This window comes from Somniosus microcephalus, chromosome 20, assembly GCF_052327205.1.
Source record: "Somniosus microcephalus isolate GS21.2 chromosome 20, FLI_Smic_1.0, whole genome shotgun sequence".
NCBI classification, from domain to species: Eukaryota; Metazoa; Chordata; class Chondrichthyes; order Squaliformes; family Somniosidae; genus Somniosus; species Somniosus microcephalus.
The window spans coordinates 59,615,125-59,759,303 of NC_141006.1; the positions used below are offsets into that span (position 1 = coordinate 59,615,125).

Genomic DNA, 144,179 nt, shown 5'->3' on the forward strand with positions numbered 1-144,179 from the left:
AATCGCTGCTTCATATAATCGCTGCTTCATATAATCGCTGCTTCATATAATCGCTGCTTCATATAATCGCGCCTTCATATAATCGCGCCTTCATATAATCGCTGCTTCATATAATCGCTCCTTCATATAATCGCTCCTTCATATACCACTGTGCTCAAGTGAGGTAAGTTAGAGTAATACGGAAGTGGTGATTAACTCCTTCCTAGCCCTCGGGTAGTGAAGCCCATTGCTGTGTCCCTACTGCTCCCCTAATCAATTGACTCAGCACAAACTGAGAATTAAAGTGCCAGCTTGACTCAGAAGGTTGTGTGTTCAAGTCCCATTCAGGAACTTGAATTCATAATGTAAGATGATACTTAAGCACCCTGTCGGAGGTGCTGTCTTTCAAATGAGACGTTTAACCGAGGTTCCGTCTACCTGTTCAGGTGGACATAAAGGATCCCATGACACTATTCAAAGAAGAACAGGGGAGTTCTCCCTGGTGTCCTGGCCAATATTTATCCCTCAACCAAAATCACCAAAAATATAGATTATTTGGTCGACTATCTCATTGCTGTTTTTGGGAGCTTGCTGTGTGCAAATTGGTTGCCGCGCTTCCTACATTGCAACAGTGACTGCACTTCAAAAGTAATTACTTGGCTGCGGATGTGTATATAAATGCAAGTTCATTCATTCATTCAGTTCACGATGGACATGGCTGGATGGCTCAGCAAACCCAACTGGTAAAACCTCTACCCACCCAGTCAGCAAGGGAGTTTCAGGGCAGAGTAGTGTTTATGACTTTAACTCATCTGATTCATCAATAGCTTGACTCACAGCTTTAACCCTGAGAAGCAGGAGGCTGCTTGCTATTATAACAGTCTCCCCTGTGCTCGATGACCTACATTGGCTCCCGGTCCACCAACACTTCAAATTTTAAATTCTCATCCTTGTGTCCAAATCCCTCCATAGCCTCCCCGCCCCCCTGTCTCTAACCTCCTCCAGCCCTACAACCCTCCTCCAAATCTGGTCTCTTGTGCATGCCCCACTTCCTTCACCCCACCAGAATTACCCCGGAGTCTCCAGGAATTGAGGATTAATCTCCAGGACACTGCTGCGAGCAACACCTGGGAGAAAAACCATAGACGTGTAAAAAAAATTATATATTTTAATTTTCTTTGAACAGTTTTGTATTTTAGTTGTAAAAATATCGGCCATGGGGAAAAAAGACTGTTTGGATAATTCTTGACTGTCAGTCAATCAGGAAATGAAGAGTCTATTTGTTTTACGATTGGCCGTGGGAAGGTGGGGCTCCGTGAGGATGGACATGCTGGGTGACCAATGGCGGGAGTGTGGGGGGCAGGTGGTTGGAGGCAGGAGGTCATGTGATGAAATGTCCAACCAGAGAAGGCGACCCTACCTGGTGCCTGCGCCCACCCCAGAAATCAGTCAGTCCCTCCAGGAGAGGAGGGAGGAAAATTGGGTAAAGACAGGAGTGGACATCCATCAACCTAACCAGTCCAGCTGAGCCCATCAGAACTCCAGCTGCCTGACATCAGTTGTTCAAAGCACAACGAATAGGCCGTGTTCTCAAACTCGTAGAAAGCAATGGGAAGGGTGCGGTTAATAAGTCACTCTATTAGCGAGCAACTCAAGCTGAAATTATATATAAGAGAGTTCATCACCAAACCAAATTATACAGGTAACCGGGCATTGGATGCTGATAGGTGTGAAAATGAACCCGCTACTACAGGAAGGTAAATTTACACATTCTCAACCACAAGCTTTCCATCAGAAATACACAGCTTATAAAATGACAGTACTGTGTGTGTGAAACAACAACTTGTATTTATATAGCGCCTTTAACATCGTAAAACGTCACAAGACGCTGCACAGGAACCTTATCAAACAAGATTTGACACTGAGCCACATAAGGACATGTGACCAAAAGCTTGGTCAAAGAAGTAAGTTTTAAGGAGGGTCTTAAAGAAGGAGGGAGAGGCTGAGAGGTTTAGGGCCTAGGCAGCTGAAGGCATGGCCGCCAATGGTGGAGCGATGAAAATCGGGGATGCGTAACAGGCCAGAATTGGAGGAGCGCAGGGTTCTCAGAGGGTTGTAGGGCTGGAGGAGGTTACAGAGATAGGGAGGGGCGAGGCCCTGGAGGGATTTGAAAACAAGGATGAGAAACTTGACGAAGCTTTCGGTACAGGTTGCGAGCTGCTGAACTACACGGGGACTCATGACCTCTGTTCACTGGTTCAGATTGTGTTCAGATTAAATTCCTGTCTGAGCTATTTTAAAGCACATTCTACCGCCCTTCTTAAATCCTTGACAGTACCATTTCTCACCGGCAGTTTACGCCTCAGTGTGATGACTGGGTTTGTGACCATGCTGATCCAGGTGAACACCTTGGGGAAGATGCGCTTTGTTCCGTTGACTTCAGTGGAAAAGAAAATCGGGCCGAGTGTAAATCGGTGTTGCCGATTCACCGTTGCCTGTTTTCACGCCACCGCCCAATTTCAAACCCCTCCACCGTATCCCTGGGTCATGGCTGTGCAGGGATTTGAAGATGAGATATGTTCCGTTTGATGCACCGGGCAGCAGGGAGTCAGTACTGGCTCAACGAGTGTGGGGTTGAGGGGCAGGAGAAGCATTTTGTAACTCATTCCAACACAAGAAAACACCATCTCTATATCCCAGAGCAGTCAGACAATTAAACAACAATTAAATTAATAAGGGTGGTCTGGCTAGGGCGACACCCTTTCTATTAAGCTGCACTTAGTGGAGGTGTGTGCACAGGCCTTTTGTGTAAGGTGCTGAATGCTTTGCCATTACTTTGGTAGATAGGAGACTCAAGTTCTGTTACCACCAGACTCGACAATGCCAATGCTCTCCTGGCCGGCCTCCCACATTCCACCCTCCATAAACTTGAGCTCATCCTAAACTCTGCTGCCCGTGTCCTAACTCGCACCAATATTAGATGAAATAAACATAGTGAGAAAATAGTATTAAGGGGTTTAGCAGCTTTAGAAGTGGATAAATCCCCAGGCCCGGATGAAATGTATCCCAGGCTGTTAAGTGAAGCAAAAGAGGAAATAGCAGAGGCCCTGACCATCATTTTTCAATCCTCCCTGGCCTCAGGTGTGGTGCCAGAGGACTGGAGGACTGCTAATGTGGTACCCTTGTTTAAAAAGGGAGAAAAGGATATACCGAGTAATTACAGGCCAGTCAGCCTAACCTCAGTGGTGGGAAAATTATTGGAAAGAATTCTGAAGGACAGGATAAATCTTCATTTAGAAAGACGCAGATTAATCAAGGATAGTCAGCACAGATTTGTTAAGGGAAGGTCGTGTCTGACAAACTTGATTGAATTTTTTGAGGAGGTAACAATGAGGGTAGTGTGTTTGATGTAGTGTATATGGACTTTAGCAAGGCTTTTAATAAGGTCCCACATGGCAGACTGGTCACAAAGTTAAAAGCCCATGGGATCCAGGCAAAGTGTCAAGTTGGATTCAAAACTGGCTCGGAGACAGGAAGCAGAGGGTAATGGTTGATGGGTGTTTTTGTGACTGGAAGGCTGTTTCCAGTGGGGTTCTGCAGGGCTCAGTACTAGGTCCCTTGCTTTTTGTGGTATATATCAATGATCTAGACTTGAATATAGGGGGTTTGATTAAGAAGTTTGCAGATTATACTAAAATCGGCTGTGTGGTTGATACTGAAGAAGGAAGCTGTAGACTGCAGGAAGATATCAATAAATTGGTCAGGTGGACAGAACAGTGGCAAATGGAATTCAATCCGGAGAAGTGTGAGGTAATGCATTTGGGGAGGGCTAACAAGGAAAGGGAATACACATTAAATGGTAAGACACCGAGTAGTGTAGAGGAACAAAGGGACCTTGGAGTGCATGTCCACAGATCCCTGAAGGTAGCAGGCCAGGTAGATAAGGTGGTTAAGAAGGCATACAGAATGCTTGCCTTTATTATCCGTGGCATAGAATACCAGAGCAGGGAGGGTTATGCTTCAACTGTATAAAACACTAGTTAGGCCTCAGCTAGAGTGCTGTGTGCAGTTCTGGTCACCACAATACAGGAAAGATGTGATTGCACTATGGAGGGTACAGAGGAGATTTACAAGGATGTTGCTGGGAGTAGAGAATCTTAGCTATGAGGAAAGATTGGATAGGCTGGGTCTGTTTTCCTTGGAACAGAGGAGGCCGAGGGGAGATCTTATTGAGGTGTATAAAATTATGAGGGGCCTAGATAAAGTGGATAGAAAGGACCTATTTCCCTTACCAGAGGGGTCAAAAACCAGGGGGTACAGATTTAAAGTAATCTGTGAAAGGTTTAGAGGGGATTTGAGGGGAAATTTCTTCACCCAGAGGGTTCTGGGGATCTGGAACTCACTGCCTGAAAGGGTGGTAGAGGCAGGAACCCTAACCACATTTAAAAAGTACTTGGATGTGCACTTGGGATGCTGTAACCTGCAGGGCTACGGACCAAGAGCTGGGAAGTGGGATTAGGCTGGCTAGCTCTTTGTTGGCCGGCGCGGACACGATGGGCCGAAATGGCCTCCTTCCGTGCTGTAACTTTCTATGATTCTATGAAGTACCCCGTTCACCCATCAGCCCCTACGCTCACTGACCTACATTGGCTCCCGGTCCAGCAACACCTCGGTTTTAAAATCCTCACCCTTGTTTTCAAATCCTACCATGGCCACACCCCTCTCTATCTCTGTAACCTCCTTCAGCCCTCTGGCATCTCTGCGTTCCTCCAATTCTGGCCTCTTGTGCATCCCCAATTTTCATCACCCCATCATTTGCGGCCGTGCCTTCAGCTGCCTGGGCCCTAAGCCCTGGAATTCCCTCCCTAAACCTCTCCGCCTCTCCACCTCTCTCTCCTCATTTAAGACGCTCCTTAAAACCTACCTCTGTCCTAATATCTCCTTATATGGCTCGGTGTCAAATTTTGTTTCATAATCGCTCCTGTGAAGCGCCTTGGGACGTTTTTACTAGGCTAAAGGCGCTATATAAATGCAAGTTGTTGATGTGTATTGTCTCCTGGATCCTTCCACCAGCTTGAATGTTGTTCCACTCGGACTCTGCTGATTGGTGCTAGCAGAGCCAGAATAAGAATTCTTGAGGCCCCACCCCCCCCCCCCACCTCCCGTGTGTTCATCTGCCTCTGGTTAATGGGCACAGGCCCTCATGTGTTCATCTGCCTCTGGTTAATGGGCACAGGCCCTCGTGTTGATCTGCCTCTGGTTAATGGGCACAGGCCCTCATGTGTTCATCTGCCTCTGGTTAATGGGCACAGGCCCTCGTGTGTTCATCTGCCTCTGGTTAATGGGCACAGGCCCTTGTGTGTTCATCTGCCTCTGGTTAATGGGCACAGGCCCTTGTGTGTTAACCTATTCTGGTTACTGGGGGCAGGTTACTTGCTGCAGGAGTGAATGCTCACTGTTACATCATTAAATGACACACTTGTTAATTCGTTGAAGATTCTGGGCTGGTATCGCTGAATCATTTAAACAAACTCCTTCCCAGAACAAAATTCCCTGTGGGTGAATTCCACCAGTGTGACTACCTCCACCCTCTCACGGCCAGAATGGTCAGCACAGCTCCAGCTGGTTTGGAGAAATGCCAGAGCTTGTTGTATGCAGTCCCACTACACAGCTGTTCTACCTTAAGTCATTGCACCGTACGGCTTCTTACGATATTACAATGACATCAACAGCCCTCCCATACCTCACTCAAGAGGCCACGCTTCACATGTGAGCCTACACGGCGAGTGCCAGCAGGCGATTGAACCGAGGGGGTGGCGGAACAGGGAATTCACAGATAAGCCAGATTTTGTCCTCGCCCAAAGTTCTCACACACATGGAGTTACCAGCAGGAAAAGAAAGAGCGATTTGCATTTCTATAGCGCCTTTCACGACCTCAGGACGTCCCAAAGCGCTTTACTGTCAATGAAGTACTTTTTGAAGTGGAGTCACTATGGTAATGTACGAAACACGGCAGCAATTTGTGCACAGCAAGCTCCCACATACAGTAATGAGCTAATAACCAAATAAACTGTTTATTAGCCAGGAAGAACTCCCCTGCTCTTTGAAATAGTGCCATGGGATCTTTTGCTTCCACCTGAGAGGGCAGACAGAGCCTCTGTTTAATGTCTCACCTAAAAGACAGCACCTCTGACAATGCAGCACTCCCTCAGTACTGGGCTGGGAGTGTCAGCCTAGATTTTGGGCTCAAGTCACTGGAGTGGGGCTTAAACCCACGAGCTCCTGAGTCAGAGGGGAGAGTGCTACCCTCTGAGCCAAGGCTGCCTCCTTATACTGAGGCCCGGTACAGTGATCAGAAGTGCGAACCCTTGCTAACTTTTTTTCCATTGCCTGGATTAGGATGCTGAGACCGATTGCAGCATTTACAAATTGCTCCTTTGGGTGAGATCAGCTGATTTAGCACAGATTGTAGATGTTAGCTGTGGCTTAGTGGATTGCGCTCTTGCCTCTGAGTCAGTAGGTCATGGGTTTGAGCACCGCTCCAGGGACTTGAGCACATGATCTAGGCTGACACTTCAGTGCAGCACTGAGGGAGCGCTGCACTGTTGGAGGTACCGTCTTTTGGATGGGACATTAAACCGAGGCCCCGTCTGCCCTCTTGGGTGATCCCATGGCACTATTTTGAAGAAGAGCAGGGGAATTATCCCTGGTGTCCTGGGCCAATATTTATCCCTCAACCAACATCACTAAAACAGATTATCTGGTTATTTGTTTCATTGCTGTTTGTGGGAGCTTGCTGTGCACAACTTGGCTGCCGCATTTCCTACATTACAACAGTGGCTACATTTCAACAAATAAAGTACTTCATTGGGTCTGTGAAGCGCTTTGGGACGTGGTGAAAGGCGCTATATAAATGCAAGTTCTTTTTCTATTAGGGGTGGAACTTGGGATCTTCCTGGTCCTTGGAACTAAACACGCTGATTCAATAATTAGCGCTGATGTTACTGCAAATGTCCCAGCGCTACGCTCACGGTGTAAGGTGCAGAAGCAGTACGCGCGGTTGGTCATGGAGGTCGGTTAGCAAGCAAATGTAGGCAATTTTTCTTTTTTGTTACTTTGTTTATATAGTGACGGCGCACCATCTGTGTGGCTGACTGCTGAAGTATTTTATGTTTGGGGCCATGACCTAGTCTAGTTGCCAGGAACTCAAGGGAGGGGGCCTGGGGGGGTGGTTGGACCTTTGGATCTACTTACTGGGGTGATTCTGAAAGTAAGAGCAATTCCTCCAGCTCAGAAGCGTAATAAGTGTGGAAATATGAGAAGTATTATTCCAGGCCCACGACCATGACCACACGTATTGAGCTGGGAAGTTGGGAGAGGAGCTGAAATGAATTACACAGGTTTTTAACTCTTACATCACCGACCTCCAGTAGAACTGGGACTCAGCGCAATCAGAGTTTAAAGAAGAAAGGACTTGCATTTCTATAGCGCCTTTCATGACCTCAGGACGTCCTAAAGCACTTTACAGCCAATGAAGTACTTTTTGAAGTGTAGTCACTGTTGTAATGTAGGAAATGCAGCAGCCAATTTACACGCAGCAAGGTTCCACAAGAGCAGTGTGATAATGACCAGATAATCTGTTTTAGTGTTGGTTGGTGGGTGAATAGTGGCCAGAGCACTGGGAAGAACTCCCCTGCTCTTCTTCGAAATGGGATCTTTTACGTCCACCTGAGAGGGCCTCGGTTTAATGTCTCATTTGAAAGACGGCATCTCCGACAGCGCTGCGCTCCCTCAGTACTGCACTGCGAGTGTCAACCTGGACATTGCTAAACAGAAGTGTGGTAACAGAATCTGAGTTAATAAATGTCTTCATATTGAATACGGACCTCCAATCCTTTGTGCCAGATGGTAAATATCCGAGGAGACGAAGAAGGAAATCCGGGAACTACAGTTATGAAAGATTTATTGAGTATTGGAGAGGGTCTGAACCCCTTGATTAGATTCCAGCCTGTAACTCACTCCCGGGTATCTGTTATTCTATATACAAACCACCCGAACCCCTCGATTGGATCCGAGCCTGTAACTTACTCCCGGGTATCTGTTACTCTATATATAAACCACCTGAGCCCCTTGATTAGATTCCAGCCTGTAACTTACTCTCGGGTATCTGTTATTCTATATATAAACCACTCGAACCCCTCGATTGGATCCGAGCCTGTAACTTACTCCCGGGTATCTGTTATTCTATATATAAACCACCTGAGCCCCTCGATTAGAATCCAGCCTGTAACTTACTCTCGGGTATCTGTTATTCTATATACAAACCACCCGAACCCCTCGATTGGATCCGAGCCTGTAACTTACTCCCGGGTATCTGTTATTCTATATATAAACCACCTGAGCCCCTCGATTGGATCCGAGCCTGTAACTTACTCCCGGGTATCTGTTATTCTATATATAAACCACCTGAACCCCTTGATTAGATTCCAGCCTGTAACTCACTCTCGGGTATTTGTTGTTCTATATACAAACCACCCGAACCCCTTGATTAGATTCCAGCCTGTAACTCACTCTTGGGTATTTGTTACTCTATATACAAACCACCCGAACCCCTTGATTAGATTCCAGCCTGTAACTCACTCTTGGGTATCTGTTATTCTATATATAAACCACTCGAACCCCTCGATTAAATTTCAGCCTGTAACTCACTCTTGGGTATCTGTTCTATATATAAACCACCTGAACCCCTCGATTAGATTCCAGCCTGTCACTCACTCTTGGGTATCTGTTATTCTGAGTTATGAAGAAAGACTGAAGAAACTTAGGCTCTTTTCCTTGAAAGGAAATAACGGAGGTTGACATGAATCTTGTCATTCATGTGGAAATGACTTATGAAGTAATACTGGGCAGCCTGCTGGTGGCGCTGTCCAGGGAGAGTATAAATACTCGGGCATGGGCCCAGCTTGTGCAGGACATTCTTTAACAGGAACTAGTGAAGGACACAACTAGATCTCCATGTTGTGAAACAGTTGATTAAAGCCTCGTTTAATACTCAGACCAAGTGCCTCGTGGTTTTCTTACGTCAGAGGTAACCTCAGAGCAGCATACAAGATAGTAGATGGTATAGAATGGTCAATCTAGAATATAGCTTTAAATTAAACCATGACAGTAAGACACAGTCAGAAAAGGGACACAAAATAGTGAGAGGCAAATGCAAGACTGATTCCAGGAAGTTCTTTTTCCCGCAAAGAGAGATCAACACTTGGAATGGACTCCCAATGGAGATAAAAAATACTGGAATCAGTTTAAAAAATAGTATGATGCTGCAACAGGGGGACTGTGGAGTGTTTGTGGATGGACAAAATGGTCTTCCTCATAGGTGTCTGTCTTGTGACATTGAGACACTTCACAGCCCAGAATGTGCGTGTACAACATGTCCTCAGACTGTTGCTAGTATCCCGCCCTGCCTCCCCCAACCAGCTGCTAGATGGCATCAGGGACCTCCCAGGTGGTCTCATCCGCCCCCCTCTGATTTTCCCTCACCCCAACTGGGAGATGCCACAGCCTCTGCTGTGGAGCCTTAGCAGAGTAAAAAAAAGTTATGGTCACTTATTAAACAACAACTTATTACCTAAATTCTCTACTGTACCCAACAGTGAAAAATGGTAACTATATCTAGTTGCCTCACAGAATGTGATGCTCCCTCGTTAATGCTAATTATAACATTCTATTAATGCCATATTTTTAATATATGTATATGAGATTTTTCCTACAAATTTTTCCCCTATTACCTCAGCCACATGATAATTTCTAGAGGAATTGAAAAGCAGAGAGGTTTATGTTAAACTTGTATCGAACCTTGGTAAACTATCCCTCCTGGTCCTTCTCGACCTGTCTGCAGCCTTTGACACAGTTGACCACTCCATCCTCCTCCAACGCCTCTCCACTGGGTGGGACTACACTCGCCTGGTTCCATTCTGGTCTATCTAATTGTAGCCAGAGAATCACCTGAAATGGCTTCTCTTTCCGCTCCCACATTGTTAGCTCTGGTGCCCCCCAAGGACCTATTCTTGGCCCCCTCCTATTTCTCATCTACAAGCGGGCGCTCGGCGACATCATCTGAAAACACAGCGTCAGTTTTCACATAGACGCTGACAACACCCAGCTCTACCTTGAGATTGATAGCTTTCTGTTAACCAAAGGTATTAAGGGATATGGGCCAAAGGCGGGTATATGGAGTTAGGTCGCAGATCAGCCATGATCTCATTGAATGACGGAGCAGGCTCAAGGGGCTGAATGGCCTACTCCTGCTCCTGTGTTCCTCACCACCACTTCTCTCGACCCCGCCACAGTCTCTAAATTGTCAGACTGCTTGTCCGACATCCAGTATTGGATGAGCAGAAATTTCCTCAAACTAAATATTGGGAAGACTGAAGCCATTGTCTTCGGTCCCCGCCACAAACTACATTCCCTAGCCACCGACTCCATCCCTCTCGCTAGCATCTGTCTGAGGCTGAACCAGACTGTTGGCAACCTTGGTGTCATATTTGACCCCGAAATGAGCTTCCGACCACATATCTGCGCCATAACTAAGACCGCCTATTTCCACCTCCATAAAGTCATCCATCTCCGCCCCTGCCTCCGCTCAGCTGCTGCTGAAACCCTCATCCATGCCGTTTTTACCTCTAGACTTGACTATTCCAAAGCACTCCTGAGGTCATCCAAAAGGCTGCCCGTGTCCTAACTCGCACCAAGTCCCGTTCACCCATCACCGCTGTGCTCGCTGACCTACAATGGCTCCACTTGTGGGGGAATTCCAAAACTAGAGGCCTTAAATATAAACTTCCCTTACCCAGAGAAGAGTTCAAATATGGAACTCGCTACCACAGGGAGAAGTTGAGGCGAATAGCATTGCTGCATTTAAGGGGAAGCTGGATAAGTACAGGAGAGAGAAAGGAATAGAAGTTTATGCTGACAGAGTTAGATGAAGAGGGGTGGGAGGATATTCGTGTGGGGCCGAATGGCCTGTTTCTGTGCTGTACATTCTATGGGATTCTTCATGTGCGATATATAGATAGTGAGCGTCGGCAGGCTATTCCACTATTGGTAGCATCACAGCCAAGCTCAATCCTGTCCTCAGTTGATAGCTCCAGACACACACACTTTCCAGCGGGGGTCAGCGGGATTACCGACAGGGACCCTAGCCGACAGTTCTTCTTCCCAGGCCACAGGCGTCGAGGTGAATTGTAGCTCCCGCCCTCGGCTGAGATCAGCAAACTCAGCATCGGCCAGAGGTTGAAGCTGGAAACATATAAACTGAAGCTCTTAATGACATCAATACTATGAAGATGTGAAAATGCTTCTATAAGATCGAGACTTCCCAGGCAGCTTAACACGGACTTAAACAGTCCCAATGGACAAGGGTGAAACCCAAAGCAGATGGAGGCAAAGTCACCCCCTTTCAAGGGCAATAGTTCTCCTTCCATCATCATACAGCACAGAAGGAGGCCATTCGGCCCATTGTGGCTGTGCCGGCTCTTTGAAAGAGTTATCCAATTAGTCACACTCTCTGCTCTTTCCCCATAGCCCTGCATTTTTTTCCTTTTCCAGTATTTATCCAAATCCCTTTCGAAAGTTACTATTGTATTTAGCTTCCACCACAGTTTTAGGCAGTGCATTCCAGATCGTAACACCTCGCTGCGTAAAAAAAATTCTCCTCATCTCCCCTCTGGTTCTTTTGCCAATTATCTTAAATCTGTGTCCTCTGGTTTATGACCCCCTTACAGTGGAAACAGTTTCTCCTTATTTACTCTATCAAAACGGAGAGCTCTCAGGCCGTCCTGGTGGGGGATGGAGGTATAGAGGCATTGGACGTCCATGGTGAAAAGGAGATGGTTCAAACTCCAGCCCAGGGCCTGAGCATGTAACCTAGGCTGACACTACAGCCAGAGGTACCTCCCATTAGATGAGATGTTAAACCAAGTCTGTTTGGTTAACATCGGTGGTTCAGGTAGATTCTACGGCACTGTTTGAAGAAGAGCCTTTGCAACATTCCTCTCAATCAGCACCACCAATAAAAACAGATTGCTATCTGTGGGATCTTGCTGTGCACATAACGACTTGTGTTTCTCTCCATAACACAGGTGGCTCAGTGGGTAGCACTCTTGCCTTTGAGTCAGAAGGTTGTGGGTTCAAGCTCCCACTCCACAGACTTGAGTCCGTAATCCAGGCTGATACTCCAGTGCACTGTCGGAGGTGCCACCTTTTGGATGAGACGTTAAACCGAGGCCCCGTCTGCTCTCTCAGGTGGACGTAAAAGATCCTCATGGCACTATTTGAAGGAGAGCAGGGCAGTTCTCCCCCGTGTCCTGGCCAACATTTATCCCTCAACCAACATCACTGAAAACAGATTATCTGCTCATTATCACATTGCTGTTTGTGGGACCTTCCTGTGCCCAAATTGGCTGCCGCGTTTCCCACATTACAGCAGTGACTACACTTCAGAAAGTACTTCATTGACTGTAAAGCGCTTTGGGATGTCTGGTGGTCATGCAAGGCGCTATATAAATGCAAGTCTTTCTTTTTTCTGTTTAATAAGAAACATTAATATAATTACTGCTTTGATAAGAGATCAATCGACACTGCAACAACATTTATGAATGAGACATAGCAATAAAATGATGAAACTGTATTTAAAAGTAGCAGATTCAGGCAAAACTCTCAATTCTCCCGACAAGACAAAGAGAAATTATCACGAGAGATACAAATGTCAACAAGCTTAATCTGTTGCATTGTCTGATGTCCTGCTTCCCTGTAATAAATTCCCTTTCAGCTCTCCGGGTGGCCTGGTGTGTAAAGACACCGCCCTGTGCAGAGCTGTATAAGCCTGAAGGTCTTCAGTTTGCAGCCCTGGTCTGTGCTGAATTAGCAGGTTTCGGTTGAGCTAGTTACAGTTAACTGAGTTACAGTTGATCAAAGTGCACCTGGGAGTGAGGACGGGGAATCAGCCAAGGCTCCTGCTCCAGTGACTCCTCCTGCACAGGATCAGACTTGACTGTGATTCCCCCTGCGGTTGAATAGCCCTAACCAGCACTCATTGCCTAATCTCACGCATGGAGATATAAGAGACCCGAGGACCTGCAGACCCCCCTCCCAAAGAACCGTACCCCAATAAAAATCAGCGCCTTCAGGAGGGGAGGAGGGACAAAAAAACATTGGAAAGAGGGGAAGAGTTGTTTGTAAAAAAAATGGACTGCGTTTTACAAATGTTAAAGCTGAAAATGTATTAAAAAGTTGGTACTGGGAAGCAGAGACACGCACACACAACGAAACAAAAGGAAAAGCACACACACACAGGAAAAAAAAGTCCCAGATTTCCCCTCCTTCCCTGGCGTGTTCCTGCGCAGCACAATGTTGCTTTAAATTGTATCCAACTCGACCCCACGTGATTGAAGCAGAGTTTGATACAAAGTGACCCTGGAGCTGAAATTGACTCACTGAACTCGCTGCTCGGCGCTTTCGCTTACTCAGTGTCTGTCTCCACTGGTCTGGGCAGGAAAACTAGTGCACTCTGATAAAAAAATAATTTCTTCTGTCACGATGCCGGAACAGATCAGCATCTCCGAGTTTGTGAGTGAGACTTTGGAGGACATCAACTCGCCGATCACCTCCAACTTTACCTCGAAAATGATTAACTGCAGGAACACGGTGACTGCCCTGGAGGAGGTGGGTGTGCTTTGTGAGAGAGAACGAAGAAAAAAGTAGCAAAACATGTCTTTATACAACAGGTTATTATTTAGCTTCAGTGTATTCCCGATTCTACTAATGCTCGCGATTCTTTGTGTTGTGAAACGTGTGATTTTTTTCCCTGAGTTTAGTTCGGAAACATTTTAATTATTTTGGGCATTCCCCCTCCCAATAATCTGCATCGGGCCGGTGAATGAGGAACAAGGTCGGCTTTTATCCGTTTCTGTAAAATTAGCAGAAATGTTTTCTTGAGCAGGTGCCCGTCCCGGGGAAACTTTCAGTGTTTAGTTGCAGGCAGTCGGGAATAATGGCAAGAGAGAGGGGCGGAGCCGTGACAGAAAGAGTCTGTTACAGTTTTACAGTGTCTGAATGACAACCAAAAACTCCCATTCCTACTGGGAGAGGAGAGAAGCTGTGTAACACTGGCGGCACACTATGTTACAGCTTGCCATGAACAGAGGGACAACCAGTAAACTAAGAAAAGAATATATATAAACAATGCGAATGTATATTTATACACTCGGGGATATACCTGTTTATACACTGTATGAATAGAACTGCGTTTATGTGCTAAACCATAAATGTATTTTGATGCTTTGGCAACATAAGATGTAACTTATCATGCCAATAAAGCGATTTGAATTGTGAATTGTCTGCACTCCTTCTGCCTTCCCCTTTCAAGAGGCTGCACCAGATTAATGGGAGGGTGACCTCACCTTGTTTATAAACAGGAGCCAGAGGTGAAGTCATCCCTGTTGATGTTATCTGTTGTTTTCCTTGCTGTGTATTGTCCTCGGTTCTCCAACATCCCCGCCGCAAGTCTTCTGGCTCACGCCGGCCTTTGGTTCCATGGGCACTGGCTTCCCTCTGGCATCTCACCCAATTTATTCACGCGTGACCCTGTACGGTGAGTGTCAGAAGGCGAACCGACCCTGGGGGGGCATCACATCGCAGCGTGCTCCCGCCCTCGGCTGTCCACACATGCACGGGTCACTTGCGAGCAGTCGGGAGCAGGAAACCTGTCTGATTTCCCCCTCCCTCTTGGGAACAGAAAGCCATTCAGCCCCTCGAGCCTGTTCCACCATTCAACGGGATCATGTTTGATCTGTAGCTTAACTCCATGTACCGCCTTGGTTCCGTAACCCTTAATACCCTTGCCTAACAAAATATCACTCCTTCTCTCAGGTTTGACATTTTCAGTTGACTCAATTCAATTCAATTCAATTCAAATCGCTTTATTGGCATGACAAGGTACATCTTATGTTGCCAAAGCATCGAAAAACATTCATGGTTGTACACAAAAATACAGATCTATCCATACAGTGTATAAACAGATATATCCCTGAGTGTATAAATATACATTCATATAATTTGTATATACTCTTTTCTTATATTTAGTGGTTGCCCCTATGTTTATGGCAAGCTGTAACATAGTGTGCCGCTCTCCCCCCCCCGCCCCCACCCCCCAGTCGCAACAGCTTTTGGGGGAGAGAGTTCCAGATTTCCACCACCCTTTGTGTGAAGAAGTGCTTCCTGACACCACCCCTGAACGACCCTAGCTCTAATTTTAAGATTGTTAAAATTGTTCTGGACTCTCACCAGAGGAAATCGTTTCTCTCTGCTCTATCAAATCCCAGAGGTCACGGGGTTCAAATCCCACCATGGCAAGTTGTGAAACTGAATTCAAGAAATCTGGTAAATCGGAGGAGACTGCTCCCGAGCTTCTCTGCTCGCTCGGTGGGTAATGGCCACTGCCTGTCATGGGAGTGAACCATAGAAACCAGCGCGATCCCAACTTTCATTCCCCGTCAGTTTGAGCTGCGTTCGCTGAACTCAGCCAGGACAGTAGTCGGAACGTCCAGGCATCCTATTGGCTAAGTAGTGGTGAAATCAGCCGTGGATTCCGCTCTTCATTAGCTAACTGATAACTCCTGCTGGGTGTGCATGCACGCTGGGACAGAGCAAGATCGAGCTGAGCTCTCATGGCCACCCATAGTCGAATAGTCAGCTAACACTCGCTGCCTAGGCTTGCACGTGAAAACGATGGGCGCTAGATGAAGCAGCGGTTAACCCCCCCGTATCTGCGGATATGTATTCCAGCATGAGAAACACGGTGCATTCAAGAGTGGAGGGAATTAAAAAGCTACAAACGTAAATGCAGCCGAAGATTCCCAGCATATGTTATGAGTGTAATGTGTTCAGCATCTTGTGTCTGGGCACACTTCCTATCTACTTCTTCCATTATAAATTCCTATGTCCACATTTATAATGGGAACTGCCCCATGTAAACTTGTCAGGGTGTAATTACACCCCCTTCCCTGTGGAGGTGCTGTCACTGGTGGGAGAGTGTAATTGCAGCGTGACATTTTTTTTTGCATTATAAATGAGCTTGTTGGAATTTAGAATGGAAATATAAAAATAGGGACCAAATGTATGACTTTAAAATGGCGACTGAATTAAATCTGGTCCAATTACCGCTGCCCTCTAACCCCACTTCACCTGAAGACCACGACTCCCTGTGTGCAAGGTCGACTGGTACATAATTGAATGGGGAGAGTGACTGCATAGCTGTAATGCAATCTTCGGATGAGTATGATCTTTCTGATCTGCTTGAGGTTCACTCCTAGGTCCTGTCATCTGATGCCCTCCACTGGTGTTTTGCTCCTGTTAATGTACGGAAGCACCTACGGTTGCACTTTACACTATAAGTGTAGTGTTGGTGTAAAGCGGCTTTGCTTTGCACTTAAAAGGAAAGAAAGAACTCGCATTAATATAGCGCCTTTCACTATCTCCTGACGTCCCAAATGCTTTACTGCCAATGAAGTGCTTTTTTTGGAGTGAAGTCACTGTTGTGATGTGATGTGATGTGATGTTGAAAACACAGCAGCCAATCTGCACACAGCAAGCTCCTACAAACAGCAATGTGACGGTGAGCAGATAATCTGTTTTAGTGATGTTGGTTGAGGGATAAATATTGGCCAGGACACCGGGAAGAGACCCTGTTCTTCTTCCAAATAGTGCCATGGGATCTTTAACATTCACCTGAGGGCAGACGGGGCCTCGGTTTAACGTCTCGTCCGAAAGATGACGCCTCTGACAGTGCAGCGCTCCCTCAGTCCTGCGCTGGGTGTGTCGGAGCCGAGATTTTGTGCTCAAGCCTGCGGATACTGAAATTGTTGTGTAAATTGAGAGTTGGAGCCTGCCTGACCTGACTGCAGGGTGAGGCTTCCTGTGTGAAGTGGAAACATTTTGTCGCAGCACCACTGTTTGTAGTCTGAATGCAGCCTAAAGAAAGGAAATGATTTGTAACTATGTCAAGGAGAGCTACACAGGAGGAACAGGATGACTGTCTCCTCTGGCGTTCCCTTCCCTTGTGGGGAATGCCTTGTATTCAGCCTGGAGCAGCAAAGCTAAGGAAACCTCGGTGACCGGAAATCGCAGAGCGATGCGTTTGCCATCACTGAACGTGTTGCCCTGAGTTCGCTGATCTGTGCTTTCCTGAAGGTGCTGACTCGTGCTTGGGTATAGCTCTACAGGCCATTGGCAGCCCCTGCAGTACCTCGTCAAAGCGTTTGCTCTTGATGTGCCGGCCGAGAGCGTTGACAGACTATTCACCCACAGGTGGCATCACTGCGAAGCTTCATCATCTCCTGTCCGCACTTGAAGATGCAAATCTGAACTTGCAGCACAGGTCAACAGGACAGCAATCTGGAGTGGGAACTTTATTCTTTAGCCCCCATTTCCCCAGTCATGGGGTTGCCAAGGCTAATTGCAGTGGTCGTGATCTGCCCACTGCCGAGGCAGAGGCCTGGCTCTCTGTATTTGGTAAATCAACTAATTTTAAAATGTCCATCTATTCGATTTCCTGCCATTGTTGTTTCCTGATACAAGAGGTGCTCAAAATGAGGTAGGGCACCAATAAGTGTGGGAGGGCAGTAGGAACTGGGGGCAGGCACCAGCAAATTATGGGGGAGGAGAGAGAAAGAAAGACAACCTCCAGACCATCCTTGTGCACCTCCAACGAGCCAACCGTACGATGCCATTAGTCACAGCCAGGGACAGATTAACTGTCCACTGCCTCTCTCTTTACATGGCATAGTGAGGTCAGGAAAGGAGGGGGGAGCAGAGAAAACGTTGAGGTTGAGGAATAGGGAATCTCATTTGGAATAGAAAACAAATCCGCTCCCACATTGGTTGGTGTGATTTAGTGTGGAACTGAACCTTCCACACTTGGAAAGGCTCCGAGTCCAACCCTGGTGTGTGTTGAGTTGGACGATCTCAGTTGGTACCAGGGTTGCCCTGGAGTCTCCAGGAATTAAAGGTTAATCTCCAGGACACTGCTGCCAGCGAAACCCGGGAGAAAAATCAGAGGGACATTGAACAAAATTGTGTTTGTTTTCCATTTTCTTTGAATACTTACATTTATTTAGTTATAAAAATATTGGCCGGTTGTGGGGAGGGGGAGGCTGTTTCACTAACAGTCAAGATGAATCCAATTGGGTAACAGTCTGTTCCCAATGGCCACGGGAAGGTGGTGCACCTGGAGAATGGGCCAATGCCGGGTGTGTGTTGGGGGGCGGAGTGGTTCGAGGTGGGAGGTCATGTGATGGAACCTCCAGGAATACATCCAACCAGAGTTGGTAACCCGAGTTGATACACCAGTTGGGGCGCAACAACTGGACTCCATACCACCTGAAGTAGGGAAGGGGCAAAAATCGACCGGTGTTCCTGCTCCTGTTTGCTATGCAGTGACTCCTGCTGGATAGAGTGTGTTTGTGCTGGGGTGATGGAGAGATTGGGCTCTGCTGTCGTTCAGATATCCTGCAGGCACTCCACTCACCCGGCCCCCACATGAAATAGTGCCCGCTTAGGTGAGGCACTAAAAGACGGACTTACATTTATATAGCGCCTTTTGTGACTTCAGGACATCCCAAAGCACTTTGCAGCTAATGAAATATTGGAGGATACCTCCAACTTGAGTTGAGGACTTTGGGGAGGGGGGGAAGAAACTGTAGTTGTATTGGACCTTTCCATTGGAGTTTCTCTTCGATGGGAACATTTCCATCTGGTTAGGCCCTAAACCTCTCCATCCTCCTTTTTAAGATGCTCCTTAAAACCTACCTCTTTGACCAAGCATTTGGTCACCTGTCTTAATGTCTCCTCCTTTGGCTCAGTGTCGGGTTTTTGTCTGAACGCTGCGGTGATGTGCCTTGGGGCGGTTTTTACTACGCTCAAGGCGCTATATAAATGCAAGTTGTTGCTTGGTTTTAATTGGATCTTCTGGAAATTGGCTAGCACCATTCGAAAAGTTCCCCTCCTGCCTAGACAGTCAAGCAGCGACCTCAGTGGTGCCAACTGAGGAAGGATGCTTAGCACTGAGGAGACGTGAGTCATGAGCTTGCCTGGGAGGGAAAGGCTGAAAGAAGGTTTCTTTTATGTAGTTGAAATCCAAACATGACATTCAGTCACATAAGTTTCCTCCACCTTTGGCCCAATTTTTCCAGATAAACAGTGGAATAAACCTCAGACACACCTGTCTAGTACATTTGAACAGAGCATGGCTGTTTGATTTCCAAATATTTAAAATTCTCGGTTATTCCAGTTTGTGTGTGAAAGCCCTGAAGTAACACGATTAGCATATTTAAAAGCAGACTTTGCCAACACCCAAAATATTCATGGAGAAATATGATTGGAGTGACACTAATCTCGACAATACAGGGGAGCTGAACTAACATCACAACAGACTTGGGGGAGTTTCAGCATTGTTATTTGTGGATATGTCTCCAAGAACTTGCATTTCTATAGCACCTTTCACAGTCTTTACAGCCAATCAAGTACTTTTGAAGTGCAGTCAGTGTTGTAACGTAGGAAATGCGGCAGCCAATTTGCACACAGCAAGCTCCCACAAACAGCAATGTGATTTTAAAAAAACACTTGCATTTATATAGCACCTTTCACAATCTCAGGAAGTCCCAAAGCGCTTTACAGCCAATGTTTTGAAGTGTAGTCACTGTTAAAATGTAAGAAATTACCAAATAATCTGTTTTACTGATGTTGGCTGAGAGCTAAATATCGGCCAGGACACCAGGGAGAACTCCCCTGCTCCTCTTCTTCGAAATAGTGCCGTGGGATCTTTTACGTCCACCTGAGAGGATAGACCGGGGCTTGGTTTAACATCTCGCCTGAAAGACGGTACCTCCGACAGTGCAGCGGAGGCTCCCTCAGTACAGGAAACTTTCTGGTATCCGGCACGGACGGGACCGACGTGGTGCCGGTTCATCAAAAATTCCGGATAACCGAACGCTATAGTAAAAGATACGGAGCTGAGAGCTCCGTATAAAGCAACAAACCCTGTTGCTTAGCAACAGCTTCAGAACAATGGCCACAAGTTGCAAGCGTCTCTGTAGCTTAGCAACAGCTGCAGCCACACCCTTGCCTTCCTCCATTTGTTGCTGCGCAAGTAATAAAAGTTACCTGAACCGACTCCTGAATTTTGCCGGTTAACCGACATTTCCGGTTATTTAGGGGCCGGTTAATCGAAAGTTTCCTGTACTTCACTGGGAGCATCAGCCTAGATTACGTGCTCAACCCACAAACTTCTGACTCTAGGGCGAGAGTGTAACCAACTGAGCCACGGCAGACGCCAATTGAGTTAATGATGTCATTAATTCTAACCTGCCTGAACAATTATACAGTAAGAACAAATAAAAGCAATGGGCCAAATCTTGCTGGAACAATAATGGTGTGTTAACAATACACGCCGTTATTAACGCTCAAATCGGCCAGCGGGTTCAGGAGTTTAAGAGAGACACTGAGTTGCAAATCTTCAGAACACGCTGGTCGATTTCCGCCGTTTGCTGTTGGTCCGGTTGTTCACCGAGGTCCCAGATGCCCCGTTGCCCCCTCCGCGCTGTTATCATCTCCCACTTCCAGCAAGTTATGGCACAAAGTATATTCAAGCTGAAAGGTGCAGGTAAAAGTCTAACTAACATCGCATGCCCTGCTCCAGCAAGATTTGGCCCAATAAATTAAATGCTCTGGATGGCTCAGTGGGTGAATGCACCACTGGTTATAGGTCCGTGCTGATCCAGTTACTTTAACTGGGGCAATGATGAGGACATTATACATTGCCTCAGCACTCCCCTACTTTGGGGGGGATGGGGAGGGAGTGAGCGAGGTAGGAACAAGGTTTGCAATCCTGTGATTTCCACTGAACAGTGTGGATGTCATCTGATTGCGGGATTGTGCTCGACTGCGATGCATTTCATGGTAGAACAGCCTGTCATTTCCCCCCCCTCCTCCCTCTAGGCTCACAGATGGAGGAAGGGTACTTGGGTGAGGCCTTGGCATCAGAGTCAATGTACTCCAGCCGGGGCCACCACCTTCAGGAGAGTATAGGGGACTATTGGAGTAGTAAAGGATTTCATAGAAACGTGTAGCACAGGAGGAGGCCATTTGGCCCATCGTGCTTGTGCCGGCTCTTTGAAAGAGCGATCCAGTTAGCCCCACCTCCCTGCTTTTTCCCCATAGCCCTGCAAAATGTTCTCCCTTTTTTTGAAAGTTACTATTGAATCTGCAGCCACCACCTTTTCAGGCAGAGCATTTTAAATTATAACCACTCTGCGTTTATAAAAAAAAAAAAAAAAAATTCTCCTCATCTCACCTCCTGGCTCTTTTGCCAATTACTGTAAATCTATGTCCTTTGGTTACTGACCCTCCTGCCAGTGGAAACAATTTCTCCTTATTTACTCTTTATCAAAACCCTTCATGATTTTGAACACCTCTATTAAATCTCCCCTTCACCTTCTCTGCTCTAAGGAGAACAATCTCAGATTCTCTAGTCTCTCCAGATAACTTTAAAAAAAATACTTTCTTATGGGAACAGTCCCTCTATTTAAGGATCCCGGTCATATTATTGCTACCAAAGAAAAATCTAATCAATGTTTGATTTTTTTTTAATTCACGTTGCCAGTTAGTTCTGTGTATCAAGTTACTGCCTAATATTTTCCACCAAACCTAATTTGGATTCCTTGCCTGCAAATTTACCATGTACCGAGTCTGACTCCACTGGCACACTGACTCTTTAAGAGACTTGACCACAAATACACAAACATATCGAGGCGTCCAATTTTCCAAGCCTGGCTCCACATGTACGCACCTCACGGTCTCCATATCTGACCCAGTTTGACGTGTGCCATTCTTAAAGTGGGGGGGGGGGGGAAATAAATGCCCCCATATATTTATGGAATTTGTCTCTCATCTTGAAAAGCCAATCCCAGCGTTGACCCAAAGGCTTTCATTGAATGATTAGAAACATACAGCGCATAGGCGGCCATTTTGTTGGCTCTTTGAAAGAGCAGCCATGCTTAGTACTTCCCCCCCCCCCCCCCCCCTGCTTTTTGTCACAACCCTGTAAGTTCCTCATCCTCGAGGATAAAACTCCCTTTTTAAAAAATTATTTATTTATGGTATCTGCTTCCACCACCTTTTTCAGGCAAGGACGTTCCAGTTTCCACTGGTGGGAGGGTTGATAACCAGAGGACACTGATTTTAGGTCGTTGGTTTCTGGTGAGATTCTGATAACTGGGCAAGGTGATGAATGTTGGTTTGCCTGTGTAGGTGTGGCGTTTGCTTCATGTGAGGTAAAGTCAGAATCTAAGGTGGTTGAGTGTACAATTCCAAAAGGTTTACTGAGCTAACGGGGGAATTCTTTTTTTTAAATCAGTCCATTTTTTTTTCTCTTTCTATGTCCCATGACATCAGTTATTAAAGATGTTCCATGTGTTTGCATCAGCTAAAAATGCCTTTTAATGAGATCTAAATGTTAAATCTTGGCAATTGTCTTCCAAAACCTTCTTCCCCTCCCTCTGATAATAAATCAGTTTGAATAATTGGCAAAAAAGCCAGGAGGAGATGAGTTTTTTTACAGCGTGTTGTTATGACCTGGAATGCACTGACTGACAGGGCGGAGGAAGCAGATTCAATAGTAGCTTTCAAAAGGGAATTGCATAAATACTTGTAGGGGGAAAAAGTTGCAGGGATGTGAGGAAAGAGCAGGGGGAGTGGGACTAATTGGATCGCTCTTTCAGAGAGCCGGCACAGGCACGATGGGCTGAATGGCCTCTTTCTATGATGTATGATTCTACAAATACATCCTGCCTCAATGACCATTCTTGCATGTCAGGCCCAAAACATCTGTTGAAAGTAAGGTATTTATGTTTAAAACATTCCCCCTCTCCTTGATATCCCTTAACCCCCCACATGCCTTATGGATGTTCCCTAAAGCCAGGTCTCTTCTCTTGCTTCTTCTTGGCTTTGAATACACTATTCCTCTCTCCCCTCATGAGAGAGAGAGAGAGAGAGAAAGAAAGAAAGACTTGCATTTCTATAGTGTGTTTCACGACCACCGGACGTCTCAAAGCACTTTACAGCCAATGAAGTACTTTTGAAGTGGAGTCACTGTTGTAATGTGGGAAACGCGGCAGCCAATTTGCCCACAGCAAGGTCCCACAAACAACAATATGATAATGACCAAATACAGGAAACTTTCGCTTTGCCGGCACCTAAATAACCGGAAATCTCGGTTAACCGGCAAAATTCAGGAGTAGGTTTTACTTCATATTGTATTTGCCTTCCTCCGTCTGTTGCTGTGCAAGGGTATGGCTGCAGCTGTTGCTAAGCTACAGAGACACTTGGAACTTCTGGCCACTGTTCTACACTGGTTGCTGTTGCTTTATACGGAGCTGTCAGCTCTCCCTATCTTTTACTATAGCGTTCAGTTATCCGGAATTTTTGATGAACCGGCATCACGTCGGTCCCGTCCATGCCGGATAAAAAAAAAAGTTTCCTGTAATCTGTTGGTTGAGGGATAAGTATTGGCCAAGACACCGGGGATAATTCCCCAGCTCTTCTTCGAAATAGCACCATGGGGTCTTTCACGTCGACTTGCAAGAGCAGACAGGGCCTCAGTTTAACGTCTCATCTGAAAGACGGCACCTCCGGCAGTACAGTACCCCCTCAGCACTGCACCAGAGTATCAGCCTAGCTTTATGTGCTGAAGTACCTGGAGTGGGGCTTGAACTCACAACCTTCTGACTCAGAGGGGAGTGTGCTACCCACTGAGCCACAGCTGACACTGGGGTTGCCAACCCTCCAGGATTGCCCTGGAGACTCCAGGAATTTGAAGATTAATCTCCAGGACACTACTGTCAGCAATCCTGGAGAAAAACTATAAGGACAATTATTTAAACAAAAACTTTTTTTCATTGAACACTTTTTAATATTTTTATAACTAATAAACAAAAATGATTTTTTTTTGGGGGGGGGAGGTGGAAATAAGACTATTTGACCGACGGTCAAGAGTCATCCATGAGGAGTCTGTTTGCTTTCCAGTTGGCCGAGGGAAGGCAGGCGCCATGAGGGTGCTTGAATCAGGTGACCAATGGCAGGAGTGTGGGGTTGGAGGCCGGGGAGGGGGGCATGTGATGATACCTCCAGGAATACCTCCAACCAGAGTTGGCAACCCTACCCTGCATGCTCGCTGGAATCAAGATGAGTGACTCTGTTTCCTGCTCCAAAGCATTCTTATCCAACAACTACTTGCATTTATATCGCGCCTTTAATGTAGTTAAAACGTCCCAAGGCGCTCCAGAGGAGCGTTGACACCAAGCCACATGAGATATTAGGTCAAAAATGCTTGGTCGAAGAGGTAGGTTTTAAGGAGCATCTCAAAGGAGGAGAGAGAGGCAGAGAGGTTTAATGAAGGAATTCCAGAGCTTAGGGATGAGGCAGCTGAAGGCACGGCTGCCAATGGTGGAGCGATTAGCAGCACTGGAAAAACGTGGAACGCTACTACTTTACTTTTATCTATAATCTACAAGCTTTGAACTCCCAAATTTGACATTACCAAATCACTACTTGACTTGCCAGGGCTTCTCCCTGCCACTTTGCTGTTGTCCTACACTGTTGGACGTGATTCTTCACTTCAGGTTACTCAGCTTGGATACTGTAGGAATATTATGGTAGTGTAGTGGTAATGTTACTGGGCTAGTAATCCAGAGGCCTGGACTAATGATCTGGAGACATAAGTTCAAATCCCACCACCGCAACAGGGGAATTTAAATTCAGTTACTTAATAATAGTATATAAATCTGAAATAATAAAACTATTGGATTGTTGTAAAAACCCATCTGGTTCACTAATGTCCTTTAGGGAAGGAAATCTGCTGTCCTTACCTGGTCTGGCCTATATGTGACTCCAGACCCACAGTAATGTGGTTGACTCTTAACTGCCCTCTGAAATGGCCTAGCAAGCCACTCAGTTGTAACTAACCGCTACGAAACATAATAAGAATGAAACCAGATTGACCACCCAGACATGGCAATGACACACCCAGCCCAGTGGACCCTGCAAACCAACATCTGGGGACTTGTGCCAAAATTGGGAGAGCTGTCCCACAGACTAGTCGAGCAACAGCCTGACATAGTCATACTCACAGAATCATACCTCCATCGTTGTTGAGACAGGACATAGGGACGGTGGCACAGTCGGGAAGGAGTGGCCCGGGGAGTCCTCAACATTGACACCGGACATTGAAATCTCATGGCTTATCCCAGATTTATTTAATTAAGTGAATTCAGGTCAAGCATGGGCAAGGAAACCTTGTGTTGATTACCACCTACCGCCCTCCCTGCTGATCAGCTGATGAATCAGTACTCCTCCATGTTGAACACCACTTGGAAGAAGCACTGAGAGGAGCAAGGGCACAGAATGGACTCTGGGTGGGGATTTCAATGTCCATCGGTAGCACCAAGCTGGCCGAGTCCTGAAGGACATAACTGCCAGTCTGGGCCTGCGATAGGTGGTGAGAGAACCAACACAAGGAAAAACCTACTTAACCTCATCCTCACCAATCTACCTGTCGCAGCTGCATCTGTCCATGACAGTATTGGCAGCAGTGACCACCACACAGTATTTGTGGAGACGAAGTCCTGTCTTCACACTGAGGACACCCTCCATCATGTTGTGTGGCACTACCACCGTGCTAAATGGGATAGATTCAGAACAGATCTAGCAGCACAAAACTGGGCATCCATGAGGCGTTGTGGGCCATCAGCAGCAGCAGAATTGTATTCCAGCACAATCTGTAACCTCGTGGCCTGGCATATCCCTCACTCTACCATTACCATCAAGCCAGGAACCAACCCTAGTTCACTGAGGAGTGCAGAAGAGCATGTCAGGAGCAGCACCAGGCATACCTAAAAATGAGGTGCCAACCTGGGGAAGCTGAAACACAGGACTACATGCATGCTAAAAAGCTGAAGCAACATGCTATAGACAGGGCTAAGCAATCCCACAATCAACGGATCAGATCAAAGCTCTGCAGTCCTGCCACATCCAGTCGTGAATGGTGGTGGACCATTAAACAACTCACTGGAGGAGGAGGCGGCTTCATGAACATCCCCATCCATCAATGATGGTGGAGCCCAGCACGCGAGTGCAAAAGACAGGACTGAAGTGTTTGCAGCTATCTTCAACCAGAAGTGCTGAGTGGCTGATCCATATCAGCCTACTCCTGAGGTCCCCACCATCACAGAAGCCAGTCTTCAGCCAATTTGATTCACTCCACGTGATATCAAGAAATGGCTGAGCGCACTGGATACAGCGAAGGCTGTGGGCCCCGACAACATCCCAGCTATCGTGCTGAAGACTTGTGCTCCAGAACTAGCCGCGCCTCTAGCCAAGCTGTTCCAAGTACAGCTACAATACTGGCATCTATCTGACAATGTGGAAAACTGCCCAGGTATGTCCTGTCCACAAAAAGCAGGACAAATCCAACCTGGCCAATTACCGCCCCATCAGTCTACTCTCAATCATCAGCAAAGTGATGGAAGGTGTGTCGACAGTGCTATCAAGTGAAACCTACTCACCAAATACCTGCTCACTGATGCCCAGTTTGGGTTAAGCCAAGACCACTCGACTCCTGACCTCATTACAGCCTTGGTCCAAACATGGACAAAGGAGCTGAATTCAAGAGGTGAGGTGAGCATGCCTGCCTTGACATCAGGCAGCATTTGACCAAGTGTGGCCTGAAGGAGCCCTAGTAAAACTGAAGTCAATGGGAATCTGGGGGGAAAACACTCCACTGGCTGGAGTCATACCTAGCACAAAGGAAGATGGTTGTCGCGGTTGATGGTCAATCATCACAGCCCCAGGACATCCCTGCAGGAGTTCCTCAAGGCAGTGTCCTAGGCCCAACCATCTTCGGCTGCTTTAACGTCAGAAATGGGGATGTTCGCTGATGACTGCACAGTTCAGCGCCATTCACAACTCCTCAGATAATGAAGCACTCCATGCCCACATGCAACAAGACCTGGACGACGCTCACGCTTGGGCTGATAAGTGGCAGGCAACACTCGCGCCACAGAAGTGCCAGGCAATGACTATCTCCAACAAGCGAGAGTCTAACCACCTCCCCTTGACATTCAATGGCATTACCATCACCGAATCCCCCACCATCAACATCCTGGGGGGTCACCATTAACCAGAAACTTAACTGGACCAGCCACATAAATACTGTGGCAACAAGAGCAAGTCAGAGGCTAGGTATTCTGCAGCGAGTATCTCGCCTCCTGACTCCCAAAAGCCTTTCCACCATCTACAAGGCACAAGTAAGGAGTGTGATGGAATACACTCCACTTGCCTGGATGAGTGCAGCTCCAACACCACTCAAGAAGCTCGACACCATCCAGGACAAAGCAGTCCATTTGATTGGCACCCCATCCCCCACCTTAAACATTCACTCCCTCCACCACCGGCGCACCGTGGCTGCAGTGTGTACCATCTACAAGTTGCACTGCAGCAACTCGCCAAGGCTTCTTCGACAGTACCTCCCAAACCCGCGACCTCTTCCACCTAGAAGGACAAGGGCAGCAGGCGCATGGGAACACCACCACCTCCAAGTCACACACCATCCTGACTTGGAAGTATATCGCCGATCCTTCATCGTTGCTGGGTCAAAATCCTGGAACTCCCTACCTAACAGCACTGTGGGATTACCATCACCACACGGACTGCAGCAGTTCAAGAAGGTGGCTCACCATCACCTTAAGGACAACTAGGGATGGGCAATTAATGCTGGCCTTGCCAGCGACACCCACATAAACGAATTAAAACAAAATGGAGGAGGCCATTCAAATAGATCATGGCTGATCTATACCTGACCTCCATTTTCCTGCAGTTTCTCCATATCCCTTGATACTCTTACTACCAAAAACCTATCCATCTCGGTCTGGAAAGCTCCAATTGTCCCCCAACATGCACAGCCTTTTGGGGGGAGACTTCAATATTTCTACTACCATTTGTGTGGAAAATGTGCTTCCTGATTTCCCTCCTAAAGGGCCTAGTTCTAATTTTAAGAAATGTCCCCTCGTTCTTGATTTCCCCACCAGAGGAAAGTGTTTCTCTTAGTGTTAACCCTGGCTCAGTGGGTAGCACTCTCGCAACTGAGTCAGAAGGTTGTGGGTTCAAGTCCCACTCCAGAGACTTCAGCACAAAACTCTATGCTGACACTCCCAGTGCAGTATTGAGGGAGCGTGGCATCGTCGCAGGTGCTGTCTTTCAGATGAGATGTTAAACTGATGCCCCATCTGTCCCCTCAGTTGGATGTCAAAGATCCCACGGCACTATTGAGGAAGAGCAGGGGGAATTCTCCCCAGTGACCTAGGCCAATATTCATCCCTTAACCAACATTACTAAAACTAATTGTCTGGTCGTTCTCTGTTTGTGCTAGCTTGCTGAGCGCAAATTGGCTGCCACGTTTCCAACATTACAACAGTGACTATACTTCAGAAGCACGTGATGCAATTTGGGATGTCCTGAGGTCATGAAAAGCGCTATAAAAATGCAAGTCTTTTGTTCTGCCTTATCGAATCCTTTGTAACATTTTAAACCCCTCGATCAGATCACCCTTCAATCTTCTATATCCTAGGGAATACAAGTGAAAGAGCGATTTACTTGTACTTCTTGCAATCTAGTATACTGTATTCGCTACTCACGATGCGGTCTCCTCTACACTGGGGAGACCAAACGCAGATTGGGTGACCGCTTTGTGGAACACCTCCGTTCAGTCCGTAAGCGTGACCCCGAGCTTCCGGTCGCTTGTCACTTTAATTCTCCGCTTCACTCCCACTCTGATCTCTCTGTCCTCAGCCTCTTGCACTGCTCCAATGAAGCTCAACGTAAGCTCGAGGAACAGCACCTCACCTTCCGATTAGCCACTTTACAGCCTTCTGGACTTAACATCGAGTTTAATCATTTCAGACCATAACCTCGGCCCCTATATTTTTTCCCCTTTTTTCTCGCATGGTAGCTGTTGATGATTCTGCCATTGCCATTTACACCTCATCTAGAGTCATCTTGGCCCAGAAATTCAGTTGTTTGCGCCAGCCGCTAGTGCCTTAGGAGAAGGAGATGTGGGGCGCTAGGCGGCTAGCGGCCGGGCGCAGCGCGATTTGCGCCTCTCCCCAACTTCAGTAAAGATTTAGCGGCGGCGCAAAGCCTTTGCGCGCGCTCAGCTGCGCGCGCAGATCCTGACGTCATTTCATCGTGCAACGCCCTTTGTGCGCCCCAAACCGGAAATTCAGTGGCGCCGGCCTATTGTGCGCCTGGCGCCCCTAGTGACTGGTAGAGGGGAACGGTTCCCAGTCGCTGCGGGGCGCGGGGGGCGCAAATTAAAGGGCACTCCTCCTGCAGTAGAAAAGGCAGCCATTTTGCAACACTCCTTCTTTGTGAGAGACGGATCTTTGCAGAGAGACAAAGGTAGAGAGCTTTCTGGTTTGGCTCAACACTCGCACAGGTACTTGTGGCTTCAGGCCACAGCTTTCCACTTGTCTTTAACTTCAGAGCCATATCATTGATTGGAAACATATAATGGGGGCTGCAATGGGTGCAAACGTTGGCCTTCTCCATTGCATTCAAAGGGCCCACAGACGCCGTGAGAGAGTGGCAGTCATGGCCAGACGGAGAGGGGGCAACCGGCGTCGGCAAAGGAGGCCTTACCCACCCAGGGTATACCGCCAGCAGTTCTCATATCTGAACATGTCTGACGAGCAGTGTGTTCGGAGGCTGCGATTCCGAAGGGCGGTGGTCACTGAGATCTGCCACCTGCTTCGCGGAGATCTGCAGCCACATCTGAGGAGCAGGACGTCTCTGTCGGTGGCAGTGAAGGTGACGGTGTCTCTCAACTTCTATGCCACCGGCTCCTTCCAATCCGCTACTGGGGACATTTCCAACATCTCCCAGTTTGCCATGCATTGCTGCATCCGCCAGGTGACCAATGCCCTTTTCAGAAGGAGACGTCAGTTCATCTCCTTCTCCATGGCCCTTGTCAAGCAGCAACAGCGTGCAATGGGCTTTGCAGCATTAGCGGGCTTCCCCATGGTGCAGGGCGCCATTGACTGCACGCATGTGGCTTTGCGGGCACCTCTGGAGAATGCCGAGGATTACCGCAACCGGAAGGGCTACCATTCGCTCAACGTGCAGTTGGTGTGTGACCACAGGCAGCTCATCCTAGCTGTCAATGCCCGCTTTCCAGGCAGCAGCCACGATGCCTTCATCCTGCGCCAGACTTCTGTGGCAGACATGTTCCAGGCCCAGCCTCACCCACGAGGATGGCTTCTCGGGGACAAAGGCTATCCTTTGTGCACCTGGCTGATGACCCCGCTCCGTGCGCCCAGCACCCCTGCTGAAGAGGGATACAATGACCGCCATCAAGCAATCCGGAACATCATTGAGCAAACAATCGACGTCCTGAAGCAACGGTTCCGCTGTCTGGATCGTTCTGGAGGAGCCCTACAGTATTCGCCTGAGCGAGTCTCCCATTTCGTGGTCGTGTGCTGCATGCTGCACAACCTGGCTATCCGCAGGACTCAGCCACTGCCACCAGACATTGGAGGACCACCAGAGGAGGAGGAGGAGGAGGAGGACCAGCACAGGAGGGAGGCAGAAAGTGCAAGGGCCGCCCGTCGGCAGCTTATTGAACGTCGGTTCTAGGCCCCCTCTCAGGGAATGGCTTGTGCCAGTGGCACAAGATGAATGTAGCCGCTCCACAAGCCCTCAGCCGAGCAGGGCAACCAGGACTTCCAAAAGAAAGCATGGACAGTGCGATTTAAGAACATTTATTACTTTGAAACCTCTGCCCTTCCCACATTACAAACTAATGGAGAGAAGCCCCCCCAAAAAACACAAATCGACCAGTCTCAGCCTTTCAAAAAACACAAATCGAACAGTCTCGGCCTTTCAAAAAACACAAATCGAACAGTCTCGGCCTTTACATGTGAAACAAAACATTTGGGCACACCTTCTACTTTTTGCCCTGCGAGGCTGATGCCTTTCGCATCCGTGACTGGCCCCTGCCCGCCCTGCAGCTCCTGCTCAATGGGACCCCAGTGGCTGCAGCAAGGCTGGGGGAAGGCTGCTGAGGGTCAGATGGCGAGACGGCAGATGCCCTTGGGGGTCGGCCTGGACCAGCTCTGGCCCTGGAGGGGCCGGCTGCTGACTGCTGCAACTCTGCTTGTGCGGCAGCAGTCTGTCCAGCGGCTGGTGGCAGCTGCAATGGAGGAGTGGCAGTGTCGGCTGCAGGAATGCTGCCAACCTGACAGATCACAGGTACTCCCTGGTCGCCTGAGACAGTGGCACTCGCACGGGCCAGCACTGCAGCATGCGCAGCAATCTGCTGAAGCACAGACTGCTGGGCTGCTGCGGCGCGGCGAGTGCCCTGGCGATGCCTGGCCGATCCAGTGAGGGTGGCAGCAGTTAGTGCCCGTGTGGCCCTGGTCTGTGTCCGCATGACACCAGCCAGTGAATGGACGGCACGACTGAGCACTTGGCTGGAAGCCGCCTGTGCTGCCCCGAATTCCTGCACACTCCTTGACAGTGACTCTATGGAGTCAGGCATCCTTGCCACTGCAGCCATGAGCTCAGTGTGCCTGCGCTCAGCTTGGGCGGCCATTTCCTCTAGGAGCCACACCTCCTCTGCGCTCACCGTCGCAGGACTGGAGGCCGCACTCACCCTCCGGGGAGAAGTCCGCTGAGCTTCCCCACCCCTCCCGCGTTGCTGCAGGCCACTGGGCCCCGGAGCTTCACTCTCCTCCGACCCTTCCCCCCGGCTCCCCTCCAGGGAAGACGTGTCCCCATCATCGCCATGGGCTGCCTCGGCTGAGGGTGGCACTGATGGTCCGGCTTCCTCTTCCTCTTCCTCCTCCTCGCCCTCCGATTCACTCACAGTGCCAGGTTGAGGGCCCGCCTCCTCACCTGGCGATTCAGCATCTGAAAGCAGGGAGGCACAAGAGTAGCTTTAGAGTGAGGACAGGGCGGCAGCGAGGGAGGCATGAGTGCTGCTATGCACTGCATTGGTCGGACAGTGGCAAAGGATGCTGTTCTGAGGCGCAAGTGGAAAGAGAGAGGTCAAAAAGGTGATGCCCTTACCATTGGGGCCCAGAACAGGGTCGGCATCTCCACTGGCGACGGGGCCAATCAGCCGGCCTGACATAATGCGCTCCACACGCTGGTCCAGGTCGGAGAGCTCTTTGAGGTCAGGACGGCCTCCCCCGGTCTCACGCTGCTGCCTCCGGTTGTGCGCCACCTTGGCCTGCAAGAGAAAGGACGGCCTCTAAGTACAGTGTGAAGCCCTGATCTTGTCTGCACTGCCTCCCATGGTGGACTAGCCCTGACAGTGTGAAGCCCTGATCTTGGCTGTACTGCCTCCCATGGTCGAATAGCTTGTACAGTGTGTAAAGTGCTGAATGTGCAAGTGATTTTCATGACAGTCCCATAGCTGCTGGATGAGGGCTGGGCATTAGGGCTTTCAGGTCCCTTTGCCCATGAACTGAGGTGCACATGCAGGGATAAGGAGGACACTGGAAAGGGTACTCACCCTGACAACCCGAGTGAGGTCGTTGAACTTTTTCCGGCATTGCACAGGAGTCCGGCCAACCACGCTGTTGGAGGTCACCCTGTTTGACACCTCCCTCCAGGCTTTCCGATAGGCGCTGGGCAGCGGCCTCCTGCCATCTTCAGGGAACAGAACATGGCGCCTGCGCTCCACTGCGCCAACCAGCACCCTCAGGTCACCGTCGCTGAAGCGCTGCGCTCTCTCCCTGGCCTTCTCCATAGTCCTGGGCGTTGCACAGATCAAGCAGCAGTGGTCAGGCCTTGCTTCAGGGCTGCAGTGTGCAGGGCGTGGCAGGCAAACAAATCCACCCTCCCCCTTTAAGAGCTCACCGGCACCAGAATGTCTGCCGTCAATCAGCAACTCGCCGCACCTGCGCTGCGCCTGCCCTCGGGGGTGTCGCCCCGGGCCGCCGGCTTAGCGCCTAATGATGGTCGTGCATCGCCTGTTTTAGCGCAGCAGCAACCTCTTGGGGCGATGCCACTGAATATCGGCGAAGGTGGCGCGATGTTGTGCCGGGCGCAAACTTTAGCGGCTGCCCGGCTGTAGCGCCCCAAACGTGGCTATACTGAATTTCTAGGCCCTTTTGTTTCTTAACTTGTCCCATTACCATCTCCTTTTGCCTCGCACCATCATCCCTTTTGTCTTTTAATCTCTCCTGCCTTCCATCCTATCACAGACCTTGCCTTTGTTCTTTCCTCCCCCTTCTCCCTGTCCCTGCCATTGCACTTGCATAAATATCTCTCTTCTCTAACCTTTTCCAGTTCTGACGAAGGGTCATCGACCTGAAATGTTAACTCTGTTTCTCTCTCCTCAATGCTGCTTGACCTGCTGAGTGTTTCCAGCATTTTCTGTTATTATTTCAGATTTCCAACATCTGCAGTGTTTTGTTATTGTGTCAAAGGATAGTAACTTGGCAGGATTCCTCTGGAGTCAATATTAGGAGAGAGGGAATGAGTTTATTTAATCCAACTGCACTCGCATGAACCTAATGGCCCAGAAATTCGGCCCGCCCCGGGTGAGTACGCACGGGGTACTCACCCGTAGGCCGATTGGAAGTGACGGTTTCCTGCATGCGCGGGAAACCGGCACTTCCGTTCCTCTGAATGAAGAGGTTCAGAGGTCGAAGGCACGCGCAAGGGAGTCTGCGCGCGCGCTTTGAACTTAGGTTTTTTTTTTACAGGTTTTCACGCGAGGTTAAGTCTCCAGAAGTTACACATTTAAAAAGCAGACGTAAGGCCTGCTTTTTGCAAGGTAAGTGGTCAATTAATTAAAATTAAAACACTTTTTCCACAGGTTTATTAGTTTTAAATACTTTAAAGCAAGGTAAGTTTATTTTTAGGCCCGTTATAATATAAAATTATTTTTTTTCAAAAATTTAAATTATTGTTTAAATAGTTATTTAATGTAATTTATAGTTTATTTTACAAGTGTGATGTTTTTAAAAAATTTATTTGAAGGTTTAATGCTATTCTGGGGCCGGTAGTATTCATAAGTGTGACAGGTCTTCCTGTCAGACTTATGAATGGAGCATTCCCTGCTCCGATTGGCTGCCCATGGCTCACGTGATCCCAGGGGACGCATCGCACTAATTACGCCCCTGGGACACGCAAGCACAGCGCGCCGGCACCTGGGCCAGGCCCCGGAGAGGAATTCCACGGGAGCCCAGAGCTCAACTGCCGGCGCGCAAGGTAAGTGTAGGTTGGGGGCTTGCACCCGCGGGAAGCCCCCGACCCGAATTTCTGGGCCAATCAGAGCAGGATCGATGGGTGTCAGTGACAGGCTTACCTTGACTCTTGGCGAGAGAGAGCGAGAAGTAAAACAAAATGTGAGCGATACAATTTTTCCCAGTAAAAATTTGAAAAAAAGAGTTTCCACCTTTTGGGTGAGACGTTAAACTGAAGCCCTGCCTCCATTCTCGAGCGGGGCGGGGCAGATTAACCCAAGGACCTCGTGGATAAATGGGGCTCCTGGTCAAAGTCTCCACAATGCAGAAACACTGTGCAGTCGGTGGATCAAAATATTCTAGCATTTAAAAAATACTGTCAGAAGGAAGTGAGGCAGAACCGGCAGAATCATTGCAATGTAAATACTGACACTTGTGTCCCAATTTGGAGGAGGGGCGGTTTTATGTCCAGGTTGCAGAATGCGGAGGGGCTGGGAATGTTCTTAATGCCTGTCTCTGGGTGGGGATCCCACTGCACTATCGTGGAAAAGAGCAGGGGCGCTCTCCCTGGTGTCCTGGCCCATATTCATCCCTCAACCAACATCACTAAAACTGATTATCTGCTCATTATCACATTGCTGTTTGTGGGACCTTGCTGTGCGCAAATAGGCTGCCACGATTCCTACATTACAACAGTGACTACACTTCGAAAGTACTTCATTGGCTGTAAAGTGCTTTGGGATGTCCTGAGGATGTGAAAGGCGGTTGATAAATGCTAATTCTTTAAGATGGTGGGCTTCAATCCTCTCTACAGTAGTATACCATACAAGGATTCTACGAGAGGCAAGTAGCTGGTCCTTATTCCCTTTGGCAGAATACCTTGGGAGAAGTTTTGAGCTGAATCTGGCCCTGACACTTCTGCTTTAGAGCAGCTAAGGTCAGGGTGAGAGCAGCCTACAGTGCACACTAGATCAACTGTGAGCAGCCTTAATTGGCTTTGTAACTTTAAACTAATAAGTATAACGATATTGAGTGGCAGGCATTATTGGGGATGTGATGAGGTGTGTGCATGTTTTCTATCTTTTAAAAACCCACTGAGGTATTTTCTGTTCAATGAAGTTTATGTACGAACCCTTGCGTTCATACTTTGTGCCTTAAGGCAGATGTTACACATTTTAAATGGGTTAGTGTCTGCCCGAGAAGAGAGCAGCGAGGAATGCAGCATGAGCTCTTAGAGCTGAACTACACTGACTGTAAAATAGCTAGCAGCTGCATCGCTGCCTGGTGTGACAGTGAGCCACGCAGACAGGGAGTCAGGATCATTTGAAGCACCACCCCCCCCAAAATCTGTGTGTTTGTGTTTGTGTGTGGGGGGGGAGGGCCAGCCAGTATGGAGTTCAGCTGTGATGCCTTCTTTGTTGAATGATACAGCACAGAAGGAGGCCATTCGGCCCATCGTGCCTGTGCCGGCTCTTTGAAAGCGCGATCCAATTAGTCTCACTCCCCTGCTCTATCCCCATAGCACAAGTATCGATCCAATTCCCTTTTGAAATTTACTATTGAATCTGCTCCCATCACCCTTTCAGGCAGCGCATTCCCGATCACAACAACTTGCTGCGTAAATTTTTTTCCCCTCCTGTCGCCTCTTGTTCTTTTGCCAATTACCTTAAATCTGTGTCCTCCGGTTACCAACCCTCCTGCCAGTGGAAACAGTTTCTCTGTATTTACTCTATCAAAACCCTTCAAGATTTTGAACATTTCCTATCAAATAATGTTGCACATGAAGAAACTACTACATAGGTGAGGCACTGGAGGACAGTTAGTGTCCTGGAACTGTGCCTTAACGTAAGTTAAGAAGGGGGGCGGGGAAAATAAAATAGTAGCAGATTGTGCTACAAGAACAACAAGTGTCTTTCTAAACTCGGGAAGTGACTGTGGGACAAAGGGAGCTCTGTATTGTCTTGTTGTATGAGTCTGGATGGACTCCAAGTTGATGCAATAGGCTGTTGCCAGTAATTCTTTATCTACACACAGTAAATAACAGGGGAATGTTAGTTTGTGTGTTTGTTTTTGCAGCCTTCTCCCCTTTGCTCCTGAAAGCACTGACTGACTGAGTACCGTTTTGCGATTCTGGTAGCCCCTCTGCGACCTTCGTGATGTGGCCATTTTCATGTGTGAGCCTAGATTGTGGGTATTTTTTCAACCTCCGCCGAACCCTTGTCTGACCGCTGACAACATGCAATCTCGATCAGAAATATGAACCCTGGATGAAATGTTCCTCTCCCGTTGTTGGAGGTACAGGGACTTCCCACTCTGTCCACTGTCACTCCAGTTGATGTCAACTAAAGGCTTGTGATTTTTAGAACCGGGGCCAGGGTGGGGGATGGGGGGAGCGAGAGGTGGTGCTGGGCTGGCGTGACGGGATGGGACAGAGGTGGTGCCAGAGGTGGGGCCTGGGCACGGGAGGGGGGGGTGTGGGGGAGGGGGTGGTGGGGGGGAAGGTGGGGCCTGGGCACGGGGGGGGGGGGGGGGAAGGGGTTGGGGCAGGGGGGGGGCACGGGGTGGGGGGAAATGAAGAGGTGGGGCCCAGGCATTTTTTTTTGTGGGGGGGGAGCGAGGTGGGGTCTGGGCACGGGCGGTGGGGGATGCAAGGGCTGGGCTGGGGCAGGGTCGAGTGGTGGGTCAGTCAGGGCAGTGCAGGTGGCGCAGGGTGAGCGAGGTGGACCAGGGCGGGCAGGGGCGCCGAGAGAGGTGGGCCGGTCCCGATTGAGAAGTGCGTTCTCCCTGTGTGACTATTCTATTCCTTTTATGAGATGTTAGTTTCTTGTCTTTTTAGCTTTCAATTCTTGGGCACTCGAGGGAAAATGTGCAGTCAATAAGAAGTGGGGAACATGGGGACTTTGAACATAGGTTGGTAAAAGTTGGTACCTGAAGATGAGCACAGGGATATTCCGACATGCAAATTACTGATATGCAAAAGGGCACACTGTCGGAACCTTCTAAATTTCAAATAATTTTGCAGAATCTAATCTTGTTGTGGAATAATTGGCTTGGAGGCGTTGGGGAAACCTGGCGAGGCACCTGATGCAGTGATGATGAGGGGCGCGAGAGATTAACCTGGAGTTGTTTCATTCTCTGTTTATTTACAGCTGATAATGGGAGATTTGCACGTTTACCATCAGTCACCCCTCACCAATATAAAAGCTCCTATTTGTTGCACTACTTGACTGACACGGGCAGACTAGACCAGGAGGTCCACTGGTTTGACACGCATCCTTGGCCAAGGAAATTGGTCTGAGCTGATGGTCATCAGTCCTCGGCAGTAATTGTCCTGCCGCGATTGGCCGTGGCCCCTCTGTGTTGGGGAGGTGGTGAAGTGTCGGGATTCTTGATTGTGTGCTTGTTTGTTTGTTTATGGTCAGCTGTTGGTAGCATTCTCGCCTCTGTGTCAGAAGGTTGAGGGTTCAAGCCCCACTCCAGAGACTTGAGCACAGAATCTCTGCTGACACTCCAGTGCAGTGCTGAGGGTGTGCTACACTGTCGGAGGTGCCATCTTTCAGATGAGACGTTCAACCGAGGCCCCGTCTGCCCTCTCAGGTGGACGTAAAAGATCCCATGGCACTATTTCAAAGACGAGCAGGGGAGTTCTCCCCGGTGTCCTGGCCAATAGTTATCCCTCAACCAACATCACTGAAACAGATTATCTGGTCGTTATCACATTGCTGTTTGTGGGAGCTTGCTGTGCGCAAATTGGCTGGCATGTTTTCCTACATTACAACAGCGACTACATTTCAAAAGTACTCATGAAGCCAAATTTGGGGCGTCCTGTGGTCGTGAAAGGCGCTATAAAAATGTAATTAAAAAAAATTATATTCTAAATGAGATGAGATGATTGATTACTATTTACACTCGCGCAGAGGACAAATGCCAACACGGATAGGTTGGGCTGCGTGGCCTGTTTCCTTGTTTTAAATTCTATATAATATTTCCATAACAATACTGCAGTATTGAATCTAATTGTGTTTTTTGCATGTTACATTGAGTGATATAATTGAGCTGCCTTCAATATTCGTGGGTGTTGGATGGATTAGACTCGGCTGTCGTTTAAGCGCTTTGAGACATTATTTCCATGTTAAAGGTGCTATATAAATCCAAGTTACCTGACAGTTGTATAAAGCTCTGGTTAGACCAAACCTGGAGCACTGTGTTCAGTTCTGGGCCCCGCACCCCAGGAAGGATAGATTGGCCTTGGAGGAGGTGCAGCGCAGATTGACCAGAATGATACCGGAGCTAAAAGGGTTAAATTATGACTCGGCTTATATTCCCTTGCGTATAGACGATTACGGGGTGATCTGATTGAGGTGTTTAAGATGATTAAAGGCGTTGATAGGGTAGATAGAGAGAAACTATTTCCTCTGGTGGGGGGAGTCCAGAACAAGGGGGCATAGCCTTAAAATTAGAGTTAGGCCGTTCAGGGGTGATGTCAGGAAGCACTTCTTCACACAAAGGGTAATGGAAATCTGGAACTCTCTTCCCCCAAAAAGCTGTTGAGGCTGGGGGGTCAGTTGAAAATGTCAAAACTGAGATCGATAGATTAAGGGTGACAGAACCAAGGTGGGAAGATGGAGTTGAAATACAGATCAGCCATGAGCTAATTGAATAGCGGAACAGGCTCGGAGAGCTGAATAGCCTCCTCCTGCTGTAAGGTAGTGGGGATTCAGAGTGAAGGGTGGAGTGGAAATTAAACTGGTTGAAGGTTAGGAAGCTACAGGAGTGATGACAAGGTTACAAGTATTACATTGGGGTAGTGCGGGGGGGGCGGCGGTGAGTGTTGGGCAGGCTGCCCCAGAGAGGTGTCGGGATCCCAAGATGCATTTAAGGGAAAGCTAGGTAAGTACATGAGGGAGCAAGGAATAGAAGGATATGTTGATAGGGTGGGAGGAGGCTCGTGTGGAGCATAAACACCGGCATGGACCTGTTGGGATGAATGGCCTGATTCTATGCTGTAAATTCTATGGCCTAGAAATTCGGTGGGCTGCGCCACCAGTTAGCGCCTAAAGAGGGCACTCAGTGGCTTTAGCGTCACTGGCCGCGCCTCCCGCGATATTTAGCTGGGGCGCTAATGGCGGCGTTAACCTGTTGCGCTGCGCTGCCTCCGATGACGTCATCGGTGTGCGCAGCGCCCCGCTACCGCCCTGATCTCGATATTTGGCAGCGACCGCCTCTGTAGCGCCGTTCGCAAATGGCGCCCGGTTCACGGGGCCTTCCTGTGGTGGCAGTGGCGAAAATTAAGGTGGAGGTGCGGGGCGGCCGTTTTTTCCGGCGGCCGCCTGCCAGCACCTCCGTCCCCGGCCTCCTGATCGCCCCCCGCGGCATTGCCGGCTGTTTTCCGAGAGCCCGGCACTTCTCCTCGGTGCCGGGCTCTTTTGCCGGCACTCGCGATCTCTGATCGCGCTGGTGCAGGCCCCTCCCCCTTAAGAATGGGAGGAAGGCCTGCAGTACCACAGCGCGCCATACTGCAGCGTGTGGCGCTGTGGCACGTTGCGCTGCGATATTCAGTTTCAGCGCCCTAAGAGGGACGTGGAGCGCCTCGAGCCTCGCCCCGTGTCCCTCTTGGGGCGCTCAAGCTGAATTTCCGGCGGTTGCTACTGCTTCAAACGCTGCGCTAAATCCGGCGCCCAGGCGAGCTTGGCGCCCCGTTTGTGGCTCCACCCAATTTCTCCCCCTATGTTTCTAATTTATGATAACGACTTGGATTCAGAAGCAGCAAATTTGCAGACATGGCCAAATTAGGAGGTGCAATTTGAATCTCAGAAAGCAACTGGGGGGGGGGCGGAGAGAAAGAGAAAATTAGGCAAAATATGTAAGGAGGCAGATCAAATTTACGGAGGAAATTTTATACGGACGAGTGCGAAATAATAAGGCACACCATGGACGGTGTCAAAATAGCTAAAGGTATTGAGAAATCTCGTGGTTTTAATAGCCCAATGTGTCCAATCATGGCCCAACAATCAGCAAAGTAAATGGAATCAAGAACTAATGTTGCTGAAACAGTAGGGTAGAAGTCACCAAAAGTTCTGTTCAAATTGTACAGTGCTCTGGTCAGACTGAAGCTTACTGTGTCCAGTTCTGGTCACTGAAACACACGGGAGACATCCGGGCCCTGGCGATGGTGTTAACAAGACAGATGTTTGAGGAGACAGATGTTTGAGAAAAGACCGGGGGATCTTGAGCTTTTTTGACCTTGAGCGGAGGTGTATGGGTCACTTCTGTTACTTTTATGCTCGGCGTTGCGGACTGCTGTCAGTGCAACCTGTTGGAACCGTGTTTCTCTCACTCTCTCTCTCTCTCTCTCTCGCTGGCTTTGCTGTCAGTCTACTGAAAAGCCTGTGGCCTGACCTGCTCTGTTTTCTTTTTTGCCTTGTAGTCACTGGAGGCGGATCAGACTATTTTACTGAAGATGAAGAAGTTGGTTAAAGCCATCCACTCCTCTGGACTCTGTAAGTCACAAATTAGAACTATGTTGATGGGATCACATTCCAAACGTGTTGAATTTTGAGACCGTATGATTGACTAAAGCTGCACTTTGCAAGGGGAAATCCTTCCCTTGAGCAAACTGGGGATGGAAAGGAGAATTATGCGTGGATGATAATTATCTCTCAAGGAGTTTCTTGTGTGAAAACACTTCCAAAGAAAGGGGAGAGTGAGTAAATCTTTAGTGTTTCCCTTTTGCCTCATTGACTTGCCATTTTATTAAGCAAGGTGGGCAGTGAGCTGTTCTAATGTTTGAATGCATTTGAAGGATAACCCCTGGGTGAATTTTAACCTAGATAAATGTTCATCCTTGCCCCTCAATTCCTGTGTACATAGAGTACATCTTTTGACGTTATCTTTAGGCCTCAGCAGAACATTGGATGAAGGTTCTTTCTCTTTATCTATAATACCCACCACTGCTTATTGCTGTTAGCCATGGCTCGGTGGGCAGCACTCTCGCCTTTGCGTCAGAAGGTTGTGGGTTCAAGACCCACTCCAGAGGCCTGAGCACATAATATAGGCTCCGTGCCTTCTGTTGTCTAGGCCCTGAGCTCTGGAATTCCCTGCCTAAACCTCTCCACCACTCTCTCTCTCTCTCTCTCGTCCTTTAAGATGCTCCTTAAAACCTACCTCTTTGACCAAGGTTTTGGTCCTCTGCCCTAATTTCTCCTTATGTGGCTCGGTGTCAATTTTTTTGTTTTATAATACTCCTGTGAAGCGCCTTGGGATGTTTTACTGTGTTAAAGGCGCTATATAAATGCAAATTGTTGTTGTTGTAACATTCCTAGTGCAGTGCTGAGGGAGTGCTGCACTGTCGGAGGTGTTGTCTTTCGGATGAGACATTAAACCGAGGCCCCGTCTGCCCTCTCAGGTGGGCGTGAAAGATCCCATGGCACTATTTGAAGAAGAGCATGGGAGTTCTACCTGGCGTCCTACCAACGTTTATCCCTCGACCAACATTGCTTAAAAAAACAGATTACCTGGTCATTATCCCATTGCTGTTTGTGGGACCTTCTGTGTATAAATTTTCTGCCCCGTTTCCTACATTACAATAATAACTACACTTCAAAAGTACTTTATTGGCTGTAAAATGCTTTGGGACATCCTGAGGTCCTGAAAGGTGTTGTATTAATGCAAGTTCTTGTATCCCAGCAGAAATCCAAGAACCATGGAGGTTTACAAGCAGAGAAGGCGGCCATTTGGCCCATAGTGTCTGCCAGTTCTGTTTATCCCAGCTTTTCCCCTTAGCCCTGAATCTTTCTCTGCTTCAATTATTTATCCACATTTTCTTTTTTAATAGATGCAATCGCCTCTTCCTCAACTACTCGCTATGATAGAGCAGCCCATGGTCTAACAAACCTGCATCAAGAAATTGTTCCTAAACACTCTTCCATCTCCGCATAAACTGATGACCCCACATCACTGAGTCACCAGCTTCAGGAGATAACATATGGGGCTGAGGCAAAAGTGGGGATTCGAAGAATGTGAAATGAGGGAAACCCCTCTGGGTTCTTTATAAAAGCAATTACTCGCTGTCCACACAGAGTAAAAGGGAACGAGGACAAGGGGATTGGTAGGGAGTGGAAATCACACCGCCAAAGGGGAGAGGGTCGGGGTGGAAAAGAGCAACAATTGGATGAAAATCCGTTCACCGATAAGCCAATGCAAATGGCATTCCCACCAAGGATCAGATGATTGGCATCCCATCATTAGTTTCAGCTGCTTGGAGGGATTAGTCACATTTCTGACTGGCTACAGGCCTTACGGGTATCTGAAGTGAAGGGAAAACAACACATTTTTCCCCCATACAACACATGATGGGCCTCCTGCCTAGCGACCGCTTCATTTTTAGAAGAGAACTACACGAGGCTGAAGGAAATGGAACTTTTTCCCCAAGCCCCCAGAAAGAAGGCAGACACCAGCCTAGCCTACCCTCGCAAGGCCAGGACCACCACCACAAATTCTAATGGGGCGGGGAAGAGACTAGTTAGCCCCCAGGTCATTTGGAGTTTGTTTTAATGTCTTTTGGTCCTGATATTTTCAACAGGCAGTTTTGAAAATTCTGTTCAGTCCGTGCCAGGTCACTGCTAACAACAACAGCTTGCATTTATACAGCGCCATTAACATCGTAAAACGTCCCAAGGCGCTTCACAGGAGTGTTAACAAACAAAGTTTGACACCGAGCCACATAAGGAGATATTAGGACAGGTGACCAAAAGCTTGGTCAAAGAGGTAGGTTTTAAGGAGCATCTTAAAGGAGGGAGCAGAGGTTCAGGGAGGGAATTCCAGAGCTTGGGGCCGGGATGACTGAAGGCACGGCTGCCATTGGTGGAGCAATTTAAAATCAGGGATGTGGAAGAGTGCAGAGATTTAGGAGGGCTGGAGGAGGTTTGAATTCTTTTGGCATGGAGGTTTTGAAAGGGCTGTTCTTGAGAGTTCATGTCTTGCCTATGGATCAATCCTAAATTAAAACAGCAACACCTATTAGCATCAGCTGCATGGATATGTGCACATTAATGGGACCATCGATTTAAATGTTATCTGTTGGATTGTGGGAGCATATGAAATCCTCGCACTGTATAGGACTAGCCACCTATGGGCTGGTATAAAGATGGCTACGGCCATGGAAGGAATATTCATGTCACAGACTGAATCCTTCCACTACTGCACACTATTCTCCAAGGGAAGAGTGTGTAAAGATAAGAGAACAACTAGATTTCCATCCAGTCATTAAACCACCCCCCTCTAGATCACAGCCTTTCTGCAGAATGGAAAGCAATAAATAGGGGAAACCAAATGGTAAGTAACTAGTGGTGTTCCGCAGGGGTCAGTGCTGGGACCCCAACTCTTTACAATCTATATTAACGATTTGGAGGAAGGGACCGAGTGTAACATATCCAAGTTTGCCAACGATACAAAGATGGGAGGGAAAGCAGTGAGTGAGGAGGACATAAAAAACCTGCAAAAGGACATAGACAGGCTAAGTGAGTGGGCAGAGATTTGGCAGATGCAATATAATGTTGGAAAGTGTGAGGTTATGCACTTTGGCAGAAAAAATCAAAGAGCAAGTTATTATCTAAATGGAGAGAAACTGCAAAGTGCTACAGTAGAAAGGGATCTGGGGGTCCTGGTGCATGAAACACAAAAAGTTAGTATGCAGGTGCAGCAGGTGATCAGGAAGGCCAATGGAATCTTGGCTTTTATTGCAAGGGGGATGGAGTATAAAAACAGGGAAGTCTTGCTGCAGTTATACAGGGTACTGGTGAGGCCACACCTGGAATACTGCGTGCAGTTTTGGTTTCCATATTTAAGAAAAGATATACTTGCTCTCGAGGCGATTCAGAGAAGGTTCACTCGGTTGATTCCAGAGATGAGGGGGTTGACGTATGAGGAAAGGTTGAGTAGGTTGGGACTCTACTCATTGGAGTTCAGAAGAATGAGAGACGATCTTATCGAAACATATAAGATTGTGAGGGGGCTTGATCGGGTGGATGCGGTGAGGATGTTTCCACTGATGGGTGAGACTAGAACTAGGGGGCATAATCTTAGAATAAGGGGCTGCGCTTTCAAAACTGAGATGAGGAGAAACTTCTTCACTCAGAGGGTAGTAAATCTATGGAATTTGCTACCCCAGAGAGCTGTGGAAGCTGCAACATTAAATAAATTTAAAATGGAGATGGACAGTTTCCTAGCAGATAAGGGAATTAGGGGTTACGGGGAGAGGGCAGGGAAGTGGACGTGAGTCTAGGTTCAGATCAGCCATGATCCTATTGAATGGCAGAGCAGGCCCGAGGGGCCGTATGGCCTACTCCTGCTCCTATTTCTTATGTTCTTAATTACAGCCTCTCTCCTTACCGCAAGGCCCGAGGGGCTGAATGGCCTCCTCCTGCTCCTACTTCTTATGTTCTTAATTACAGCCTCTCTCCTTACCGCAAGTCTCGAGGGGCTGAATGGCCTCCTCCTGTTCCTATGGATTTGCCAAGGCTGGTGACTGAAGGTCTGATCAAAACCGGCTCTTCAAGGCCACCTGGCGTGGCTAATCACAGCAAGCTTTGGGCTGCCGAGACCCCTGTCTTGCAGCCACTAGTCCAAAGTCTTGGTGCAATATAGAAAAGAACTTTAAGCAAACTTGTATTTGCCTTGCTCAGCAATGTCTCAACGTGCTTGTACATTGAATTCCTTTAATAGTGCAGTAATTATTTTGCAGCCAAATGTCACGGATAACAATGAATGGAATCTGTTTTTGATGGCGTTGATTGGCCGGAGCAATGGGCGATCTCTTCGAATTGTTCCACAGGTTCTTTTGCATTCACTCAATCCACCAGAGCAGGGAGTTAGAGCCTCGATTTAACAGCATATTCAAAGGATGGCACTTCTAACAACTCCCTGGGCACTGCACTGGAGTGTCCGCCTAGGTTATGAACTCCAGTATCTGGAGAGAGATTCGAACCCACGACCATCTGACTCCGAGGCGAGCGTGCTACCCACTGAGACGAGTCACTGGTTGTAGTGCAGTCACATCCCAACCGCAATGTGGGAGTATCCTGTTTTATACTGTGACGGTGTTCAGGGGTGTTGGTATTGTTGATAATACGTAAACACTTATTTTGAATTAATTTTTTTTGTGGGGGCGGGGGGTTTATCATTTACATATTAAAATATTTTCCGACCAGTGTCCTTGATGGTCCAGTTGGTAAATGCACAGTGGTACTGAGAACCCTCCACCGAAGCTGGTGGAGAGGGCACGCTTGGAGACCCCCTGACACTGGGTGTTGACGCACTGTTCTACCATGGGGATTATCACAGGTGAGCCTGGCTATCCTGTGAAACTGCTTCTAATGAGAAGTCTCTTTTTTTCTTGTGTTGGTGTCCAGCACATGTGGAGAATGAAGAGCAGTACATTGAAGTTCTGGAGAGCTTTGGGAACCACCATCTATCTCAAAACAAGAACGAGTTGTCCACAGGCTTCCTGAACCTGGGCGTGTTCACGCGTGAAGTAACGGCACTCTTCAAGAACCTGGTAAGCTCGCTGAGCTCTCTATGACCACTGAGCTGTTCGAATGCTGTTGTCAGCATCAGGTTTTCACTAAGTCTCTGGAACATTGAAGTCCGGGGTCACAGGTTTATTAAACATATAGCACACATGCAATAGAACTTAAACATACACTTACAAGGTCGTACTTACAACCGCACCAGCTGAAGGGAATCCAAATGCGTTACAGTTCTGAGCTCAGTATCTTGGGCTTTTATGAATCCAAATACTAATTAGAGACTGCCAGTTTTTATACATTTCACTCAATCCCCTTTATGTGGCAATCCACACATTTCTGTATTACATAATTATATAAAAGTTAAAATGCAACTCCATACAAGGAGCATTTAATTGACCTTTCCTTATCGATAACTTTAATTTTCATTTAATGATCTCTTTTTCCGTTGAGCTAACTCAAATCGGTGTAATGCCATTGTTTCATTTTCTCATCTGCTGCTGAAACTCTGACCCATGCCCTTGTTACCACTAGACTGGACTATTCCAATGTGCTCCTGGTTGACCTCCCACCTTCCACCCTTCCGTAAAATTGAGCTCATCCCAAACTTTGCTGCCCGTATCCTAACTCGTACCAAGCCCCGTTCACCCAACACCCCCTGTGCTCGCTGAGCTGCACCGGCTCCCGGTCCGTCAGTGCCTCCATTTTAAAATCCTTTATCCTTGTTTTCAAATCCCTCCGTGGCCTTGCCCCTCCCTATCTCTGTAATCTCCTCCAGCCCTACAACCCTCCCAGATCTCTGCGCTCCTCCAATTCTGGCCTCTTGCGCTTCCCCGATTTTCATCGCTCCATCATTGGCGGCCGTGCCTTCAGCTGCCTGGGCCCTAAGCTCTGGAATTCCCTCCCTAAACCTCTCCGCCTCTCTCTCTCCTCCTTGAAGGCGCTCCTTAAAAACTACCTCTTTGACCAAGCTTTTGGTCACCTGTCCTAAAACCTTATGTGGTTTGATGTCAAATTTTGTTTGATAACACACCTGTGAAGTGCCTTGGGACATTTTACTACATTCAGGGCGCTATATAAAAGTAGTAGTAGTATGGCATGTCTTTAATTAAATCTCTTGTTGCTTCATCCTGAAACTGACCATTGCTTCAGTGTCAGTCCTGGCCCAACATCCCAGTGGTCAATACTCCAAACTGACCCAGACCACCTGCTTAATGTGCAAAGGCTAAAGGTTAACATTACTACAATATAAAGAGGAATCAATAATAGTCCAACATTAGTAGACTTCAGGACAGTCTGATTAACCCTTTCCTTACACTGTGGACTATCCTGTTAAATCAATGACCAACGAACAGAGCTGCCTGTGAGGGGTTCTTGGAGGTAAATGAGATAGGAAACCACATGGGAAGGTAAATTTGGGAAATTACTTTAAATTCCGAGTGTAGGAAAAGTGGACGCTGGATCAAAGTAGTAAAAGGCAAATCTGTGATTTGATGCAGAGTGATCAAGAGATGGAATGGATTCTGGATCGAGCAGTTGGGGTAAAAACTATTCCCTTTGCTTTTTGTGTTGGTGCTAATTTTACATTGAATTACATCGGATTTACAGCACAGAAACAGGCCATTGGGCCCAACTGGCCCATGTCGGTGTTTATGCTCCACACGAGCCTCTTCTCACCCTAACCTTCTATTCCTTTCTCCCTCGTGTACTAATCTAGCGTCCCCTTAAATCCCCTTATGCTATTCACCTCAACTACTACATGTGGTAGCGAGTTCCACATTCTCACCAACTCTCCGAGTAAATAAGTTTGTTTTCAATTCCTTATTGGATTTATTTGTGACAATCTTCCCCCCCCCCCCCCCCCCCCAACAAGTGGAGACATCTTCTCTACGTCTACCCTATCAAACCTCTTCATAATTTTAAAGACCTCTATCAGATCACCTCTCCGTCTTTTCTTTTCTAGAGAAAAGAGCCCCAGCCTGTTTGATCTTTCCTGATAGTTACAACCTCTCCGTTCTGGTATCTTCCTTGTAAATCTTTTTTGCACTTTCTTCAGTGCCTCTGTATCCTTTTTGTAATGTGGAGACCAGAACTGTGCACAGGACTCCCAAGTGTGGTCTAACCAAGGTTCTGTACAAGTTTCTGGTTTTGAATTCTATTCCTCTAGAAATGAACCCCAGTGCTTTTTTTTTGCGCTTTTTACGTCTTTATTAATCTACGTTGTCACATTTAATGATTTGCGAATCTGTACCACTAGATCCCTTTGCGCCTCTACCCCATTTAGACTCTTTTATTTTCCAAGGAGTAGGTGGCCTCCTTATTCTTCCTACTAAATGCACCACCTCACACATATCTATATTGCTCCCTCCTTGCTGACTCTGGAAATAGATTTTCTCTTATCAAGACCTTCTTGTTATCTTGTGCATCTATCAGATTCACTCTTGGCATTTCTTGTTCTAAATAGTCTCTCCTCCTATTTAAAACCCGTCGTTATCTTACTGGATCTCGTCCAGTTTCAGTGCCCAATTGTGTGAAGTTATCATTAGTTCAACCTGTGCTGTTTACAGGCTACATCCCTAATGTAGTCAGCTGGTGAACTCTAAACATCACAGTCCACCGATAATATATCTTTAAAGCACAATAGTGTCCTTCAGGTTTGGAAACAAAATGAGTCTTGTTTTCCACATTTAAAAAAAAAAAGAATCTTTTCGACTGTATTGCTTAAAACATGGGTCACGGTTGCTACAGCAACAGGCTTATATTTCCCTTTCATTGGAATGGCCAAACTATGACTGATCGCCCAGAAATGTCAGAGTGCAGCTTCCTCACAACATTTTTTTACACCATATTATTGTCCCCGTTGTTGGGGTTCTTAATGATCCACTAAAGAAAGATTAGAACTTACATTTATAAAGTGTCTTTCACCATCTCGGCACGTCCCAAAGCGCTTTACAGCCAACGAAGTGCTTTTGAAATGTGGTCACTGTTGTAATGTAGGAAACGCAGCAGCTAAAATTGCACACAGGAAAAACCCTACAAACAGCAGTGTGGTAATGAGCAGGTAATCTGTGTATGGTGATGTTGGTTGAGGGATAATAAAGATTAATAAAACAGCCAATCACATTTATTATCGTTGAATACAAAGCTTACAAATGACTGCTATTGTCAGCCTCTGAACTCCACCTTGCAGTCTTGCTCCTCCAGCCTGGGTCTAACTGGTTGCTTAATTGCAACGTTTGATACAGTGCTTATTGCGGTTATGGGATGTTCTGTAACCTATTGTACTTCAGCTGATCCATCATTATAATGGTAATTAGAAAACTGGGGATGGAAGGAGAACCACAATAAAGCTATTTTGTAACAATCTCTTTCTTTATTCCTCTTTTCCCCTTTTTGGATAGCTGGGCATGTTTGGTTAAGGAGGGGGAAAATTCTTGCAGCTGACTGCTGTTCAGTAACACCAGGCTGGAAAGTCCACCTGTGCGTCTCTCTAGTCAGGGTCAAATAACCTGAAAATATCCTAAGCAGAGTTTCTGACCCCACATCCTCTGTCACCAAGACTGCCTACTTCCACCTCCTGTACTATCGCCTGTCTCCGCCCCTGCCTCAGCCCATCTGCTGCTGAAACCCTCATCCAAGCTTTTATTGCCTCCAGACTGAACTATTCCGATGCGCTCCTTGCTGACTTCCCACCTGGCACCCTCCGTAAACTTGAGCTCATCCACAACTCTGCTTCCCGTATCCTAACTCGCACCAAGTCCCGTTCACCCATCACCCCTGTGCTCGCTGACCTACATTGGCTCCCGGTCCAGCAATACCTTGATTTTTAAAAAAATAAAAAAAATTCACAATTGTTTTCAAATCCCTGCATGGTCTCTCTCTAACCTCCTACAACCCTCCAAATTTCTGCGCTCCTCCAATTCTGTCCACTTGCGCACCCCAGATTTTAATCGCTCCACCATTGGTGGCCGTGCCTTCAGCTGCCTAGGCCCTAAGCTCTGGAATTCCCTCCCTAAACCTCCACCTCTCTACCTCTATCTCCTCCTTATAAGTCGCTCCTTAAAACCTACCTCTTTGACCAAGTTTTTGGTTACATGCCCTAATACCACCTTATGTGGCTCGGTGTCAAATTGTGTCTGATAACGCTCCTGTGAAACACCTTGGGATGATTTTACTACGTTAACGGCGCTATATAAATGCAAGTTGTCGCAGTGGGTTTGACAGTGATGTTCCCATGATCATGGTGATGATCATTGTGTACGCTCGTACATGAAGAACGGCCACTTGAATAAAGTGTTAACATACATGCAGCCAGCAACACTTTATGCCTTCGGTACGATGCGGTCTTTGAATTTTGTTTGGGTTCGATTTATATGCAAATATTTTTCTAGTGACATTTGCATAATTTTCCTTTCACATACCTGGTAAAACTCATTTTAGTGAAGTTATATTGCCAGAATGACCCAGAAAGTTAAAGGGGATTTCCAAAATGGTCTGAGGTAATTCTATCCATCCCTGCGTTCTTGATGGGGGTTTAACACGAGTATGCTTAAAGGCGATCTCGAAGTCTAAGTGAAAATGGGCTTCAATCTGAGTAGGCCTTGTCACATGGAAAGGTTTTAAAGGGGGGCTTGGATTTCATTTACCCCAGTGCACTGCTGAGGGAGTGCTGCACTGTCTGAAGTCCCGTTTTTCAGATGAGACGTTGAACCAAGGCCCCGTCTGCCCCCTCAGGTGGACGTAAAAGATCTCTCGGCACTATTTCGAAGAAGAGCAGGGGCGTTCTCCCGGTGTCCTGGGCCAATATTTAGCCCTCGACCGATATAATAATCACATTGCTGTTTGTGGGAGCTTGCTGTGCGCAAATTGGCTGTCGAGTTTCCTACATTACAGCCGTGACTACACTTCAAAAGTACTTCATTGGGTGTAAAGGGCTTTGGAACGTCCTGAGGTCATGAAAGGCGCTATATAAATGCAAGTCTTTCTTTTACGTCCAAGCCTTTTAACCCCTTCCTTTTGTCCCCAATCAGGCAGTGAAACCTTGTCTTGTTTGAAAACTTTTGTCCTTTTTCCATGAAGGATTTTAATGGTGCTGATTTATCTGTTTACAGACTCAAAACATGAACAACATCCTCTCCTTTCCACTGGACAGTCTGCTAAAGGGGGATTTGAAGGAAGGAAAAGGGGTAAAGTTACTTCTCTCTTTTTATCTGTCTTTGAAGATTTGTAACCTTAATACCTCTGTTCAGCCCAGGTGTGTAACTGAAGGTGGTGATGGTGTAGGAGAACATTGATTGTGTAGCTGGGAGACTTGATTTTTAGCTCTCATTCCGGTTGCATGACATCTGGCAAGTTTTATGGAATGACAATGATGTGGTTTATGGGATGCCTACATTGTTCACTCCCCTTTCTGCCCCTCTGCTTGTTGGGGAAGGCTGTGTAGAATAGAGGCGAGGAAAGATTTCTGCAGAGATTTGGTTATAAGTGAAATGTTTGCTTTTTCTGATTTGATACAACGTGAAATGCCATTAAGATTTGTTCTGCATGTCCGTGTGACCATATTGGGGGCTGCAGGGAATATCCAGCATACCTAGCCTTGGCAATCTGGGCCTTGAAGCCAAGGCAACTCGCGCCAATGAGCTAGGGTGGCCAACCCTCCAGGAATTGACTTGGAGTCTCCAGGAATTGAAGACTAATCTCTAGGTCACTCCCACGAGCAAACCCAGGAGAAAAATCATAGGGGGGGGGGGGGCAATAAATAAATTGTTTTCTTTTTTCATCTTCTTTGAAGACTTGTTTATTTAGTTACAAAAAATATTGCCGGAGGGGGAGAAAAGCCTGTTTGATTGACGGCCAAGCATCATCCAATCGGGTAATGAGTCTATTCGCTTTCCAATTGGCCGTGGGAAGCCGGGGCACCGCGAAGGTGGACGTGTTGGGCAACCAATGGTGGGAGTGGGGTACAGTTGGCGGTCATGTGAGGAAAATCTCCCGGAATACGTCCAATCTCCCGGAATACGTCTAATCAGAGTTGCTGCCCCCTACTATGTGAGCTAGTATATTTTGTTCGGATTGAATTTTGTGGGCCTGGAGGTTTGGAATGAGCCATTTTTAGCGTTGTCTCACTGGTGGGTAAATCCTAAATCAGGACGTGTAACGGGATTCCCCTTCAAATTCCTGCACCCCGCCCGGGTGCAATTCAAACTTTCTGCCCGCTTCAGCCTGGGAATTTCCAGGTTTAAATGTGGCCCCTTGTGAGGTTCAGTGGTTGTAAATAAGTGGCTCACAAGACTTGGAGTCTGCTGCTGTAAGTGTGATACTAACGGAGTGGTAGGTAGAGAACCTATTGGCCTGCCTTTATTGAATGGCACTGGAGGGTACCGCGCAGAATCGACTCCAGCGTTTATTTCTGCCCGCCCCTACATCTTGGATGCTGAGCCCAATTATATTGCAACCTACACTCCATCTCAGCTAAGCTAACTCAGCACAGACAAGAGGATTGACTGTGTGTGAGTGTGTGAGAACTGGATAAATTTGTTGCGAAATCGGGAGCCCCTTTTATGTTCTCCTATATATCCCTTTCACCCTGGCATCGCTGTATTGGAGTGAATCTGCAGCAGACTTGGCAGTGGTGTGCGAGGCGGATGCTGCCAGCCTTCGGATGGCACCTGGACTCTGTGTCTTCTGGAGTCACTCCAAGTACTGATGTGAAAGTGGTGTTATTCATACTCTGGGTTTACTTGAAACATGGCACCCTCCTTTAAAATAAAATGACATGAATAAGGCTTTGTACTTGGGCAGAATTCTGAAATGAGCTTGTTGCCTCTTTGATTTGAGTCACAGTCTGAGACGGAACAGTGTGCCTGTAATTCAACGGAATGTTTGACATCCCCTCATCGCTGGTTTGTCAGCTGTGCGGGCTTGCTGTTATATCATTGGAAACTGGCAACACAAATGGAAATTATATCTGTTTTAATATTTCAGCGAAAGCATGAATGGGGCATGGAACATTTTCCTCACACTTTCCACTCCTTTTGATGTCATTATTGAGGCCCTCCATGTCCAGTCTAATGTGTCCAAATGCTCCTTTTCCTCTGACCCGGCCATGTGCCTTAACCCCTAGCCTCCTATGAGTATCCCTTGTGAAATTTCCATTTGTACACCAGTAGTCCTGGTGATCTGTCTTGTGTGTACGGTTGTCAATTTGGTGTTGATGAATAGGCCAATCCATGTTGTGGATTCATGGCCACTAAGAAAGGAGTTGAGGTTGCCTAATCTCACATCTGTGTTGGGATCCTTTCAGCTGATGAGAGGGAGGGAGGGAGATAGATAGGGGGGGAAATTTTTAGTGCACCGAAAGAATTAGCACCCCGGTGCCCGAAATTCATTGGTAGCGCCCCAAGAGGGAGGCGGGGCGCTACTGGAAGCACCCCGCCTCCCTCTTGGGGTGCTGCCAGTGAATATCATGGCGCTGCGGCACATCGCGCCGCGGTACCTTATTAAAGGGGAGGGGCCTAGCTGGGCCACCAGGGTGTGGCGTGCCGTCAGAAGTGCCGGGCTCATGGAGCGTAGCCGGCATCCTGCGGGGGGGCTACACAGGAGGCCGGGAATGGCAACGGGGGCAGGTGCTGGCAGGTGGCCAGCAACAAAAATGGCCGCCCGGCACCTTCCCTTTAATTTGCGCTGCCCCGGCCGCAGGTAGGCCCCCCCTGACCCTGTCGGACATGGCGTTCGTCGGTAAGTCAGGGGGGCGCTACCGAAGATCGCAGCCGGGGCGCTGCGCAAGGCGATGACGTAGTCACCGGAGGCACAGTGCCACGGGGCGCTAATGGTTACCGCCGGCGCTAACCTCCCGCTGAATTTCGTGGGAGGTGTTGGCGCCACGCCCAGGCGCTAACTCGTTAGCGCCCTAATGGGAGGCGCAAATCAACCGAATTTTTCCCCCTTAGTCTCCTATTGAATTAATGCCCTCTTTTAGTCAGTCTGGATTGAATTGGAGTCCAAGGAACAACACACTGGTCCATCTCATAGAATCGTACAGCACAAAAGGAGGCCATTTAGCCCATCATGCCTGTCCCAGCTCTTTGATCTCCACCTGATTTAAAACTTGATTCCACGTATGTGGTATCTCGGGTGATGGGCTGTATCCTGAATGTAATGTCAATGATGTCAGCCTGTTCTCTGGAGAAAAGTTGTTGAGATAAAGTAGACTGAGAAGTGATTGTGCTTGCAAAGAGAGGAGTATTAAAAAGATGTGGTTAGCAATGTGATGTTATTGAGCCTGTTGCTGTGAATGCATTTATTCTGAGATTCTAATCTTTTTGTGTTGCCGCATTGTCTAACTGCGGTGTTTTCCGAGTGTGTGTTCGGGTGCTGAGCTTGAACACAGACTCCCCATTGAGTTATCTGGCTCATCCATTGCCTAATATTATTATTCCGTCCTGACCTCTGTGCTTTGTGGCTGTGCTCACAGAGAGAGAGAGAGAGAGAGAGAGAGAGAGAGAGGGGAGAGGAGAGAGAATGAGCTCCTTAACACTTCTACAGTCCACCCATTCCAATAGTCGCTGACTCTGGGTGGCAATCTCCAGTGTGGCAGATTTGCAACGTATTCAGCGGGGAAGTAAATTAAACTGGTCTTTATTCTCTATCTACAGGACCCGAAGAAACTCATTGAAAAAGCCTGGAAGGACTATGAAACTAAAGTGTAAGTACCAGCTCTCTAGAAGAAGCTGTTGATCAAGGAATGTATGAAGGTCCTTGGGTTAGCATTCTTCAACTGAGACTAACCCGAGGCCCTGTCTTGTGATTAGACATCCCATGTTGATATTCGAAGAGTAGGGCGTTCTCCTGGTCTCTTGACCAACATTCCTCCCTCAACTAATTCTACCAAAAATAAAACTGTTTAATTGATCATTCACCCCATTGCTGATGATGGGCTGCCTTGTATTAAGTCACTGTACTTGGAATCACAGAATCTTAAAGCACAGACAGACGCCATTCGGCCCCTTGTGCCTGTGTCGGCCCTTTTCGAAAGAGCTGTCCAATTAGCCCCACTCCCCCTACTCTTCCCCATTTCCCGGCAATTTTATCCCCTTCCAAATATTTATCCAATTCCCTTTTGAAATTTATTACTGAACCTGCTTCCACCGCCCTTTCAGGCACTGCATTCCAGATCATCATAACTCGCTGCGTAAAAAAAAATTCTCATCTCGTCTCTGGCTTTTTTGCCAATTATCTTAAATCTGTGTGCTCTGGTTACTGACCCTTCAGCGGAAACATTTTCTCCCTATTTACTCTATCAAAACACTTCATGATTTTGAACACCTCTATTAAATCTCCCTTCAAAACTTCTCTGCTCTAAAGAGAACAATCCCAGCTTCTCTAGTCTCTCCAGGTAACTGAAGTCCCGCATCCCGAGTACCATTCTTGTAAATCTTCTCTGCACCCTTTTCAAAGGTCTTCAATTATTTCAAAGTAATTTGTCATGTGCACTGCCTTAAGAACATAAGAACATAAGAAATGGGAGCAGGAGTAGGCCATTCGGCCCCTCGAGCCTGCTCCGCCATTCAATGAGATCATGGCTGACCTTTTGCCTCAACTCCGTTCACCGGGCCTATCGCCATATCCCTTGATGCCTTTACTAGTCAGAAATCTATCGACTTCTGTTTTGAATATACCCAATGACTGAGCCTCCACAGCCCTCTGGGGTAGAGAATTCCAAAGATTCACCACCCTCTGTGTGAAGAAATTTCTTCTCATCTCAGTCCTGAATGGCCCTCCCTTTATCCTGAGGCTGTGGCCCCTGGTTCTAGACTCCCCAGCCAATGGAAACATTCTCCCAGCATCCACCCTATCAAGCCCTGTAATTATTTTGTATGCTTCAATGAGATATCCTCTCATTCTTCTGAATTCAAAAGAATACAGGCCTAGTTTACTCATCTCTTCTCATACCACAGTCCTGCCATCCCAGGAATCAATCTCATGAACCTTCGTTGCACTCCCTCTATGGCAAGTATATCCTTCCTTAAGTAAGGAGACCAACATTGTACACAGTACTCCAGGTGTGGTCTCACCAAGGCCCTATATAATTGGAGTAAGACCTCTTTACTCCTTTACTCAAATCCTCTTGTAATGAAGGCCAGCATACCATTTGCCTTCCTAATGGCTTGCTGCACCTGCACATTCACTTTCAGTGACTCATGTAAAAGGACACCCAGGTCCCTTTTGAACATCTGCATTCCCTAATCTTTCACCATTTAGGAAATACTCTGCCTTTCTGTTTTTTCTACCAATGTGGATAACTTCACATTTATCCACATTATATTCCATCTGCCATGTTCTCGCCCACTCACTGAGCCTGTCGAGATCCCCTTGAAGCCTCTTCACATCCTCTTCACAACTGACACTACCACCTAGCTTTCTATCATCAGCAAATTTGGAAATGTTACTTTTAGCCCCTTCATCCAAATCATTGATATAGATTGTGAATAGCTGGGGCCCAAGCACCGATCCTTGCGGTATCCCACTAGTCACAGCCCGCCATCCTGAAAAAGACCAGTTTATCCCTACTCTTTGTTTTCTGTCTGTTAACCAATTCTCAATCCATGCTAGTATATTACCCCCAATTCCATGTGCCCAATTTTGTTCACCAATCTCTTGTGTGGGACCTTATCGAAGGCCTTCTGAAAATCCAGATACACCACATCTACCAGTTCCCCTTTGTCTACTCCACTAGTTACATCCTCAAAGAACTCCAATAGGTTTTTCAAAAAGGATTTCCCTTTCGTAAATGCCTTGAGGCATTTCTGGGAGATGTGAAGTGCTGGATAAGTGGTGCTCTGAGCTGTTGCAGGTATAGGGCCAGGTCTGGCACTGGACAGGAGGTGGAATTATTGCTTTGTGTTGTGATATTTGCTTTTATTGATGGAAATTTGATTGACATCTTCCGGAATCCTAGAGCATATAGAATCATAGAAACATAGAAATTTACGGCACAGAAGGAGGCCGTTCGGCCCATCGTGTCTGTGCTGGCCAAAAAAAGAATTATCCAGCCTGATCCCACTTTCCGGCTCTTCATCCGTAGCCTTGTAGGTTACGGCACTTCAAGTGCATATCCAAGTACTTTTTAAATGTGATGTGTGTTTCTGCCTCTACCACCCTTTCAGGCAGTGTGTTCCAGACCCTCACTGTTCTTGTCAACTCCCCCCTAATGCTTCTATCAATTACTTTAAATCTATGCCCCCTGGTATTGCCCCCTCTGCTATGGGAAATATGTCCTTCCTATCCACTCTACTGTTCTTCTGAATGGGTGGAATAAAAACTGTTTTCTGAATCTTTGGTGTTCAGTTAACAGTTTTTGAAATTTCAAGAGAGCTTGGGCTCAAAACCGGATAACCGGTAGCCCTACCCAGCAAGCACCTGGGACCTGTGTGAGTAAGTGTTTCCTGTGCCTTTTGACCTGAATATCCAATTGCTATAACCTCACCTTCCTGCCGAGGAAGCCCATCTTCCAGTCACTCCAGGATGAAGCTTTCCCTCATCTTCAAAGAATTTTCCATTGGGAATAATTTGCATTGTTGGTTCTGACATTGACTTTTCTTTTCCATTGTGAAATTATTTTGGACCCCGGCTTCTGTTGAGAAGATTATGGACTTGTTTTGCATCTTGGGATATTTTCAATGTTAAAGGTTGTGTAAGACTGCAAGTTGTTGATTGATGAAGTGTATAGCATTTTGAGGAGCAGAGAGAAATAAACCGTTTGTTTTTCCGTTTTGACTTCCCGTCCCTCGCATACTGTTTAAGAAATGTCTGGTGAACCAAGAAAGGGAGGCAGTTGTGAAATTTAACCTTGAAAGTCCAGAACAGAGATCTTGCAGCCAGAAAAAAGGTCGATTCAACTTTTTTAAGGAATGCAGAAAAACAAATTCTTGACATTTCAGTTCCTTGACATTTCTTTCAGTCACCACCTAATGTTCCTTGTTTTGTGTTTGTGTAGTGCATCACTATACAGCACAGCAAGTTACTAACCTGTACATAATATAAAGTGCAATGATGATAAGAGAGAGATAGAAAGAAAGAACTTGCATTTATATAGCACATTTCACAACCTCTGGACATCCCAAAGTGCTTTACAGCCAATGACATGCTTTTTTGAAGTGTAGTCACTGTTTTAATGTAGGAAATACTGTGGTGTATGTAACCTGTTCCACCTTAAGAGAACTACCTTAAGAGATGTACTACTTTCTCTTGGCTGCTGTATACTGTAGTACCGGTGGTGACCACACCGGTATATAAGCGTTGTGTAGTGATTTACTGGGCAGTTCAGCCCTGACCTCCGAATAGTAAAGCCCTGTTAAAGTTATTCTTGTGGTCTGTGTCCAGCGATTTATAATAAGCATAACTGGGACACACAGACTTAACAGTGGCGACGAGTCCGATCTTACCCTGCGGCAGTTTTACATCCAAGGCAGCTTCGTCCTCAGAACAGGCGTCGAGAAGAGGCATCCGCCCTCATCATCCTGCTGAGCACCATCGCATGGGTAAGCCGATCAGCGACACGAGCAGAAAGTCGGCCGCGTTGACTGTGGAGTGGGGGAGGGAAAACGGAGGAAAAAGGGCGGAGAACTCGACCACGGCCGGTGAAAAGGGCCGGGCTGCAATCGAGGCCGAGAGGCGCAGCGACTGGGGCAGCTTAAGGCATGAGAGCCGCGGAGAACTCAAACGCAGCCGGTGTAAAGGACCGGGCTGCATGCGGGGCTGAGAGGCGCAACAGCAGGGGAAGCGTGAATGCCCACGGGAACCGCGGGGGAGTAAAAGCAGCGTTGGGGAATTGAGAACCGCTGGGGAGGCGAGAACGGCAGCAGCACGGCAATCGCCATTGCAGCCAGCGGGGGAAGAAGGCAAACGCGGGAATCCGCCATTGTAGTCGGTGGGGGAAGAAGACGAGCGCGGGAAAGACCGCCAAGCGCGGGAAGCCGCCATTTTAGTAGGCGGGGGAAGAAGACAAGCGCGGGAAGCCGCCATTTTGAGAAAAAGAAAAATTTAAAAACTTGCAAGGATGCCTAAACATGGGAACATTAATACCTTTGATAGCGATATCGAAGATTGGACCACGTATGTAGAACGCATGGAAGTTTATTGTAAAGCAAATAAGGTACCAGATGATGAGAAAGCACTAACCTTATTAAGCTCAATGGGTGCGAAGACATACGGGCTATTGAAGCACCTTCTATCACCAGATAAACCGGCGGATCAGACTTTCGCGAATATTGTTACTGTCCTGAAAAATCATTTAAACCCCACGCCGCTGATGATAGCGGAACGATTTAAATTTTACAGAAGAATGCAGCTGAAAGACGAAAGCAACGCTGAATTTTTAATTGAACTGCATAAGCTATCAAAGTACTGTCAGTTTGGAACAGGACTAGCAGATGCGCTGAGAGATAAATTTGTGTGTGGATTGTTAAAAGAAGGAACACAAAAGCGACTGCTTGAGGAGAATGATCTTACGCTTGATAAAGCTGTCACTATTGCAGCATCGCACAAAGCCGCAGCGAGAGGCACTGCGGAAATGCAGCTACGGTCACCGGAACTCCGCACCAATCAAATGGTCTTGGGTACAGTAAAATGTTATCGTTGTGGAAAGACAACGCACGATCAGAACCAGTGCTGGTTCAAAAATCAGGAATGCAGAAAATGTGGCAGGCTTGGTCACATAGCTAAAGTATGCCGGTCAGGAAAGAAGACCAGCAACAAAAAGTCACCGCAGGAAAAGTACAGAAAGGTACACAAGGTGACCGAGAACAGTTCGAACGAACAGAAGTCAAATTCAGACTCCAGCAGTAATGAACTGGGTAGTCTAAGAGTACACAATGTTGGTAATGAAGCAGACCTCCAAACAATCTGGGTCACACTTCAGAGAGCAGGAGTCCAAGTGAAGATGGAATTGGACACTGGATCGGCATTGACGGTCATGAATAAGCAAGATTACAAAAGGTTATTCCTACATATTCCCCTACAGGATACGGAGATTGTATTGAAAACATACACGGGGCAAAGAGTATACCCCATTGGGAAGATAGAGGTAAAGGTGGTCCATGTGGTAAATCACTGTTTGTATTCCACTGTGTACATGCCTGGACATGCCTCGGCTGACTCCTCCCACAAGTCCTAGTATAAAGGTGACTGCTCCCCAGCCCTTTGTATTTCTGGACCGGTCGACCACTCGAGGCAGACCTTCATTCTTTTGTTAATAAAAGCCTTTAGTTACTCTCTTAACTCTCAGTCTTTTATGAGTAATTGATAGCGCATCAGTCCACAAGGGCAAAGAAAGCCGAGGAATGGACTTATATGTGCTACCTGAGGGAGGTCCACCACTACTGGGACGGGAGTGGATTAGGAAAATAAATATGGACTGGCATTCCTTAAAAGCACTAACGGTAGATTCCGATAAAAAAGATGTCAAACCTAAACGATTGTCCAGAATATTGGACGATGCTAAAGAGGTGTTCCAACAGGGACTGGGAACACTGAGAGGAATTACGGCAAACATCAAGGTTGAAGAACATGCAAACCCGAAATTTTTCAAAGCCAGACCGGTACCTTATGCGATACGACCTGCTGTGGCAGCTGAGCTGGAAGGGCTAGAACGTTCAGGAGTACTGTCTAAGGTAGACTGGAGTGAGTGGGCCACGCCCATTGTCCCTGTCATGAAGCGTTCATTGAGCAACAAGCCGGAGGAACCGGGGAAGGTTCGCATCTGTGGAGATTTCAAGATCACTGTTAATCCGGTGCTTCACACGGTGCAGTATCCGCTTCCGCGGATTGAGGATATCTTCGCTTCGTTGTCTGGCGGGAAACACTTCACCAAGATAGACCTGGCGCAGGCGTACTTACAGATGGAAGTTGAGGAAGAGTCACGCAAGTATCTCACGATCAACACGCATAGAGGCTTGTACCGGTATAATAGACTGGTTTTTGGAGTGGCATCGGCTCCAGCAATTTGGCAGAGGGCCATGGAGCAGGTATTACAGGGAATTCCAGGCACACAATGTTACCTGGACGATATTCTGATTACAGGAGATGATGAGGAGGAACACCTTGCAAATTTGGAACTGGTGCTCACCAGATTAAAAGAATATGGACTTCGAGTTATCGCCAGAAATGTGAGTTCTTTCAGAAGCGGATCTCGTACTGTGGTCATGTCATTGACCAGGAGGGGCTTCATAAGTCTCCTGACAAGATCGAAGCTGTTGTGAAGGCTCCCGCTCCGGATAATGTATCCCAGTTGAGGTCGTTCCTAGGGTTGATTAACTATTACCATAAGTTTCTGCCAAATTTATCCACGGTGCTGCACCCGCTGAACGCTCTTTTGCAGAAGGGAGTACCATGGAAGTGGAGCGAGGACTGTAAGAGGGCCTTTCGCAAAAGCAAGGCATTGATCACCTCAGAGGAAGTGTTGGCTCACTTCAACCCAACGCTGCCTATTCGTTTGGCTTGTGATGCTTCTCCATATGGTATTGGGGCAGTACTCTCACACAAGTTGCCAAATGGCCTGGAGAGGCCAGTCGCGTTCGCATCCAGATCATTGACCTCCGCTGAGCGCAACTATGCTCAGATAGATAGGGAGGCTCTCAGCCTTGTGTGGGGAGTAAAGAAGTTTAATCATTACCTGCAGGGCCAAAAGTTTACGCTTCTGACAGACCACCAGCCGTTGGTATCCATTTTTAACCCTAAGAAGGGTGTTTCGGTGATGACAGCACAGAGACTCCAGAGATGGTCCCTTTTCCTAGGGGCACATCAATATCAGATTGAATTCAAAGGTACAAAGCAGCATGGTAATGCTGATGGGCTGTCGCGCCTGCCACTACCTACAGAGGAGGAGGCACCGACGGTTGACCCTGTTGAGTTATTTCACTCGACCATCATCGAATGTTTACCAGTCACCAATGCAAGTATTGAAAGAGAAACCAGGAACGACCCGACACTGTCCCGGGTCTACGAAGTGACAGTGAAGGGATGGCCAGCACATGGTGATCCACTGTTACCGGCATTCTCCGCAAGACGAGAACAGCTGTCCGTCTGTCAAGGAACATTGATGTATGGAACAAGGGTGATTATTCCTCCTAAGTTAAGAGAGAGAGTTCTAAAGGAACTGCATGAAGGTCATCTGGGGGGAGTCAAGATGAAAAGCCTTGCTAGGGCTTATGTGTGGTGGCCGGGTATCGACCAACAGATAGAGGATCTGACGAAAAGCTGCTCAGGGTGCCAAAAAGTGCAAAATGCACCTCCGATTGCACCGCTGCATCCATGGGAATGGCCTTCAACCCCATGGCAACGTGTACATATTGACTTTGCTGGTCCATTCATGGACTCCATGTTTTTAATTGCGGTGGACGCACATTCTAAATGGCCAGAAGTGATTAAGATGACTACCACTACCTCGGAAAAGACGATCGCGGTGCTAAGAACGATATTTGCAAGAAATGGATTGCCAGAACAAATATGTTCAGACAACGGACCGCAGTTCGTGTCAGAAGAATTCCAGAAATTCATGAAGAAGAATGGGGTGAAACATTATACCTCTGCCCCATATCATCCGGCTACAAACGGGTTGGCCGAGAGATTTGTACAAACGTTCAAAAAAGCAATAAAGGCCATGAGCGAAGATCAGATTCCACTACAACACAAGGTGGACAAATTCCTACTGGCATATCGAAACGCCACTCCTGCAGTGACAAACCAAAGTCCTGCCATGATGTTCTATAACAGGAGGTTGCGGTCCAGGTTGGACTTGTTAAAACCAAATGTGCGGTGGGAAGTTGAAAACAAACAGTTCCAGCATATAAATAACAAGACCACTCGGAGTTTCGAAATAGGACAACCAGTGTTAGCCCGGGACTATAAAAACGAGAAATGGCAATCTGGAACAATTCGGGCCAGACAAGGACCCCTGATGTACACGGTAGATATTGGTGAAAATGTAATACGGCGTCATGCTGACCAACTGGTAGAATCGAGAACAAGGGTCGAACCCAGGGTTACGGCAGAGACAACCGTGGAAGAAGTTAGTGAACCTGAAGCATCTACCTCAGAAGTGAATGTACCTGATGATGATGTCCAATCCATAAGAGATCAACTAGATGAGTCACCCCAGCAATGAGAATCAGAGACCCCTGAAAGGCGTTCTCCAACTCGGATCAGGAGGCCTCCTCAGAGACTGAATCTTTGAACTGTTTTGCATGAAGTTGTGTATATATATATATATATATATATCTATATGTTATTATGTTATGTTAAATGGGGATATAACTGTTAAGCTAAAAAGGGAGGATTGTGGTGTATGTAACCTGTTCCACCTTAAGAGAACTACCTTAAGAGATGTACTACTTTCTTGTGGCTGCTGTATACTGTAGTACCGGTGGTGACCACACCGGTATATAAGCGTTGTGTAGTGATTTACTGGGCAGTTCAGCCCTGACCTCCGAATAGTAAAGACCTGTTAAAGTTATTCTTGTGGTCTGTGTCCAGTGATTTATAATAAGCATAACTGGGACACACAGACTTAACGGGTCACCCCTCAGCCTTCTCTCTCTTTTTCTAGAGGAAAGAGCCCCAGCCTGTTCAGTCTTTCCTGATAGTTGTAAACCTCTCAGTTCAGATTAATTGGATTGTGCTGTGGAGGGGAGGGAAGTGTCTGCAACAAGCTGGGAAATCCCCACTCCATGGTCCCATGTGTCGCTGGGCGCGCGTTACGATTTTTGTCCGGTGGTGTCAGCTGTCGAGGGCCGTCATCGAGGAGAAAGCGTCTAACAAGGTCGCCTGGGCAACCCTGCTGGTGTTGCGATGATTGTAGTCGCTTGGTACAGTCAGAGCCAGTCACTGTGGGATGCTGTTTGTGTGTGTGTGTGTGTGTGTGTGTGTGTCTGGCTAACTTTGAATGCAGTTAGCTGAGCTCTTTGTGTACGTTTTTTTGTTTTTCAGTAACAAGATTGAAAAGGAGAAGAAAGACCGTGCCAAGCAATTTGGATTGAATCGTTCAGAACTTAGTCCCGCAGAAATCGCAGAAGATTTGGAGAAGGAGCGAAAGATGTTCCAACTCCAAATGTGTGAGGTAAGTTGGTGACACAGGTTATTTAAGAAACAAATCCTTTTTTAAAAATCTATCTGTAATCCTAGAAAGAAAGAATTCATTTATATAGTGCTCTTTGTGACCTCGGGACATCCCAAAGCGCTTCACAGCCAATGATGTAGTTTTGAAGTGTAGTCACTTTACGCCCACCTGAGAGGGCAGACGGGGCCTCGGTTTAACGTCTCAACCGTAAGGCGGCCCCTCTGACAGTGCTGCACTCCCTCAGTACTGCACTGGGGCAGTCAGCCTGGATTATGTGCTCAAGTGGGACGTGAACCCTCCGCCTTCTGACATAGAGGTGGGAGAGCTACCACTGAGCCAAGGCTGACCCCAATCTACTGTACATCCTCCTATTTACTGTATAGTCCTATTTACCGACGGTATATCTATACCAAAAGTTGTGTTAATATGTATCACACCAGAAGGTGTTACATTTGCAAAGTCTGTATCACATTTGCACTTGATTGGTTCAAATAACGTTTAATAAATGCCAGCAAATCACAAACCATTTTTAAGAAAAAAAAACAATCTTTCTCTTGTTTTTTGCTCTCATTACATAGAATTTTACAGCACAGAAACAGGCCATTTGGCCCAACTGGTCCACATGAGCCTCCTCCCACCCTACTTCATCTCCCCCTATCAGCATATCTTTCTCTTCTTTCTTTTCGTGATGATCCCATGGCATTATTTGAAGAAAAGCTTATCGTTCTCCTGGTGTCCTGGCCAACATTTGTCCTCCATCAACATCACCAAAAACAAATGAACTGGATATTCAGACATTTCCCTACGTCACAACAGTGGCTGCACTTCAGAACTCCAAACCATAGTCAACACCTTCACTGAAGCGTACGGGAGCATGGGCCTTACACTAAACACCTGTAAGACAAAGGTCCTCTACCAACCTGCCCCCGCCACACAGTACTGCCCCCCGATTATCAAAATCCACGACAAGGCCTTGGACAACGTGGACCACTTTCCATACCTCGGGAGCCTACTGTCAACAAGGGCAGATGTCGACGACAAAGTCCAACACCGCCTTCAGTGTGCCAGTGCAGCCTTCGGTCGCCTGAGGAAGAGAGTGTTTGAAGACCAGGACCTCAAACCCGGCACTAAGCTCATGGTCTACAGAGCAGCCGTGATACCCGCCCTGCTGTATGCCTCAGAGACATGGACCATGTACAGCAGGCACCTCAAAGCACTGGAGAGGTACCACCAACGCTGCCTCCGCAAGATTCTGCAAATCCATTGGCAGGATAGGCGCACCAACGTCAGTGTTCTCACTCAGGCCAACATCACCAGCATCGAAGCTTTGACCACGCTCACTCAGCTCTGATGGACGGGTCACATTGTCCGCATGCCCGATACGAGACTCCCAAAACAAACGCTCTACTCGGAGCTCCGGCACAGCAAGAGAGCCCCAGGTGGGCAGAGGAAACACTTCAAAGACACCCTCAAAGCCTCCTTGAAAAATTGTAACATCCCCACCGACACCTGGGAATCCCTGGCCCAAGACCGCACAAATTGGAGGAGAAGCATCTGGGAACACACCGAACACCTTGAGTCTCTTCGCCGGGAGTAAGCGGAAGCCAAGCGCAAGGAGCGCACGTCAACCCATGTACCCCACCCACCCGCCCCTTCAACCACCGTCTGCCCCACCTGTGACCGAGACTGTAGGTCCCGCATTGGACTCATCAGTCACCTGAGAACTCATTTTTAATGTGGAAGCAAGTCATCCTCGGTTCCGAGGGACTGCCTAAGAAGGCTTCAAAAGTACTTAATTGGCTGTAAAATGCTTTGAGATGTCCTGAGGTTGTGAAAGGTGCTATAGAAATGCAAGTCTTTCTGTCTTTACATGAATGCAAGTTCCTTTCTTTAGTGTCAACACTCCATGGCTGCCTTCGTATTGTGTATCACTTCCTGTTTTGCTCACAATGCAAATGGACAAGAAGTTAAGAAGAAAATCCAAATAAAGTCTTTTTTTCTTCTTGTGGTATCTTTGAGCACAAAATGGCTGCTTTATTTGCCTAGAGAACAGTAAAGTCCTGCACTGTAAAGTCATTCTCTGAATGTGAAGTACTTTGACCTGATTCTCCGAGACATTATAAGGCACTAGATTAATTGCAAGTTCCTTTCTCTCTATCTACCTACTAACAGCATGGAGCAAATCATCTCCTCTCTGCCCTCCACTTTTGCAATCAATGTCACTCCCAACTTTTCCCCATTGTTGATGGCTCCATGTTATCGATCTGCAGAATCCCTGGTTCATACTTGGGGAAGTGAGGGTGGGGGAATTCCTCAGACTGTGAACTGATTGCACTTTGTTTGTTTTGCAGTATCTTCTCAAGGTGAACGAAATAAAGATTCGAGAAGGTCCTGACCTCCTCCAGAGCCTCATCAAATACTTCCACGCTCAACAGAAGTAAGTCATTTTCCGCTGACCTCTACAAGAGGTTGGCATCGCTAACCAAGGAGGATGGGAACAGGAGGAGGCCATTCAGCCCCTCGAGCCTGTTCCACCATTCAATTAGATCATGGCTGATCTGTATCTTAACTCCATTTACCCCCTTGATTCCGTAACGCTTAATACCCTTAACCTAACAAAAATCTTGTGATCTCAGTCTTGAAATTTTCAATTGACGCCCCCCCCCCCCGGCCACAACAGCTTTTTGGGGGGAGAGTGTTCCAGATTTCCACTACCCTTTGTGTGAAGAAGTGCTTCCTGACACCACCCCTGAATGGCCTGGCTCTAAATTGAAGGCTATGCCCTCTAGTTCAGTACACCCCCCACTAGAGGACCTGCAATATCTCGGGCAATCTTTAACTTTGACTCGAATCTTAACTCACAGATTAAGTTTGGGGTGTGACTGAGGATTATTTGAACAAGTAGATTTAACATTTCACGTCAATCACCCCTGCATCTGATCGGAAACATTAACCCTACTTCTCACTCTCTCCACCGATGCCGCCTGACCTGCTGAGTGTTTCCAGCATGCACTCTTTCTATTTCAGATTTCCAGTACCTGCAGTATTTTGCTGTTTGTTTTAAAGTCACTGTTTTAAAGCTGGATTTCAGCCAGTGTAGAATTTTTTAATGAGTGCAATGTGCTGTAATCTCCAGTGAGCTTTGTGCTGATGGAGGTTTGGCAGTAACTGAATGAAGTGATGTAGTTGCCGGGGAAGGAGTTTTCATTGCAGTGAGGCAAAATATTACAATGCAGTCCACTTTTATTTAATCTTTTCAGTTTTTCTTCCCTCCCCTGCTAAAGCAGCTGGGTTTCGCTGGCTGAGTTTTTTTTTCCCCCAAGTGCCTGTTCCTCCTGTCTGATCCCAGGCAGTGAATTTAAACAGGTCATTCCACCTTGGTGGGCATCGCAGTCCCACCCTCTCGGCACACGTTCTCTCCCACAGGGCGTTGCTGGATAGCGATTTTTAGGTGTGTGACCTCTCTCCTCCCCTGCCCCTGGGAGTAAACTGCCAGCGCAATGATTTGAATCTGTCATGTGCGGGCCAATGCAAAGCTTGTTGCTTACCTTTTTTATGCAGTTTTTTTTTTTCTCAAAAGTTTTTTCCAGGATGGTCTCAAGGCAGCTGAAAGCTTGACTCCTTTCGTAGAAAGATTGGCCGTGATTGTACACTCGGTGAGTATTGTAGCATCATAGAAATGTTGTTCCAAAAAACCAATTGGTTCATGTTCCTCCACATGGGAGCCATCAACTCTAATCCCATCTCGCTGCTCTTTCCCTGAACACCTTTCATATTTTACCTCATCAAGTGTTTGAAGTTCCCTCTTAAATGACAAAAAATGGTCTCCGCAGAAAGAACTTGTGTAATCAAACCTTTTAAAAAAAATCATTCTTTGGAATGTGGGCATTGCTGGTAAGGCCGACATTTATTGCCCATCTCTAATTGCGCTCAAGCAGGTGGTGGTGATCTGCCTTGAACCGCTGCAGTGCGTGTGGTGAAGGTGCTCCCGCAGTGCTGTTAGGGAGGGAGTTCCAGTATTTTGACCCAGCGATGATGAAGGAATGGAAATATATGTCCAAGTCGGAATGGTGTGTGACTTGGGAGGGGAATTTGGAGGTGGTGGTGTTCTCATGCACCTGCTACCCTAGTCCTTGTGCAGAATGTATCTGGTCTGGTACCTGCGGTTCACCTGTATACCCAAGTTTTTCCTGTTCGACACACACACAAATAGTGCATAGAGAGGAACTGTTTTACATGAGATTTTATCTCAGCAATGCATCCTGATTTTTCTTCCCTCTTTTGAATGGGCTGACCCCATACTGGGATTCCTCCAATACGTCCAGTAGCTTGCCCAAGTAGCTGTTCTTCAAGTGTATGCCTGAGTAGACATTTTCAGCAAGCTATTTGACTGTGAAGTGCATCACAGCCAAGCCAATTCTCGGGGTATGGGCGTCGCTGGCAAGACCGGCATTTATTAGCCATCCCTAGTTGTCCTGAGGAGATGGTGGTGAGCCGCCCCTTAACCATTGCAGTTTGTGGTGAAGGTGCTCCCACAGTGCTGTAGCAGTTTGAGGGGCTCGCTAGGCCCCTTCAGAGAGGCAGTTCAAAGAGTCAATCATGTTGGTGTGGGACTGGAGTCACATATAGGCCAGAACGGGTAAGGACGGCAGGTTTCCTTCCCTAAAGCGACATAGTGAACCAGCTGGGTTCTTGCAACAATCTGACAGCTTCATGGTCGCTGTTTACTGATATGATCACATTTTACTTCCAGATTCTTTTTATAAATTGAATTGAAATTCTCACACTGCCACGGTGGGATTTGAACTTGCATTCTCTGGATTATTAGTCCAGGCCTCTAGATTAATAGTCTAGTAACATAACCAATACACCACAATCTGCCTTGTTTCAAAGTTACTGACAGCAGTAGGGAGCAGGAACCTTGCCAGAATTTGCTTTCTCCCTCCCAGAGCCCAGGGTCACCGACGCCTAGGATTGAACCTGGGACCTCCCTGGATGTGTGGCTTCGGTTCACACCATTGTTGCCAACCCTGGCTGGGCATATTCCTGGAGGTGTCATCACATGACCTCTTCCCCTCCAACAACCCAACCCCACTCCACCCCTCACACGCCCGCCACTGGTCGCCCAATACATCCATCACCGTGGCGCCCCGCCTTCCCACGACCAATTGTAAAGCGAACAGACTCTTCACCCAATTGGATGATTCTTGACCAATCAACCTTTGCTCCCATCTACAATATTTTCATAACTAATAAAAAAGGTATTCAAAGGAAATGAGAAAATGCGGGGTTGCTCACAGCAGTGTCCTGAAGATTAATCTTCAAGACTCCAGGACAATCCTGGAGTGTTGGCAACCCAAGTTCACACTTGATGGTGCATTTACAAAACTGAGCCACGGAGAGAACCAAATAAATGTATTTAACTAGCATTGCCCCACACTGGGTGAAGTTAGACAGATTGAGGTGAGAGACTGGAGCTTATATCCCTCTATGAATTGCTGCCCTTGGTCCCCTGGTATAGCCAATTATTGCTGTTTAATCACTATATTGGCTCCTGTTTCAGCCATTTCCTTGTTTTTCTGGCTTGCTTACATCTTCCAGATGTTGGTACCTGGCTTGAACATAGGAACAGGAGGAGGCCATTCAGCCCCTCGAGCCTGTTCCGCCATTCAATGAGATCATGGCTGATCTGTATCCTAACTCCATCCACCCACCTTGGCTCCATATCCCTTAATACCTTTTGGCTAGCAAAAATCTATTGACCTCACATTTAAAATGACTAATTGAGGTGGCATCTACTGCTTTTTAGTGGGAGAGAGCTCCACACTTCTACCACCCTTTGCGTGACGAAGTTTCCTAACTTTTTTCTCTCCTGAATGGCCTGGCTCTGATTTTAAGGTCCTCTTGTCCTACATTTCCCCCCCGCCCCCCACCCCGGGTCCTACACCCGCAGAAACAGTAGCGTGATTGGCTGTTGCTCTGTCATGTGTTTTGTGAGCACATCCTCTATGGGAACTGGGATCGTGCAAGAGTACCCTATTCAAACACTGACTGAGTAGTGAAAAGCAAATGTGTGTCCTTGGCTCAGTTGGTTTGTATCCCTCGCCACAGTTGGTTTGTATCCCTCGCCAATACTAAGCTGACCATTCAGTCCTTCACTGAGGGGCAGCTATTTTTCAGGGGCGATCTTAAACTGAGGCCTCGTCTGCTTGTTTAGGTGCGCATAAAAAGAACCTGCATTTATATAGCACCTTTCACAACCTCTGGATGTCTCGAGGTGCTTTACAACCAATGAAACACTTTTGAAGTGTGGTCATGTAATATAGGAAACGCGACAGCAAGACCCCACAAACAAATGCGATAAATGAACAATAATTTGTTTTTAGTTGTTGGTTGAAGGATAAATATTGGCCAGGACACCGGGGAGAACTCCCCTGCTCTTTGAGATAGTGCCGTGGGATCTTTTACGCCCACCTGAGAGGCGGGTGGGGCCTCGGTTTAACGTATCATCCGAAAGACACAAATCCCCAGTACTAGCTTATTAGGGAGTTCTCTGGTTTCCTGGCTGACGATGCTCTCTGAACAAATAACTCCCCCATCGAGATTAACTGGTCATTCACGTTACTGCTGTTTGAGATGCCGCTCATTCAAAATGAACTATTGCAATTGCCTATATTCTAACTGGCCCTGTTTCATAGTTCCTGCACTCCAATGTATTTTAGTGTGGAAGCATTTTGAGATGTCCCAACAATGCGATGAAGTACTACATAAATAAAATTCTCATCCTCGTGTTCTCATGGCCTCATCTCTGTAACCTCCTCCAGCCCTACAACCCTCCGAGACCTTCCAATTCTGGCCTCTTGCACATCCCCGATTTTAATCGCTCCACCATTGGTGGCCGTGCCTTCAGCTGCCGAGGCCCTAAGCTCTGGCTTTACCTCTTTCCCCTTTCCTCCTTTTTAAGACTCTCCTTAAAACCTACCTCTTTGACCAAGCTTTTGTTCACCTGCCCTAATATCTCCTTCTTTGACTCGGTGTCAATTTTTGTCTGCGTACGCTTCTGTGAAACGCCTTGGGACATTTTACTATGTTTAAAGACGCTATATAAGTTGTTGTATAAATGCTGATGTTGTAATTATTTGGACATCGTGTGGTGAAGAGTTGAGTTGGCTGTGAGTCCCTTCTTTCCAATAGTCAGTGACCAATTACTGACGCTCGGTATTTATGCTCACTGTACTTGTGATATCAGAGCCGTGAACCATGAACCTTCAGGGGAAGAGTGAAGAAGGTTGAACTTTTTTTTTAACAAAGTATTCTGACCTACCTGTATGTTAACCTGTTGTGTGCTGGCTGAGACCCCTGTCAGATGGGCAGATTTCTTCTTGCTTTAACAAGTATCTTCTTCCTGTTGGTCTGAAGCTGAAGCAAGCACAGGATGAGGAGATGAAACAGCTGACTCAGATCAGGGACTCCCTGAGATCGGTGCTCCAGGTGGATCACAAAGAGGTAGGTAGCAGTGGCACGAAGCATGCTCCTTGCACGGAGGTGTCTCGGAGGAGGACCAAACAGTGGATGTCAAGTTGGAGGGGGAAAAGGGAATGACCGGGTTAGAGGAGGGTCGAAGGAGAGGCGACTGGGCAGGAAGTTTGAGGGCAGAACTGTAGTGACTAAACGAGTGTCCACCAGTGGCGAATCTTTGGTCGCTGTCTTTCTCATTGTGTCATTTTCTTGTGAAAATCAAGAGGGAGACACGCAGAGAAAGAGGCAGCTGTAGAAAACTCTTGAGCAAGTGAAAATGACACGAGGTGGTACAAAAGGGATAGGACTGCGCACAGCCCAGGCACAGTCCTCTGCGTGCCGAGTCCTGATCTTTTGATCAACTTGTATTGACGTAGCACCTTCAATGTGGAGAAACATCCCACTGTGGCAGATCGCCACCTAAACGGGCGCAATCCACTTTTCCGTCCGTGGACAATAAATCGGGCACCTTGCCTTTAAGAAGCATGCTGCCTTTAAGGCGTGACAAAGGAGCGGGCGCCGCCCTCAGTGTGTACTCAAAAGCGTGGGTGTCGCCCTCAGGCTTTTCGGGTTTAGCAGAGAGAGGAGCTGGGGCAGCCATCTCTCAAGAGAATGTAATAAAAGCCATGTGTTCCTCAGATCGGTTCGGCCTCCATTCGTGTTCCGCGGCAGTTGCAACACCACGACACTTCAGAGACATAAGTGGATTGCTGAGTGAAAGGAGGAGATATTAGTGGGGTGACCAAGAGCTTGGTCAAAGATGTTGGTTTTAAGAAAGGCCTTAAAGGAGGACAGAGAGGCGGAGGGGTTTAGTGAGGGAATTCCAGAGCATGGGGCCTAGGCAGCTGAAGGCACGGCCGCCAATGGTGGGGTGAAGGGAGGGGGGTGGGTGTTCAAGAAGCCAGAGTAGATTTGCGTGGTAGATGGGCTGGGGTGGAGGCAAGCAATGCAGCCTCTGTGATGGAAAGGATGATAGGACGCTAAGGTTGCAAACCGTCTGGTTCAGCCCAAGATGGTGGCCGGGAGGGGGATGGAGTCGGCGGTGAGGGCTTGGAGTTTGAGGCGGGGTCCGAAGAAGCGGGCTTTGGTCTTCTCAATGTTTAGCTGGAGGAAATTGCTGCTCATGCAAGACTTGGACATCCGGCAAACAGTCTGACACCTCCGAGGAGGTGGAGGGGTTGAGAGAGGTGGAGGAGAGGTAGAGCTGGGCGTCGTCCTTGTACACGTGGAAGCTGACTTCATGTCTGCGGATGATGCCATTGAGGGACAGTGTGTAGATGAGGAGGAAGCCAAGGAACACTAGAATCATTCCTGGTTGGATGCTGCGAGGGGGGGGGGGAGCTGTAATTTGTTCTGGATGGAGGGGTAGGATGGGTTGAATGGCCTGTCATTCATATTAATCTTGTGATTAAACTCACAAGGAATTGAGGCACATCTAGAGCTTTCTGTCCATGTAGCTGGTCCATGCGCCCTCTCCCACCTTTATTACAATTATTTAAAGTTAGAAACCTTAGAAATCTTTTTTGTTTTATGCATATGTTTGAATTTTATGTGCGTCCCGTTTAATGCTCATTCTTAACATTCAGCGAATTGTATTTATTTGCTCTCTGATTCTGCTGGTGGGCTGGCAATGTCTGTTCAGGTGAGGTGGGGCTGCTGCTCAGTTCTACTTCCCATGTTTCGATTTTAAATCTTTGTTTCTGCGTTTTTAGGAATGTTTGAATCGGAAAAATTTCGGCTACAGCATACACCCGCTCCCTGGAAACCGTCTGTACGGCACGGAAAAATCCGGCTTTCTGTACAAAAAGAGCGATGGGTAAGAAATGGGAAGGAGCTGCGTTTTGTACATGTGCAGTCAGACCGGATAGAGGCCATCCTGTTCACCCGCCACCCTCCAGGAGCCTTTTTTAAAGAACAACACCAGGTCCTCAGCCTTAAAATGCCCTTCCCTTTTCGATCGATCTACCCATAAAGCCAAGATTGTTCTCGTTCGAGCAGAGAAGGTTAAAGGGGAGATTTGATAGAGGTGTTCAACATTGTGAGGGGTTTTGATAGGATAAATAAGGAGAAACTGTTTCCAGTGGCAGGAGGGTTGGTAACCAGAAGACACAGATTTAAGATAATTGGCAAAAGAACCAGGAGTGAGATGAGGAGAACTTTTTATGCAGTGAGTTGTTATGATCTGGAATGCATTGCCTGAGGGGGCGGCGGAAGCAGATTCAAGAGTAACTTTTAAAGGGGAATTGGATAAATACTTAAAAAGGAAAATTTTGCAGGGCTGTGGGGAAGGAGCGGGGTTGGGGGGGGGGAAGTGGGGCTAATTAGATAGCTCTAACAAAGAGCTGGCACAGGCATGATGGGCTGAATGGCCTCCTGTGCTATGGCCACCTTCTGTGCTGTGTGATTCTATGATCTTTTCACCATATCCATTAAACCCGTCTCCAGAAAGACATCCAGTTGTCTCTTGGACCTACTTGTATTCCTTTCAATGGCCATTCCCTAACTTATTCCACAATCCTTGTTGCTCTCTTGAATGGGGGAAAAAAACCAAGTTCCACCTGATTTTCCTCCTTACGCCACATCCCCTAATTTCTAACAGACATCACCTTGTCTAGGAAAACCTTCACCATAGTCAATATTCCTGGATGAACACTGTCAATTCCATTCCTACGGGTGAATTTTTGCTCTTTCTGCTGGGCGGAGCCGGGCAGTAACGGATGGCCCAGTGTTTTACACCCCGGCTGATTTTCGTTTCCTTTGCCTGTAGTGGGGTCATTACAGAGTTCGCCCTTTTCCAACCAGCCCAACTTCCTATCCTTTGTAACTTGGATTTTCGATACCTCATGACGCACTGGCCACCTTTTGCAGCAGCCAGCAGGCTGAGCTGATCCGACAGTGCAGCAGCACAGGTTCCCATTTGCCACCCTTTGTGAAGACCTTCTACAGCTGTGGAGAAAAGGACAGCAGCTGGACAAAGTTATGAATTCTGACTCCCATTCATGATTCAATTTGCTTCTCCCAATGCCTTGAAACCCGTCCTGTAATATGAAACGGTGACCGTTTCTGGACCTGACTCGGTAAAATGAAAGCTCTGTGGAAATGCACGGTGCGCCCCCCCGATGCCTGCCCGTGCCCCCATCTGCTGAGCTCCGTTGTAAATTTGTTGTTTCTGGTGCAAATGCTGCTCTCTCTTAACCGTCAGGATCCGAAGAGTGTGGCAGAAGAGGAAATGTGGAGTTAAATATGGCTACCTTACGATATCGCACAGTACCGTAAGTAAACCTTACGACATTGCACAGTACCGTAAGTAAACCTTACGATGTTGCATAGTACCATAAGTAAACCTTATGATATCAGACAATGCAGTAAGTAAAGCACTTATTTCCAAGGTTTTTCTTTTGCATTTTGTTATTGACACAAGTATCGCATGTATAATGAAAATCCTCGATTTTGTGTGCGTGTGTGACATGGCAGCGATGTACTCAATGGTTGAATAGCCCGCAGATGTTGGTTTTCAAAGCTTAGACCTGAATAGTGGCCGCTTGGACAAGCTACGAGGCACCTCAGTAAGGAGCAGAGAAAATTGGCAGGAGGGATTTGCTCACAATCCACTGCCCATTTTTCTCACTTGTTGAATTGTCTTGGGGTGGGGGGGTGGAACCCGAGTGACCTGTCGGGATATGCCGACAGGCTATGCTGCCTTTGCAATATAATCTGGAGAAAGAAAGAAATACTTGCATTTATAGAGCGCCTTTCACAACCTCAGGATGTCCCAAACGCTTCACAGCTAATGAAGTACTTTTGAACATGGCTGTCAGAAATGCGGCAGCCAATTTGCCCACAAAACAGCATCGTGATAATGACCAGATCATCTATTTTTAGTGATGGTGGTTGAATTAAATTACTCTATGCCCTAAAGATATTGGGAGTGAAATATTCAGGTTTTTTATTTTTGAAAATAAACAAGCCTGGGGTGAAACACTGGCCTCTTCACATGGGGAAGAGTTTTAAAGGGACATTTCCTTGTTGGCTCTGTATTATTGCTGTTTGTTCCTGTTCTGTATTTCTCATTTTTCTTTTGCAAATCTCTCTCAGATCAACAGGCCTCCGGCCAAACTCAACCTGCTGACCTGCCAGGTGAAGCCAAACCTTGAAGAAAAAAAATGCTTTGATCTTATAACACGTAAGTGTGATTAATGCATGACATGTAATGTGGTAAAGAAAGAACGAACTACCATTTCTATAAGCCCCTTTCACGACCTCAGGATGTCCCAAAGTGCTTTACAGCCAATGAAGTACTTTTGAAGTGTAGTCACTGTTGTAGGAAACGTGGCAGCCAATAAGCACACAGCAAGCTCCCATAAACAGCAAGGAGATAAATCACCAGTTAGTTGGCTGAGGGATAAGTATTGGCCCAGGACACCGGGGAGAACTCCCCTGCTCTTCAAATAGTGCTATAGAATCTTTTGCATCCACCTGAGAGGATAGATGGGGCCTCAGTCTAACATCTCACCTGAAAGACGGCACTTCCGACAGCGCAGTGCTCCCTCCCTCCCTCAGTACTGCGCTGGGAGTGTCGGCTTGATGCTCGGATTTGTAGAATCTGAGTTGAAGCTGTGCCGCTGCCCTTTAACCCCTGGCATCTCTTTTTCATTTTTGTGCAGATAATCGAACGTACCACTTCCAGGCTGAAGACGAGCAAGAATGTCAAGTGTGAGTAAAAGGATGTTTTTTGTATGACACTGTGTACAGTGGGACCCCTGTCATTTGGTATATTACCGTGTTGGAGAGTAGGAGGGCAGGAAGTCGAAGGCTGCCATTGCTAACTCGGTGAGTTTCTGATTGTCGCTGTTGAGCAGACTGGGCACAGCCCCGCACTGGGCACAGCCCCGCACTGAGTGATGCTCATGCAGGAGTGGTGTCTGCAATCTAGGGCTTTATACATCACCCAACTGGGCCATTGTCTGTGAGTGAAGCTACAAAGTATTCACCGCACAAAAACTGATCCATGCTGGTGTTTATGCGCCACATGAGCCTCCTCCCACCACTCTTCATCTCACCCTATCAACATATCCTTCTATTCCTTTCTCCCTCATGTGCTTATATAGCTTCTCCTGAAATGCACCCATGCTATTCCTGTGGTAGTGTGTTCCACTCTGTGTGGGTAAAGAAGTTTCTCCTGAATTCCCTATTGGATTTATTAGTGACTGTCTGTCTTGTACTGATGGCCCCTAGTTCTGGTCTCCCCCACAAGTGGAAACATTTTCTCTCTCTACTCCATCAAACCCTTTCATAATCTTATAGACCTCTATCAGATCACCTCTCAGTCTTTTTTCAAGAGAAAAGAGCCCCAGCCTATTTACTCTTTCCTGATGGGTATAACCTCTCAGTTCTGGTATCAATCTAGTAAATCTTTTTGCACCTTCTCCTGTGGCTCTATTTCCTGTTTGTAATATGGCGACCTGAACTGTTCATAGCTGGTTTTTAGTTCTGTGTGTATCGTGGCAGAAAGAAAACCAATAAAGGAAAGTAAAAGCTTGCATTTATATAGAGCCTTTTCATGACCTCCGGACATCCCAAAGTGCTTTACAGCCAATGAAGTGAAGTCACTGTTATAATGTCGGCAATATGGGCACAGCAAGCTCCTACAAAAGCAAAGAGATAAATAAGCAGATAATCTGTTTTAGTGATGTTGGTTGAAGGATAACTATTGGCCAGAACTCCCCTGCTCTTTCAATAGTGCCGTAGAATTTTTAATGTCCTCCTGAGAGGGCAGACATCTCATCTGAAGGACGGCGCCTCCGACAGTTTAGCACTCCCTCAGTACTTCACTGGGCATGTCAGCCTAATTCTTGCACTCAAGTTTCTGGAGTGGGACTTGAACCCACAACCTTCTGACTCTGAGGCGAGGGTGCTGCCCACTGAGCCACGGCTGACACCAATAGCTAATACGTCAAAATACGGACAAAAATATTTCATCTTTGCTGCGTGTGAATCTTGTGAAAGCAAATTTGTACTTGGCTAAAGATGACCTGTTTAATAGCTTGCTGGCACTTGCAGTCTAGACTGGCACTGAAATATATCCAGTGAGGCTGCATGCCCACAGGAGTGGTTTATTGCGGTATTGATCGAGTCTAAGCCAGTCCCAAGTATTGATGGCCTGTGCATGTGTCCTTGTGCTTTTAGGTGGGTCTCGGTGTTGCAGAACAGCAAAGAGGAGGCACTCAACAATGCCTTTAAAGGAGAGATTAGCAACGGCAGCAATGACACGGTGCAGGAACTGACCAAAGCGGTCATCGCGGAGGTCAAAGGGATGCCAGGAAATGAGGTGTGCTGCGACTGTGGGGCAGCAGGTGAGTGTCGCCTATCTGGAGCCTATCTGCCCCATTTTGGCATTGGGGGGTGGGGATTAGTCACCTTCATTAATGCCTGCAGACACCATCTCCAATGCATGTTTCTGCTTTGGGGGTTTTCTGTTGGGGGAGTGGGAATGTAGGTTGACTGTGCTTGCACAGCGTTACCTGAACACTAGGGGGCCCCCTGATGGGAGTAAGCCTACTGGAGCAATTGCACCCCAAGGTCTTTGAATGCTGTACCTTTGACAATGTTGCGGAGTCTAAAATAAATAAATATTGCTACATCAACTCGATTGCTTATTTGGACATAACAAGTAGAGCTTTTGAGCTCATCAAAAGGAAGGGTTATAGGTCAAAGGTACTTTGCTCCTCCCCCACTTCACTTGGTGAGACCCTGTCCAGATTGGTTGGATGTGTTTGGGTTTTTATAAAAGAGAGAAGAACTTGTGTCCATATGATCTATTATATCTCCAAGTGCTTCACGTACCACGCTACATGACTACCATTTGCCCAGAGCAAGATCCCACAAATGACCATGAGATGAATGACCAGTTAAATCTATTTTTGCGATGTTAGTTGAGGGATGAATGTTGACCATGGCACTGGGAGAACGTCCTATTCTGTGGGATCTTTAATGTGTGCCTGAACCTGGGCTCTGCGTAGTGCCACCCCTCTGACATTGCAGGACTCCCGCCATATTACCGTGGACTACCAGCTTAGAGTGTGAGCTCAAGTCCTAGTGCAGGGCTTGACTCCCCAATCCTTGAGGCAAGAGTGCTACTGACTGAGCCGACCACACCTGCGCACACACACACACACACACACACACACATCTGAACCTATTCAGACCAACTGATGAGTAAGGATTGGAACCATTAGCCCCTTTCACTGTACCTACCTTCACCTAAACTGATGGAAAGCTGACTGAAATATGCAAAGTGAACTGGTGGGAGTGCGGGAGGATGTAGAGTAGTGGAAAACTCTGACAATATTCTTCTAAATATAAGATGGATACACTTGGCTTGAGCTCCTCCAAAACACTGCTGCCCATATCCTAACACGCACCAAGTCCAGTTCACCCATCATCCCGTGCTCGCTGTCCGTCACGGCTCCCATCCGGCAACGCCTCAAATTTAAAATTCTCATCCTTGTTTTCAAATCCCTCCATGGCCTCGTCCCTCCCTATCACTGTAACCTCCTCCAGCCCTACAACCCTCCGAGATCTCTGCGCTCCTCTAATTCTGGCCACTTGCGCATCCCCGATTTTCATCGCTCCACCATTGGTGGCCATACCTTCAGCTGCCTAGACCTCTCCGCCTCGCTACCTCTTTGACCAAGCTTTTGGTCACCTGTCCTAATATCTCCTTATGTGGTTTGGTGTCATTTTTTTCTGAAGGCTCCTGTGAAACCCCTTGAGACATTTTACTACATTAAAGGTGTTCTATAAATGCAAGTTGTTGTTGTTGGCTCTCTGCCAGCTCCCAATAAGGAGCTAGCATTGGACATGATAGGCAGAAGAATGCCTATCACTTGGGTCACATTGTCCCTATGCTGATTCCAGGTGTCAGTAGGTGCTGCCTCCACTAGGGAGGTGAGATCCTTCTTTTTGATGCATCCTAGATGGATAAAGGCATGGCCGCCAATGGTAGAGTGAAGGAAGTGGGGGATGCACAAGAGGCCAGAGTTGGAGGAGCTAAGAGACCTCGGCGGGTTGTAGTGCTGGAGGAGGTTACAGAGATGAGGAGGGTTGAGGCCACGGAGGGATTTGAACATTAAAGTGCAGGTAAACCCAATGGCTGCAGTTGAGCTGGCCAAGTGTTTCCGAGCTTGGATGGATTTGCATACCTGCTCCAACATCTGTGGTGGGCTACATTGGGAAGCCGAGAATGGGGGAGACAGGTTGAAAGGGGGTGGTATGTTGGATACAGCTGGACTTTGTTCAAAGGTTTTGATGTAATGGCTGATTATACTTGTGTTCTGTGTTGCAATTAAGTGCAAGTAATCCCATTGCTTCCATTCTAGATCCGACTTGGCTCTCCACCAATCTGGGCATTGTCATCTGCATTGAATGTTCTGGGATTCATCGAGAGTTGGGTGTACACTATTCCAGGATACAGTCTCTCATGTTGGATGTACTGAGCACGTCTGAACTTTTGGTACGTTAGAATCTCCCTACCCCAGGTTTTCTCTCTCTCTCTCTACCTGGAAGGACAAGGGCAGCAGGCACATGGGAACACCGCCACCTGCAAGTAGCCAACCATCATCAGTGAGCCTAATTGTCAAAGAAAGACTTGCATTTCTGTAGAGCATTTCACGACCGTGGGACGTCCCAAGGCGCTTTACAGCCAATGAAATACTTTTTGAAGTGTCGTCACTGTTGTACAGTAATGTAGAAAACACGGCAGCCAGTTTGTGCACAGCAAGTCCCACAAAAAGCCATGTGATGATGACCAGATAATTTTTTTTAGTGATGGTTTTAAAATTAATTCCTGGGATGTGGGCGTCACTGGCAAGGCCAGCATTTATTGCCCATCCCCAATTGCCTTTGAGAAGGTGGTGGAGCCACCGCCTTGAACCGTTGCAGTCCACGTGGTGAAGGTACTCCCACAGTGCTGTTAGGGAGGGAGTTCCAGCGACTGTGAAGGATTGGCGATATTTTTCCAAGTCAGGATGGTATGTGACTTGGAGGGGAACTTTGAGGTGGTGATGTTCCCATATGCCTGCTGCCCTTGTCCTTCTAGGTGGTTGAGGTCGTGGGTTGGTTGGGAGAACTCCCCAGCTCTTCTAAATTGTGCCGTGGGCTTTTTTCTGTCCACCTAAGTTTAACATCTCATCTGAAAGACGGCACCTCCGACAGTGCAGCACTCCCTCAGTCCTGCACTGGGAGCGTCAGCCTAGATTTTGAGCTCAAGTCGCTGGAGTGGGACTTGAACCCACAACCTTCTGACTCTGATGTGAGTGCGCTACCCACAGAGCCACAGCTGACACCTGGTGTCAGCAGGTTATTTGACTGTTGGGGCATCGCAGCCAAGCTTGACCCTCATTATCGGAGACTTTTTTGATTTAGGTGTAGGATCCATTATTTTTTATTCCTCCCTGCCAACTCACCCAGGCTGGAAACTCTGGGACCAATTATACTGCCCCAAATTGACGTTCGGTAACCCAGCACGGACCAAGGTTCAGACCTGGTACACTCCTGTCCTCTGGCTCAGCACCTTGTCACGTTGATTGTTAACCCCGTGAATCATCGAGGAACATTTCATCCTCACGCTGATGCTTCTCTACCTCCCCATCGCTCCGCTCCTCTCTCAGATCGGGTCGAGACATGTGCCAGCTCCGATGCCAAGGATTCAAGAGGCACAGTGGCTGCAGGGCGAGATGCTGTGACAAGTGTCTGTGTCTCTTTCACCGACTTCGCGAAATGAGTAGAGTTATGTCCAACTCCTTATACATGGATGCTCCTCTGGCCAGTCACCTCGCCCAAATGTCATGGACTATTCAGCTCTGGAGGGCATCACATGTGAGCCCAACATGCAAACACTTCCCAGTCAGCAGGGGTGAGAATTCTGTCGTCTTTCTCTCCTTTTCCCTCCCCCAAGTCAATTGCAGTTGTCCGACCCTACCTGTGATCAGCTAACTCGGTACAGACCAGAGGCTGAATCTGGGATCTTCCTAATCTGTCTCGCACACAGCGTCCTTAAGTGGATCCCATCAGAGGAGTTCCTAGCAGACTGAACTTCCTTTAGATTTAAATATCCTACGTCTTGTGGTTTTTGCTCATCGCACAAGTTGAAGGAGCTTTTCACGGCACAGGTTTGCAATGACTTTATCCCGAGTGTAGCTAAACAGACAAAGAATGCTCCTTATTCCTCTGATCACGCGAGGTCTCCTCTGGACGGGCTATTCGTGCTGTGTTTTGGAAACTAAATGCTGCCAGGTGACATTTTGCCACTGAGTCTTGGCTCTGTGCCCATTCACTGAAATCCTCGAGCAGCAATGAGCACTGGTGTTGCTGGCATGTAACGTGGGTGGGTGGGCGTGTGTGGTCTAGGTGACTCGTGAGCTTCAGTGGGTCTGGGTGGCATGGTGTGTAGGTGTCAGGTGGCACGATGTGGGTGGGAGTGGCACAGTGAGGGGGCTGGGGATGGCATGGTGTGTGGGCCATGTTTGTTCTTTGACTAATGATTCAGTAAGAAACAGCTTGTTTAACAAAAAAAGCAACAATTGCAACCATAATAGAATTTGAGTACAGGAACAAGGATGTCTTGCTGCAGTTATACAGGGCCTTGGTGAGACCACATCTTGAGTATTGTGTGCAGTTTTGGTTGCCTTATCTGAGGAAGGATGTTCTTGCCATGGAAGGAGTTCAGCGAAGATTCACCAGGCTGATACCTGGGATGGCAGGAATGACATATGAGGAGAGATTGGGACGATTGGGCTTGTACTTGCTGGAGTTTAGAAGAATGAGAAGGGATCTCATTGAAACTTATAACATTTTGACAGGACTGGACAGACTAGATGCAGGAAGGATGTTCCGATGGTCGGGGAGTCTAGAACCAGGGGTCACAGTCTAAGGATAAGGGGTAAGCCATTTAGGACAGAAATGAGGAGGAATTTCTTCACCCAGAGAGTGGTGAACCTGTGGAATTCTCTACCACAGAAGGCAGTAGAGGCCAATACATTAAATATATTCAAGAAGGAGTTGGATATATTTCTTAAGGCTAAAGGGATCAAGGGGTATGGGGAGAAAGCAGGGACCGGGTACTGAATTTGGATGATCAGCCATGATTGCATTGAATGGCGGAGCAGGCGCGAGGGGCCGAATGGCCTACTCCTGCTCCTATCTTCTATGTTTCTATGTTACAGTATAAAATGCGCATGACAAGACTGACTTGCATCATCCATCACCAATCAAACAATACCGAGGAGTGGCATGGTGTGTGTGTGCAATGACATGGGTGAAGGTAGCAGCGTGTGGGGGTTCAGGGGGTGGCAGCGTGTGTGGGGGTTCGGGGGGTGGCAGCGTGTGGGGGTTCAGGGGGTGGCAGCGTGTGGGGGTTCAGGGGGTGGCAGCGTGTGGGGGTTCAGGGGGTGGCAGCGTGTGGGGGTTCAGGGGGTGGCAGCGTGTGGGGGTTCAGGGGGTGGCAGCGTGTGGGGGTTCAGGGGGTGGCAGCGTGTGGGGGTTCGGGGGGGTAGCAGCGTGTGTGGGGGTTCGGGGGGGTAGCAGCGTGTGTGGGGGTTCGGGGGGTAGCAGCGTGTGGGGGTTCAGGGGGTGGCAGCGTGTGGGGGTTCAGCAGGTGGCAGCGTGTGGGGGTTCGGGGGGTGGCAGCATGGGGGGTTCAGGGGGATGGCAGCGAGTGTGGGGGTTCAGGGGGTGGCAGCGAATGTGGGGGTTCGGGGGGTGGCAGCGTGTGGGGGTTCGGGGGGTGGCAGTTTGTGGGTGTTCGGGGGGTAGCAGCGTGTGGGGGTTCGGGGGGGTGGCAGCGTGTGGTGGTTCGGGGGGTGGCAGCGAGTGGGGGTTCGGGGGGTAGCAGCATGTGGGGGTTCAGGGAGTGGCAGCGTGTGGGGGTTCGGGGGGTAGCAGCGTGTGGGGGTTCGGGGGGTAGCAGCGTGGGGGTTCGGGGGGGTAGCAGCGTGTGGTGGTTCGGGGGGTGGCAGCGAGTGGGGGTTCGGGGGGTGGCAGCGAGTGGGGGTTCGGGGGGTGGCAGCGAGTGGGGGTTCGGGGGGTGGCAGCGAGTGGGGGTTCGGGGGGTGGCAGCGAGTGGGGGTTCGGGGGGTAGCAGCATGTGGGGGTTCAGGGGGTGGCAGCGAATGCGGGGGTTCGGGGGGTAGCAGCGTGTGGGGGTTCGGGGGGTAGCAGCGTGGGGGTTCAGGGGGTGGCAGCGAATGCGGGGGTTCGGGGGGTGGCAGCGTGTGGGGGTTCGGGGGGTAGCAGCGTGGGGGTTCGGGGGGTAGCAGCGAATGCGGGGGTTCGGGGGGTAGCAGCGTGTGGGGGTTCGGGGGGTGGCAGCGTGTGGGGGTTCGGGGGTGGCAGCGTGTGGGGGTTCGGGGGTGGCAGCGAGTGGGGGTTCGGGGGGTGGCAGCGAGTGGGGCTTCGGGGTGGCAGCGTGTGGGGGTTCAGGGGGTGGCAGCGTATGGGGGATTCGGGGTGGCAGCGTGTGGGGGTTCAGGGGTGGCAGCAAGTGTGGGGGTTCGGGATGGCAGCGAGTGTGGGGGTTCAGGGGATGGCAGCGAGTGTGGGGGTTCGGGGTGGCAGCGAGTGTGGGGGTTCAGGGGTGGCAGCGAGTGTGGGGGTTCGGGGGGTGGCAGCGAGTGTGGGGGTTTGGGGGGTGGCAGCGAGTGGGGGTTCGGGGGGTGGCAGCGAGTGTGGGGGTTCGGGGGGTGGCAGCGAGTGTGGGGGTTCGGGGGGTGGCAGCGAGTGGGGGTTCGGGGGTGGCAGCGAGTGGGGGTTCGGGGTGGCAGCGTGTGGGGGTTCAGGGGATGGCAGCGAGTGTGGGGGTTCAGGGGATGGCAGCGAGTGTGGGGGTTTAGGGGGCAGCAGTGTGCGGGGGTTCGGGGTGGCAGTGTGCGGGGGTTCAGGGTATGGCACGGGGTGTGTAGGGGCTTGGGTTGGTTTTGCGCCCAGGTAACCATGAGGACACTAATCTATTTAACTACTAACTTGCTGTGCATTCACCGTGTGTCATTAACCCGGTGCCGCTTGCTTCACGCAGCTTGCTGATAATATTGGAAACACGAGGTTGAATGAGATTTTCGAGGCGAGCCTGCCAGCTCAGTGCGGTGTGAAACCCGGTCCAACCAGTGACATGTAAGTACCGCACTCGGGCTGGTGCTGTGAAACGGGAGTCGGGGTTTGTAAATAATATCTGAACCGGCAAATACTGTAAGCGCAAAGAGCGAGGAATGGACGTGCAAGGGCTCTAAGCCAGTTCCGCATGTCGCTCGATGTGCATTCGTCATGGAATTAAAGTATGCGTGCCACCAGGGTAAAACATCTGGCAAGCAAACAAAAGCATGTTTAGAGTTTTTCTGCATCCTGATTAATGTCACATGAAGTACAGGCTTTCTGCTTTTGAGGCCCAACCCAAACTGTAAAGTGCCTTTGCGTATTTTTCCTGTGTAAATATTGTAAATTTGTTTTAATAAAATTCGGTGGAAAAATACAGAATTTGAATTGTCTGACGTGGGCTCCCCGGGGAACATGGGGATAGGAGGAGGCCATTCAGCCCCTCAGGCCTGCTCCACCATTCAGTCAGATAATGTCTGATCTGCACCCCAACTCCATCTACCCGCCTTTGCTCCGTATCCCTTGATGCGCTTGCCCAACAAATCTATCTATCGATCTCGGTCTTGGAAGCTCCAATGGTCCCCCAGCATCTTCAGCCTTTGGGGGGAGAGCGTTCCAGATTTCTACTAACCTTCGGGTGGAAAAAGTGCTTCCCGAATGGCTCTAATTTTAATATTATGCCCCCTAGTTCTTAATTCCTCCACCATTCCTGCTACCATAGAATCACAGCACAGCACAGAAGGAGGCCATTCGGCCCATCGTGTCCGTGCCGGTCGAAAGAGCTATCCACCCTAATCCCACTTTCCAGCTCTTGTTCCATAGCCCCGCAGGTTACGGCACTTCAAGTGCATATCCATGTACTTTTTAAATGTGATGAGGGTTTCTGTCACTACCACCCTTTCAGGCAGTGAGTTCCAGACCCCCACCACCCTCTGGGGGGAAAAATTTCTCCTCAATTCCCCTCTAATCCTTCTACCAATTACTTTAAATCTCTGCCCCCTGGTTATTGACCTCCCTGCTAGGGGGACATAGGTCCTTCCTATCCACTCTATCTAGGCCCCTCATAATTATATACACTTCAATCAAGTCTCCCCTCAGCCTCCTTGGTTCCAAAGAAAACAAACCCAGCGTATCCAATCTTTCCTCATAGCTACAATACTCCAGTCCTGGCAACATCCTTGTAAATCTCCTCTGTACCCTCTAGTGCAATCACATCTTTCCTGCAATGTGGTGACCAGAACTACACGCAGTATTCTAGCTGTGGCCTAACTAGTGTTTTATACAGTTCATAACCTCCCTGCTCTTGTATTCTATGCCTCGGCTAATAAAGGCAAGTATCCCGTATGCCTGCTTAACCACCTTATCTACCTGTCCTGCTACCTTCAGGGATCTGTGGACATGCACTCCAAGGTCCCTCTGTTCCTCTACACTTCTCAGTGTCCTACCATTTATTGTGTATTCCCTTGCCTTGTTAGCCCTCCCCAAATGCATTACCTCACACTTCTGTGTGCATTACTTCACACTTCTTCTGCCCTGTCAAATCCTTTTATAATTTTAAACACCTCGATTAGATCACCCCTCGACCTTCTAAACTCAAGGGAATACAAGCCAAGTCTGTGCAGCCTGTCCTCATAATTTAATCCTTTTAGCCCTGGTATCATTCTGGTGAATATGCGCTGCACCCACACCAAAGAATCTCCTTTCTTCTGCATTTATATAACGCCTTTCACAACCTCAGGACTTCCCAAAGCGCTTTACAGCCAATTAAGTACTTTTGAAGTGTTGTAATGTAGGTAATGCGGCAGCCAATTTGCGCACAGCAAGCTCCCACAAACAGCAATGTGATAATGACCAGGTTATCTACTTTTTAGTTTAGTTCAGTCCCATAAAACAGCTCCTTTACCTTACAATTTCCCCTTTCAGATACTGACTGACCTGTTGTGCGTGTCCAGAAATGTTTGTTTTTCTATATTGGATTTCTGGCATTTCCAGTTGTTCCAAATCTTAAATAAGACTCCTCAGTGGCATTTTCGGACTAGTTCATGCCAGAACCTCAGCCTATCTGTAAACTCACTTGACAAGTGATGCCTGTGGGGGTGTTTATATGTATGTCTGTTATGGAACTAAATCTACCCAAGTTCAAACACCTGCTGTTTATTGAGGGAGCCATCATAGAATAGTACAGCACAGAAGGAGGCCGTTCAGCCCATCGAGCCTGTGCCGGCTCTTTCGAAGAGCAATCCAGTTAGTCCCACTCCCCCGCTCTTTCCCCATATCCCTGCAATTTTTCTCCTTTAAGTATTTATCCAATTCCCTTTTTGAAGGCTACTACTGAATCTGTATCCACCGCCCTATCAGGCAGTGCACTCCAAATCCTAACCTTGTTGCGTAAAAAAGTTTTTCTTCATGTCGCCTCCGGATCTTTTGCCAATCACCTTAAACCTGTGCCCTCTGGTTAGCGACCCTTCAGCCATTGGAAACAGCTTCTCTTTATTTCCTCTGTCTAAACCCTTCATGATTTTAAACACCTTTATCAAATCTCCTCTTGGCCTTCTCTGCTCTAAGGAGAACAACCCCAGGTTCTCCAGTCTATCCACGTAACTGCAATCCCTCGTCCCTGGAACCATTCTAGTGAATCTCTTCTGTACCCTCTCCAAAGGCCTTCACATCCTTCCTAAAGTGTGGTGCCCAGAATTGGACACAATACTCCAGCTGGGGCCAAACTAGTATTTTATTTAGATTTAACATAACTTCCTGGCTTTTGTACTCTGTGCCTCTATTTACAAAGCCCAGGATGCCATATGCTTTGTTAACCAGTCCTGCCACCTTCAAAGATTTGTACACAAACACCCCCAAGTCTCTGTCTTCTTGCACCCCCTTTTAAAATCGTACCATTCAGTTTGTCATGCAGTAACTACTCCCACCACTAGACAGTGCTGTACAATAAATAGCGACCATTATTGTCCGTTTCTCTTCTGAAGTCATGGAGTCGTGCTGTGCTGTGCTGCAGTCCCGTGGATGCACTCTGGTACCTCAGCCGTTCTTCATGCGCGAAACTTCGACAGTGAGGGGCAGTGGGCTATTCGACAACAGGATGCATCACCGCCAAGCCCAATCCTGTCCTCTCCCGATGTTGATGAATGTGCTTTCCAATGAGAGCTGCAAGTGTTGATGCAATGGATGTCAACACCAATCCTGTGTATTTATAAACACTTTTCCAAAGTCCTTTTCTGATGACTGTGCATATAGTAGGTGCATATTTCATATCTCCCTGCTGTGTGTTTTTTTTTCTCTTTTTTTAAGTCTCTGGAAGAGTGGAGATGTTTCTACCGGCCAGTGTGTGAGTGTTTTGTGTAAATATTATGGTACTTGACTGGAGAAAATAGCCTTTGGAATTTTAAGAAAGTGTTAGTCGAATTCCTGAGAGTTCTTGGCGTAACAGGAGATTAAGCGATTTTTCTGTACACTGACTGTGTGTGCGAAGGTTGGATTTAATGCACATTTCTCCTGCAGAGGATAATTTGTGCCGGGGGGTTGGGTGGAACAGTTTCCTGGGCAGCAGCCGCCCCTACCCCGGTACCTTGCCCAAGTGGGCACTCTTCGTGTGTATCATGCGTTGGAAGGCCATTCGACCGTGGGCACCTCACCACTCCGCCTGATCCTCGCATTTTCCAGCATGGTTGTTATCTGGAGCGAGAGCCTGTTGCTGCTTTATCTTTTTCCCCCAACCCACACTGACCGAGGGACACAGACTGGGGATCGAACCCGGGATTTTCCTGGTCTGAGAGGTCTCAATAAACCTCCCTGCTGGTGGAACTTGGTGCTCCATCTAACCTCCTCCCTCCTGATTGTTGTGACTCGAGATCCATTCTGGAATGTTCCCTGTGCTCACGAACTTTGAGCACTACCCCAGTAATCAGTAGTGGGGGAGAGGGAGGGTTTAAAATAAATAAATAAACCTCTTGCCCCCTCGATCCTCTCAGGGTGAATTTTTAAAATCACACAATCTCTGATGAGTTGTGACATAAACCTCTTGCTCCTTTTGAGTTTCTTCATGGAGTCTCCCGAAGTCCAGCTGACCACATTGAATCCCATCCTCCTCCAATAGTAATTCTACCTTCCAACTATGGATTACAAAGTATTTACAACACACGAGCAGGCCATTCGGCCCAACTGGTCTGTGCCAGTGTTTGTGCTCCACACGAGCCTCCTCCAACTCTACTTCACCTCCCCCCTATTATCATATCCTTCTATTCCTTTCTCCCTCATGTGCTTATCTAGCTTCCCCTTAAATGCATCGATGGTATTCGCCTCAACTACACCATGTGGTAGCGAGTTCCACATTCTAACCACTCTCTGGGTAAAAAAGTTTCTCCTGAATTCCCTATTGGATTTATTAGTGACTGTATCTTATATTAATTCCTCTAGGATTGTGTCTGGAAAATGTATTTTAAACTGTAACGCACTTTGTGAAGTGCTGGTGGACACCAGTCTGTGACTGGCGGTGGGTGCAGTATTGAACTGGCTCCAGTTGCTCTGTTTTCCCCCATAGTGATTGGGACCGCCAGGCTACGATCTCGAGACCGCAGTGCAAAGCTCCGCTTAATGTTTACTTCTACATCCGATAGGAACGCCCGCAAAGAATATATTACAGCGAAATACGTGGAGCATAAGTATACAAAGAAAGGCGTTTGCGAAGGTGGATTGAAACTGTTCGAGGCCATCCGGAGCAAGGACCTCCTGGCTCTGCTGCAGATGTACGCCGAGGGCGCGGATTTCACCGCACCGCTCACCCAGCCGGATGGACAGGTGACTCTTGTCTTGGCCTCCGTCGTTTTACTGCCCTGTCTCCTGCTTCACCTCTCGAAGAGTGGGATGTTCATCTGATGGACAATAGTTCGCAGCTTCAATCATATTTTTTTAATATGTTGTCTGTCTGTCTCGTCTGTCTGTCTGTCTCGCAGTCTGTCTGTCTGTCTGTCTCACGGTCTGTCTGTCTGTCTCGCGGTCTGTCTGTCTCGCAGTTGGTCGGTCTGTCTGTCTCAGTTCATTCAGAGCACATTGCACCATCTCCAATTCTAGCTCCTTTTGTCAAGGTGCTCTGAAGTCTGGAGCTGCTGCTGTCCATCAACCTTCTCTCCCTCCCTCCTACAATTTACAGGCCTATAAATCCAGTTACATCTCGACACGCCTCGCCTTCTCTCTCACTGTGCTCCACCTCACTGTGCTCCACCTCACCGGTGTGCTGCACTCTGGCTCCTGCCCCTTCACCTGGGTTTCTCGATGTAAAAGAGAGACACAAATACTTTGAAATGAGAGATCCAATGAATCTGCGTGAACAGCATTATGTTTGTTGTGTCAATGCCCACGGTAGTTTCTGTGCTGCTAGAGTTACTGCTTTTAGAATGAAAGCCCTCGTGGAGTGTAACGCAGTTCTCCTCTTCTGCTTTTTAGGACCTCGGGGAAACACCATTGCACCTTGCTGTGCGGTTGGCAGACAGGACCTCGCTGGCTTTGGTTGACTTTCTGATCCAGAATGGGTGGGTGTTGTTTCTGGTCTGGACTGGGTGGGCGCCATTTCCCAGATTTTAATGTGGGTTCCATGTCTGGGAGGGGCAGAGTGTTTGATTTTTTTCCCCCCCCTCTTATTTGTTGGTCTTTGATCTGAGTCAAAAGCATCAACTCTGAGCTCTTCTACTGATGTCTGTCTGACTGTCCCTGGGGCTGAGCCCCGTTGTTCACACACATTGTTACTTGGGTTTACCTAATGCCAGTGACCCTACACGGTCTCGGTGACCCCAGTGCCCTGTCCTCACCCTGCTCGATACTCCCACTTTATCGCTGTGAGTGGTGAATTCTACACTCGCCCAAGCTGACTGGAATGTTCCCACCGCTGCCCTAATTTGAAAGCCGCTAACTCGGCACTTCCCTGGTCTGTACGACCCAGCATCGATGAAGGAATGGCCGGTATATGTCCAAGCCGGGATGGTGTGTGACTTGGGAGGGGATCCTGGAGGTGGTGGTGTTTCTGTGCACCTGCTGCTTTTGTCCTTCTAGGCGGCGGAGGTCACGGGTTTGGGAGGTGCTGCCGAAGAAGCCTTGGTGTTGGGGGAGGACTTTGAGGTCGGACCGAGTTGCTTGTTGCTTCGGAATTATGGGATCAATCCCATAATACAAACTGGGTAGCCTCCATAGAGTTGCCAACCCTCCAGGATTGCCCTGGAGTCTCCAGGAATTGAAGACTAATCTCCCGGACACTGCTGCCAGCAAAACCCTGGAGAAACGTCATAGGGACATTAAAAAATATATTTTTTCGTTTTCTTCAAACACTTTTTTGTTTATTAATTATGGGGATAAAAGGTGGTTTGACTGAGAGTCAAGAATCATCCAATTGGGTAACGAAGAGTCTATTCGCTTTCCGATTGGCCGTGGAAAGGCGGGACACTGAGAGGATGGACATGTCGGGTGACCAATGGCGGGAGTGTAGAGGCGGGGCGGTTGGCGGCAGGAGGTCATGTGATGAAACCTCCAGGACTACGTCCAACCAGAGTTGGCGACCCTAAATCCATCCCATAATATGAGCTGGATAGCCTGCTGGCTGTATTGGATTCTACAGTGTATTAAAAGCAGCCTGGAGATTGGCTGATTGCTGGCGTGCCTCGGCCCTACGTGTGTTTAAACTGGTTTGGAATGTTCCCGCAGGGGTGGCCTGGATGTGAAGACTACGGAGGGGAACACGGCCCTCCATTACTGCAGCCTGTACAACAAAACCGAGAGCCTGAAACTGTTGCTGAAGGGAAAAGCTGGTACGCAGATCGGTAAGATAGGAACCCGACACAGAGAGGTGGCTGTTTAACCAGCATTCCAGCAACATGAGGCGTGGCTTCAATCTTTACCCAGAGATTTCCCCCTCCTCCTCCTTAAGACGCTCCTTAAAGCCTACCTCTTTGACCAAGCTTTTGGTCACTGGTCCTAATATTCCCTTGTGTGGCTCGGTGTCCAATTTTGTTTGATGATCATTCCTGTGAAGCGCCTTGGGACGTTTTACTACGTTAAAGGCGCTATATAAATGCAAGTTTTTGTTGTCGTCTCTGGAGTCTTGGCTCCAAGGGGTTAGACCCCATCGCTCCATGATTCCAGGCTTCACGGCTCACTGTGAATTCATGCCATTGAGGTACAATCTCAGTGTGATTTCCACCTCGTTGACCTGAATTGGGGCAATGGGCTGCCTTAATGGTGCAGAGTGAATATAGGGCCCCTTGAACCCTTTGGCTTAATAATACGTGCATGTCTTGTGAGTGGCGGAAAGATTGTACCATAACTGGATGGTTTATTCATTCGGTTGCAGTATCCGTGAAGCAGACAAAGCAAGTAAGGGAAGAGAGGACTTCATTGCTAAACAGGGTGGAGATTAAGCACTTAAACAGAAGCAAGCTTTTGTTTCCAGGGCAGTAGACTGAGGCAGAGGAACAGGAGTAGGCCATTCAGCCCCTTGAGTGTCAGCTGTGGCTCAGTGGGTAGCACTCTCGCCTCTGAATCAGAAGGTCGTGGGTTCAAGTACCACTCCAGAGGCTTGAGCACAAATTCTAGGCTGACACGCCCAGTGCAGTGCTGAGGGAATGCTGCACTGTCGAAGGTGCCGTCTTTCGGATGAGACGTTAAGCCGAGGCCCCGTCTGCCCTCTCGGGTGGATGTAAAAGATCCCACCGCACTATTTTGAGGAAGAGCAGGGAAGTTCTCCCCGGTGTCCTGGCCAATATTTATCCCTCAATCAACATCACCAAAACAGATAGCTGTTTGTGGGAGCTTGCTGTGCACAAATTGGCTGCCGCATTTCCTACATTACAACAGTGACTACACTCCCAAAGTACTTCATTGGCTGTGAAGCGCTTTGCGACATCCTGTGGTCGTAGAAGGTGCTAAATACAGGAAACATTCGATTTACCGGCACCTAAATAACCGGAAATCTCGGTTAACCGGCAAAATTCAGGAGTAGGTTCAGGTAACTTTTATTACTTGCCTTCCTCCATTTGTTGCTGTGCAAGGGTGTGGCTGCAGCTGTTGCTAAGCTACAAGGATGCTTGCAACTTGTGGCCATTGTTCTGAAGCTATTGCTAAGCAACAGGGTTTGTTGCTTTATACGGAGCTGTCAGCTCTCCGTATCTTTTACTATAGCTTTCGGTTATCCGGAATTTTTGATGAACCGGCACCACGTCGGTCCCGTCCGTGCCGGATAAAAAAAAGTTTCCTGTAAGTGCAAGTCTTTCTTCTTTCTTGAGCCTGTTCCACCATTCTATGAGATCATGGCTGATCTATCCCACAACTCCATCTACCCACCTTTTCCTGGACTCCCATACCCAACAAAAAACTACCAATCTCAGTCTTGAAAATTTCAAATGACCCCCAGCATCCCCATGGGATAAATACTTGAAGGAGAGCACGATACAGGACTAGAGAGAGAGAGAGCGAGCATGGGGCAGTGGGATTAATTTTGGACGAATAACTCTAGCAAAGTGTCAACACCAATGCAGTGGGGCCAAAGGGCAGCCTCCTGCACTCTAGACTTCTCCGGGTCCTGTGGCTTTATTGATTTCTCTCCTCCCGTGACGAATTGCCTAGTGACTGTCCTGGGTGACGAGTGATATTTGGAGCTCGATGCGTTGGGAATCACAAGCTCAGATCATCATTTCCCACCCCCCCCCCCGCGCTGTGAGATGCCCCGTTTCTGAAGGTGCTTTTGCCGCAAGACCCTGGACTGGGATTGTGAGACATGATTAACACCGACCCCCCTCTTGTCCTTTCTTGTTGAAGGGAACGTGGCTGGAGAAACCGCCTTGGACATCGCAAAGAAGTTAAACCATTCCCGCTGCGAGGAACTGGTACAGTTTATAAAAAATAATTGTCCCTTTTTTCATCTTGAATCATTTTTATCCAATTATTGTGGCTTTGAAGCAGAAGTTGAACTGTTACATAACTTTGATTGCAGCTTGATCAAGCGCTGGCAGGGAAGTTCAATCCTCCAGTTCACGTGGAGTACGAGTGGGTTGTGCAACAAGACTATGTTTACGACAGTGAGGAGGACTCTGATGAAAAGGTAACGTAACCTGCTGCTGTGTTTTTTTCCCCTGCCTTTCGCCCAACAGTTAGTCTGTAGGATTCAGTCTCGAGATACACTGGTTAGGCCCCAGCTGGAGTATTGCGTCCAATTCTGGGCCCCACACTTTAGGAAGGATGTCAAGGCCTTGGAGAGGGTGCAGAATGGTTCCAGGGACGCGGGATTTCAGTTATGTGGGGAGATCAGAGGAACTGGGATTGTCCTCCTTAGAACAGAGAAGGTTAAGAGGACATTTCAAAATCATGAGGGAGTTTCGATAGAGTAAATAAGGAGAAACTGTTTCCAGTGGCAGGAGGGTCGGTAACCAGAGGACACAGAGTTAAGGTGATTGGCAAAAGACCCAGAGGCGACATGAGGAAAAACAAATTTACACAGCAAGTTGTTGTGATCTGGGATGCACTGTCTGAAAAGGCGGTGGAAGCAGATTCAATAGTAACTTTCAAAAGTGAATTGGAAAAAATACTTGGAGGGAAAACATTTGCAGGGTTATGGGGAACGAGCAGGGGAGTGGGACTAATTGGAGAGCTCTTTCAAAGAGCCGGCCCAGGCACAGTGGGCCGAATGGCCTCTTTGTTGTATCACAGGCTACAGGTTAGAAGAGAGAAGGCTCCCCCTTGTGTCTTAGTTGGACAATGCACTGGGCCGTGTGGAGCAGACAAGGAAGATCCCAAGTTTGATTTCCCTTGTCCTGTGTTCTCTGACCTCAGCTGTAGGGGGCGCTACAATTGACCTCTAGAAAACAAAAGCGGAAGAGAAAGACAATATTTCTTTAAATTAATTTGTTCTAGTGAAAAGTGATCCAGTTTCTTTAGTCTCTCCTCATAACTAATGCCTCCCATTCCTCAGTGAATCATTTCTTTTTGCACCCTCTCTATGCCCTTGACATCCTTCTTAAAGTAGGACACTCAAAACTGAGAACAAAATCCAGGCCGACACTCCCAATGTCATAGTGCAGCGCTCGCTCAGTGTCGGAGGTGCCACCTTTCGGATGAGGCGTTAAACCAAGGCCCGGTCTACCCTCTCAGGTGGACGTAAATAATCCCACAGCACTATTTTGAAGAAGAGCAGGAGAGTTCTCCCTGGTGTCCTGACCAATATTTATCCCTCAACCAACATCACTAAAACAGATGATCTGGTCATGTATCCTTGTGGGACCTTGCTGTGTGCAAATTGGCTGCTGCATTTCCTACAACAGTTACTGCACTTCAAAAGTGCTTCATTGGTTGTAAATCACTTTGGGACATCCTGAGTTTGTGAAAGTCGCTATATAAACTCAAGTCTGTCTTTCTTGCACAGCCCTTGGGTATAATGTAATCTCTCTCACCTCCTTGCGTGCAGCCTTTTTTTACACTATATAAGCTTTGGGGCAGATGAGCAGCTGCTGCCCTCTTGTGGCAGGTTACTGTCACAATCCAATTACAGATGATGGGTCGAGATATGAATGAACTGAATACTGTGGCTTGTTCCTCCAATGCTTTTTCCTCTCTGTTCCTTACCTTCTTCTCACCTTTAGTTGTACAGTATTATAACTCAAGTATTGTCTAAAATTAGAAAATTTCTGTCACAAAAATTGATGAGGGGTTTGGAGTATGGCAAAATCTTGGGATGTAGTTGGGAGATGTGATGGAGGGGAACTGTAGGGTTTTCTGAATGACTTTAATGGGAAGATTGGCCTTCCTCTCTCGTATCTTGAAGGCACACATTAACTTAGTCATCCAAGCTGAGATCTGTGAGCTCCCCACAGACCAGAACTGAACCTGGTACTGTCTGTATGAACCCCAGTGTAGTGCTGAAACACTGGGGACTAATGGGGGTGGGAGAAAGGGAGGAAACAATTGCCATTGAGATGCATAGTGTCAGCTTGGCTCTGTGGTATCTCTCTTAACTGAATCAGAAGGTCGTGGGTTCAAGCTCCACTCCAGGACCTTAGCACATAATCCAGGCCAACACTGAGGGAGTGCTGCACTGTCAGAGGTGCTATCTTTCAGATGAGGCATTAAACCAAGGCATTGACTGCCTCATTCCATTTACCGTGGTTGAGGTGGACATTAATGATGCAATGACACTATCTGATGTCCTGGCCAATATGCCCCTCTCAACCGACAGCACAAACTGTTCACTTGTTCCTTTTGCTGTTGGTGGGATCTTGCTGTGAGTAAGTTTATCGCAAATGTAAGGTCACTGCACTTTGAACAGAAATGTAGTCATTATATGCAAAGCAGTTTGAGATGCAATGCTGTGTAAATACAAGTCTGTCTGTCTGTCTGTCTGTCTTGGTTGGTGCTCTTGGGCCATGGCTATGTTGCCATTGACGTTTGTGTTCACCTCAGTCACTGCAACTTATAAATTGCTGCTTTTATCTTTTTTCTTCCCCCTCCTCAGATCAGTCCTTTACAAAGGTCGTTCAAATCCACTGGCCCCGGTCAACTCTCTCCTGGTCCTTCAAGTGCTTCCTTCACGTCTTCCCCATTTGTGAGCCACAGCCCCTCTGGCCCCAAGAAGGAAAGGTGGAGTTTCATCAGCTCCAATATTGTGAATGAGACATACGGGGCGTTAGTCCTCCCCTCCAAGACGGCTGTTCATTCTCCACCCAGCGACACCACCCCACCGCCACTGCCAGTCAAGACCTTCACCAGGGGTGAGTCTTCAACAGAAAGAGTCAGGAATATTGGGTTGGGGCAAAGGGGGGAGGCGGGGCCTTTAGGAAAATTCTGACCTTTTCATCTCATGGACCTGGGTTTGAATCCAGCTCCGGCTCCTCTTCCTCCTGGCTGTAAGGGACCCAATGTGAAATGGGTTTGGCCAGTCTCAGTCTAGTAGATATTGCAAAGTACTTACAGCACAGAAACAGGCCATTCGGCCTGGCTGATCTTCTACCTCAACTCCCGCCGGATCCCCATATCCCTTGATTCCCTTAGTGCCCAAGAATCTATCGATCACGGTCTTGAATATACTCAACGACTGAGCATCCATAGCCCTCTGGGGTAGAGAATTCCAAAAATTCACCTTAAATTCCTTTCTCCCTCATGTGCTTATCTAGCTGCCCTTTAAATGCATCTGTGCTATTCACCTCAACTACTCCCTGTGGTAGCGAGTTCCACATTCTCACCACTCTCTGGGTAAAGAAGATTCTCCTGAATTCCCTATTGGGTGTCTTGGTGACTATCTTATATTTATGGCCCCTAGTTCTGATCTCGCCCGCAAGTGGAAACATCTTCTCTACGTCTACCCTATTGAACCCTTTCACAATCTTAAAGACCTCTATCAGGTCTCCCCTCAGCCATCTCTTTACTAGAGAAAAGAGCCCCAGCCTGGTATGGGGCATGGGCCAAATCGCAAAGCTACTCAGAAGTGAGCTTAAATTGGCAATCGCTCTCATTGAAGTGTGGGACATGGGGAAAAATGTCCCACTGATCCTCTTTGGGGATACGGTACCTTGCTGGGACAATTTAGAGGGAGCTTTGCTCTGCAGCTGGCTGTGCTTTGTGTGTCTCGTGAGGTAGGCATTAGCTGTGGCTCAGTGGGCAGCACTCTCGCCTCTGAGTCAGAAGGTTGTGGGTTTAAGCCCCACTCCAGAGACTTGAGCACAAAATTCTAGACTGACACTCCCAGTGCAGTACTGAGGGGGTGCTGCACTGTCGGAGGGGCCGTCTTTCAGATGAAATGTTAAACCTAGGCCTCGTCTGCCCCTTCAGGTAATCGTAAAAGATGCCATGGCACTATTTAAAAGAAGAGCAGGGGCATTCTCCCCAGTGTCGTGGACCAATATTTATCACTAAAACAGATTATTTGGTCATTATCTCATTGCCGTTTGTGGGACCTTGCTGTGCGCAAATTGGCTGCCGTGTTTCCTACATTACAACAGTGACTACACTTCAAAAAAGTATTTCATTAGCTGTAAAGCGCTTTGGGACGTCCTGAGGTCAGGAAAGGTGCTATATAAATGCATTTTCTTTTTTTTTTCCTTTCTTTTACTTGATGGTAACAATATAGGTGAGTGTTCCGATCCTAGCACCAAACACTGCCCTCCCAACATGCCACAATAAGAGTGGATCTGCACCATTCAATCCCAGCGGAGTTGAAACTGGAGTGGACTCGTTTCTGGAACAGGAACGGGATTTGACGCCCCGGGGTCGGGGAGCGACCGAGAACTGGCCCATGCCAGTAGGAAAAGAGCGAGCGAGCTTGCATTTATATAGCACCTGTCCCATCCTTGGGATGTCCCAAGTGCTTTGCAACCAGTTAATTACTTCAAGTGTGGTCACTGTTATTATGTTAGCAAAAGGGAATTGGATACATTTGAAGGGCTATGGGTAAAGAGCAAGGGACTGGGACTAATTGGAGAGCTCTTTCAAAAGAGCCATCACGGGCACGATGGGCTGAATGGCCTCCTGTGCTCTGAGTCGATGAACACTGCTGCCAATTTTCCCACTGATGGCAAATGAGATGAATAATCAACTAATCTGCTTCTGGTGATGTTGTATGTGCATGAACCAACATGAAAGCGTCCTTTGCGCACAGGATCCGATGGCCGTTCCATCAATGTTCATCTGTAATAGTACGCTCTCCAGGTTCTGTGCACATGGATGTAGCTGTCTCTGGGTGCAGGGTCTCTCCACCCAGCCCTTCTAGGCCCATGCGGTGTTAGAGACAGGGTTGCCAACCCTGGTTGGACGTATTCCTGGAGGAGTCATCACATGACCTTCGGCCTCCAACCGCCCCACCCCCCACACTCCCGCCATTGGTTGCCCGACATGTCCATCCTCACGGCACCTTCGCACCTCACGGCCAATTGGAAAGCGAACAGACTCTTCATTACCCAATTGGCTGATTCTTGACTGTCAGTCAAACAGCCCTTTCCCCACCCCCCCATGTCCGATATTTTTATAATTAATATACAAAAGCAACAGTGTTGTGGAGATGAATTTTTAATTCCTGGAGACTCTAGGGCATTCCCGGAGGATTGGCAACCCTAGTTCGAGCAGTTCTCGAGTACAGCCTAGCCAAAGTGCTCTTCACTCGGCGCAGACCTGGTATGGAGCCTGGGGTCTTGGTCAGTGTGGGACTGTTCCTGCTGTACGGTAGTACGGAGAAAGCTTTCTACTTGGCAGTTAAAGAAACAAAGAACTTACGTTTATATTGCGCCTTTCAGGACGTTCCAGTAGCAAATGAAGTACTTTTTTGAAGTGTCGTCCCTGTTGTAATGTTTTAAAAATAAGCAACTGTTGACCTGTTTAAAGCCCACCTTCTCGTGCTTAGTCTGTACAATGTTTCAATGTACAGGATTCATAGAATTGCGTTGAATTTCCCTCTGTAGCCGGCTCCACAGACGGACAGGGCAAGCGATGCTCCACATCCCTCGGGAATGGTCCTGTACTCCCACCGTCTCCAGGCCATGTGATCACACCTGCAAAAGCTCCAGGTAATTGGTCCTTTCACTCGAGAGGTTTTTCTTTGGGGCTTATCCAGGGGACACCTGCCAGTGGACTGGATGGAATATTACAGGCATTGAGATGAAATAAAAGAAAGTGTACTTTTTGAGAGAAGTTTTTCTAATTTTCCCTGGTCTTCCCAAGCCCCAGCCCAGAGGTTAGGCCAGGCCTGCTCCCAGGCCCTAGCCCAGAGGTTAGGCCAGGCCTGCTCCCAGGCCCTAGCCCAGAGGTTAGGCCAGGCCTACTCCCAGGCCCCAGCCCAGAGAATAAACCAAGCCCATTGCCAAGCCCCAGCCCAGAGGTTAGGCCAGGCCTGCTCCCAGGCCCCAGCCCAGAGAATAAACCAAGCCCATTGCCAAGCCCCAGCCCAGAGGTTAGGCCAGGCCTGCTCCCAGGCCCCAGCCCAGAGAATAAACCAAGTCCATTGCCAAGCCCCAGCCCGGAGGTTAGGCCAGGCCTGCTCTCCGGCCCCGGCCCGGAGGATAAACCGAGGCCACTCCCAGGCCCCGGTCCGGAGGATAGACCGAGCCCGCTCCCAGGCCCCGGTCCGGAGGATAGACCGAGCCCGCGCCCCGGCCCAGAGGTTAGACCGAGCCCATTCCCAGGCCCCGGCCCGGAGGTTAGACCGAGCCCATTCCCAGGCCCCAGCCCGGAGGTTAGACCGAGTTTGCTCCCAGGCCCCGGCCTGGAGGATAGACCGAGCCCATTCCCAGGCTCCAGCCTGGTGGTTAGACCGAGTTCGCTCCCAGGCCCCGGCCCGGAGGTTAGACCGAGCCCGCTCCCAAGCCCCAGCCTGGTGGTTATGCCGGGTCCACTCCCAGGCCCCAGCCCGGAGGATAAACCGAGCTCGCTCCCAGGCCCCGGCCCGGAGGTTAGACCAAGCTCGCTCTCAAGCCCCAGCTTGGAGGTTAGGCCGGGCCTGCTCCCAGGCCCTGGCCCGGAGGATAGACCGAGCCCGCTCCCAGGCCCCAGCCCGGAGGATAAACCGAGCTCGCTCCCAGGCCCCGGCCCGGAGGATAAACCGAGCTCGCTCCCAGGCCCCAGCCCGGAGGATAAACCGAGCCCACTCCCAGGCCCTGGCCCGGAGGTTAGACTGAGCCCATTCCCAAGCCCCAGCCTGGTGGTTAAGCAGGGTCCACTCCCAGGCTGGATGCCAAAGCTGGTTGCTGGGTGTTTTGCAAGGACAGCCCTTGGGAGGAGACCCTCCAGCTGAAGTGAGTCGCAATTTTAATGGACACCCGGAAGCAGCTCATGGGGCAGCAGCCCAGTTTTGATATTGTTGTTCAGTCGATGGCCAGGAAGTTCAAACCGTGCCACCTTTGAACAACTGAGCTTTTTCCATTGTTTCCCCCCACTGACCCTATGGAACTTGGCCCACAGTGTACGTGGGGTGAACTCGAAGGCACGGGGAGTCCAAACAGACAGAACTGCTTCAACTTACCAAAAGGCGGCGGGGGGGGTGGCGGGGGTCAAAAGACAATTCGGGTCCATTCACACTACAAATGTAGGGTGGGTGTGAAGGTGGTTTAACTTCGCAAGGCCTCCGTTCTCGTAGCTTGAATGTGGAGTCGGGGCCTGACCTCATCCTGGAAGGACGCGGAGTGAGTCTGCCCAGTGGAGGAAGTCCCCCTCAGCTTCACTTCGGTGTTCGTTTGGGCCTTCGCACTCGACCTCTGCTTCAAGTTTGGTGGTTGTGGGGTGTGAATGCAGGATTGGATGTGTTTTTGGAGAGGTTCGGAGATGCCGGTGAAGAGGCAGAATGGGTGGATTTAGCTTCTAGAAACAGATGGACTCATTGGGACTTATTGACACAGTCCTGCTCCTAATAATTCTTGGGTTTTGACAATTTCAAGACTGAGATCAATGATTTTTGTTGGGTGAGGGCATCAAAGGAGATAAGTAGCTAATCCAAAGCCAAAGGAGTGAAATCAGGAAACACTTATTCACACAAAGGGTAATGGAAATCTGGAACTTTCTCCCCTAAAAGAAGACAGTGGCAGCTGGGGATCAGTTGGAGCTTTCAAGACTTTCGATTGATAGATTTTTGTTGGGTAAGGGGTACGGAACAAAGACTGATAAATGGGGTTAAGATATAGATCAGCAATGATCTAATTGGTGGAACAGGCTTGAGGGGCTGAATGGCCTACTCCTGCCCCTATGAACATAAATAGGAGCAGGAGTAGGCCGTTCGAGCCTGCTCCGCCATTCAAGAAGATCATGGCTGATCTTCTACCTCGATTTCACTTTCCCGCCCTATCCCCATATCCCTTGATTCCCTTAGTATCCAACAATCTATCGATCTCAGTCTTGAATGCACTCATTGACTGAGCCTCCACAGCCCACTGGGTTAGAGAATTCCAAAGATTCACTACCCTCTGAGTGAAGAAATTTCTCCTCACCTCAGTCCTAAATGGCCGACCCCTTATTCTGAGACTGTGACCCCGGTTCTAGACTCCCAGTCAGGAGAAACATCCTCCCTGCATCTACCCTGTCGAGGCCTGTGAGAATTTTATATGTTTCAATGAGATTAAACATGCAAGTTGACACGAATCAGTCATTCATGAAAGAAAGACTTATGAAATAATACTGAGTGGCCTACGGGTGGCGCTGTCCAGGGAGAGTATAAATACTCGGGCACGGGCCCAGCTTGCGCAGGACATTCTTAATAGGAACTAGTGAAGGACACAACTAGACCTCCATGTTGTAAAACAGTTGATTTAAAGCTTTGTTTAACGCTTAGACCAAGTGCCTAGTAGTTTTCTTACATCACAAGTAAAAGATGTGATAAGCAACTGAAACATGCTGTAAGATTCCTTAGACCGGCACATTGAACAGCGAAGGAGGCCAACGCCAAGATTTTTTTTCTTTTGGCCCAGGCCGCCCCGATCTGCCTTGGAGGCACTCCATCGGTGGGGCTACAGAGGTCTCCAGCTCCCAGAGCAGGCCAAGCTCTCAGAACAGACTGTCCCATCACTGGGGCGCCCAGGCACCTCCCGAACTGCCGGACTGCAGGAGGCAAGGCTCATTGAGTGAAGCATCCCATCAGAACGCAGAGCAGCAGCTCCCTCCTGCCCACCCAGGGCCACCGCAGGAGCCGCCACCGCCAGTGAGGTAGGAGACTCCCCCTTGACCGACGTCACCCGTTGCCCCTTTGCCAAGCAAGTTTCACCTCCTCCGGTCTGGCGGCAGAATCTTATCCGTGCGTCTGATTCACAGAATGGTGGGTTTTGGTTGGGTTTAGTTCGCACACTGCTTTTCCCTGTGGAGTACGGGGCTGATTTTTTTTTTTTTTTGAAGCAGCTTAAACCGCCCACATCGGACAAAATGCCGCTAACTATTTTTGCCGTCACGGTTGTGGTTGATTTCAAAGTCGCCAATTTTAGCGCTTTAAGCCGCCGGCTGTTTTGAGGCGGCAACCGGGTGTCCAGCGAGTAGTTTGCACCTCGTTGAGTTGCAGTTACGGATCACCGTTTTGGCTTATGGAGCCATGCGAGGAATTCAGCGGAAGAGACGGAGGCGAGGTCAACTGATCTCGCTACGGAAGTGCGCGTCAGGAGTCCCCCCCTCCATCCGTTGGTCCGGGTGTAGTTGGCGATTAGGGGTGAAGATTAACGAGCATTAAACAGAACACTTTTTGAAGTATAAATCCACCCAATGTGCAAATCGCGTTAGCACCTGCTATAAGCCGCAAGGACCGCGTTCCCGCTCTCTGGGCCGCTGGGAATGGACGTCGGGAAATCGCGGGCTGGATTTCTCAATATGCGGTTTTGGTGGGCGATTTGTTTTCCGAGTCGCGCCCTGGACGCTGCTTTCTGAGAGATCGTTGCATTCTTGTTAACACCACCAGGGGGCACTGTCACAGCGTCGCGCAGTACTTGACCGGGAGGCCCGAGAAAGGGCGAGTTGGTGGGAGGCAGTGCCAGCCTGAGAATTTGGGTCTAATTTATTCATTCACGGGATGTGGGCGTCACTGGCAAGGCCAACATTTATTGCCCATCCCTAATTGCCCTTGAGAAGGTGGTGGTGAACTGCTGTTCTTTTTAGCAAATTGGTACAACTGACTGACTGAGTGACTGACTTGCTCGGCCATTTCAGAGGGCAGTTAAGAGTCAACCACATTGCTGTGGGTCTGGAGTCACTGTTGTGGAGTATTTTAAACCAGCACTCGACACAAGGTTTTAGATCGATAGTCAAGTTGTCTTTATTGCACCGGTGGGGAAACCGTCTGCTCTGTCTTAGCCAGACCTTTCCAAATTGTTACAGCAAACACTACATTTTTATACATTACAATACACATGGCCACCTCATGCACAATTCATTCCTGCCACCTGACTGGATCTTGGCCCACATACACCTTCACAGATTGGTTACGAATCTTAATATTAACATGTATAAGCTGCCTCCTCAATCAATCACTCAAACTGCTGAATGCTGATTAAAATATACCTTGGGATGTAACCTAGGTAATAAAGTTCTTGCGGGCAGTTGAAATGCTGGACATGCTGTCTCCATTTAATTGTTTTATATCTCTCCAATGGTCAGCTATCTTTGACTGCATCTTTATGGATGTGGTCTTTCATGTTAGTCCCTGTCTTCCTTACACTATTCAGTGAAACTGCCAGCGATGTCAGTTTAACTCTTTCCCCACATATGCAGTCACATACAGGCCAGACCAGGTAAGGGCGGCAGATTGCCTTCCCTAAAAGACATTAGTGAACCAGATGGGATTTTATGACGATCCGATTACTGATGCTAGCTTTTTTTTATTCCAGATTTATTTAATTAACTGAATTTAAGTTCCCCAGCTGCCTGTGGTGGGATTTGAACTTATGTCCAGGCCTACTGGATTACTAGTCCAGTAACATAACCACTATGCTACGGTTCCCGATAATCCTAAATTCTCTGGAAAGCTCATTTTGTGGGATGTAAACAAGACGCAGCAATGGTCTTCCGCTCGAACAGGAGGCTCTGCCTGGATTAGCAGGAGTCCGGCAAGTCACCAGAATACAGAAATCCTGCCAGACCTCTTGTGCCCATATACACACAACTTTCATTTATATAGCGTCTTTAACGTTGTAAATCTGCCCCAAGGTGCTTCACAGGAGCGTTCAGACAAAGTTTGACACCGAGTCGCATGAGATATTAGGACAGATGACCAAAAGCTTAGTCAGAGGTTGGTTCTTAAGGAGCAGCTTGAAAGAGGAGAGAGAGAGGTGGAGAGGATTAGGGAGGGAATTTCAGAGCTTAGGGCCTAGGTAGCTGAAGGCATGGCTGCCAATGGTGGAGTGATTAAAATCGGGGATACACAAGAGGCCAGAATTGGAGGAGCACAGAGATCGCGAAGGGTTGTAGGCAATGTTCCCTCTTATTTATTTTTTGGGTGCGCGGCCCATTCAAAAATTTCACGTTGAAAAGCCGGCAAGCAGCGCAGCTTAAAGGGAACATTGGTTGTAGGGCTGGAGGAGGTTACAGAGATAGAGAGGGGCGAGGCCATTGAACGCAAGGACGAGAATTTTTAAATTGAGGTGTTGCCGGATTGGGAGCCAATGTAGGTCAGCGAGCACCGGGGTGATGGGTGCACGGGACTCGATGCGAGTTACAGGCTTGTGAAATACAGTCTGTGCTAGGATCTCTTAGAAAAATCACTAAATAAAAAAACAAATTCTTTTGCAGCCCCAATCGTACAACATTCACCAGAAAACCGAGTGGAGACGAGGCGATAAAGAAACCTAGAGGTATGTCACACCGTGGTTATAAGTGTTGAAACTGTCTGTCCTTTGTTCCTGTGCTGCCCTCCCCCCTTAAGGCAGTTCTTTATATACTGCCAACTCCACGTGGCACCCACCTGACATCATCCACCCTCAACCAAGCTGTGACACTAGCCCATTTAACCCATATATTGAGATGCTTCCATTTTGTTCCTCCCTGACTCTTTCCAGCAGTTTTTCAGAAGACAGAACTTAAAACAAACTGCAGTTTAGGGTTACACTCCTGTGATAACAATTAAGAACATAAGAACATAAGAAATAGGAGCAGGAGTAGGCCAATCGGCCCCTCGAGCCTGCTCCGCCATTCAATAAGATCATGGCTGATCTGATCCTAACCGCCATCTACTATCACAGAACCATCTCCTGAATCTAACAGAATTAGACACACGAAATAGGAGCAGGATCAGGCTACATGGCCCCTGGGCCCGCTCCGCTACCCACAGGGCCATGACCGATCCGAACCTAGACTCATGTCCAAATTCCTGCCCGCTCCCCGTAACCCTTAATTCCCTTTACTTCTAGGAAACTGTCTATTTCTGTTTTAAATTTATGTAATGATGTAGCTTCTACAGCTTTTGGGGCAGCATATTCCATGGACCTACCACCCTCTGAGTGAAGTAGTTCCTCCTCATCTCAGTTTTGAAAGAGCAGCCCCTTATTCTAAGACTATGCCCCCTAGTTCTAGTTTCACCCATCATCGGGAACATCCTCCCCGCATCCACCTGATCCAACCCCTTCACAATCTTATATGTTTCAATAAGATCGCCTCTCATTCTTCTGAACTCCAATGAGTAGAGTCCCAATCTACTCAACCTCTCCTCATATGTCCATCCCCTCATCCCCGGGATTAACCGAGTGAACCTTCTTTGTACTGACTCGAGAGCAAGTGTGTCTTTCTTAAGTATGGACACCAAAACTGTACGTAGTATTCCAGGTGCGGTCTCACCAATACCTTGTACAACTGAAGCAATACCTCCCTATTTTTATATTCTATCCCCCTAGCAATGAAAGCCAACATTCCATTGGCCTTCTTGATCACTTGCTGCACCTGCATACTAACCTTTTGAGTTTCGTGCACCAGGGCCCCCAGATCCCTTTGTACTTCAGTACTTTCCAGTTTCTTGCCATTAAGATAATAACTTGCTCTACGATTTTTCCTGCCAAAGTGCATAACCTCTCACTTTCCAGTATGTATTCCATCTGCCAAATCTCTGCCCACTTACTTAGCCTGTCTATGTCCCCTTGCAGGTTTTTTATGTCCTCCTCACTCACTACTTTCCCTCCCATCTTAGTATCATCTGCAAACTTTGATATGTTACACTCGGTCCCCTCCTCCAAATCGTTAATATAGATTGTAAAGAGTTGGGGACCCAGCACTGACCCCTGCGGAACACCACTAGTTACTGATTGCCAGTCTGAGAATGAACCATTTATCCCAATTGGAGACATTCCCTTAACAATCAGTATCAGGCAGTGTATCAAGTAGGTAACTGGGTTGGACCCAGACTGGATGAGTCGGGCAGTCTGCAAGGTGGAGTTTGTAAGTTAGCAAGCGATGCTGGTTTGTGAAGTTTTAAACCTTGGGCTATTCCTTTTTTAAAATGTAATCTAATCTTCGATTTAGCATAGCAAAACGCTTCCACCCAGAGTTCTACAGGCCACATGACCAACGCTGCACCTTTTTAGTTGTTCAAATCTCGTCTGGTCTCGGTAGCTAAGCAGAGTTGGGTCTGGTTAGTACTTGGATGGGAGACTTGCTGGGAATACCAGGTGCAGTACGGTTTTCCGGGGCTGCAAGGGGAGGAGTGGGACTAATTGCATTGCTCTCTCTCGAAAAGCCAGCATAGGCACGATGGGCCAAATGGCCTCCTTCTGTGCTGTGTGATTCTATCATATGAAAATAAACGTGATTCATGTCTTGTTCCCCATCTTCAAAAAAAAAACCTCTCGCCAACAGACTCGAGTTCAAGAGGTCGAGAAGATGTCTACATTGTCCCAGTGAGCTCCAAACCAATCCCTGTACCACTGCCGAGGAAATCTGTTGGGGTGAGTTGACGGAGACCTCCTCCTGTACAATTGTGACTGCAGTGCTTCTTGCACGAGCTAGCAAAGACCAAGGCTATTAGTTTCATCGAGTCTGTGCTGGAGGTTTTCTCTGTATGAGCTACTTGGTCTACAGTCCTCCTCATCCCCCAAACCCTTCAATATTACTCTTTTTATTGTTTTCAAGCAACTAATTCCCACAGCAAATCCCAGCACACGGGGATCTGACCCTCTCTCCCCGACACGGGGATCCGACCCTCCTCTCCCCCGACACAGGATCCGACCCCCCTCTCCCCCGACACGGGGATCCGACCCCCCCTCTCCCCCAACACGGGGATCCGACTCTCCCTCTCCCCCGACACGGGGATCCGACCCTCCCTCTCCCCCAACACGGGGATCCGACTCTCCCTCTCCCCCGACACGGGATCCGACCCCCCCTCTCCCCCGACACGGGGATCCGACCCCCCTCTCCCCCGACATGGGGATCCGACCCCCCCTCTCCCCCGACACGGGGATCCGACCCTCTCCCCCCGACACGGGGATTCGACCCTCCCCCGACACGGGGATCCGACCCCCCCCCTCTCCCCTGACACGGGGATCCGACCCTCCCTCTCCCCGACACGGGGATCCGACCGCCCCCCCCCTCCCCCGACACGGGGATCCGACCCCCCCCTCTCCCCTGACACAGGGATCCGACCCCTCTCCCCGACACGGGATCCGACCCCTCTCCCCCGACACGGGGATCCGACCCCCCCTCCCCCGACACAGGGATCCGACCCCCCCTCTCCCCCGACACGGGGATCCGACCCCTCCCCCGACACGGGGATCCGACTCCCCCTCTCCCCCGACACGGGGATCCGACCCCCCCTCCCCCGACACAGGGATCCGACCCCCCTCTCCCCCGACACGGGGATCCGACCCCTCCCCCGACACGGGGATCCGACTCCCCTCTCCCCCGACACGGGGATCCGACCCCCCCTCCCCCGACACGGGGATCCGGACTCCCCCGACACGGGGATCCGACCCCCCCTCTCCCCCGACACGGGGATCCGACCCCCCCTCCCCGACACGGGGATCCGACTCCCCCGACACAGGGATCCGACCCCCCCTCCCCGACACGGGGATCCGACCCCTCCCCCGACACGGGGATCCGACTCCCCTCTCCCCCGACACGGGGATCCGACCCCCCTCCCCCGACACAGGGATCCGACCCCCCCTCTCCCCCGACACGGGGATCCGACCCCTCCCCCGACACGGGGATCCGACTCCCCCGACACGGGGATCCGACCCCCCCTCTCCCCCGACACGGGGAGACCCCCCCCTCTCCCCCGACACGGGGATCCGACCCCCCCCTCTCCCCCGACACGGGGATCCGACCCCCCCTCTCCCCCGACACGGGGATCCGACCCCCCCCTCCCCCGACACGGGGATCCGACTCCCCCGACACAGGGATCCGACCCCCCCTCTCCCCCGACACGGGGATCCGACCCCTCCCCCGACACGGGGATCCGACTCCCCCTCTCCCCCGACACGGGGATCCGACCCCCCCTCCCCCGACACGGGGATCCGACTCCCCCGACACGGGGATCCGACCCCCCCTCTCCCCCGACACGGGGATCCGACCCCTCCCCCGACACGGGGATCCGACTCCCCCGACACGGGGATCCGACCCCCCCTCTCCCCCGACACGGGGATCCGACCCCCCCTCTCCCCCGACACGGGGATCCGACCCCCCCCTCTCCCCCCGACACGGGGATCCGACCCCCCCCCCCCCCCCCTCCCCCGACACGGGGATCCGACCCCTCCCCCGACACGGGGATCCGACCCCTCCCCCGACACGGGGATCCGACCCCTCCCCCGACACGGGGATCCGACCCCCCCTCTCCCCTGACACAGGGATCCGACCCCCCCCCCCCCTCCCCCGACACAGGGATCCGACCCCCCCCCCCCCCCCCTCCCCCGACACAGGGATCCGACCCCCCCCTCTCCCCGACACGGGGATCCGACCCCCCCTCTCCCCCGACACGGGGATCCGACCCCTCCCCCGACATGGGGATCCGACCCCCCCTCTCCCCCGACACGGGGATCCGACCCCCCCTCTCCCCCGACACGGGGATCCGACCCCCTCCCTCTCCCCCGACACGGGGATCCGACCCCCCCTCTCCCCCGACACGGGGATCCGACCCCCCCCTCTCCCCCGACACGGGGATCCGACCCCCCCCCCCCTCCCCCGACACGGGGATCCGACCCCCCCCCCCCCCCTCCCCCGACACGGGGATCCGACCCCCCCTCTCCCCCGACACGGGGATCCGACCCCCCCCCCCTCTCCCCCGACACGGGGATCCGACCCCCCCCCCTCTCCCCCGACACGGGGATCCGACCCCCCCCCTCTCCCCCGACACGGGGATCCGACTCTCCCCCGACACGGGCTCCGACCCCCCCTCTCCCCCGACACGGGGATCCGACCCCCCCCCCCTCTCCCCCGACACGGGGATCCGACCCCCCCTCTCCTCCCCCGACACGGGGATCCGACCCGCCCTCTCCCCCGACACGGGGATCCGACTCTTCCCCCGACACAGGGTTTAGAAACCTGCTGAAGTGCCAGAACACCTGTCAGGGTGCGGCTTATGTGATGCAGAAGCCTGGACTAATAATCCAGAGGATGTGTGTTCAAATCCCGCCATGGGCAGTTTGAGAATTTGAATTCAGTTTAGGGGGGGGAAATAAATAAATCTGGAAATAAGAAGCCGGCGTCAGTAAAAGCGACCTTGAAGCTGTCAGATTGCCGTGAAAACCCTACTGGTTCATTCATGTCCCTTTAGGTGAAGGAAACCTGCTGTCCTTAACCAGTCTGGGCCTATACGTGACTCCAGTTTCACACCAACTTGCTTGAATCTTGACTGCCCTCTGAAGTGGTTTAACAAGCCACTCGGTTGCATCCAACTTCTTGCAGTGGTTCAAGAAGACGGCCCCACCATCACCTGCTCGAGGCGACTAGGGGATGGGCAATAAATGCCGGCTTTGCCAGCGACGCCCGCATCCCGAGAATCAGTAATAATGAGAGAAACCCAATTGCGATCTTGTATCGCAGAATCCAGGGCATCCTGGCGGAAGAGCTGCGTTGTTTCACCGTGTTCACTTCCACAGGCAAAGCTGAAGCAGAAGAGAGTTAAGGCGATCCTGGACTGTACAGCGGACAATCCGGATGAGCTGACCTTCACCAAGGGGGAGGTCATTGTTGTGACTGGAGAAGAAGACTCGTTTTGGTGGGTGAGTATCTGCCTTTATTTCTTTCCCAAAAACTCTTCCTGCTGTTAAATAAACTTTGCAGCTTCCATGTTCAGTTAGGACAGACCTAACGGAGGGAGCAAATATCCATTTGGAGGGGGGTTCACCTTCCACCTTGCATGCCTTACTACAACAACAACTTTTATTTACAGGCAACTTTCTGGTATCCGGCACGGACGGGACCGACGTGGTGCCGGTTCATCAACAATTCCGGATAACCGAACGTTATAGTAAAAGATACGGAGCTCAGAGCTCTGTATAAAGCAACAAACCCTCAGCTTCAAAACAATCGGCACAAGTTGCAAGCGTCTCTGTAGCTTAGCAACAGCTTCAGCTACACCCTTGCACAGCAACAAATGGAGTAATAAAAGTAAAAAAAGTTACCTGAACCGACTCCTGAATTTTGCCGGTGGATAGAGCGTTCCGGTTATTTAGGGGCCGGTTAATCGAAAGTTTCCTGTATGTTGTGCCTTTAATGTAGTAACTTCACAGGAGTGTAATCAGGCAAAATTTGACACCGAGCCACAAGGAGATATTCGGGCAGGTGACCAAAAACTTGATTAAGGAGGATAGAGGGATTTAGGGAGGGAGTTCCAGCGCTTGGGGCCTAGGCAGCCAATGGTGGAGTGATGAAAATCGGGGATGCGCAAGAGGCCCGAATTGAAGGCTTATTATGTTGTAAATAGAAAGTAAAGAAATACTTTTTTATACAGCGCCTTTCACAACCTCAGGATGTCCCAAAGTGCTTTACAGCCAATTAAGTACTTATTGAATTGTAGTCACCGTTGCAATATAGAAAACACTGCAGCCAATTTGTGCACAGCAGGGTCCCACAAACAGCAATGAGCTAAATTACCAGATAATCCTTTTTTTAAATGATGTTGGTTGAGGGATAACTATTGGCCCAGACACCGGGGATAATTCCCCATCTCTTCTTTGAAATAGTGCCGTGGGATCTTTTCCGTCCACCTGAGGACAGACGGGGCCTCGGTTTAACGTCTCATTCGAAAGATGGATAGTTAGTTCCTCCCTCCCAGACTCTTGCTGGGGTATGATTCCACAGGTGATACTGTGCCCAAGTGGCCATTCTTCATGTGTGAGCCTTGACGGTGAGCGTCAGCAGGCTATTCGACTGTGAAGCACCTCACAGAGCAACTCAACCCTATCTTCGACCTACCCGATAATGATCATGACTAGGAACCCTGGGTGTTTCTTTTTCTTGTTTTGTTTGCCTTTCCTAGTCCAGGGTACTGAGGCCCATTTTGGCATTCCCTACTGCCACCCTGGTTGAGGATGGCTAATTCTGCACTGACTGGGAATTGAGTCTTGAACCTCTAGTTCCGAATTAGCTCAGTGCTAAACCAAACTGTGCTTTAGCCCAGTATATATTAACTTATGCAAGGTCATTGGAACTATTTCAGTCATGGATCAACAGACAGAAGCAGCACGGCAGTGACTCTCTCTCCAACCCTGCATAAGGGGTACGGTAGCATAGTGGTTATGTTACTGAGCTAGTAATCCAGAGGTCTGGACTACTGATCCGGAGTACATGCGTTCAAATCCCACCACGGCAGCTGGGGAATTTAAATTCAGTTAATTAAATAAATCTGGGCTAAAAAGCTAGTTTCAGTAATAGTGACCATGAAACGACCGGATTGTTGTAAAACCCCATCTGGTTCACTAATATCCTCTTTAGGGAAGGAAATCTGCTGATGTGGCTCCGTGGTTGGCTCTTAACAGCCCTCTGAAATGGCGGCTCACCACCACCTTCACAGGCAGTAAGGGATGGGCAATAAATGCTGGTCTTAACAGTGATGCCCATATGAACAAATTTAAAAAAAAAGTAAGTAACTAGTTTTAATTGCTCGAATCTGCTCCTTTCACAGGTTGGGCACATTGAAGGAGACAAGTCAAGGACAGGAGCCTTCCCAGTAGACTATGCCCACCTCTTGTCGGAATGACCGCGTCCTCACCATCTCCAATGGAAGGAGTTTTGTGACCTGTTGACTTTTGTGAACTACACAGGAAGCTATTCTGAAAGCTTGGGTTTCTCTGGTCAGATTTGGGACAATGCTGGATGCCCTTCCTCGGAATGCCAGCCTGGCTATTGGGTTTCAGTCTTATTACAAGATACCCCTTTGAGGGACCTCGAAGGTCCTGTTGTTATCGCTATCATTGGAGAATCATGGATATTCCAACCGAACTTGAAACCGACTTTGGAACTGTTTGTCTGATGGCCGGGCCTCCGTCTACAGTGACTGTCTTGTTGTAGTATTTATCAGCTATTCCTTTCGTGTATCTCAATTTTATGGATTTATGAAATTGTCATTGATTGATTATGGGTTGGCACTGCTGAACAAGGCCATATGGTGTCGACCTGAGCAATACATTCCACAGAGGTGGACCCAGCACTAAATTGAGGATTATGGTGGGGAATGTTGCAGAATGCAGGAGCTCTGAAGTGTGAGGGCCCTGAAGGATGAACCATTCTTTGCTGAGGAAAGTGATTTGTTAGTGTGCGACTGATGCAGGTTCCATGTGCCTGGTGTTGCCTTAGACAGACGCAAGTACCATGCAGGGACTGAATGTTTGTTTGTTAATTGCACAAATGAGTACAGCATAGGGGTCGAAGGTTACATTGGAGGGAGAAGGAAGGGGGAGGGTCTGCAGTATATGGACTGAATGTTTTATTGCACAAGTTGAATTGCAATATATAGACTGAATGTTGCATTGCACAGTAGGAGAATCGGAAGGTAAGGGGCTGCAGTATAGGAAAACTGTAAATATGTCAAGTGAAGTTAAATGTTTAATACTGTCCACTGACTATCAAAGATCTCAACTACACTACAACATCTGTTGGAAGCTACAGGAGCCTTGCAGAAGTTAAAGGTGTTTGGAGCAGTTCACGGCTTCCTAGTGAGTAAGAATGTAAGTGACCAAGAAGGGGACAACCACACAAGTGCACACACTCGCCATTCTTAAAACTCTGCTTTGAACTAGAATCCATCTCATTGATTCCCTCTCAGCTGCACAAACTAGGACACTTTTTTTTGTTGGAAGAATTAATCATTTTCCTTTGGGAGAATTCCTGTACCACATTTATGTCCAGTAAGTTTTGCTTTTTGTCCATTGGAAGGACCTGTGGGTGACTGAAGGAATCGCTGTAATGTCTCCCTTTTTTTAGCATGTTCTGGAAGATCAAATCGGTGACATTTAAATAAACATTGTCAAAAAACTGCTTTCTGTGGCGTTATAAAATGGGGGATGAGGGGGCGTGTTGGAGGGGAGGTGGGAGTGAGGGGGGAGCGGGGATGGTTGAGCTGGTGGTGGTGGGGAAGAGAGTCATTACCTGGCTTCTTGCATTCTCAAATCCTAAATGTCAGCTCAGGCAATGATTGAGAGAGCTGGTCAGTAAAAGGTCTTTCATGCCTCCAAGTTGAGCAAATTATTGTGGTCAGTTCTGAGGCAAAATTTCCTCAGAGTGCGGATTGTAGCAAAATCAGAAAAACGCATTTGTAATTTTGCCACAGATAGCAAGCAGAGGAAAATCTCCCTTCTCGCTCCCACCCCCCCACCCTGGCACATTGCTGGTGGTTTAGATTTTGGACAATTGTCCTTCCAAGGACAACCCTGCTCGAAGGTGTTTTGCGCGAAGTCAGCCATCATCTGTATTGACACGTGGGATGAAAAAACTGCACGTGGGAGAGTGATCTTTCTCTGAAGAGAGCTCCTGTAAAAATGGTGCAAGCAAGCAACAGAGGAAGCTTTTACACAGACATATACTGGGCTGAGAAATACAATAAAATGCACCGTGTGCCTCAATGTGGGGGAAGAGTCTTTTGAGTCCAGTTTCACAGGAAGGGAGGTGACGAGGACTGAAGCAATGGATCAATAAAATCTATTAAGTTGTTACCACGGTGCGAAGTAACTCCCTATTTATTAAAAATCACAACTAGCATTTGTCTGGACAGGTCTTGTTTGCCAGTACTCTACTTCTGTATTTAATTCTGGCCTCTTGCACCTCCCCGATTTCCTTCGCTCCACCAATGGCGGCCGTGCCTTCAGCCGCTTAGGCCCTAACTCTCTGGAATTCCCTCCCTAAACCTCTCCTCTCTACCTCCCTCTCCTCCTCTCCACCTCTCTCTCCTCCTTATAAGACGCTCCTTAAAACCTACCTCTTTGACCAAGCTTTTGTTCACCTTTCCTAACATCTCCTTATGTGGCTCGGTGTCTAGTTTTGTTTGATAACGCTCCTGTGAAGCACCTTGGGATGTTTTACTATGCTAAAGGCGCTATATAAATGCACATTGTTACTGAGGAGAAAGAAATTGGGACCCAATCCCTCAGTATTCTGCACACTAGAATATAAATTAAATGCTGGATTTTTAAAGTGAGTTCCTTAAATTACATTTAGGTCCAGAGTTATTTTATTCTGTAATTTCTTACACACTGTATTAAGTGGTATAGAGAGAGAGAGAGAGGGGGAGGGAGGGAAAGAGTGAGGGGGTGTGAGAGGGGGGGAGGGAAGGAGAGGGGGAGGGAGGGAGAAAGTGAAGGGGAGGGAGAGAGAGGGGGAGAGGTGAGGGAGGGAGAGAGTGAGAGGGAGGGAGAGAGGTGGAGGGAGAGGAAGGGAGAGAGGGTGAGGGAGGGAGGGGGGAGGGAGGGAGAGAGTGGGAGGGAGAGAGTGGGAGGGAGGGAGAGAGAGGTGGAGGGAGAGGAAGGGAGAGAGGGGGAGGGAGGGGGGAGTCAGAGACTCCTGACCAGACTCCGGCACGGCAAGCTGTTGACCAGGCGAGACATACCCAAAACTAAAACCTGGAGTATATGGCTACTGGCGATCCCCATTAACAAAAAACGAAGTTAAAGAACCACCTCCTGGGTGCTTAGCAAGAGTTCTTCAATCCCAACAGTTTTATAAACATGGCAGAGGGTTCTTCAGTTCCCTCGGCAACACCGGATACTCCAGCTAGTATATAATATATGCATTATGCTCCATCTGGTGGTGGGATGAGGGTTTGTTTCAATTTTCCTGTCATTCAGGCTCGCAGTGTCCACATGTGAGCTGGGGAGACTGTTGAGCAGATAGGGGCGAGGTAAGGCAAGTCGACCGGGCCCATTCCCGCCACCGTCTTAGCTTTTTAAAATTTACTCATTCTTGGGATGTTGGGGTGCTGGCAAGGCTGGCATTTATTGCCCATCACTGGGCGCCCTTGAGAAGGTTGGTGGTGGTGGGCCTTCTCCTTGACCCATGCAGTCCATGTGGGTGAAGGTACTCCCACAGTGCTGTTTGGTAGGGAGTTCCAGGATTTTGGCCCATCCGTGATGAGTTCCAGAGCAGCTCTGTCAGAGGCTACGGCGAAAGTTGTCGGCCTGCTCCCTTGTGGAAAGTAGTTTGCGAGGAGTTGGGGAACAAAGGAAAATACAGTTTCAAAGTGAGTTACTGGCTCCTTGTAACAGTTTTCCTCCCATACTGTTTTACTGATCTGGTTAGTCAGTAATTGCCAACCCGTCTGTTTCTCTACTATGCTGTATATACATTTATTTTGGTTATGTGACACTATTTTGACATATGATCATGTCCTGAACGTGAGGCAGGTCTGAAATGCGCAACCATTTGTTGCCTCCATTCACAGCATGCTAATTAAGTCATAGACATGTTCAGGAACTGAAGGCGAGTGATTGCCGTGTCCTCCTAATTAAAGGGAGTCAGTTCCTACTTGTTCTGGTCAAATTCCGTAAGTACTCTGAAGTTGCTCCTCAATTTACGGCCAAAGAGCAGGGGGAGCGGGAATAATGGGAGAGCTCTTTCAAAAGAGCTGGCATGGACATGATGGGCTGAATGGCCTCCTGTGCTGTACCATTGCCCTTGAAAGGGGGTGAATTTGCTTCCATCTGCCTTGGGTTTCACCCTTGTCCATTGGGACTGGTTCTGTCTGTGGTAAGCTGCCTGGGAGATATTAGGACAGATCAGAGATTTAAGGAGCATCTTAAAGGAGGAGAGCGAGTAGAGAGGTGGAGGTTTAGGGAGGGAATTCCAGAGTTTAGGATCTAGGCAGCTGAAGGCACGGCTGCCAACGGTGGCGCCTAGAGAGTCTAACCACCTCCCCATGACATTCAATGGCATTACCATCACCGAATCACCCACCATCAACATCCTGGGGGTCACCATTGACCAGAAACTTAACTGGACCAGCCACATAAATACTGTGACTACAAGAGCAGGTCAGAGGCTGGGTATTCTACGGCGAGTGTCTCACCTCCTTTCCACCATCTACAAGGCACAAGTAAGGAGTATGATGGAATACTCTCCACTTGCCTGGATGAGTGCAGCTCCAACAGTCAAGAAGCTTGACACCATCCAGCACAAAGCAGCCCGCTTGATTGGCACCCCATCCACCACTTTAAACATTCACTCCCTCCACCACCGGCGTACGGTGGCTGCAGTGTGTACCATCTACAAGATGCACTGCAGCAACTCGCTAAGGCATCTTCGGCAGCACCTCCCAAACCCGCGACCTCTACCATCTAGAAGGGCAAGGGCAGCAGGCGCGTGTGAACACCACCACCTCTAAATTCCCCTCCAAGTCACATACCATCCTGACTTGGAAATATATTGCCGTTCCTTCATCATCACTGGGTCAAAATCCTGGAACTCCCTACTTAACAGCACTGTGGGAGTACCTTCACCCCACAGCCTGCAGAAGTTCAAGAAGGTGGCTCACCACCACTTTCTCAAGGGCAATTAGGGATGGGCAATAAATGCTGGCCTTGCCAGCGACACCCACATCCCATGAATGAATAAATTTTAAAACAACTAGAGGGGCAGAAATACCTGTACAAACATAAATTCCAATGTACAAAATCCATCCCCACTCTTACTGTGTTAGAGCTCCTTGTCTCACTATCACAATTGGACCAAACTTCTTAAATCTGCAGCACATTAAATGTAGACAATTAGAACATCTGTCTCTCAGTTGGCAGCAGTCTAACAGCTTTTGTGCAAAGTCTGTTTTGTTCTGTGTATTTTCTGTTCAGCTTGATTCCTGAATGAATGATTCAATGGGCCAAGGTCCAAAGGTTTTAGAAATGGCTGCACTCATCCAGAGTTTGTAGAAATCCTTATCCACGAGTTGGCATGCTGCCTTGTATCTGTTGGCATTCAACCGCGCCCAGTGTCAGTAACTGTGGGTTCAGAGAAAGGGCAGCCACGTGATGCTTTCGATCTTTGCTTTGTCAGTGGTGTGAGCAGGGCACGCACTGAATTGTATCACTGCGTGTGTGTCAGTGCTAAGTGTGTTCGTGAGTGGGCCGGGAAAGACATGATTTGTGCTGGTGTCAATTAAAATCTTTTACAGTTTTGAGGGTGCCAGAATTGGTGGGACGATGAGGAATGTAGAAGCTGGCTTGTGGGGAGGGTGAACTTGATATTACTAGAGATCTAAGGCTGGCTTATTGAGAAGAAAGAACTTAATCAGCGAATCTTACAGCACAGAAGAAGGCCATTCAGCCCATCGTGCTTGTGTTGGCTCTTTGACAGAGCGATCCAATTAGCCCCACTTCCCTGCTCTTTCCTCATAGCCTTACAAATTTTACCCTTAAAGTATTTACCCAATTCCCTTTTGAAAGTTACTATGAATCTGCTTCCACCACCCTTTCAGGCAATGCGTTCCAGATCATCATAAAAACATTTCTCCTCATCTCCCCGCTGGCTCTTTTTATACTGTGCTGTTCCTGTCCTCTAGACATCCCAAAGGACTTTACAACCAAAGAATTACTTTTGACGTGTAGTCACTGTTGTTAAGTATGCAAATGCGGCAGCCAATTTTTGCACAGCAAAATCTCACAAACAACAATGACCAGGTAATCTGCTTTTGGTGGAGGGATAAGTATGGACCAGAACTGCCCTGCTTTAATGCCAAGGATTCTTTTATGTCCACCTATGATTTAATGTCTTATCCAAAAGACGGCACCTCTGACAGTGCAACGTTCCCTCAGTACCATCGTTCCCAGTAAGCTGCGTGTTGTTCTGCGCGGCCTGTTTCTTTTAGTGCGCGGTCCCTGGGCTGTTTGCATAAAATGTAAAAACAATTCAGAGGAATCGCTTTCACACAAATGGATCATCCATTTCTAACCCCCCCCCCCCCCACCCCTGCCTTCACACAAAGGGTAGTGGAAATCTGGAACTCTCTCCCCCCAAAACGCTGCTGAGGCTGGGGGTCCATTGAAAATTTCAAAGCTGAGATTGATAGATTTTTGTTAGGTAAGGGTATTAAGGGTTACAGAACCAAAGCGGGTAGATGGAGTTAAGCTACAGATCAGCCATGATCTAATTGAATGGCGGAACAGGCTCGAGGGACTGCATAGCCTCCTCCTGTTCCTAGATCAGTTAGAGAAGACAACCAATACAGTGGCAGCAATAATTTTAATGATCAAGTACAACTAGTTACCAATAGTCACAAGGCTGTAACTACAAAAGATGGATATTACCCCCAATCCTTTGGATGCTGAGAGGCTGTTTCCCCTGGCTGGAGAATCTAGAACTAGGGGTCATAGTCTCAGGCTAAGAGGTCAGCCATTTAGTGCTGAGATGAGGAGAAATTTCTTCACTCAGAGGGTGGTGAATCTTTGGAATTCTCGACCCCAGAGGGCTGTGGAGGCTCAGTCGTTGAGCTTATTCAAGACTCGGATCGATAGATTTTTGGGCAGTAAAGGAATCGAGGGATATGAAGAGAGGGCAGGAAAGTGGCGTTGTGGTAGAAGATCAGCCACGATCTTATTGAATGGCGGAGCAGGCTCGAGGGGCTGAATGGCCGACTCCTGCTCCTATTTCTTATGTTTTTATATAGAACAGGTGGACCATATGTTGAAAGGTTCTGGTCCTTTGTTCCTGTTCTGCCCCTTCCTCTTCAATGCAGTTCTTTATATGCCCCCAATTCCATGCGGTATCCACATGACATCATCCACCCTCAGCCTCGCAGTGACATTGTAGCCCCTTTAACCCATATAAGGATATTCTTCCATTTTGTTCCTCCCTGACTCTTTTTGGCAGTTTTCCAGCCAACACAACTTACAACAAACTGCAGTAAAACAGTTTAAGATCACAAGTAGCAATGAGCATCAACAACAACAACAACTTGCATTTATATAGTGCCTTTAACGTAGTAAAACGTCCCAAGGCGCCTCAATTATCAAACACAATTTGACACCGAGCCACACGAGATATTAGGACAGGGAAAGAGAGAGGTTTTAAGGAATGTCATAAAGGACAAGAGAGAGGCGGAGAGGTATAGGGAGGGAATTCCAGAGCTTGGGGCCTACCTAGGTAGCTGAAGGCATGACTGCCAATGCTGGAGTGGTTAAAATAGGGGATGCGCAAGAGGCCAGAATTGGAAGAGCGCAGAGATCTCGGGGGGGTCGTAGGGCTGGAGGAGGTTACAGGGATAGGGAGGGGTGAAGCCATTTGAAAACAAGGATGAGAATTTTGAAATCTGCCTGTAAAACACCTGTGATTGGAAGATCGTCTAAAGCAGGGGTGTCCAAACTGTAGATTGCATGTAGTCATCTGACATCGCCGTCCCTGATTTCTGCTTATTTCTTAATTGCTGGTCATGGGAAGGCACATAGGACCAGGAGTAGGCCATTCAGCCCCTCGAGCCTTGGTGGTCCTCCGTGTTTGCATTTTGTGAGCCTGGAGGTTTGGCAGAGGCTGTTTTTAGTAGTGGCGCCTCATCTAGGATTTATCCACCAATCGGAACACCAAGATCTGTCACTATATGCAAGCTAATGGGATCGGGATTTAAATTGTATATGTGGCCCCTGAGGGGCCCTCGTATATACTTAGAAGACCACAAAGATAAAAGGTTTGCACAGCTGTGCCCTTGTTGAGCTGGTTTGAGCTCAATTCATCGGTGAAGTACAAGCAAATCCCATTATGGCGATCGGTTTTAATTTCACGTTCAGAGTGGGTGCATCATAAAAATATTGGTTTGTTTTATTGTTGAATTCAACAGATGGGCAGCAGTTGTCGGTCGTGGTGATGTCCATTCTGTGAGTTGGATGGAAACTTTCCTGCCTGGATGTTCTTGCAAATTGATGTGCATCTGGCAGGAGGCTTTGTTTGATTGTGTGTGGAGTAATTGAGAAGAGATTACAGTGAGGAGGAGTGTGTGCCTTTTATTTCAATTCAACTTTCCTCCACTTTCTCCTGGCACTGATTTACCTTGAGGTACTGGCTGCCCTTCAGTCTGATCGCCGTACATAATCTATGAATCTGGGCAGTGCGTGTCGGCGTGCTATTTGACAATGGGCGGCATCAGCCTGATCCTGCTCCTGCCCTCTTATGGTGTCCATGTACATGCACTTTCCAGCGGTTATCACTGTTGGTGGTTGCTTATCCCAAGAAAGGGCTGCAAATCTTGAACTCTACAACTGTCTCAACCGAGATCAGCCAACTCAGCAGAGATGAGACTTGGCCCCACTAAGCAGTGAAAGAAAGACTTGTATTTCTATAGCGCCTTTCACAACCTCAGGACATCAAAAGTATTTCATTGGCTGTAAAGTGCTTTGTGAAGTGTAGTCATTGTTGTAATGTGGCAGCCAATATGCACACAGCAAAATCCCACAAACAGTAATGAGATAAGTGAACAGATAATCTGTTTTTTTTATGTAAGGTTGGTTGAGGGATAAGTATTGGCCAGGACACCGGGGAGAACGCCCCTGCTCTTCTTTGGAATAGTGTCGTGGGATCTTTTATTTCCACCTGAGGAGGCAGACGGGGCCTCGGTTTCATCTGGTACCTCCGACGGTGCAGCGCTCCCTCGGCACTGCACTGAAAGTGTCAGCCTAGATTATGTGCTCAAGTCCCTGGAGTGGGACTTGAACCTGTGACCTTCTAATTCAGGGGCAAGAGTGCTACCCACTAATCCACGGCTGACACCACTAGGGGAGGCATAGGCAAGCCAGATGTGCTAATGCGATCAGTGCAGTGAGCACCCTTATAAATGGGTAAATACACATCACCAAGGCCACATCGCGTGGCAACTGGACGGATGCTTGTGAAGGAGGAAGTCAAACAAACGTCAATAACCCAATAAAAATATCCCCTCCAATATGCTTTCTGAGCAAGGCCTTGTCAGGAAGAAAGAAAGAATTTGCATTTATATTCATGACCTCAAAACGCCTTACAGTCAATGAAGTACATTTTGAAGAGTCGTCACTGTTGTAATGTAGGAAACGCGGCAGCCAATTTTGCACATAGCAAGGTCCCACAAACAGCAATGTGTTACATGAGAAATAGGAGCAAGAGTAGGTCATACGGCCCCTCGAGCCTGCTCTGCCAATTAATAAGATCATGGCTCAACTTCTACATCAACTCCACTTTCCCACCCTATTCCCATATCCCTTGATTCCCTTAATGGCCAAAAATCTATCGATCTCAGTCTTGGATATTATCATCGACTGAGCACCCACAGCCTTCTGGGGTAGAGAATTCCAAAGATTCACAACCCTCTGATGAAGAAATTTCTCCTCGTCTCAGTCCTAAATGGCCCACCCTTTATCCTGAGACTGTGACCCCTAGTTCTAGACTCTCCAGCCAGGGGAAACAGCCTCTCAGCATCTACCTTGTCAAGCCCTCTAAGAATTTTATACATTTCAATGAGATCACCTCCCACTCTTCAAGGCTCCAGAGAATATAGGCCCATTCTACTCAATCGCTCCTCATAGGACAACCCCCTCATCCCAGGAATCAATCTAGTGAACCTTCGTTGCACCCCCTCTAAGGATAATGACCAGATAATTTGATCAGCCAGTATACATGATGCGTGGCTAGAGAGCCATAAAACAGCACCAACAGATCCCATTACCATCTCTTTTTGCCTCGCACTACCATCCCTTTTGTCATTTAATCTCTCCTGCCTTCCACCCTGTCACAGACCTTCCCTTTTGTTCTTTCCTCCACCCCCTCCCCCCTTTTCCCTGCCCCTACACTTGCTTAAAACCTGTTACATCTCGAACTTCTTCCAGTTCTGACGAAAGGTCATTGACCAGAAACGTTGATTCTGTTTCTCTCTCCACAGATGCTGCCTGACCTGCTGAGCGTTCCCAGCATTGTCTGTTTATATTTTATACTCACAGCCCCTCGCTGTGCACCCTTTATTTCCTTATGAAATAACTTGGAGCGACAGTGCTGGTCTTTGGTAAGCAGGGGTCAAGGCCGAGGGCACCTGATGTATTGATAAATGACTGGCCTGTGGTCTCGCTAGTTATTCTCTGTGCAGGAGCTGATTATTAGCTTTTATGCCACAACTGACAGCATGATAATGAAGAAGGGGAAGATTCGAAATTACCTCATCGGGATTCACTGTAAATCGCTTAAAGAATTGCATCCAATTTAAGCATTTTAATAAATTGCCCAGTGTACAATATCCGTGGAACTTACCCCATTTGTGGCAATTAAGTAACCCTGGTGCTTTTTCAATCGTTAGTGCGACCACATTTACAATACTGTGTACAGTTATGGTCGATGCAGTACAAAACAGATATTGCAGCTATTGAGGGGATATAGAAGAGAGCAACCAGAATGATTGAGGGGATGGAGGGATTGGATTATGAGGAGCCATTATGTACATTCCCCTCCAAGTCTCACACCATCCTGACTTGGAAGTATATCGCCGATCCTTCATCGTCGCTGGGTCAAAATCCTGGAACTCCCTCCCTAACAGCACTGTGGGAGTACCTTCACCACACGGACTGCAGCAGTTCAAGAAGGCGGCTCACCACCACCTTCTCGAGGGCAATTAGGAATGGGCAATAAATGCTGGCATCGCCAGCGACGCCCACATCCCATAAACAAATAAAAATTGGGCATGTTCTCATTGGGAAAAGAGGTGGTTGAGAGGTGATGTGATTGCTGGGGTTTTTGGATTGTAAAGAGACTAGGGTGAGGGGGAGTGGAATTAGAGGAGTTCTCATTGATATCAAAGTGAACGGTAACTCCCCGTCTAGGTTATTAAGGCTATCCTTGATAGTCCCAAATACAACCGGATTGGTTTCAAGTGTACTGCATCATAAGTGGGAACTAAACCATAAGCACACAGTATAAGTGGAGTGGGAGGGACTGGGTGTGAAATTGACAGGACCACATGGAGGTCATCTTGAATAGCAGCTCATGAACCACCGTGCGGCTTGTGTTAACTATTTTAAAATGTATTCCGACACCAGCCGGCCCCTCGAAGCTAGAGATAGAACCGGCTGCAAATCCTGGTGCTGGGCTGAAGACAAGGCTAATCCTGTACTTAGGCTGCTGAAGGTGGGAACAGGTGGTTTATCAGCAAGATTTTGGGAGTAAGATGCTCTGATTGTAATGGACGCATAATAAGTTAGCGACGCAGATACTGTGTCCAATGGAGCTGGAAATCACTGGCCCTGAAATTGGGCTGCGCTGCACCAGTAAAATGGGTGCTTATCGGCCTCCTAAGTCCCCAAGATGGCAGGCAGTAAGTGCACTGCCCGCCATATTCGGTAAGGACAAACAAGCGCCGTCTTTTACCCTCGTCTGAAGCAGCCATTAGGCCCTTTGCTTATGCAAATAGGGGCCTAACGCGTGCTTGAGGTTTTCGCTCCAAGATTGGTTTGCCCTGAGGCAGCGACATGGCCGGGAAACCAGCTCAACAGAGCACTGGCAACGCAGAAGGTGAATTACTCACCGAGCGTGTAGCTGGGAGGAGCAGTAGTGCTTCTCCAGGCCCCACATTCAAACCCACTCTCCCGATTGCCGCCACTCCTGGATCCATGATCTCCAGGCCCCGATCCCGCAGGCAGCTGCCAGCTACCCGACCCCGGTCCCCGGCAACCGATCGCCCCCGGCAACCGATCGCCCCCGGCAACCGATCGCACCCGGTAACCGATCGCACCCGGCAACCGATCGCCCCCGGCAACCGATCGCACCCGGCAACCGATCGCCCCCGGCAACCGATCGCACCCGGCAACCGATCGCCCCGGCAACCGATCGCACCCGGCATAGATTAGAAGTATTCAAGCTGGCTCTCTCTAGCCCCTGGGGAGAAACCACACGTAGATCCCAGTGGGATACACGAGATTTATGGGGAATCCATGAGGGGATCCCAGTGGGGTCCGTGAGATCTCAGGGGTCCGCAAGGAGATCTCGGGGTCCACGGGAAGAAGCTATCTGAGTGAAAAACCCATTTCCAAAGTGTTAGATCCGTGTGTTAATGGAGACACGGAATGCAGGAGTTGATTTACCAAGTGTTTATTGAACAAAGTCTGGAGGTGAACTAACTACACAAGATGCTATACAGGCTTATATACCCGAGTGGTCACTACCGGTATTACAGTACACAGGGGCTTCAAAAACATAGTTCCTCTTAAAGGTACATACACTACACAAAGGAGGAACAGCACTGAGTGGTGGCGTTGGTGAAGTTGAAAGTCTGCTACTGGGATCATTACTGTTGCAATGTAGGAAACGCGGAAGCGAATTTGCGCACATCAAGGCCCAGTGAAATAAAAGTACCTGTTAGCAAAACAAATTGTCTTAAAGCAGTCCTTGATATCTGGAAGTGTCGTAATAGTTAATCAATATTGCACTTCAATCCTGATGTTGACAGAATAGGGTCTTAATTACTCTGTTGGATTGGCACATATGACAATTCAAAGGGAACTAAACACATTATTTGTATTAAACCGTAGACATGAAACCCAATATATGTTTCCTACTCTAGTAAATTGCTTGTGGCCTTGTTCGGGGTCAGTTAACAAATAGAAGTTTTTTTTTCCACATACAAAGAGTTGACCGAGTCAGAAACACAGTCCACAGCTCCACCTAGTGGCCAGACCCCACAACTACATGGTGACAGCTGACAGCAAAATTGAATGGGAAATGGTGACATAGCAACTTACAATAAAAACAACAGCTTGCATTTATATCGCACCTTTAAAGTAATAAAATGTTCCAAGGTACTTCACAGGACCGTTATCAAAGACTGATGCAAAAGCATGACCAAAAATCATGACAACAGGAAGTGAGGTTTGTGGACAGGAAGTGTGCACCCGATGAAGAAATGTTAAGAATATTTAGATATGAGTGTTCTGGAATTTTACAATATTAAAGGGTACTTGGATCCGAGGTTTAAATCTCTTAAAATTAATGGGAGTTCGGGTCTGTGAAAGGAGTTCATATTTGCTGCTACCTGAATTGTGAGAACCTTTCTCCCCCACCTTTCAGATACTTCTGAAAATGCTGGAAACACTCAGCAGGTCAGGCAGCATCGAGGAGAGAGAAACAGAGTCAATGTTTCGGGTCGAGGCCCCTTCGTCAGAACTGGAAAAGGTTAGAGAAGAGAGATTTTTAAGCAAGGGCAGTGGCAGGGACAGGGAGGAGGGGAGGAAAGAACAAAGGGAAGGTCTGTGATAGGCTGGAAGGCAGGAGAGATTGACTGACAAAAGGGATGATGGTGCGAGGCAAAAGGAGAGGTAATGGGACAAGTTAAGAAACAAAGATGAGGTGTAACTGGCGATAGCAGAATCATCAACAGCTACCATGTGAGAGAAAAAAGGGGAAAAAAAAATATAGGGGATGAGGTGGAAGTCTGAAATTTTTGAACTCGGTGTTGAGTCCAGAAGGCTGTAAAGTGCCTCATCGAAAGATGAGGTGCTGTTCCTCGAGCTTCGTTGGAACAGTGTAAGAGGCCAAGGAGCGAGTGATCAGTGTGGGAGTGGAGCGGAGAATTAAAGTGACAGGTGACCGGAAGCTCGGGGGTCACGCTTACGGACTGAACGGAGGTGTTCCACAAAGCGGTCACCCAATCTGCGTTTGGTCTCCCCAATGTAGAGGAGACCACATCGTGAGCAGTGAATACAGTATACTAGATTGTGAGAAGTACAAGTAAATCGCTGTTTCACCTGGAAGGAGTGTTTGGGGCCCTGGACAGTGGGAAGGGAGGAGGTAAAAGGGCAGGTGTTGCATCTCCTGCGCTTGCACAGGAAGGTGTCGGGTGAAGGGGAAGTATTGTTGGGGGTGATAGAGGAGTGGACCAGGGTGTCGCGGAGGGAGCGGTCCCTTCAGAATGCTGAAAGGGGGGGGTGCGGAAAGTGTGTTTGATGGCGGAAATGGTGCAGGATGATCCGTTGAATGTGGAAGCTGGTGGGGTGGAAGGTGAGGACAAGGGGAACCCTATCGTGGTTCCGGGTCAGAGGGGAAGGGGTGAGGGCAGAAGTGCGGGAAATGGAACGGACATGGTCGAGGGCCATGTCAACCACGGTAGAGGGGAATCCTCGTCAGAGGAAAAAGGAAGACATACCGGAAGCACTAGTATGGAAGGTGGCATCGTCAGAACAGATGTGGCGGAGATGGAGAAACTGGGAGAATGGAATAGAGTCCTTACAGGAAGCGGGGTGGGAGGAAGTGTAGTCCAGGTAGCTGTGGGAGTCGGTGGGCTTATAGTGGATGTTGGTCAATAGCTTATCCCCAGAAATGGTGACATAGAAGTCGAGGAAAGGAAGGGAAGAGTTGGAGATGGACCATGAGAAGTGAGGGAAGGGTGGAAATTGGAAGCAAAGTGAATGAAATTTTCTAGTTCAGGGCGAGAGCAGGTAACGGCACCAATACAGTCATCAATGTACCAGAAAAAGAGGTGAGGGAGGGGACCTAAGTAGGACTGGAACAAAGAATGTTCCACATATCCCACGAAAAGGCAGGCATAGCTAGGGCCCATGCGGGTTCCCATAGTAACACCTTTAAATTGGAGGAAGTGAGTGGAGTCAAAAGAGAAGTTGTTCAATGTGAGAACAAGTTCAGCCAGGCAGAAGAGGGTGATGGTGGATGGGGACTGCTTGGGCCTCTGTTCAGGGAAGAAATGGACGCCCTCAGGCCATCCTGGTGGGTGATGGAGGTGTAGAGCGATTGGACGTCCATAGTGAAAAGGAGACGGTTGGGGCCAGGAAACTGGAAACTGTTAAAGTGGCGGAGGGCGTCGGAAGAGTCGCGAATGTAGGTGGGAAGAGACTGGACAAGGGGAGAAAAAATAGAGTCGAGATAGGAAGAGATAAGTTCCGTGGGACAAGAACAGGCTGAAACGATGGGTCTACCAGGGCAGTCCTGTTTGTGGATCTTGGGAAGGAGGTAGAAGTGGGTTGTGCGGGGTTGGGGAACTATGAGGTTGGCGGTCATGGAGGGAAGAGCTCCAGAGGAGATGAGGTCAGTGACAGTCTTGGAAACGATTGCTTGATGTTTGGTAGTGGGGTCATGGTCCAGTGGGAGGTAGGAGGAGGTGTCGGAGAGTTGGCATTCAGCCACCGTACGGTAGAGGTCGGTTCGCCAAACAGCAACAGCACCACCCTTGTCAGCAGCTTTAATGACAATGTTAGGGTTGGATCTGAGAGAACGGAGTGCTGTAAGTTCAGAGGGAGGTAGGTTGGAGTGAGAGAGGGGAGCAGAGAAATGGAGACGGCCGATGTCACGCCGACAGTTTGCAATGAAAAGATCTAGAGAGGGTAAGAGGCCAGGAGGAGGGGTCCAAGTAGAACGAGAATTCTAAAAGTGGGAGAAAGGGTCCGCTGTGCGGGGGAAAGACTCCTGCCCAAAGAAATGGGCACGGAGATGAAGGAGACGGAAAAAGAGCTTGGCATCGTGCCGAGCTCGAAATTCATTGAGATGGGGGCGTAAGGGGATGAAGCTTAGGCCTTTGCTGAGGACTGATCGTTTGGGGTCAGAGAGCGACTATAACCTCGACCCCTATATTTTATTTTTTTCCCTTTTCTCTCTCACATGGCAGCTGTCGATCATTCTGCCAGTGCCATTTACACATCATCTAGCGTCATCTTTGTTTCTTAACTTGTCCCATTACCTCTCCTTTTGCCTCGCACCATCATCCCTTTTGTCAGTCAAGCTCTCCTGCCTTCCAGCCTATCACAGACCTTGCCTTTGTTCTTTCCTCCCCCTCCTCCCTGTCCCTGCCATTGCACTTGCTTAAAAATCTCTCTTCTCTAACCTTTTCCAGTTCTGACGAAGGGTCATCGGCCTGAAACGTTAACTCTGTTTCTCTCTCCTCGATGCTGCCTGGCCTGCTGAGTGCTTCCAGCATTTTCTGTTGTTATTTCAGATTTCCAGCATCCGCAGTATTTTGCTATTGTTTCAGATACTTCTGTCAGCCATGGCTTAGTGGGTAGCATGCACACCTCTGGGTTAGGATTGCCTAAGATGATTTGCTAACAGGTACTTTTATTTCACTGGACCTTGCTGTGAGCAACTTGGCTGCCGCGTTTCCTACATTACAACAGTGACTACGCTTCAAAAGTACTTCATTGGCTGTGAAGCCCTTTGGGATGTCCTGAGGTCATGAAAGGCGCTATATAAATGCCAGTTCTTTTTGTTTTTTCACTGTTTTTAAACAAGTGTAAATGTTGTTGTGGCAAACCGTATAATACAATCCTTTGAAGGCAGTTGGTTTGAGTCCCACCTTAGAGACTTGAGCACACATCTAGGCTGGCACCTCAGTGCAGTCCTGACTCAGGGAGTGCTGCACTGTCGGAGGTGCCGTCTTTCGGATGAGACGTTAAACTGAGGCCCTGTCTGCCCTCTCAGGTGGATGTAAAAGATCCCATGGCACTATTTTGAAGAAAAGCCGTTCTCTCTGGTGTCCTGGCCAATATTTATCCCTTCACCAATGCCTAAAACAGATTATCTGGTCATTTATTGCATTGCTGTTTGTGGGAGCTTGCTGTGCGCAAATTGGCTGCCGTGTTTCCTACATTATAACAGTGATGACACTTCAAAAGTACTTCATTGGCTGTAAAGCGCTTTGAGAGGTCCTGAGGTCATGAAAGGTGCTATATAAATGCAAGTCTTTCTTTGTTCATCGACCTGCCGTGCATTCCCACACTTTGTTTCCATTTTTGATTTCCAACATTTCAAATTTTTATCTTTGCTTTGTATTGAGATGATTTATTAAAGGACATTACACAATTGGCGAAACTATGTTAAATATTTCCACAGGTTTAAGTGTTTTATGTTAAAGGGACGACGCTGTCTTCATAAAAGAGTTTGGCCAACTTTTCTTGCGATTGGGGGAATGAGAGAGAAAATCACCACCTGATTTTTGTCACAGTGATGTCACATAAGGAAGTGTCGATTAAACATAAATTGCACCACCTGCACTGGGTGGGCTTTCTCCTGCTCTGTCTCCAGAGCTCGGGCAGAAACCCCCCGCTTACACGCCTGAACCGGGTTTGTGCCACAGTTACGGCAACGCAATGGGACGAGCCTTCAGAAAATTCCTGGTGATTGTTTGATGAAACTTTTTATTGCTTGTTTTGGGAGCTGTTAAAAAAAATTAAAAATCTGTGAATAAAAATAAACTGGTATCAGTAACAGTGACCATGAAGCTGTCGGATTGTTGTAAAAAAAAACAACTGGTTCATTGATGTCCTTTGGGGAAGGAAACCTGCTGTCCTTACCCAGTCTGGCCTGTACGTGACTCCAGTCCCACACCAATGTGGTTGACTCTTGACTGCCCTCTGAAGTGACCCAGCAAGCAACTCAGTTCCTGCAGCAGTTCAAGAAGAAGGCCCACCACCATCTTCTCAGGCTGATTAGGGATGGGCAATAAAGATCCAATGGCCCTATTTGAAGAGCAGGGAGTTTTCCTGATGTCCTTGCCTACATTTCTCCCTCTATCAACTCCACTGAAAACAGGTTAACTGGTCATTCATCTCATTGCTATTTGCGGGATCTTGCTGTGAGTAAAATGGCTGCCGTGTTTGCCTATATAATGATAGTCACTGTTCTTCGAAGTAATTCACCGTGTGAAGTGCCTTGAGACCTTTGCGGGATAATGATGAAGTGAAAATCTTATTTTGCTACAATCTTTTAGATAGATGTCAGCTGTGGCTCAGTGGGTCAGCACTCTCAGTCATGAAGGTTGTGGGTTCAAGTCCCACTCCAGACACGTGAGCCCAAAATATAGGCTGACACTCCCAGCGCAGTACTGAGGGTAGTGCGGCCCTGTTGGAGAATGCCATCTTTTGCATGAGATGTTAAACCGAGGCCCCGTGTCCCCTCTCAAGTGGACGTAAAAGATCCCATGGCACTATTTCGAAGAAGAGCAGGGGAGTTCTCCAAGTTATGCCCTTACCAATATTTGCCCCGCACCCAAAATCACTAAAACAGATTATCTGGTCGTTATCATGTTGCTGTTTGTGGGAGCTTGCTGTGTACAAAGTGACTGCTACGTTTCCTACATTAAAACAGTGACCACACTTCAAAAGTACTTCATTGGCTGGAAAGCGCTTTGGGACATCCTGAGGTTGTGAAAGGCGCTAATGTAAATACGAGTACTTTCTTTTAAAAAAGTTAGCCATGATTTACCTTGACTGCTTTATTTCTTTCAACATAGGAACCCAGTTAAAGAGCGGGGCAGAAATTCGGGTCGGGGGTTTGCCGCGCGTGCAAGCCCCCGATCTGCACTTACCCGACGCGCCTGCCGTTCACCTCCAGGGACGCCTGGAATTCCTGTTTGAAAGAGAAGAATCCCGGGCAGCGTCTGACGTCACGCCGCCCAGGCGTGCAGCCAGCGCGAAGCCTGGAGCACGCAGTGCAACTGAGACACGCCCCTTGAGGTCTCAGTTTAATAGGACACGCCCCCAATGTTTCTCACAAGCTGAAAAGCATTTTTACATGCAGAGCAGCATTTCAAATAGGTTTTTGGTATTTTTATGAAGCTTTTGGTAACTTTTATAAACTTTTAAAAACGTTTACATTATTTTGAAGAATCTGAAGTAGTTTTAAACAGAATTAAAGCAATTTAAAGCCCTGAGAGAATTTTTTTCATTCCATTTATTTATTTAGCAACATCGTCGTCATACGTGTCTTCACACTGTTCCCTTTGGGGAACTGTATGAAGTGGTGGAAGGATTTATGGCCGTGATTAACGCTCATTCCGTGACCGTAACCATCTGAACCAGCCATTAGGGTGGTTAGTCCTATGGCGGGAGGGTTTTACGGGCTCCCACAAGCTATACGAGGAGGGGGGGCCACCCACACCCACGGACGCAAGTATCCCGCTGGATGTCAACCCAGAATTTAGAGCCGGAGCTCCGACTCCACTTGCCGGGACTGTCTGGAGCGGGGTTCGAAACCCTACCCCGTCTGGCCCAGTGGCGGGGATCCTACCGCTACGCCAAAGGCCCACTCCGATTAGCAATGTGAAATGGCTGGAATTAGCACAATTCACAGCATTAAAAGAACTCACAATTGAACTGATGATGACCTCAGCAATCTCCTCAACGAGGTGGAGGCACAGCGCCTGCTCATCATTGGTAATGAGAAGTCAAAGGTGCCGCAAAAAGGACAGATGATAGCTTGGTCTTTCAAGTGGCAGCATAGGGCTCCAGTCACGGGGAGGGAAAAGGCGCAGGAAACGTATGGGTGTCACCTTTTGCGCGGAGTGGGCCTTTTGCGTAGCGGTAAGCATCCCCGCCGCTGGGCCAGGAGTAGGGTTTCGAACCCCGCTCCAGACAGTCCCGGCAAGTGGAGTCGGAGCTCCAACTATAAATTCTGGGTGGACATCCAGCGGGATACTTGCGTCCGCGGGTGTGGGTGGCCCCCCCCCCTCAGATGGGTTGTGGGAGCCCGTAAAACCCTCACGCCATAGGACTAACACCCTAATGGCTGGTATGAAGATGGTTATGGTCACGGAAGGAGCGTTAACGTGGCCAGAAATCCTTCCACCACTTCATACAGTTCCCGAAAGGGAACAGTGTGAGGATACGTACGACGATGACCTCTTGCGCAATGCACCTCCTTGGACCCTCAGTCGCAGATGCGAGGGGGCAAATCGTGCAATTGTTAAATTTTTCATTTTATTGACATGTAAAATGTTGGCCCAGTAATTCCGTTCCAAACGCGTGAGTACGGTCGGGGTACTCACGCGTCTGGCCGGAGGAAATGCCGGTTTTCAGCATGCACAGCGCATGCGGGGAAAACCGGCATTTCCTGTCCTCTGAACGAAGGGGTTCAGAGGCAGAACGCATGCGACTGCACAGACAGCGCGTGCGCAGTAAAATTCGCCGGTTTCATTCATGCTTTCAGTGAGGTTAAGTCCTTACAACTTACACATGAAAAAAGCATGAGTACAGTTGCTCCAGAGGCTGCGGAGGAAGATATATTTTATCGTGGAGCTTCTGAAAGGCAATATTTTTGTTTGGGAAAGGGAGGAAAGTTATTTTAAGAAATGCTGAGGTAAGTTTTAAAGTTTATTTTTGTTTTTTAAAACGGGTTTTCAGTACTGTAGGTAGAAGGAGCAATTGTGGCTATGTGAATTGAATTTGCTGTGTTTATTAAATGTGAAAATGACTCCAACATTTTTAAGAAAGAAACTTTTCATCAGTAATATATTCTTTTAAGTAATTATGTATGTATGTCTGTATATATTCCTTTGCGTATATGTATGTATATATTCCTTTACTTATGTGTATGAATGTATGTATTTAATTATGACTTTCAGAGAAAGTAACTTATTGGAAAATCATAATTAAATACATACATTCATACACATAAGTAAAGGAATATATACGTAAAGGAATATATACGGACATACATACTAATTACTTAAAAGAATATATTACTGATGAAAAGTTTCTTTCTTAAAAATGTTGAAAATGTTACATTACTCATTTTAGAACAGTCATTTTCACATTTAATAAACACAGCAAATTCAATTCACACAGCCACAATTGCTCCTTCTACCTACAGTACTGAAAACCCGTAAAAAAAAAAATTAAACTTTAAAACTTACCTCATCATTTCTTAAAATAACTTTCCTCCCTTTCCCAAACAAAAATATTGCCTTTCAGAAACATAGAAGATAGGAGCAGGCCATTCGGCCCTTCTCCGCCATTCAATGAGCTCATGGCTGATCATCCAAACCCTAGCACCTGGTCCCTACACCGACAGCCATCCCACCCAAGCCCTATCCCCGTAACCCCGTGTATTTAATCCCCCCTAACACTAAGGGCCAATTTTTTTTTTATCATGGCCAATCAACCTAACCCGCACATCTTTGGACCGTGGGAGGAAACCGGAGCACCCGGAGGAAACCCACACAAACACGGGGAGAATGTGCAAACTCCACAGTCACCCGAGGCCGGATTTGAACCCGGGTCCCTGGCGCTGTGAGGCAACAGTGCTAACCACTATGCCACCGTGCTCCCCTACACTAACAACCATCCCACCCAAGCCTTATCCCCGTAACCCCACGTATTTAATCCCCCCTAACACTAAGGGCCACGATAAAATATATCTTCCTCCGCAGCCTCTGGTGCAACTTTACACATGCTTTTTTCATGTGTAAGTTGTAAGGACTTAACCTCACTGAATCCATGAATGAAATCGACGAAGTTCACTGCGCATGCGCTGCCTGTGCAGTCACACGCCCTGTGCCTCTGAACCCCTTCGTTCAGAGGACAGGAAATGCCGGTTTTCCCCCGCATGCACTGTGCGTGCTGAAAACCGGCATTTCCTCCGGCCAGATGCGTGAGTACCCCGACCGTACTCACGTTTGGAACGGAATTACTGGGCCGCTCTATATAAATGCAAGTTGTTGTTGAGTGTCCCTTTAAACCTTATTTCCTGGTATGCAAATACCTTTCTGAATTAAATTTGCCAACTCTTATTTGAGTTTTACAGTCCTCAAAGTATTTTTTTTCCTCAGAACACCAAAAAAAAAGCATTTTATAAAAGCTAAGCGCCGAGGGATTTCCTCTTTCAATGTCCCTGGTTTAATCCTTCACTAGTTATTCTGGGCACTGTCTGTTATGTTGAAGTTTGACACCATCTTTTTTTTACGCCAGGGGACCTTTCACTACGCCGAATGATAAGGCACGCCTCTTTCTGTCCGGGAGCTCGCCATTAACTCGGGAGAATTTTTTTTAAATGTTTTTTTTAGTTTTTTCACATTTATTTATTGCAAATTAATTTTGTCGTGCATTTTACGGATTTATGCAGGAGAGGACGCCATGGGAAGAGAGGAAAACCTCGTCAGCGTTGCAAAAAAGCTGGATAAAATGGTATCGAGGAAGAATATGGTGAGGTTGATTAAATGTAGGAGGAAGGCGGCAGTGTGGAATTGACATGAAATTGCTAAGTTTGAGTGCGAGTGAGTCTCTGCAGTTACTTCAGTGCCTTTGGCAACCAGCCCAACAGGTTAGCACTTCTGTTAAAGTCTCAAAGTCACTTTGAGCGCCCAGGACCAACTTTCTGGACACGGTCGAGACTTTGGAGTCTGCACAATTTTTTGCTGCCGCTGAATCGATTTGTCGAGCAGGTGGTCTGGCTTTAACCCCAGTCTCCAAGGTTACGCGGTAATGGGATCTCCCCGTGCCGTCTGGCGAGTTACTCCCAGAGGTTTAAGGCAAAACGCCACAATCGGGGCTTGCATTTTTTTTTAAAAACGTAAACGAAACTGAGAGTACCTCTGCAGCCTGCTGAATGTCGAAAGCCTCCTTGTGACCCTGCAGGGATATTATTAGATCTGGATGTCATTCTCTTTCCCACCCAAACTCCTCAGCTCTCCTCCCCTTCCTCATCTCTCCTCCTTCCCCCCTCCTCTTCAGCTCTCCTCCACCCCCTCCTCCTCCTTCTCCACCCCCCCTCCTTCTCCACCCCCCCCCCCCCAATCCTTAGCTCTCCTCCCCCCCCCCCCCTCATCTCCTCCAAGACTGGATATATACATGGAAAGGAAACATTTGCCAGACTATGGGGAAAGAACAGGAGTGCAGGACTATTTGGATCGCTCTTTCCAAGAGCTGGCACAGGCACGATGGGCCGAGTGGCCGCCTCCTGTGCTGTATGATATTGAAATCCAAACTCATTGCACTACGGTGGGAAAGCAGGGGGGAGGAGGAAGGTTTGTTCGAAGGTGGATGTAGAGCTTAAAAAGGACAAGCGACGAAAGTTCAAAGGTCGACGTGCTACCTCCATCGTGTGTGCTTGCCCCATGCGTTCCGGCATATTGTAGATTCCCAACATCGATAGCCAACAATAAATATGCTCATGAAAGAAGGAATAATGCCTTTTGAGTTTTATAAGTAAAGAAAGTTCTGATCTTGTTTTAATCTGAATAGGAAGGCGTTCTGGATCTGCTCCAGGAACTCCGAGGAATGAAGATGACCCTGAAGTTGCTGCAGGTAACAGTTACTACATTGAAACTGCATAACAATCGCCTGTCTCTGCTCCTCCTCTGCTCATCTGCTGCTGAAACCCTCCTCCATGTCTTTGTTACCTCCAGACTCGACTATTCCAATGATCTCCTGGCCGGCCTCTCACCCTCCGTAAACCTGAGCTCACCCAAAACTCTGCTGCCCGTATCCTAACTCGTGCCAAGTCCCGTTCACCCATCACCCCCTGCGCTCACTGGCTTACATTGGCTTCCGGTTCGGCAACGCCTCGATTTTAAAATTCTCATCTTTGTTTTCAAATCCCTCCATGGCCTTGCTCCCTCCTTATCTCTATAACCTCCTCCAGTCCTACAACCCTCCGAGATCTCTGCATTCCTCCAATTCTGGCATCTTGCATATCCCCGATTTTCATCGCTCCACCACTGGTGGCTGTGCCTTCAGCTGCCTAGGCGCTAAGCTCTGGAATTCCCTCCCTAAATCGCTCCGCCTCTCTACACCTTGCTCCTCCTTTAGAAGATGCTCCTTAAAACCTGCCTCTTTGACCAAGTTTTTGGTCATCTGTCCTAATATCTCCTTCTGTGGCTCGGTGTCGGGTTTTGTGTGATAATGCTCCTGTAAAGTGCCTTGGGACATTTTACTATGTTAAAGGCGCTATATAAATGCAAGTTGTTGTCATTGTTAAAGGTACTCTATAACTTGGTATATAGGTAGCTCCAGCTCCTCCTCCTCCTCCTTTCCTCACGGCTGAATGACTAAAGACCCCGTTGAGTGTGGAACTCAAGCCACACGGACGCCAGGAAGCTCCGAGGTGGCAGTTCCTGGGCTGGCAGTAGGAGACGCTGTCTTGGTGCCCTGGGCTATGGATTCTGATCCGGTGTGGGCTGCAGGTGCAGACAGGATCAGGCCATTCCCTGCGAGCGTATGGACTGAAGACACACACACACACTCACACTCACACTCTCTCTCTCTGCTGGTGTTTATACTCCACAGGAGTCTCTTTCCCCCCCCCCCCCCCCCCCCCGTTCCATCTACCTCATCTCAATTTTTCAGCGCATCTTTCTATTCCCTTTTCTCTCATGTACTTGTCGAGTTACCTTCTGAAGGCAGAAGGATGATGAATGGATATTGGAAAAGGGCTTCGCTTAGCACAAGCCTGCCACATGCACTTTAGCAAGGCTTCAAAGACTGGCAGTATGAAATGCATGGTTGTGGTGAGGTTTTAATAACATTCTCCAGTCCTCCAATGGCTTAAATAGATGTCTAGGTAAAGACTAACTGTATTAATTTGCAGTACACAAGATTCAATTGAGCTGTATTTCTGGCGTTCTAATTAAAGAACAAACTCTATATAGCGCCTTCCAAGTCCTCAGAATCCCCCAAACTGCTTCGCAGCCAATGAACTATTTTGAATTGTGGTCACTTCAGAAATGTATGGAAATTACAGGTGCATTCCATGGTGTAATGCTCTTGGATAAAACCACAGCAGGGGCTGCTATCCTGCAGGCCATCCAGGCTACAGCTACATGTTCCACAGCCCTTCCCCCCCACCCCCGCCAAAAATATTATTTATTGTAAAAAGTATCCTAACCAATGAAAGATCTGTTCCCTTTATCAAACAAATTCTGTCAGCCGTGGCTCAGTGGGTAGCACTCTCGCCTCCGCGTCAGAAGGTTGTGGGTTTAAGCCCCACTCCAGAGACTTAAGCGCAAAATCCAGACGGACACTCCCAGTGCTGCACTGTCGGAGGTGCCGACTTTCGGATAAGCTCTGCTCTCTCAGGTGGACGTAAAAGATCCCATGGCACTATTTTGAAGAAGAGCAGGGAATTTCCCCCCTGTATCCTGGCCAATATTTATCCCTCAACCAACATCACTAAAACAGATTATCCGGTCATTATCACGTTGCTGTTTGTGGGATCTTGCTGTGTGCAATTTGGCTGCTGAATTTCATACGTTACAACAGTGACTACACTTCAAAAAGTACTCAATTGGCTGTGAAGCGCTTTGGGACATCCTGAAGTCATAAAAGGCGCTATATAATTGCAAATCTTTTTCCTTTCCTTTAGCTCGATAATATTTTTTAGGAACAGGGAAAAGATCATTATACCCAACAATTTTCTATGTCATGGACCAATCTTCTGTGTGGCACTGTATAAAAGCCCTTGCTAAAGTCTAGATAAACAATATCCAATATAAATTAAAGTTAAGCCAACGTCACTAAAACGGATAGCAAAATACTGCGGATGCTGGAAATCTGAAATAACAACAGAAAATGCTGGAAAAACTCAGCAGGCCAGGCAACATCCGTGGAGAGAGAAAGAGTTAACGTTTCAGGTCGAAACCCTTCGTCCGAACTGAGAAAAAAGCAGCAAATGAAATGGATGAAAAAGCAAGTTTGGGGGCTGGGAAATGGGGGAGGGGATGAAAGAACAAAAGGGAAGGTCAGTGTGAGGTGAAGAGACATTAAGAGATATTCAAGGCGAGACGAGATGGTAACAGGGCAGGTAAAGAGACAAAGGATGGCTCTAGATGAAGTGTGAAATGCGCTGGCAGAGTGAGAGACAGCTGCCATGTGGGAGAGAGAAAAAAGGAAAAGGCACAAACCAAAGGTGTGGATTAAAAATATGATGGAGGCCGAGGTTATGATCTGAAATTGTTGAACTTGATATTGAGTCCGGAAGGCTGTAAAGTGCCTAATCGGAAGATGAGGTGCTGTTCCTCGAGTTTACGCTGAGCTTCCTCAGTGGAACAATGCAAGAGCCCGAGTACAGTGAGGTCTGAGTGGGAATGGAGCGGTGAATTAAAATGACAGGCGACCGGAAGCTCGGGGCCACCCTTACGGACTGAACGGAGGTGTTCCGCAAAGCGGTCACCCAATCTGCGTTTGGTCTCCCCAATATATTTTTAATCCACACTTTTGGTTTGTGCCTTTTCCTTTTTTCCTCTCTCCCACATGGCAGCTGTCTCTCACTCTGCCAGCGCATTTCACACTTCATCTCGAGCCATCCTTTGTCTCTTTACCTGCCCTGTTACCATCTCGTCTCACCTTGAATATCTCTTAATGTCTCTTCACTTCTCACTGACCTTCCCTTTTGTTCTTTGATCCCCTCCCCCATTTCCCAGCCCCCAAACTTGCTTTTTCTTCCGTTTCATTTGCTGCTTTTTTCTCAGTTCTGACGAAGGGTCTTTGACCTGAAACGTTAACTCTGTTTCTCTCTTCACGGTTGTTGCCTGGCCTGCTGAATTTTTCCAGCATTTTCTGTTGTTATTTCACTAAAACAGACTATCTGGTCATGATCACATTGCTGTTTGTGGGAGCTTGCTGTGCGCAAATTGGCTGCCGCATTTCCCACATTGCAACAGTGACAACACTTCAAAAGTACGGCATTGTCTGGAAAGCGCTTTGAGGTTGTGAAAGTCGCTATAGAAATGTAAGTCTTTTTCTTTCAAACCCCAATTCCATTTTCTACAGCGTATAGGCCGAGATCAGCGAATCTTCTTGGCCAGGGGCGGTAGGGAGTGTGTACGGGGCGGAAGCACGAAAGTATAGAATATATAATAATGTTCAAAAACATCAACTGTATAAAGATGGAAACAGTTAAATTGGGCTCTTGGACCAGGTCCCACTCCATATCGCTAACATATGTTCAGTTCCCACTTCGGAAGCGGTGGAGCTTTCCATTCCACCAAAAACCGATGAGATAAACATTTTTTTTTCTGGCTGTAACAGTCCTGAAGTGAAATGAGTTTGGACATTAATCTACAGCAAAGAAACCTGTCCCCAATTTAACATAGTGAGCAATCTCTTCGACACACGGAGATAACTTGTGGGAAACAAAAGATTCCCAATTGGTGCAGCGGGGACAGCTCTTCTGTGGCTGAGGGTAAAGGTCGCCATTGGGGCAGTGCAGAGGAACCTTTAACCAGCGTTCGCTTTCGAAAACCCGAGCTGACATGGGATGCAAAAAAAGTGGAATGGTTTTCCAGGCTTGGGTCTTAATGGCGGCATCTCCAACTCTCCCTCTTTCACCACCCCACACCCCCTCCGAAGCAACTTTCAACTGCAAAGCATGAAGGGTTGATGCAGTGCAGAAATGAATTGGCAGAGATTAGTATTATGAGCAGTATGTTGCAAGCCAAAAGTTTTACAGACTTGGCCCAGCAAAGCCTAAAGCCATGGATGAAAGGATTCCTTCTGCAGCCGTACGGAAATGATTCTCTCCTCATGAAATCTGCACCCACACCATCAATGCAGAGATGTGTAGCACTGATCTGTAAGGTGCGCATGCAGAACAAGGGCCCTTGGAGCTCTGCCAAGATGGCCTCCTGCTCTGATCTAGCTTCTGACTTGCTTGCCTGGGTTCACACAAGATGTTCATTTTGCTGTGGCTCTTCATTTGACTTGTTTGCCTTCCCTCCGCTCCTGAAGATGTCAACATACGCTGGGCATGGTTCCACGGGCGATGGCTGCTCTCCAGCAATTAAGTGCCGATTCTTCATGTGTGGGCCAAGAATGCGAGAATCTGGAAGCAAGTCAACACGGGGGGGGGCGGGGGGTGGGTGGGGTAATGCAGTTAACCCTAAACGTGACTTCCCCTGAACATCCGTGTGTGCAGACCTTTGAGCAGGGATCAGTGGATAGCCTTCAGGTGTGGCCATGCTGGCAATTCACTCTCCCCTCCTCTCTCTCTCTGTCTCTCTCTCCGCTCCCCTCCCCTCCCCTCCCATTCCCATTCTCTCACTCTATTCCCTCCCATTCTCTCTCTCTCCCCCCTCCCCTTCTCTCTCTCTCTCGCTCCCCCTCCCTCCCCTTCTCTCTCTCCCTCCCCTTCTCTCTCTCCCTCCCCTTCTCTCTCTCATGGACTCTCGATCCTGTAGATCAGGCAGTCACAAGAATTCTTTGACTGCCTCTTTCTCCTTCACTAGAAATCCCTATAAAGGTGGGTGGACTGGACCATCTCGTGTGTCCAGATTGATGACGAGCAGTATAACTGAACCGGGGGTATTTTTGAGACCCTTGCGTTAGGGTTGCCAACCTTCCAAGATTCCAGGATTTAAGATTAATCTCCTGGACACGGCTGTGAGCAAACCCAAGGAGAAAAACCATAGGGGGGTTAAAAATAATTTGTGTTTAAAAATTTTTTTTTTAACACTAAATTTATTAGTTATAAAAATATTGTAGATGGCAGGGAGAAGGCTGTTTTGCTGGGTGGGACTGTTGGAGGTGGGAGGTCATGTGATGAAACCTCCTGGACTATGTCCCACCAGAGTTGGTAACCCGAGCTTGCATGTGGTAATGTTGAGGTGCTGTTCACATTTCCCACCCCACCCCAGTGAACAAGACTGCATCCAATCGGTTTGTTGAACATGGTAGATCTTTCATTTTAATCTGACTTGTTGCAATTGCATCTGCTACTTACTACAGCGCCAGTGTGTCAGACAAGGAGTTCTCCGAATTGAGTTAAGCCTCCCTCTTTTTTTGCTTCCACCAGAGTACAAGAATCGGTATGTCCGTAAATGCAATTCGGAAGCACAGCACAGATGAGGAAGTTATCACACTGGCTAAAATCCTCATCAAAAGCTGGAAGAAGCTTCTCGGTAAGACAAAGCTGTGTTCAGTGCAGGCACCCAAATGTAGGTGTATTTTATGTATAAAAATAAGCCTCACCTTGAAAACAACAACAAATCCATGTTGGAAATGTCCTTTACCCATCACACAGATTCGTACAACTAGAGACAGTAATATGTTTGCTAATTCACTTCATTTATTATTGATGAAACATTAATCTTAAACACCCTAAACAACGTACAGAGTAATGCACATCAGCCTCGCGTCTAATCACTCACGTGCGTGGATGTAATGAGGATCCGCGAAGGTGGCTTCTCCAAGCCGTGTCTCAGTGGGTAGCACTTTCGCTTCTTGAGTCAGGAAGTCGTGGGTTCAAGTCCCACTCCAGGGACTTGAGCACAAAATCTAGGCCGACACTCCAGTGCAGTACTGAGGGAGTGCTGCACTGTCGGCGGTGCAGTCTTTCGGAGGAGGCGTTGAATCGATGCTCTATCTGCCCCCTCGGGTGGAAGTAAAAGATCTCGTACTCTTTCGAAGAAGAGCAGGGGAGTTCTCCCTGGTGTCCTGGCCAATATTTATCCCTCTACCAACTTCACTAAATCAGATTATCTGGTTATTATCATATTGCTGTTTGTGGGACCTTGCTGTGCACAAATTGGCTGCTGTGTTTCCTACATTGCAACAGTGACTACACTTCAAAAGTACAACCTCAGGATGTCCCAAAGCACTTTATAGCCAATGAAGTACTTTTGAGATGTAGTCATTATTGTAATGTAGGAAACACGACAGCCAATTTTGCGTGCAAACAGCAATGTGATATGGACGAGATAATCTGCTTTTAGTGGTGTTGGTTGAGGGCATTATTGAATTGTTTGAAACATTAAGCCAAGATCCCATCTCGTGAGTTCAGGTGGATGTTGAAGATCCCATGGCACTATTAGAAGAAATGCAGACCGCTGTCCCCGTGTCCTGGCCAACATTCCTCCCTCGACCAACACCAAAATAGATCCACTGGTTATTCATTTTGCTCTTGTTTGCATGGCATTGCTGTGTGGAAAAATGGCTGCCATGTTTGCCTACAAATCAATGAATACAGATTAAAATAATTTATTGTATATAAAGTACTTTCAGATGTTTCTGAGATGTGATTAGATGCATGTTTTCTTTTATAACATACCCTCATTCCCTGGAAGTTCATTACTCCTGTTTGCCATTATTGTAAAAGGGTTTAATGATGAGGACAGGTTGCATAGACTAAGCTTGTGTTCCCTTGACTATAGAAGAGTAAGGGGTGATCTAATGGAGGTGTTTAAAATTATTAAAGGAGTTGATAAGGTAGATAGAGAGAAACTATTTCCTCTGGTTGGGGCGGGGGACGGGAGTGCAGAACAAGGGGGCAAAATATTAAAATTCAAGTTCGGAGTGATGTCAGGAAGCACTTCTTCACATAAAGGGTAGTGGAAAATGGGATCTCTTTTCCCTTCCCCCACCGCCCCTCAAAAAAGCTGTTGAGGCTGGGGGTCAATTGAAAATTTCAAAATGGAGATCGATGGATTCTTGTTAGGTAAGAATTACGGAACCAAAGTGGGTAGATGGAGTTGAGATACAGATCAGCCATGATCGAATTGAATGGCAGGACAAGCTCGAGGGGCTGAATGGCCTCTTCCTGTCCCATTGGCTGGAATTTTCTGGTGGGTCAGCGGGTGGGATCGATGGCGGGTCGGGTGGGAAATTTCATTTTTTGACAGCGTGTCGGGAACCCGCTGTCATCCCGCTGCAACGCGCCTTTCCCAATGGCGTGTCTGTGATCTCGGATCCGACCCGACCCGCAGAGGCGGGCGACCCAATTAATGCAATTATTGGCTTGTTGACAGACCCTTAATAATGGTTTTAACCTTCCCTATTAACTTTAGCTGCTCGCCCACAGGGTCCATGCTGCTCGTCGACCACATATCTTCACCCGAGGCGGGAGTTGAATGGCCATTGAATCAGCTGATTAGTTGACAACTTGAAATGTACTATAAAAGCTCCCACCTCACAGCTATTCACTTTCTAACCGCAGAAGCTGTTGCTTACTCCATTTGGAACACAGATTGAGCTTTATGCAGGCTGCAAGTTTTTGGAGCAAACTCTCTAACCAGTGTCACCTAATTGGAATAGCCTCTCTCACCATTGACAGAATGCTTCTGTCATCTCAACTTCACCTGCCATCTATTCCAGCAACATGGGTACTATTTATACTGTCTCACCTTGGTCCTCAGAATCTGACCACGATCCGCCCCAACACCAGCAGCACCAACAACAACACCAACCTTCTCCGCAATCAACTGATGCTACACAGGACATCAGCATCCAAGCACATTGCTGCCCGGGAGGCCAAGGATGACCTCACTATGGCCAGATTTACATCACTTGACGCTGTACACCCTGGCTGCCACATGATGCGCCAGGTTGGCACCACCCCACACCAACACCATAAAGCATCCCTACACCACCCCACACCAACACCATAAAGCATCCCTACAATGACCAAGCCATTCCTTTCACACTCATCACCATTGCGGGGGGTACCGTTATGTCTCACCATTCACTGCAATTCACTAAGCCACTTCCAAAGGTGCACACAAATCTGTCCAAGAATGCAAAGTGTTGAAAATAAAGGTTTCAATGTTTGACAGCACATTAACAGAAACTTTACATGAACATTGAATAAAATACCCAAGTGGCTACCCTTGTGTGTTGTTAGTTGGTATGATTGCACTAGGATGAGGGTGAGTGTGAGGGGTGGCTAGTGAGATGGGGAATTGATAAGGTAGATAGAGAGGGATGGGTGGAGGTCCAAGGTAAGTTGGTGTGAGTAAGGATGTGCAGGAGTAGGGTAGGGAAGGCAGAGTGATGGGGATGTGATGAGAGGCACAGCAGAATGAAGGTGAGTGTGGCTTTGTACTCGCGTTTCCTGATCTAGAGATCATTGAAAGGTTTACGCCACTGCACCCAGGTCCTCCTGATGACATCCCTGCTTGTGACCTCCTCTGCAATGTGCAGCACCTCAATGCTGTAGAACATTGACAGCACAAACATCAAAAGTAAGGGGGCCATGGTCCCTTTAAGGAAACCGGCTCAAGACGCGTCATGAATG

The 144,179-nt window shown here is 48.2% G+C and overlaps 2 protein-coding genes across 5 annotated transcripts in view; both read left to right on the top strand.

Moving 5' to 3' along the window:
- Positions 1–13,421: 13,421 nt before the first annotated feature.
- On the top strand, positions 13,422–113,545 carry LOC147103322 (arf-GAP with SH3 domain, ANK repeat and PH domain-containing protein 2-like). Of its 4 annotated transcripts, none has more exons than XM_085962806.1 (28): positions 13,422–13,704; positions 40,768–40,840; positions 45,749–45,894; positions 50,974–51,048; positions 54,517–54,566; positions 63,845–63,974; positions 66,326–66,411; positions 67,555–67,630; positions 71,394–71,480; positions 73,205–73,308; positions 74,695–74,764; positions 75,588–75,675; positions 76,157–76,205; positions 77,679–77,845; positions 79,871–80,004; positions 84,562–84,656; positions 89,264–89,444; positions 90,090–90,175; positions 91,338–91,453; positions 93,447–93,514; positions 93,622–93,729; positions 96,133–96,388; positions 99,068–99,172; positions 102,059–102,293; positions 104,856–104,917; positions 106,908–106,996; positions 110,141–110,263; positions 110,434–112,143. In XM_085962806.1, the coding sequence occupies exons 1-28, from the start codon at positions 13,579–13,581 to the stop codon at positions 110,497–110,499; spliced, it is 3,051 nt and encodes a 1,016-aa protein (XP_085818932.1). In that variant the 5' UTR covers positions 13,422–13,578; the 3' UTR covers positions 110,500–112,143. The 4 variants fall into 4 exon arrangements, 3 of the variants coding, with proteins under 3 accessions (XP_085818932.1, XP_085818931.1, XP_085818933.1); XM_085962805.1 differs by lacking the exon at positions 110,434–112,143 and adding an exon at positions 112,168–113,545 and having other exon boundaries at positions 13,423–13,704; XM_085962807.1 differs by lacking the exon at positions 110,434–112,143 and adding an exon at positions 112,168–113,545 and having other exon boundaries at positions 13,679–13,766.
- A 20,265-nt stretch (positions 113,546–133,810) lies between these two features.
- LOC147103323 (transcription elongation factor A protein 3-like) overlaps positions 133,811–144,179 on the top strand; it is a 41,166-nt gene continuing 30,797 nt past the window's right edge. The window contains exons 1-4 of the mRNA XM_085963190.1: positions 133,811–133,829; positions 134,301–134,380; positions 135,419–135,481; positions 140,964–141,069. Coding sequence (XP_085819316.1) covers positions 133,826–133,829; positions 134,301–134,380; positions 135,419–135,481; positions 140,964–141,069 — 253 coding nt within the window. The 5' untranslated portion in view covers positions 133,811–133,825. The remainder of the gene's footprint in view (positions 133,830–134,300; positions 134,381–135,418; positions 135,482–140,963; positions 141,070–144,179) is intronic.

Excerpts from the sequence above, each read along its gene's own strand:
- LOC147103322 (XM_085962805.1), top strand. The coding sequence starts at position 13,579 with ATGCCGGAACAGATCAGCATCTCCGAGTTTGTGAGTGAGACTTTGGAG. Across the intron at positions 84,657-89,263 it reads CCCGGTCCAACCAGTGACAT|GAACGCCCGCAAAGAATATA; the intron begins GTAAGTACCGCA and ends TACATCCGATAG. Across the intron at positions 89,445-90,089 it reads TCACCCAGCCGGATGGACAG|GACCTCGGGGAAACACCATT; the intron begins GTGACTCTTGTC and ends TCTGCTTTTTAG.